Here is a 144,179-nt window from a genome sequence, read left to right on the forward strand (position 1 = left end):
TCTGTGCCGGCTCTGTGTCGTCAATGTTTCGTTTCTGTTTCGTCTCTTTGTCGTTTTCTCAGTGCCGTCGCTGTGTCGGCTCTGTGTCGTCGCTGGTTCGTCGCGGTGTCATCGCGGTGTCGGTATCATCTCGGGTTCGGCTCTGGGGCTGTGGCGTCGCTGTGGCGGCTCTGTGTCGTCGTCTCTGTGTCGTGGCTTTGCCGGCGGGGTGTGTGGTCTGTGTCGTCTCTGTGCCGTCTCTGTGGGTAGACACAGAGACGAAACAGACACGAATAACTGACGTCACTGTTTAGACTTTGTTTTTGTGTCATGTCGGGGCCGTGTATGGGTCACAGATAAGACACATAGAGTCGTGGGATTTGCATCGATGTGTCGTCGACTCTTAGTCGTGTCAGTGGCGTCTCTGTGCCATATCGGTGCCGTCTGGTGTCCGTCTCTTGGTCGTCTCTGGTGCGTCTCTCTGTGTCGACTCGTGTTCGAACCAGAAACGACCAAGAGACGAAAAAGTTTCGTCTCTGTGCCCTCTCGTGGTCTGTGTAATCTCTTTGTCGTCTCTTTGTTGTCTCTGTTTCATGGCTGTTTCGTCTCTCAGTGTCGTCATTGTTGCGTACCAGTATTGTATAAGTGACGAGTCTTGGTCGTATATGTGTCGTCTCTGTGTCGTCTCTGTGTCGACTCAGTTTCATCTATGTTTGGTCTCTCTTTCGCTGCTCGTTGGCTACAAATAGTCGACAATGAGATGTCCCAGCGTCGTCGCTGTGTAATGGCTTTGTGGTTTCTGTGTCGTCGCTGGGGCATCGCTATGTCGCCGTGTTGGCCTCGGCTCGTGTGCGTCGCGGGGTCTTGTCTGTGCTGGCGCTTTTGCTTCTCGGGTTCGTCTCTCTGTGTTGTACCGTTGTCGAAACATTTTAGCATCTATGTTGACACTGTGTCGTCTCTGTGTTTTGGTAACCTGTTGTTCTTCTGGTGGTCTCAGAGTCGACACAGAATGGCGCCACTTTTTCATATCAGGGTCTTTTTCAGCGCTTTGTCGTGTCGTTGTCGTCTCTGGTTCGGCGATGTGGCTGCGTGGAGTTTGCATCGCGTGGTTGTCTCTGTGCCGTCTCGTGTTGGACGCGGGGTCGTCTCGTGTTATTCTCACTGTGTCGTCTCGTGGTCAAAACAGAGTCTAACCAGATTATACACAGTGTAGTCGAGGTGTCCACTCTGTGTCGGTGTCTACTCTTTGTTGTCGCTGGGCCGTCTCTCTGTGCCTACTTGGTGTCGACAAATAGACTACCATTTATCTACACAGAGTCGACTCGTTTTCGTGTCTGTGTCGTCTCTGAGTCGTCTCGGTGTCGTCTCTGTGTAGTCTCTGGGTCGTCTCGGTTTGTCGTCTCTGTTTCGACAAAGAGACGAAACAGAGTCGAGTCTGTTCGTTCTCCGTGTCGTATCTTTGTCGTCTATGGTTCAGAGATATAACACAAACACGACCCAGAGAGTCGTCTCTGGTGCATCTCTGGGGCTGTTGCGTCTCTGTGGTGTCTCGGTTTCGACTCGGGGTTTTCTCGTTGTCGTTGTCTCTGTTTCATCTCTGTTTGGTCTCTGTGTCGTCTCTGTGTCGTCTCTGTGTCGTCGCTGTGTCGTCTCTGTGTCGTCTCAGTGTCGTCGCGGTGTCGTCGTCTCTGTGTCATCTATTTGTAATGTCCGCGTCATCTCTGTGACGTCTCTGTGTCTGTGTCGTCTCTTTGTCGTCTCTTTGTCGTCTCAGTGTCGTCGCTGTGTCGTCTATTTGTCGTAGTCGCTGTATCATAAATTTGCCGTCTCGTTATCCTCTCTGTGTCGTCTCTGTGTCTGTGTCGTCTCTGTGTCGTGTCCGGGTCGGTGTCGTCTCCGGGTCGACTCTCTGTCGTCGTCTCTGTGTCGTAGAGGTATAGTATCTGTGCCGTCTCTGTGTCGGCGTTGTGTCGTCTCTGGTTCGGCGTCTGTTACTTCTCACTGTGTAGTAAATGAGTAGAACCATAGACGTAACCGAGTAGTCACAGGGTCGTCTTTGTGTTTGTGTCATCTTTGTGCCGTCTCGGTTTCACAGATTAGACACAAAGATTCGTCTGTTTGTCGTGTAGGTGCCGTCTCATCGTCGTCGGATCTTTTTCATCTCTGGTCTATCTCTGTCCGTCTCTTGGTCGTCTCGTGTTCGTCTCGTGTGCTTCTCTCGGTGTCGTCTCTGTGTCGACACAGAGACGACACAGAGACGAAAAAGATTCGGCTCGGTGCCGTCGCTTGGGCTTGTTCATCTCTGTGTCAGCTCTTTGTCGTCTCTGTGTCGGGTCTCAGTGTCTTCTCTCATTGGCATCTTTGTGTCGTAAATGTTTTGTATAATTGACGTGTCTGGGTCGTCTCTGTGTCTTATATGTGTCATATCTGCGTTATATCTGTTCCAAATCGGTGTCGTCTCTCTGGGTCTTCTCTTGGACGAAACAGAGACATATCAGAGTTGTACCCTTGTCGTGTCGTGGTCGGAGCGGTGTCGGCTGTGTGTCAGGTCGTATCCGTTTAGGTGTCGGCTTTTGTGATGCGTCGCGTGTGAGCGGCGGGGTTGTCTCGGTGTCGTCTCTGTTGGGGCTCTGTTACAGTTATGGTTGTTCAGTCCCGGGAGAAAAATAGCCATAACAGTTTTATGTCTGTGTCGTCTCTGTGTTTGTCTAAGCGCTTGGGCGTCAATGGGTCGACAAAGAGTCGACACAGAGTTTTGCCTCTGTTTCATCTCTGTGTCGGTGGCGTCTCTGTGTCGTCGTGTTCGTGTCTTTGTCGTCTCTGTGTCGTCTCGGTGTCATCTCTGTGTCGGCGCTGTGTCGTCGCGGTGTCGCCGCTGGATCGTCTCTGTGTCGGCTATCTGGGGCGTCTCTTTGTCGAAAAAGTGTCGTCCCAGATAAGAACACGAGTAAGCGCTGTGCCCCCTCTGTGTCTGTGTCAACTCTGTGTCATCTCGGGTTCGTCTCTGTGTCGTCTCTGTGTCAACACAGAGACGACACAGACATGACACAGAGTCGTCTCCGTGTCGGGGCTTGGTCGTCTCTCGGTGCCCTGTTGTGTTCTGCGCTGGGTCGTCTCGGGTGCGTCTCTCTGTGTCATTTCTAGTTTTACAAAGAGTCGCATCTGTGTCGTCTCTGTGTCGTCTCTGTGTCGTCTCTGTTTCATCTCTGTGTCCAAGTCACGACACAGAGACGACAGAGTGAGGTAGGTCTGTGTCGGCTCTTGGGCGGTTTCGTCTCTGTGTTCGGGCGGTGTCGTGGCTTTGTCGGCGTCGCTTTGCCGTCACTTGACCGGCCCTTAGCCGTCTATGTCACGTCTCTGGGTAGGCGATTGTTCTGTGTCTATCTGTGTCGTAGAGACGACACAGACGACGAAACCCAGACGACACTGAGACGACACAGAGACGGATCAGAGACGGAACAGAGACGACACAGAGAGAAGACAAACAGACGACACAGACACGACACAGAGACGACACAGAGTCGGACACGCGCTGAAGACGCGACGCCACAGATACGACTCGTCGACGACGAAACAGAGACGACACAGAGAGTCGACACAGAGAAGACACAGAGACCACACAGAGACGACACAGAGACGACACAGAGACGACTTTTTGTCTGCTCTGTGTGTATTCTCTCTGTCTTCTCTGGACGGTGAATAAGGGGCCATCGCTAGCCCAATCTATAAATGAAAAAAATAGCTTATTTTCAAAGTGTTCAAATCATCCCTTCTGTTTTAAAAATTTGGATTACTATTGACCAATTGCTATTTGTTAATTCAACTGAATTTAATATAAGATATGACACAGAAGGCAACACGTTGGTCGTTTTTTTTCAAAGTGTTAAAAAAAATAATTTTTTGTCGGCGCTCCCCCCCAGCGCCCCCCCTAACCGGGTCCCACAACGCTTTCCGGAACATCCGTGTCACGTTTCGGTACAACAGCGCATCCCTGTGACGCACCCCTGACTCGTGGCACATCCCCCCGGCACTTCCCAGACCCGTGGCGCACCCCTGTGTCGCTTCCCTGACCCGTGGCGCATCCCCCGGTGCTTCCCTAACCATGCCCCCACAACACTCCCCGGACCCATCGGCGCAGTCCGGGCTCCGCGACCCTTATTGTAGGCCACCGCGCGAGTGGTTGAAATGAAAAGCCTGAACTTCAGACAAGGAAACAGTAAACTTAAATGCTGTAAACCGTTAACTCAGTATTTCGTCAACAATGTTTCCACATCACTAAAATATTGGCAAGGGTTGTAAGATTGAAGGCTATTTTAAAATATCCTTGCGCAAATTACAGGATCCATATGTGACAAATAGATAAATGTGAATAATCTCACTCAGTTCCTTCTCTTGAAACTTTGTGATAATCAATTGTGAAAAATAGGGGATTTTGAGTTTCAAATGGTGAGCATTAATTGAAATTACCCATGAAAAATATTCACTTATGAGATAACGGAGAAGAGATAGGGGGGGAATGCAAAGAAAATAGTAAAGATTCGAAAAAACAGCATTTTGAGTTTCAAAGGCAGTAATTATTAATAGAAATTACCTAAAAATATTCGCTTATGAGATATCGAAGCGATAGCAAAGATTAGAAAAGAGCGGTTTCTTTGCAAAAATTACATTTAGATATCTCCGAGGGAGGGGGAGCAGAGAAAAGAGTGGTTTCTATGCAAAAAATTATATTTAGATATGTAATATGGAGTTAATATCTCACAGAGATAAGTTTATATTGGGATTGAAAAGGACTAAAAATTGGAAGAAATAGAAAGGTAGGAAAAAATGCTTACATTTTTATATCCCGGCTGCACTTGGGTGCCAGATGGCCCGGGTAGTGCGTGTTGGAGGGTGGACGGGGCGGCGTCGCTATGTTCTTGCGCGACTGGGCCGGCTATTTCACGATCTTGCATAGCTTCGGCATTGTAGTTAGCCGTCCACTCTCTCTTTAACTTTCTGCCAGGCTGCATTGGGGCTGGCACTGATGGGGCTGTCTTGTCATCTCTGGCTTTCTTGGAAGGAGGGGGCACGCATTCTTCACAATTTGCCTTAAGAAGAAGAGAAAAAATTAGTATCTAAATAATATGCCCCCTTTTTTACAGAAAGAAAGTTAGTCTCATCATCCATATAATTTTTTCTAGAAATGCATTTATCACTAAGAAACTCCCTCCCCCTCAACCCACAAGTACAGCAATAGGTAAACTTTTCAAGAAATGCACCTATTTTTACCATGCTGAGAAAAATTTTTAAATGTTTCACGTCTATAGGTCCTTAAAATAGAAAAAAGATTGTTAGCCTAGCAGCTTATAGGCCTAAATTACAATCTTGGATGTAAATGTACACATAATAAAGCTATCTTTTTTTTCTTAGAAACCCTCGGTTCTCTTACTACCCAAACGCGAAGAAACAGTTTTGTTTTTCATGTTAAAATGATGGCCCCCCCCTTTCACCAATGTCCTACATATATTGTTAGATCTTAATTTGAAAATAACGATATTTTAACGGTTCTCCAAAAAGAGATTGTATATGCCTGCGCTTAATAAATTGCAATTGTCTGCATGAAACCGTTTTAATTTGATAGGAGAAAAACATCCCATTTTGATCTGAGAAACCTTTTACAGGAAGTGCTTTAAAAAGGGTGACAGCTAATTTAGCCACGCACTGGAGTCTTGTGTCAAAACAGAACGGCATTTTCACTAAAAATTGACAGAAGTCAGCGGTCACTTTAGCTGGAAATATAGAAGGAAGGATAATTATTTGTTTGTGCGAGAATTTTATTGTAAAACATTGGTGGGCGGGGGGGGATTTAGCTGTAAAGATAGAAGAACGGAATTTAGCAAAAAAGTATTTCTTTTTGCGCGAATTTGGGGTTGTAAGACAATGGGGGAGGGTGGGGGATAGTGTTAGACCCTAATTCGAAAATAACTTGTTTCTCTACTTCCACACAGGTTGTGTAGGTCTTAGCTTAATTATTGCATCATTGTGTTTTAATTTGACGGAAGAATAGTTCCATTGACCGCGTTTGTAAGCCAGAAAGGGTGATAGCTAATTACATGCCTCACATTGGAGTCTTGTGTCAAAACCAGAGCAAGCTAATAACAACAGTGCGATGGATGTCTCAGTTAGAGAAAAGATTACAATTGAGAAAAGTCAAACTTTAACGAAAAGAGAATTATTTCTTTTTGCGAGAATTTGGGATTGTAAAACAATGGTGGGGGGGGGTTAGGTTTCGAGGGTAAAAGAATATATTTTATGTTTTCCATTGATTATAATGATGTTTGTATGGTTTGAGGGGGGGGGGATTTGGGGTAAAGGAATATATTTACGTTTTAGCTGAATATAATGGAGGATGTCCAAGGAAAATTCGTTTGAAAATAAAAAATGTAATTACATTGAAAATTGAAGTTTAAATGGCTTCTAATTCATCAAATTTATCCATTGTTGTTTAGACAGCGTCAAAATACTTTCTGATAATTGAATCACATTGCATGTCCGTTATATACGAAATCTCAAGGGCGAATTGTTATGTAACGGGGAAATCATATGTAACAAGCCCTCTGATTGGCTGATAAGGGGGATGTAACCAACTCGCTGATTAGCTGAGAAGGAAACACGTGATCTAACTGTTTCCGGGAAAGTCATAACATTTGGGTGAGAGCAATAACAACAAATACTATTTCTGGACACCATGACATTCACGAACGATTACGCAATCAATTTCTCGGAAATTCACTTCCCCCTCGAGTCCTAGATCAATAACATTGTTCCCGTTAGAATTCAATGCGCATGTGCAACGTTCGTTCCGGAGTTTTTACACATAGAAACATCAAATAAATCAACCTTGGAAAAAGATGTCATTGACCGATTACGCAATCTTTCTCCCTAGGGAAGCGATGCACTTATTTGGTGTGCTGTCAGTAGTATATGCCCAGATTTGTTGTGCTGTTACGAGTATAAGATAGCTTTCTACAACTGTGCCCCCTTTAACTGAACCCTCGTGCAACTGAACCCTTCATGCAACCAATCCCCCTCAAAACACGTTTCAGCCATTTCTTTTTAAATTGGCAATACTTTTCAAACGTTACTTGTGTTTTATGCAGACCACACCGCGGAGGTACAGCTAGTTCAAGTCACAATGTCATTCTATCGTTATTTTTCAATTAAGCTATTGAATACCTTTTACCAATGTCTATTGTAGGCGTCAAATCTATTAAGTATCTGAGCATATTCTTTGTATTGTTGATGGAAGCATCACATTCTTTAATTACCCGTGAGGCATTCTTAACCAACGCAATACCTTTACGCAAATACCTTTTCGCAAAAAAAAAATTCGCAAATAGAGTTATTTTTACGTCACAATTTTCAACTTAAAATGATTAGTAATTGGATTCAGATATACTACGAACGGACTTTCAGTCCTACATTCACGGGTTTCTGCAAAGTGCTATGGGCTTCATTGAAAAAATACCAGTTTAAAAAAATAAAATAAAAAATAAACATGTATCCATGATACTCGTTCCTCTTTGAAAGAGTGTAATCCCCTGTAGAAATGTTTACCTACCAGAAAAACCTGTTTGGTACATAGGGCCCGTAGAAATGGTACTTCTTACTCTACTTGGGAGGATATTAGGGGGTCAGGTTTAATGCTAAGGGGTGGGCGGGCAGGGCTGGCTGTGCACAACAAAATGAGAAGTTCTTAGAAAAAGACCCAATAAAACATTAAAGCCTTATGGTCTTTTTGACCTTTGGTTTTCTATTGTCTAAAACTTAGTAACAGAAAAATAAATAATAAAAAGAAACTAAAATAACTTTACAAAAGAGATAACCATTAACAAGAGGTATATAGATCTATCCTCCCATTTGCGCTACAAATGGGAGGAGGGGGTTGGTTTTAATGCACAGGGGTGGGCCGACGGGACTTGCTGTGCACAACCTTCCCGTTGGTGGACCTGTTTTCACTGATCTTAGTGCACAACTAAAAAAACAATAAAACATCGAAACCTTATTGCCTTTATGGCAATGAGGAAATCCTTTTATATGGAAGCAAAATCTACAAACAGAAAAAATTATTTTAGTATCTAGAGAGAATTATATAATCGTTGCAGTATATAGAGCTATCCTCTCATTTGCGCTACAACTGGGAGGAAGGGGTCGGATTTAATGCTAAGGGGTGGGCGGACGGGGCTTGCTGGGCACAACCTTCCCGTTGGTGGCCTGTTTTTACTAATCTTAGTGCACAACTAAAAAACAATCACACGTCGAAACCTTATTGCCCTTATGACTTTTAATTTTCTATTGTCTAAAACTTGTAAAATAAGAAAATTAATCTGAAAAACTAAAATAACTTTACACAAGAGATAACCATTCACTAGCAGTATATAGAGCTATCCTTCCATTTGCGCTGCAAATGCAAGGATATCGGGGAGTCGGGTTTAATTATAAGGGGTGGGCGGGCAGGGCTGGCTGTGCACAACAAAATGAGGAGTTTTTAGAAAAAGACCCAATAAAACATTAAAACCTCATGGTCTTTATGACCTTTGGTTTTCTATTGTCTAACTTAGTAACAGAAAAATATTATTTAAAAAACTAAAATAAGTTTACGAAAGAGATAACCATTAACAAGCACTATATAGAGCTATCCTCACATCTGCGCTACAAATGGGAGGATATTAGGGGGACAGGTTTAATGCTAAAGGGTGGGTGGACGGGACTGGCTGTGCACAACCTTCCGGTTGGTGGTCCTGTTTTCACTAATCTTAGTGCACAACTAAAAAACAATAAAACATCGAAACCTTATTGCCTTTGTGGATTTTAGTTTTCTATTGTCTAAAACTTAGTAACATAAGAAAATTAATTTAAAAGACTAAAATAACTTTACACAAGAGATAACCATTCATAAGCAGTATATAGAGCTATCCTCCCATTTGCACTGCAAATGAGAGGACATTAGGGGGTTGGATTTAATACTAGGGGGTGTATAATTTGAGTCCCCTCCAAAGTTTAGACGACCACCTCTTCCATTAAAACCTTATATGCCCCCGCAGCATAAGTTAATGACCCTCCCCAGGGCTCTGAACTTAATTTCCAGAACTTAAAACTACGTTTAATAAAATGGCTATCTCAACATTTGGATTGAATGTGTTTGGGGAAAAGGTGGGCGTGAGAGGGGGGTTAGTTGCCCTCCAATCACTTTCGACTATTAAAAAAGGCACTAGCTCTTTGAATTTCCAATCAAATGAGCCTTTTTTGAAGTTTCCACGACAAGGCCTTCTATATAAATCTTATATATCCCCAGGGCATAACTTAAAACCCTTGCCCTGATGGTTGTGGGGGAGTGTCCTCTTCAAAAACATATTTTCTATCTGGAAATAAACTACACTGAACAAAATGGCTATTTCAAAATTTTGATTGGATGTGTTCGGGGGAATACTGGGCGTGGGGGCTAGTTACCCTCCAATCACTTTCGACTATTAAAAAGGGCACTAGCCCTTTGAATTTCCAATCAAATGAGCCTTTTTATAGTTTCTACGACAACACCTTCTATAAAAACCTTATATGCCCCCAGGGCATAACTTAAAACTCTCGCCCTTAGGGTTGTGGGGGAGTTTCCTCCTCAAAAATATATTTTCTATATGGAAATCAACTACGCTAAAGAAAATTGCTATCTCAAAATTTTGATTGGATGTGTTTGGGGGAATGATGGGCATGGGGAGGGGGGCTAGTTGCCCTCCAATCACTTTCGACTATTAAAAAGGGCACTAGCCCTTTGAATTTCCAATCGAATGAGCCCCCTTTGAAGTTTCTACGACGACCCCTTCCATATGAAGTGCCTCTGGGAAACAATAAATAAATAAATAATCAGACGCAACACTGTAGCGTTGCCTATAAAGGCCCATACGGCTCCAATGTTTTATTATGATTTTTTTTCCAGAATTACTTCTATGGAAATAGTCGTCGTAGAACTTCAAAGTTGGCTCATTCAATTGGAAATTAAAGGGCTAGTGCACTTTTTAATAGTCAAAAATGATTAGAGGGCAACTAGCCCCCCCCCCCCCATGCCCATCATTCCCCCGAACACATCCAACCAAAATTTTAAGATAGCCATTTTGTTCAGCATAGTTGATTTTCAGTTAGAAAATATATTTTTGAGGAGGATACTCCCCCACAACCCTCAGGGCAAGGGTTTTAAGCTATGCCCTGGGGGCATATAAGGTTTTGTCCCAGAAAGAACATGTCCAGAAAGAATTTGTATAGAATGCGTTGTCCCAGAAACTTCAAAACATGCTCATTCGATTGGAAATTAAAGGGCTAGTGCCCTTTTTAATAGTCGAAAGTTATTGGAGTGTATTTAGCCGCTCCGCCCCCCCCCACGCCCATCATTTCTCCAAACACATCCAATCAAAATTTTCAGATAGCCATTTTGTTAAGCATAGTATATTTCTAGATAGAAAATATATTTTTGAGGAGGACACTCCCCCACAACCCTCAGGGCAAGGGTTTTAAGTTATACCCTGGGGGCATGTAAGGTTTTTATAGAAGGCATTGTTGTAGAAACTTCAAAACAGGCTCATTCGATTGGATATTAAAGGGCTAGTGCCCTTTTTAATAGTCAAAAGTGGTTGGCGTGCAACTAGCCTCCCCACGGCCATCATTTCACCAAACACATCCAATCAAAATTTTGAGATAGCCATTTTGTTCAGCGTAGTTGCTTTCTCCGTAGAAAATACGTTTTTGAGGAGGACACTCCCCCAGAACCTTCAGGGCAAAGGTTTTAAGATATGCCCAAGAACATATAAGGTTTTTATAGAAGGCGTTGTCGTAGAAACTTGAAAAAAGGCTCATTCGATTGGAAATTCAAAGGGATAGTGCCCTTTTTAATAGTCGAAAGTGATTGGAAGGCAACTAGCCCTCCCCACGCCCATCATTCCCCCAAACACATCCAATCAAAATTTTGAGATAGCCCTTGTGTTCAGCGTAGTTGATTTTCAGATAGAAAACAGGTTTTTGAGGAGGACAATCCCCCACAACCCTCTGGGCAAGGGTTTTAAGTTATGCTCTTGGGGCATATAAGGTTTTTATAGAGGGCGTTGTCATAGAAACTTCAAAAAAGGCTCATTCGATTGGAAATTCAAAGAGATAGTGCCCTTTTTAATAGTCTAAACTGATTGGAGGGCAACTAGCCCCCCCCCCTACGCCCCTCAGTCCCCCCAACATCTCCCATCCAAATTTTGAGATAGCCATTTTTGTTCAGGGTAGTTGATTTCCAGATTGAAAATATATTTTTGAGGAGGACACTCCACCACAAGCATAAGGGCAAGGGTTTTAAGTTATGCCCTGGGGGCATATAAGGTTTTTATAGGAAGGCGTTGTTGTTGAAACTTCAAAACAGGTTCATTCGATTGGAAATTAAAGGGCTAGTGCCCTTTTTAATAGTCGAAAGTGATTGGAGGGTAGCTAGCCCCTCCCTACGCCCATCATTTCCCCAAACACATCCAATCAAACTTATGAGATAGCCATTTTGTTCAGTGTAGTTCATTTCCAGATAGAAAATATGTTTTTGAGGAGGACACTCCCCCACAAACCTCAGGGCAAGAGTTTTAAGTTATGCCCTGGGGGATAAGGTTTTTATAGAAGGTGTTGTCGTAGAAACTTCAAAACAGGAATATTCAATTGGAAATTCAAAGGGCTAGTGCCGTTTTTAATGGTCGAAAGTTATTGAAGGGCAGCTAGCCTCCCCCCACACCCATCATTCCCCAAAACACATCCAATCAAAATTTAGAGATAGCCATTTTGTTCAGCGTCGTCGATTTCCAGATAGAAAATATGTTTTTGAGGAGGACAATCCCCCACAACCCTCAGGGCAAGGGTTTTAAGTTATGCCCTGGGGGCATACAAGGTTTTTATAGAAGGCGGTGTCGTAGAAACTTCAAAAAATGCTCATTCGATTGGAAATTGCGAGGGATAGTTCCCTTTGTAATAGCTGAAAGTGATTTGAGGGCAACTAACCCCCCTCTCACGCCCGCCATTTCCCCAAACACCTCCAATCAAAATTTTAGGACAGCCTTTTTATTAAACGTAGTTTTAAGTTCTGGAAATTAGATCTTTGAGGATTAAAGCTCCCCCAAAGCCCTCAGGGCAAGGGTTGTATTTTAAAGATTCTCCGAATCCTTCATATTATTTCTTATGGAAGGGATGCTCGTATAAACTTTAGAGAGGGCTCATTTGATTGAAAATTGAAATATTCTTGTTCACTTTTTAAGAGTCAAAAGAGCTTGAAGGGCAACTAGCCCCTCTCCCTCCTCCACGCCGTAAATGCATCAGATAAAAATTTTGAGATATATATTTTGTTAAAAGAGTTCAAAGTTCTGATAACAAAAAACTCCGGTGTCGACACAGCCCACCAGGGCCCAGGGGTAGGCTTTGTAAGTTATATCCTGGGGCATAACTTATTAAGGGGGGTTTATAACTTATGGGAAGGGGTTTTGTATGGGAAGAAAACATAGGAAATCTATTATAAGAATCCAATTATAAGGTTAAAATACATACTCTGTGATAGATGCAAAATTGATTTGGCACACAAATTCCTATTAAGGTCACTTCCAAACAGTCGTGATTCCTTTGTGTCAGCAAGTGAAATGGTCTAAACCCCCTTATTGGAACTATTTTTTCAATCCATTCATTGTTGTCAATCGCCGTCCAAAAGTTATGCCAGCTGTCTATTGTTCATATATAAGGTTTCTATCAAAGAGGTAATCGTATAGACTTTGAAAAAAACCTCATTCTATTTAAACTGAAAGTTCTAGATTCGTTTTTTAAGGGTAAGAATAATCGAACAGTAAGCACCCCCCCCCATGCTAAAAAAGTTTGAAAATTTTTGCGATCAAAAACGAAGAATAATTAATTAAAAGAAAACTTTCTTAAAAATAAGTTTTTAAAAGAAAAATAAAGCCCATTTTAAACTAAAGCTCAGTATATAAAAATACATTTTACAACTAAAACTCAAAACGACCCGAAATTACTATTAAAGAATAAATGAAACCCAAAACGAACAGAAATTAAATAAACAGTCATAGGAAAAAGCATGCAACAAGTAATAATATAAATGAATAAATAGATCTTAATGCGAGTAATGCTTAGATTGAATATTAATACCAAGCTTAAAACGAAAACAAATATTTTGATATTGAAGCATGAATGGAAATGAACTCGAACAAAAACCAAACATACAATCAATGCGAAACATACAATATGTATTAATAGAAATTAGGAAATAAACGTTAACATAAGGGAAACCAAAACTTATTATGCCAATCAAGCTTAAATCGAATAAAAAATATACTAGCAAGATTTTGGGTATTGTATCACTGCAGAAGCCTAAAACCTACTACGTCATTGGCACTTTACTGAAAATGAATTATATTACAAATGTTTTCTTTTGTACTTAATATTGAAAATAAATATTAAAATTACAGTAAAATTTTGAACGGATGAGCTTTTAGCAATTAATATCATTATGCATCAAATATTCAGTTTAATTTATTAGTTCTTTTCAAGATTAGTCAATACAATAATAGATTCACTACAAGCAAAACTTGGATGCGGCCCTCTTCTTTAACTGTATAATCCTAAAGCCTTCTGCGTCATTGGTGCTTCACGGAAAACGAATTACTGGTATATTAAAAATCTATTATTTTCCAGTTCTTTCAGCATTGAAAATGAAAATAAAAATTACATTGAAAAAAAAAATCTTGAACTGATGGATCTTTCAACAATTAATATCATTATATATCTAATATTCAATTTGATTTTGTTTATACTTTCCAAGACTGTTTCAGGCTCATATAGTTTTGCCATTTTTTTTTAACTCGGCCATTTTGTGTAACTAATCGTGTTGGTTTGTTATGAAAACATTCTATGGCTTCTAGGCATTTCTATTTGAGCGGAAAACTGCACCTCAAACTTTGTGGAACATGCATTTTCTTGCATGAAACACCAAAATATGATAAAATGTTAAGTTTTGGAGTGTTCCACCACTCGCAAGTAAGAGCCAATGGTATATTTGAATCCGCATGGTCAATTTAGGGGGTGGAGGGTAGGCTAATTCTCATAGCAGCCCCATTCCGTCGCGGTATGGTTCACATTTTCAACACCTGGCGTCCGGACTATCATATAATCTACCAAGCATACAACTACCCCAAATCAGTATCAATAAATAAATGAAACCCAAAACGAACAAAAATTAAAATAAAAATTAAAATAAAATTAAAATAAACTCAAAGCGAGCATAAATTAATGTGAGTAGGGTTCAAAACCCCTATGCTTTCTAAAAGCCAGAATATATTTTGTACTTAACTGAAAAAATTCAAATGAGTTTATTGAAAAAAAATGTGCATTGTCAATTTAATATACATATACTGATATTTATTCCCTAAAATCCTAATTAATTTTTGATTTCTTAAAGTTACAAAAGTGAAAATATTTCAAAGAATTGTTTTCAGTAAACCGCCAATGACGCAGTAGGTTTTAGGCTTCTGTAGTGAGACGATACCCAAACTCTTGTTTGTAGTTATTTTTATTCGATTCAAACTTGATTTGCACATTCAATTTAAGTTTCACTCGTTTTAAGATTTATTTGTTCATTTACATTTATATATATTGTATGTTTGTTCGGATTGATTGTTTATTTAATTTCTGTTCGTTTTAAGTTTCATTTATACTTCAATAGCAAAATATTTTTTTTCATTTTAAGCTTGATTTACTTATGCAATTTAAGAATTACTCGCTTTAAGATCTATTTATTCATTTATATTATTACTTGTTGTAGGTTTTTTGCTATGATTGTTTATTAAATTTCTGTTCGTTTTGGGTTTCATTTATTCTTTAATAGTAATTTCTGGTCGTTTTGAATTTAAATTCTAACAAGTATTTGTATCTCCTGAGCTTAAGTATAAATGACATTTACCTTTCGTTGAAAAACTTATTTTTCGGAAAGTTTTTTTTAATTAATAAATAATAAAACATTGGAGCTATATGGCCTTTACTATAGGCAACGCTACAGTGTTGCCTCTGATATATCACTGTAAACTTTGACTCTTCTTTCTTTTTATACATTTTGAACTTGATGTACTTGCCTGGTAGCCCTGCAAACTGTGTGCATATACTGTGCCAAACGGTTAGTATGTCATTGACCTTTTCTTTTTTTCAAGCGTAAAAAGGTTAGTTTATTGTTTTTACTTTCTGTTTTACATAACCGTTTACCGCTTTATTGTTTATCACCAAGTTTTATCACAGATTGTACTCAAGTTCGAAAATTTCCCAAAATCATAGTGTTGACAGTGCTATACTGAGACACCGCTTTATCAGTCTTAAACTAACCTTAAGTTTTGATTTCTTTTTTTCTTTATTTTTTTGTTGGTCTCTTGTAAAAGTTCATGCTATAGAGAACTAAGTGTAAACCTGAAACATATAAGAAGTTAGAAGCAAAAAGCTGATAAATTGCTGCATTTACCAAGCTTTTCAAATCGAAAGTAATTTTTGGGGATATTTTCAAATTAAACGCGTGTTACATATCATTATTGCCAGACACCCTGTCTATAAGTTGGACATGTCCAAACCCAAAATTAAATACTTCATGTAGAAAACACTCGTGTGTTATACAAAACAAATTTCATCTTTAAATATAATTGATTACAACTATTCCGATGCAACGGATTAATGTTGATATAATTTTATAGTATTCTTTAAATGTGTCATAGCAAATAAAAGTTTAATTAGAAAAATATCTGTACGTGACAGAATTTGCAAAATAGATTTTAAAATCCTTGAGATATCTGAAAGAGTACTCGTTTTTTTTTAATGTTGAGGCGTAGTCATCTAAAGTCATTTACATATCTTGCTACATATGATCACTGCTGTTTTCAGTTTAATCGTTTTTCACTTATATTTCAGATGTCAAAATAGGCTCCATGTTATGCAATGTTAAGTCCGAACCAGAGAACAAGACAATTTTTACTTCTAAATCCGCGAGTGACTTCATAAACCAAGAAAGAGTTTCTAAAACAAGGAAAGGAAAAGTATGTCAGCCAGTATTCCCAGTGGAAGATAGTTTATCTAATGAAGCTGAATATGGCTGCTCTCCAGAAGTCAAATTGGAAGAAGGTTCAACTAATGACGATGATGATCTGCTGATTCTGACAGATGAAAAGTTGATTGTTATCTCAGACAAAATGCCAGTTAAAAATTCTATAGAGCCACAGCTTCAGCACAGCACAGCTCCACAGCTCCCAATATTAGAGCATCCAACTTCTTTGGCGATTAATAAGACTCCTAACAGTGATTACGACGAATATTTTCCAAGTGACACAGTGACTCAAATGATTCAAAAGCCTTTCACATGCGAATTTTGCACAAATACATTTTCATTTAAATCTGATTTGACCCGTCACATCCGAATTCATACTGGAGAGAAACCCTATCAATGCGATTTATGTAAAAAGAGCTTTTCCCGAAAGTATGGTTTGACATGTCACAGACTAAAACATACTGGGGAAAACCTTTTCATATGTGAAATATGCCAAAAGAAGTTTTCAAGCAGGTCAAATTTGACCTGTCATATGTCAATTCACGCGGAGGATAAGCCTTTTGAATGTGAAATATGTGGGAAAAAGTTTCCTCGTAGGTGTAATTTAAATCATCATATGATCATTCACTCTAAAGAAAAACCATACGAATGTGAAATATGTGAGAGGAGATTTCCTAAGAAATCACATTTGACATATCACAGTAGAACTCACACTGGTGAAAAACCGTATGAATGTGATATATGCAAAAAGAATTTTAATCGAATCTCAAATCTAAACCGTCACAGGAGAAACCATCTTGGAAAAAGCTCTATAGGTGATTGATTATAAAAAAAATTAAAACTATATCACTGCTTCTTTTAAACTCACATTCGCTGACAGTTCTGTAAGTGCAAAGTTTTTAAAAGAAAACGTATCAGTGATAGAAATCATGATCCAGTGGTTTTAGACGTGCTTCTCAGGAGAAGGTAGACATATAGTAATTAATGCTTACAGAAATATATTCTTCTTTAGACAGTTTCAAACTTATGCTTAGCCGTTTCTCTGTGTTTATATGTGTGCATATGTTTGGCTGGCGTAAACGTGGGTGAACAGAATCCTAAGTTTTGGAAGTGTCCTTTTTGAATTTCTTTTTTTTTCTGAGAAGAGAAGTTTAAAAATGATTAAAATATATTTTCCATCCATTCCAATGTGTAAGCATGTGCATGCATGCTTCTTATTTACTTTGTGTTATGACAATTGTGTATCTCTGCTTGTCTTATTGTGTGTGTTTGTGGGTTTTTGTGTGTGTATGTGTGTATGTGTGTGTGTGTGTGTAAACTTGTGATGGCAACTATTTTATTGCGTGTGATTATTTCGTTTATAAATCTACGGTGTTCATATAATTTTATAATGTCATAAATTGTGTTTATATAAAATACTTAATTAATGTATGTTTTTCATTTCCAAATATATATATATATATATATATATATATATATATATATATATATATATATATATATATATATATATATATATATATATATATATATATATATATATATATATATATATATATATATATATATATATATATATATATATATATATATATATATATATATATATATATATATATATATATATATATATATATATATATATATATATATATATATATATATAACTGCGGGGAATAGGTAGCAAGAACCTACGCTTCCCTTGCTTATCAGCGCTGAATATGGCACAGACGAATTTACATCTCAAACCAATCCTGAACTTTATCCAGTCGAACAGAAAGCTGTATCTAGCGTTGCTGTTGAAAATGACTTGCGATTTCTTCGAGTTAACAGCATTACGCGACGCTAAATTGGAGCTCAGTCAGATAACATTCCCTGCAAGAGCCTCTCAAGCTACGAAAAGCCGAACAAAAGATTCAGCAACATCAGAAATCCTGGATTTGCTAGCTGAATGCGACCGGAACAGCATCCGACTTACAACTTTTGTCTTCACTCATCCTTCCCAAGTCCCACAGGTCCCCGAGAGCAATTTCTCTATCCTGCTAGGAGAAATACGGGATCTGAAGAGCTCTATGTCCGTGGTCAAGCAGTATACGACTGGTATTAAATTGACTACCTCCCCAGCCATTGGCGCTACAGCAGCAAGAAACAACGAGCAACCAATTTGTACTGTAATCGTCGAAGACGCTCCATGTATGGACCCCCTGACTAGACTACAAACATTTGGTCAACTGCAGTCTGAAGATGGCATACAAGGGGTCAGGCAATTGAGAAATAATAAGCTTCAAGTCAAATTCAGTGACATTGTAAGAGCCAAAGCTTTTTGTAGTGAGGCCCCTAGCGTCCTTTCCGCAAAATTGCCAAATGGCAGCCAAAAGAGCATAAAGTGGAAACTAAGGGAAGAAGAATTGTTTGGCACAATAAAAGGATTGCATGACGACGCGGATACTAATCAACTGGTAAAACAAAATCTATGTCTGGCAAAGGAAGCTCTCTGCTTTGGACAAAGCGGATCGGTAAGAATGACTTTCAAAAATAAACTGACTATGTACTCTGCTATGTTTTACGGAATTAAGCCTGGATATAACTTTTTCCGGTTAACAAAGTACAAGGAAGCCCCAAGAAGATGTTTTAGACATCAAAGCTATGACCATCTCATTTAAATCTGCAAAAAGAGTCCTAGATGCTCTAGATGTGCTGGACTTCACACTAGTAACAAAGACATGCCATGCAACAACGATCCCAAATGTGTTTCTTGCGAAGGATTTCACGTCTGCTTCAGCCTAACATGCCCTAAATCAAGAGAGATTCCGAAAAACAAGAGTAAACAATGAATAGGTCTCTTAAAGCTCTTAGTCTGAATATCAATGGTTGTCGCAATAAAGAAAAGGCCATAGACGATCTTCTCCAGATTTATGACGTAATGTTTATCCAGGAGCATATGCCTTCTGGACTCAATACAAATTTACTAAACAGATCCTGGTCTTATGATGTCTTCATTCATCCCGCAATATCTACGGCAGGGCGTCCATCCAGAGGCCTGGCAATATACGCTAGGAAGGAACTGTTGGCAAAGTCGTCGATTAGATGCAGTAATCTATTATGTGTCTCTGCTGAGGGAATTGAGTTCATCAATGTATACATGCCCACTTACTACAAAAATGCTGTCTCTCTAACGAAATTCTCAAAAGCAGCAGATGCTTTTGGATGACATTTGGAGTCTCTTGAGCGTAGTGGGAGTAAGTGGCTAATAGCTGGGGACCTCAACTGCGACCCCACTAAGGACCAAATCCTGTCTGATATCTTTCTAAACTGACTCCCAACCTCTTACAATATCTGGCTGAAGTCCCTGGATTTTCCGTACACCCATACTAGTGTTCATACGTCAAATATTGACCATATACCTTTGTCCACATCCATCTCTGTTCTCCCAGTTATAGTATGTACTGTTGATCCGATTAGTGGCCATGCCGGAAATTCGTTCCACCTGCATTTAGCACAGAGCACTAATAACGCCTGTTCCAGAAGGTGGGTCTACAAGCAAAACTGGAATAGGTGCAATATTGCCCTATACATTGCCACTGTAGCTTCTATACTTAGTAGCATAAAGTTTCTGTTTCATCTACTCTGTATTGGCCTTTCGAACATGGCAGCCTCTTATGAACTCAACACTTACTATCATCAAGTTACCCACGCTCTGAAAGCTGCCGAATCGAAAGCGGTTCCTACAAGAAGAGTCAAAATTGGGACAGAGAAACTTATGTGGTTCGAATCCATTGAACTCCAGACGAATAAACGACGTGCTAAAATGTAGTTAAATATTTAGATTGCTTGCGAAAGACCGTTACGTGGGACTCTTTTCGAGCTGAAATAGAGTACAAAACGCAAAAACAAAGCTGACATGAAAAAGTATCGCATTGTTGGGCAGCAGTTCGCTGAGAACAATACATCATGGCGAAGTCTAATTTGACCTGACGACCGTGCACCTAATACTTCCCTGACACTGCATGACTGGCTCTCTTACTATAATTTGGTATACGGAGACGAGAATCTTGCCATAACCAACCAGTATGAAAAGGAAATCACAAGCTGGCTTGTGCGCGTCTCAGGCGAGTGCCGTGTTGTTCCCATATCCCTGGAAAATATCCAAATCACAGTCAAAAAGGCACTTTCCAAAGGAAAAAATGGGACAGATGGCGACGGTCTCACAACAAAACATCTTAAGCACTTACCTGAAAGTTTCTATTCCCACCTTCAGCTCATCTTCCAGATGTGTATCACCAGGGGTTTTGCTCCAAAATGTTACCTGAAAGGAGCCATCACTTGTATCGCCAAGAAAGGAAAAGATCCCAATGACTGTAAATCTTACAGACCCATAACAGTCTCTTGCATCCTGAGCAAAGTGTTTGAGTATGTGATCTTCTCCGAGCTGGAAACTGGAGATTTTGGGGATAATCAACTTGGATTCCAGAAATGTTATGGTTGTCCAGAGGTTCATTGGCTTCTTGCTAATGTACTTATGGACTCAGAGACAAAAAAGTCACCTCTCTATATGTGTACTATAGATATTTCAAAAGCGTTCGGCAGCGTCAACCACATGCAAGCAATGAGTGCTCTACTGTTGAGTGGTTTAAGTGCGAGCTTAATCAAAACATTGAAATTCTGGTATGAAAATTCAATAGTTTCTACCAAATGGAAAGATAGAACATCAGATCCTACCAAAATCAAAAGAGGCGTGAGGCAAGGGAGCGTTTTTAGTCCTCTCATTTTGAACCATCTGATTTCCAAGACTCTGGACCATATGTCGCCTTCGCTTCTACTTCACGGTACCGGCCTGTCTTACCTTGCATGCGCTGACGATGTCCTTCTGCTCAGTAGATCGAAAGCTGACTTACAAGATAACGTGAGTCGACTCCACAGTGACTTTCTTTCTACTGGACTATCTATCAATATAGAGAAGTGTGAGTTTTTAACCTTCAACGCACCTAAAAGTGAATCTGTGACCCTCGGCAATCATTCAGTCCCTGCAGTGTCTGAGCTACGATATCTGGGTATCATGATTGCAGAAACGATCGGTAAAAACAGGCAATCCATCGTTAAGCAAACAACTTCCGCCATTAAACGTGCTTACGGGTCTTTAGTGTCGAATCATGGACGCTACTCCATGAAACCTCTAGCCTCAATTTATCATTCAGTTTGTCAGCCATATGTAATCTACCTCGCTGGTGCATCCCATGTGCCGACAGTAAGAGACTGCGAAAAAATCTGAAAGTAGTACAAAAAGTATGAAAAATTTTTACTTTACATATTCAAGTAACACTGGAATTCTCAACTGGAAAGATATGGACTTCCAGAGCTATCCAAGCAATGGTTGACCATTTGAGACAATTCAGTGTTCAAAGTCAGATAGATGAGACATCGTTTTTTACCTGCATTTGTTTGAGTTTCGTATCTCTTTTCTTTTTTGTTGTACTCCACTATAATCTTTTTGTAGATGGTGGGTAATTAAATTATTATTATATATATATATATATATATATATATATATATATATATATATATATATATATATATATATATATATATATATATATATATATATATATATATATATCAAAAGTTTATAGTGCCCTTTTTAAGATTCAAAAGTGATTGGAGGGCAAGCATCTCTCCTCTCAAGCCCATTCATTTTCCAAACACATCCAGTCAAAATTTTGGGGCAGTCATTTGGTTCAGCATAGTAGAACGGTCCAGTAACTATGTCTCTTGGGACATTGGGTTTGTCAACCCCCCACAATTATGTAATCGGCCCATTATGCTTTAAAACTAAATCAAAAGGCAGTGTGTGCACGGTTACCAATAAGAAACCTCAGTAATATATCGAGAACGACTGGGGCTATTAAGTTGAAACTTTCGGGACTACTACTATTGCTGCTTCTGCTATTACAATTTAAATAAATCACTCTTTGTGTAAGTGTATCCAAGTTGTCAAAGAGCAGAGAAAGAATTTCTTGGGGACGATATTATGTTTTATTTTTAAGGTAAATTTGAGGAGGTATAAAATTAAATTAAACAATACTATTTGTGTCAGGATTAAACATTGATGAAAAATTTTTTTCCAACATAGAAATAGCAAGCCAAACTATGGATTCTTATAGAAAAATCGTAAAAATATAATTTTTTTTCTACGAAAAAACTATGCCAATAAAAAACGAACAGAAGTTAATTTAAAATACTTTTTCCACAAAACCAGATTTCAAAGAAAAGTAGAGCTCCCACCAAAAATGGGCAGAAATAAAGTAAAATAATCTTTCAAGTGTAAAACTACCACAAACCACCATCAATAAATAAATGAAACCCAAAATGAACAGAAATTACAATAAAAAAACCATGCCAAGCTCAAAACGGGCAGAAATTGACGTGATTGGTGCTGGCTGCCCCCATGCTTTCTCTAGACCATAACATAATTTGCACTTTAGTAAAAAATAAAAAAATAACCGTGGACTGTCAGTTTAATATATGTATATACTGATATTTATTCCTTAAGGTATCAAGAATTTTTATTTATTAAATGCAAAAATGGGGTAGGAATTGCGTTCTGGTCTTGGGAGGGCGGGGGGGGGTGTCGGCACTACTCGTGTTGATGTTGGCTCGTTATGAGTTTGGCTGACAACCCCTATGGCTTCTCAAGACCAGAATATAGTTTGAACTTTTTTGAAAACAAAATACATTTAAGTGTTTCAACTTTTTCAACTTTAATAAATCGAAAATTGTTGAGACTTTAAGGAATATCAGCATATGTATTTTAAACTAACAATGCACATTCATTTCTATTTTTTTTTTCGGTAATATGCGGATTGGGTTCTGGTCTTGAGAAGGCTCGGGGGGTTGTCAGTCCTTCTCATGGTAATTTCTGCTTGTTTTGAGTTTGACTCGGTTATTTATTTTAATTTCTGTTTGTTTTGGGTTTCGTTTATTTTTCGATGGTGATTTGTGGTAGTTTTATGCTTTACAGTTCTTACCGGCGGTGCTAATCTCCGTTTCCCGGCCTTTCCTAAAGGAAGTGTGAGTTAGGGCTGGGGGCCAGCCATCCTGTTATTCTTGTTTTTGGTTATAAATCTTCATAGCAATCGATAGAGACCAAACTGTTATTATTATTAATTATATTACTTATTATTATTATATATTTATTATTATTTATATTACATATTTATTATTATTTTTATTATAGTTATTGTTATTTATTTATTAATACTATTAATATTCATTATTGTTTAGTTATGTTAAATCCAGTTGTACCCCTCTCGCAAAATATAACTAAAACTCCAACTTCAAAGCCCTAGTTGGAAGTTAGTTAGGCTTGTCATAGTAGATTTATGAGTCTACTACTCATTAAGGGCCTCCCCCAGGCCGCTCAATGAGTCCCCAAGTGGTGGTAGAGGAACGCCTTTCAGATATATAGGGTACCTCCATAGGAGGCACGGACTAAAGGGGGGACCTTTTCCCTGGGGGTCCATAATAGAAACTGGGGCACCCTTGCTTGGGCCATAAATGCAGGCGGAGGAGGAAGTATGTACACTCAGTAGGAGGAGGTCCCTCAAATGTACATTCAGAAGGGCCCACCGGTGTTTGGACACGTCCTATGGGTATAAACCTTCTCCCAGTAATGGGTTAAATTGCATGGTGACGCAGAACACCATCGTGAGAGGATCCTCTATAGGAGGACTACTGTGGCAGGGCGTAAGATCCAGATCTATGGACAACAGCCTCTGCAAAGAGCTTTTTGGGGTACATGCAAGACTGGGGACCTTGCGGTCAACTCTATTCCCGCTTGAGGAGTGGTGCCCCTCGAGGAAATAATAGCCTTGTAAACACCGCAGCATTCGCTCGAGATTCTGATTAATGGATAATTCCTCTGGGCTTGGTCTGTTTTGGTGGGCATTTTCGGACTGAAAAACCTCTTTCTAGCTTATTTATCTACCATGGGCTGCCTCCCCGTAGTAGCATAATATTTGTAGGCATGAATATATAATGAGTCGGAGGGGCTAGGCTTGAGATTGTCTGTGCAGGATTTTGACTCTTGTTGATAGAAGAGTATAGCCAAGTGCTGAAAACCATGTTGTGACCAAGATGGGCCAAGGATTGCACAAAGCCTCCAGTCAACTGGAAATCCCAGAGACTTCTTACTGTCTGGTTCTAAGCCGGCTTAAGCGCTTCGGTGTAGACTTGAGAAGATATGTTGGTCGCTGTCCTGTGCTGGTATCTGGGACCATTGCTTTTCCTGAGGCCCAAACATTTTCAAAGATTTAAAGAATGTGAAAATTAAACTTGGAATGTTATGACGTTAAAAAATAACTATCTTATCGACATTTTGACTGACGAATTCAGATGATTCGAATTGGACTTATTAGGAGTTTCGGAAACTCATATCTCAGGGGTAGGAAACATGAAATTAGGTGATATAGAATTTGTTTACTCAGGCAGGAAGGATGGGGTACATAAACAGAGAGTAGAGCTCATGGTGAATAAGGAACCTGCTAAGTCTTATTTAGGCTGGGAAGGTATTAATAATAGAATACTAATCGCTTATTTTATGACTAAAAAGTTCAGGGTATCATTTATAGTAGTATATGCCCCTGTAAAACCGACTGACGGAGATACTGGTGACTCAGATGAATTTTACTTACAGTTACAGGAGCAAATAGACAGGTTCCCAGGTGGAAATATGGTGTTTTTGTTAGTAGATTTTAACCCCCATGTCGGTAGAAACACGGATAGATGGTATCCTAGCCTAGGTAAATTTGGTGTAGGAAAAGAAAACAGTAATGGATACAGACTTTTGCAATTTTGTAGGTATAACAATCTAGTTATGACCAATATAGTGTTTGGTCATAAAATGGCCCATAAGTTAACGTGGTATTCACGTGATGGTAAGATAGCAAACCTTCTTGACTATGTTATTGTAAACCGAAGACTGGCAGGATCAACGCAAGATGCTAGGTGTATAGGAGTGCTGTTATTGATGTTAAAAGTAAAAATTACCATCTAGTAGTTTCTAGAGTTAATCTAAAACGGAAATTTTCGAAGGGTAACTACCTCCCGGGAAGTTATGATGTTAGTAGACTCCAGGATGAGAATTCGAGAGAAAATTTCCAGGAATAGTTGAATGCTAAACTGGAGATTTTAGAATTTGACAATGTAGAAGATTGATGGAATAATTTTAGAAAACAATTTGTGAAGTTGCTGATGGTGTCTTAGGGAAGAAAATTAGGAACGCAGCTGGGAATATTAGTGAAAAAGCTTAATGTATAATAGAAAGAAGACGGAGCTTGTACAAGAATTATCTGAGTGATAGATCATATGAAAACAAGAGGAATGTAAAGAAAGTGGAGTAAGTATTAAAATATGGAACAAGTAGGTGTGAAGTGTAGGCCATGGATGAAATTGCCGAGGATCTGGAAGATGCAGCTAGACGGCATAATAGTAAAATATTTTACTGGCATGTTAATAAATTGAGAGGGCGTTGTCAATCCAGACTTATCAGCAGGGGCGTCCTGAGGCTCATCTTATTGGGGGGCGATCTTCTTAAATTTTACTGAGCTGCTACCTGATTTATGCCGAATTTTCTGCAGAATTCAAGGATTTTGCTAAATTTCGGCCGATTTTGCAAAATTTCTGCTGAAATATTCGCCTTCGGTGATAGTTTTACCGAATGCCAAAAAAGTTGAAGGGAGCGGTGCGCCCCCTTCCCCTCGGGACGCCCCTGTTTATCAAAGCCAAAGCGTTGCCTATAGTAAAGGCCTTACGACTCTAATGTTTTATTATTATTAATAAAAAAAAATTTCCACAAAATAAGTTTTTCAAAGATAAGTAAAGAACTCCATTAAACAAAAAATGAGCAAAAATAAAATCAAATAATCTACCAAGCTTGAAACTGCCATAAATCAGCATCGATGAATAAATGAAACCCTAAACGAGCAGAAATTGCAATAAATAACCGAGTCAAACTCAAAACGAGCAGAAATTAACATAAGTTGGGCTGAAAACCCCTATGCCTTCCCAAAGCCAGAACATAATTTACACTTTACTGAAAAAAATACAAATGAATATGCATTGTCAGTTTAATAGACATTTACTGATATCAAAATCTTAATATTATTTGATTTATTAAAGTTATAAAAGTATAAACATTTATAATTTTTTCAGTAAAGTGCAAATTATGTTCTGGCCTTTTGGAAAAAGTTTTTTAATAAATTTCTGTTCGTTTTACATTGACATAGTCTTTTCAGAGAAAAAGAAAATAATACTTTAAATCTTTTCGTTTTCTTAAGAATTTATAGTTTGGCCTGCTATTTGTATGCTGGAGAAAAATTTTCAGCAATTTTTAACAACATACACCCTCTTAAAAATCTGGACACAAAAAGTAGCGTTTAATTTAATTTCATACCTCCTATAGTTGACATTAAATGGAAAACTTGATACCATTCGCAAAAAAATCTGTTTACTTTATTTAATAGCTTGGATACACTTACGCTATTTTGATTTGGTAAAATCTTAAGAGCAGAAGCAGCCCCGAAAGTTTGAACATAATACCCTCAGTCGTTCTTGGGATACTGCTGAGATGCCTTATTGGTAGTTAGCATTAACACAGTACATTTTGATTTAATATTATGGCAACGTTTAGTTTTTAAATATAAATGCAAATGGGAAGGTGGGTGTGGGAGGGGGATTAGTTTCCCTCCAATCACTTTTGACTATTAAAAAGGGTATCAGTCCCTTCTATTTACAATTGAATGAACCCTTTTCGAAGTTCCTACGACAACTTCTTTGATACAAAGTGCCCTGGTCTAAACAACAAAATAATACATTATATCCACATCGATCTTTACTATAAAAAGGTCAAGCCTTACAATTACTTTTGACTATTAAAAGGGCACTAGGCCTTTCGAATTCCAATCGAATGAGCCTTTTTCGAGTTTCTACGACAACTCTTCCTATAAACACCTTATATGGCCCCAGGGCCTAAATTACAACTCCTACCCTAAGGGCTGTGAGAGTGGATGTCATCCTCTAAGACCTAGTTTCCAGAACTTTCAACCACGTTACACAAAATTGCTATCCCAAAATTTTGATTGGATGTGTCTGGGAAAATGGTGGGCGTGGGAGGGGGGTTAGTCTTTCTCCAATTACTTTCAACTATAAAAAAGGCACTAGCCCTTTCAATTTCCAATCAAATGAGCCCTATTGAAGTTTCTACGACAACGCTTTCCATAAAAACCTTATATGCCCCCAGGGGATAACTTACAACCCTCGCCGTGAGGGCTGGGTGGGGGGGGGGTGTCATCATCACAGACTTAATTTCCTGAACTTTCAACTATGTTGAACATAATGGCCATCTCTAAGCTTTGATTGAATGTGTTTGAGGATGTGAAAGACGTGAAAGGGGGGGTTAATTACTCTCCATTCACTTTTGACTATTAAAAAGGGCAATTTCGATTTCCAACTTAATAAACTCCTTTCGAAATTTCTACAGCACATTTCTATACAAACCTTATATGCCCCCAGGGCAGAAATTACAACCCTGACACTGAAGGCTCTGATGGGGTTTTTATCCTAAAAGACCTATTTCCAGAACTTTCGACTACGTTGAACAAAATCGATATCTCAAAATTTTGATTGGATGATACTTGTTACAATGTATAGTGTCCTAATAACAATAGTCAATTAGCAAGGTTCTACGGAGTACATGGGAATATCCATCACGATACAAGTTGTACTTTCGTGGAATTATGATGATGAGCTATCTGTAAAAATTCATTCGTTAAATGGATTACTTCTGAATTGTAAAACACGTAACCTTAAAGAATTTTTCTTTCCAAGACAGAGTTTAGGCCTTCTGATAATTGACAATAATTTTAGTACCTATTTGGTGCCAGTTAAACGATCTGCTTCAAGTAGCCCCCCCCTTGGGTTGTATTACAATGCTTGTTAGGACCTTGTTTCGGTCAAGTATTTTTGATTAATGTAATTTTCTTCTTGCTGTCCGTGTTGAGGAGTATGTTATTGTTAACTTCTATCTCCCAACAGATTATCGCAATGACCGATCGGAATTTTTATTTACTTCTGCGTGTGAGAAACTAGGGTCTTGCCTTTCAAAGATTCGCCTGTTAGGTAAGTGTTACATTATTATTGGAGATTTTAACTGTAATTTAACTGACGCCTCGTTATTGCGTACTTCTATTTTGTCTGGTATTTTTGACGATTATCTTAGGATATTTCCGAAAGATCTTGATTACGCTTACACAAACCATTCAAGTCACGTATCGAACCTTGGCAATGCACTTTCTTCTATAAATCTCCAAATGTCACCTATTAACGTCGTTACTGATTTCCAACAATCGGACCACCTTCCAATATCTGCATCTATTTATTGTTCCTCTGCTCAGTCTACTCCCACTACACAACTACTTCAGCCCCACGCCCAATTTTACAGGGACTGGGAAAATATCCAAGATGACCTTTTTGCTGCAGTAACTAATTCTGTCCTTCATAAAATTCATGTTCCGTTCCAGCTGCTCATGGAAAATCCGCAAGTTGATGCAAATGAAATACGGATGTTGCTAGATATCTATCTTGCACAAATTTGCCATGCTCTGCAACGCACAGAAAAATCCAGTATACCTCTTAAACGTATACGTCTGATTGTCCCAAGGCAGTGGTCTAGAAATCCGAGCCTAGTTGAAGCTTGGAGAAAATACAAATTTTGGTACCATGTGTGGCTCCAGTGCGACCGTCCTCGCTCTGGCTGGGTTTCTGACATTCGTCTTTCTACCAAAAGAAAGTTTGCAAGAGAACTATCTATCCACATGAACCAGATAGTTGAAGAGACGTCCCAGCAAGCTTCTCTGTCCCAACCTTCCTTCTGGAGAAATGTATCAAGAGATCCTCTTAGCGCCCACCTATCTGCTCAAGTTATTCCTGATTCCGAATGGAATTCATACTTCTTTGCTGAATTCTCCCCACCAGATGCCGCCCTACAAACCGAATATGAAGATAAGCTTGATAAATTTCTGTCTAGGTGTCCAACCGACAATTTTGTTGTTTCAGCTGATTCTGTACTGCGAGAAACCCAACGGCTAAAGTGTAAGAAATCTTCTGGCATCGACAAAATAGGTAGCCGTCACGTTCCGAATGGAAGCGAACTTCTGATAAATCATATTGCTCTTTTGATACTGATGATTGTTACCCAAGGTATTTTACCGTCGTCTTTTTAAATTATCGATCTTATTCAAATTCCAAAGAAAGGTAAACTCGCTACCCAGTGCTCGTCCTTCCGCCCTATAACAGTGGCCACTACCTTCTGTAAGCTTTTTGAACTTCTGTTCATTGACCAACTGAACGCAAAATGCTATGTTCCACCTAATGTTCCACCTAACGCTTTGTCGGCTGTCGCGAACGCATTGATCGATGCTGATGCATCAGGTGAAACCTCGTGTTGGCTGGGCATGATGTTCGTAAAGCGTTCGACTCTCTCATTCACGCCGCTATGCTACTCCATGCAGCAAAACGTGGAGTGAGCCCCTCATATATCAGAGCCCTTCGAGACATGTATTATCGTCTTAATGTTCGCCTAATACTTGACCCATTAGCTAAAGTTGACGGCTCTCAAGTCTATGCACCAACCCCTAATATTTTTGTCAATGTTGAAAAAGGTACCCGTGAAGGTGCTGTTTCTTCCCCTTCACTCTTCAATAATGTAGTTCTTGATGCACAGTCAGCTGTTCCCACATCATTCATCTTTGCCGGTCTTGATTTATCTCTCGTATGTTATGCAGACAACATTCTGAAACTCCTAAGTTTATGTGTATTGCTTTTTTTTGTTGTTTTGCTTATTGCTCCGTCTTTTCCTTTTTTGTATGACGGGTTTTCCAATAAATAATAATAATAATAATAATTTCTAATCAAATGAGCCCTTTTTGAACTTTCTACGACAACGCGTTCTATAAAAACTTTATATGCCCCCAGGGCATAACTTACAACCCTTGTCCTGAGGGCTGTGAGGAGGTTGTCATCCTCAAAGACCTAATTTCCAGAACTTAAAACTACGTTGAACAAATGGCTATCTCAAAATTTTGATTGGATGTGTTTGGGGGAATGATGGGCGTGGGGGGGGGGGGCTAGCTGCCCTGCAATCACTTTTGACTATTAAAAAGGGCACTAGCCCTTTGAATTTCCAATTGAATGAGCATGTTTTGAAGTTTCTACGACAGCACCTTCTATAAAAACCTTATATGCCCCCAGGGCATAACTTAAAACCCTTGCCCTGAGGGTTGTGGGAGAGTGTCCTCCTCATAAACATACTTTCTATCGGGAAATCAACTACGCTGAACAAAATGGCTATCTCAAAATTTTGATTGGATGTGTTTGGGTGAATGATGGGCGTGGGGGGGGGCTAGTTGCCCTCCAATCACTTTTGACTATTAAAAAGGGTACTAGCCCTTTGAATTTCTAATCGAATTAGCCTTTTTTGAAGTTTCTACGACACCGCCTTCTATAAAACCTTATAAGCCCCCAGGGATTGACTTAAAACCCTTGCCCTGAGGGTTGTGGGGGAGTTTCCTCCTCAAAAACATATTTTCTATCTGTAAATCAACTACGCTGAACAAAATAGCTATCTCAAAATTTTAATTGGATGTGCTTGGGGGAATGAGGGGTATGGGGGGGGGGGCTAGTTGCCCTCCAATCGTTTTCGACTATTAAAAAGGGTACTAGCTCTTTGAATTTCCAATTGAATGAGCCAGTTTTGAAGTTTCTACGACAACGCCTTCTATAAAAACCTTTTTGCCCCCAGGGCATAACTTAAAACCATTGCCCTGAGGGTTGTGGGGGAGTGTCCTTCTCAAAAACATATTTTCTATCTTGAAATCAACTACGTTTATCAAAATGGCTATATCAAAATTTTGATTGGATGCGTTTGGGGGAATGATGGGCGGGGGGGTGGGACTAGTTACCCTCCAACCACTCTAAACTATTAAAAAGGACCCTAGCCACTCCAATTTGCAACCGAATGAACCCTTTTCGAAGTTTCTACGACAATTCCTTCTATACGAAGTACCCGGGTTGAGAAAAAACACTTTGTGCCCACATCGTTCTTTACTTAGGCAACGCTAGCGCGCTGCCTATGATTAATTAAAAAAAAACTTTCCGAAAAATAAGTTTTTCAAAGAAAAGTAAAGGCCATTTTAAACTTAAGCTCAGCAGATACAAATGCCTGTTAAAATTCAACTCAAAACGACCAGAAGTTACTATTGAAGAATAAATGAAACACAAAACGAACAGAAATATAATAAGCAATCACATCAAAAAACATACTACAAGTAATAATATAAATGAATAAATAGATCTTAAAGTGAGTAATGCTTAGATTGCATATGTAAATCAAGCTTAAAACGAAAAAAAATATTTTCCTATTGAATTATAAATGAAGCTTAAAACGAACAGAAATTAAATAAACAATCAATGCAAACAAACGTACAATAGATATTAATGTAAACGAATAAATAAATCTTAAAACGAGTGAAACTTAAATTGAATATGCAAATCAAGCTTGAACCGAAAAAAATCACTACAAACAAGAGTTTGGGTATCACCTCCTTCTCTCACTGTAAAAGTCTAAAACCAACTGCGTCATTGGCGCTTTACTGAAAACCAATTTTATAACAAATATTCTCTTTTGTACTTAAAATTTAAAATAAAAATTAAAATTACAGTAAAATTTTGAACTGATGAGCTTTCAGCAATTAATATCATTGTACATCAAATATTTAGTTTAAGTTATTAGCTCTTCTTAAAGTTGTTCAAGACGAATATAGTTTCACTGCAAACAAGAGTTGGATACTCCCTCCTTACATAACTGTAAATAAAAACCAAAAGCCTACTGCGTCATTGGTGCTTAACTGAAAACGAATTATATTACAAATATTTTCTTTTCCAGTTCTTACAGCATTGAAAATAAAAGTAAAATTACAGTGAAATAAATTCTTGAATTGATGGATCTTTCAACAATTAATATCATTTTACATAAAATATTCAATTTGATGTTGTTTATATTCTCCAAGAATGTTCAAGACGCATATAGTTTTCAGTAAGGCGCTAATAAAGAAGTAGGATTTAGACTTTTACAGTGAGAGAGGGAGGCGATACCCAAACTCTTTCTTGTACTGCTTTTTGTTCGTTTCAAGCTTGATTTGCATATTCAATTTAAGTTTGACTCGTTTTAGGATTCATTTATTCATTTACGTTAATATCTATTGTATGTTTGTTTGCATTGATTGTTTATTTAACTTCTGTTCGTTTTAATTTTCATTTATACTTCAATAGGAAAATATTTTTATTCGTTTTAAGCTTGATTTTCATATTCAGTCTAAGCATTACTCGCTTTAAGATCTATTTATTCATTTATATTATTACTTGTTGTAGACCACGGTGCCGCGCCGGTGGATCGACCGAACGCCGCCGACGAGAGGCCCGGTCGAACGCCGCCGACGAGAGGCCCGGTCAAACGCCGCCGACGAGAGGCCCGGTCGAACGCCGCCGAAGTGTCGTAACGCTACCGGCGTGCCGCAGGCGCGCCGCCGCTGGCAGAGGTGGCGGTGTTCGGTTGACTTTAAATTAATTTTGCGGCAATTCTTTATTGCGTCAACCGCAAAGTCGGAGCTTTTCCTTCTCGTGTGGTTTAGTATTTCGATTTTCCTGATAGTGCAAGCAGGGCTTGCACTATCCCCGAATTTTTGGGTATTTCCCCCCAAAAAAACTGGTTCCCCCAATCCCCGAAAATCACGCAATCACGGTGCCACTCCTAGCGATTTATCACTACTGACTTTCCCTGCCAAATGTTACTTGGCATACCATATTTCTTCACTACTCTCTTGTTCATTAATTTTCGTCTCTTTTGTTACTTTGCATAAAAACCAGACAGATGCAATTGCAAATATTGCAATATACACAGTTCTTAATATGTTGACAAAAAAAAGTATCGTCTTTATAAAATGAGTTTAAATCATTTCGAATGCAGATTCCCAATCGCTATTTCTTACATCATTCGTAGTCAAGAATTTTATTTACAGGTTGAATAGAATTATAGAACGAATTTACTACTATACAGCTTCAGCCTTCAGTTGGATTTTGAAATTGACAGCAGACAGATTGTTTCTACAGCTGAATTGCAAATTTGCAGATTTTTTTTTGCTGTTTTTATATAAGATGTTCTTATTGTTTAACGATCAATTGTTGAACGTCTTACAGAAAAAATAACACTATTAATTAATAATTTTTAATCCCCCCCCCCAAAAAAAAACCCTTTAATTGTTAAAAGATGTTGCATTTGCCTAATCTAAGTACAAGTGTGAGGAATCAAATATTGAACCGGAAGTTACCCCAAAAATATGATTGATAAATAAATTGTAAATTATTGCCTATAGGGGGGGGGGGGGGTAGAGGACTATCAATTTAAATTGATAATACCTAATTTTTTCTGAAAGCAGGGATGCCAAAAACATAATTATTTTTTTTCATTTGAAGTGGAGACAGAAGAAAATGATATCAAATTCCCTGGAAAATATTGAAATATTTTGATAGACCCAGGCCCCCCCATTAGGACTTGTTCATTTTCTTGGGTATTTTACGATTTCTCATAGACTACTGTCCTAATTTGACTTTAGTGTGTGCTCCCTTTTAATTAGATTCTTCGGATCTTATTGAATGCCACGGTAAATATATGACTCAGTTTTCCAATAATTTGAGGTATATCTGAATAATTTTTAAACTTTAGTTGTTGTCTTTTTGCCACTTTTCTAATTTACTAATTTTTATTTAAAACGGTTTTCAAAGATATTTTGCTGGTTTGTTTGAACCATAGAATAACATAGTTGTATATCTAGCAATTTATTTTTCTAGTGAAAGTTGAGACAGTATCCTATCAAGATGGTCTCCAGAGGGGGGGGGGTAGGGAGGTATTATATTTAAATGATAATATCTCGAATTTTTTTTTTATTGAAAGCAGGGATCCTAAAAAGTTAATTTTTTTTTTTTAATTTAAAGCAGAGACGGCATCCTATCAAGGTGGTATCCTGAGGGGGGGGGGTAGTGAGATATCATATTGAAATGATAATATCTCGATTGTTTTTTGAAAGCAGGGGTGCCAATAAGTTAATTGTTTTTTTTTATTTAAAGCAGAGACGGTATCCTATCAAGATTGGATCCAGAGGGGGGGGATAGGGAGTTATTATATTTAAGTGATTGTACCTTGATTTTCTCTTTTATTGAAAGCAGGGATGCCAAAAAGTTGAAAAGATGACAAAAATTAAAAAGATTTTTGTGAGTTATACTTGATACAGCACTTACATGGTTTTATCGTCCCAAGGGAAAGGGACATGTGCCAACCCGTTTTTTTCTTATTGATGAAACGGGTTATTTTGAAAACATTCATTCATAAGCACCAGGCAGATTCACACTGAAACGAATCGGTGTGACGAAAGCGATATCGACATCCCCACCTAACGTTGCGCTCGAGTGACAATGGCGCCCTTGGTCCAGTGCCCAAGTTACATTAAAAGGCTAGGTCATAATAAAAGCTTTCAATTTGGGAGGTTCAAGGAGGAGTCTTTGACAGTCTAATGACCTCAAGGTACTAGATGTTGCAACGTTCCTACGTATCAACAGTGGCTTAAAAATTTCGATCATACCATAAATGATTACCAAAAATATGCACAAATATAACAAATGTAACATTTGGAATATTATAACACTTTTTTCAAAGCTTTGTTTTTATCTAAGAGGTAATCGTATAGACTTTGAAAAAAGCCTCATTCGATTTCAATTGAAAGTTCTAGATCCGTTTTTTAAAGTCAAGAACAATCAGACAGTAAGCGACCCCTCCCCCCATGCCATAAAAACTTGAGACTTTTTGCAATCAAAAGCGAACAAAAATTAATTAAAAAAACTTTCCTAAAAATAAGTTTTTCAAAGAAAAGTAAAGGCCATTTTAAACTTAAGCTCAGAAGATACAAATACCTATTAAAATTCAAATCAAAACGACCAGAAATTACTATTAAAGAATAGATGAAACCCAAAACGAACAGAAATTAAATAAACAATCATTGCAAAAAACATACAAAAAGTAATAATATAAATGAATAAATAGATCTTAAAGCGAGTAATGCTTAGATTGAATATGAAAATCAAGCTTAAAACGAAAAAGAAAAAAAATAGCTTGCTACTAAGGTATAAATGAAACTTAAAACGAACAGAAATTAAATAAACAATCAATGCGAACAAATATACAATATATATTAATGTAAATGAATAAATAAATCTTAAAACAAGTGAAACTTAAATTGAATATGCAAATCAAGTTTGAATCGAATACAAATAGCTACAAACAAGAGTTTGGGTATCGCCTCAATGCAGAAGCATAAAACCTACTGCGTCATTGGCGCTTTACTGAAAACGAATTATATTACAATTTTTTTCTTTTGTACTTAATATTGAAGATAAATATTAAATTTACAGTAAAATTTTGAACTGCTGAGCTTTCAGCAATTAATATCATTATTCATAAAATATTCAGTTTAATTTATTAGTTCTTTCCAAGATTGGTCAAGACAAATATAGTTTCACTACAAAGTTTCATTTATACTTTAATAGCAAGCTAATTTTCTTTTCGTTTTAAGCTTGATTTTCATATTCAATCTAAGCATTACTCACTTTAAGATCTATTTATTCATTTATATTATTACTTTTTGTATGTTTTTTGCAATGATTGTTTATTTAATTTCTGTTCGTTTTGGGTTTCATTTATTCTTTAAAAGTAATTTCCGGTCGTTTTGAGTTTTAATTTTAACAGGTATTTTTATCTCCTGAGCTTAAGTCTAAAATGGCCTTTACTTTTCTTTGAAAAACTTATTTTTCGGAAAGTTTTTTTAATTAATATGATAAAGATCGATGTGGGTACAATGTATTATTATTTTTTTCTTTTTTATTGTTTAGACCAGGGCACTTCGTATCGAAGGAGCTGTCTTAGGAACTTCGAAAAGGGCTTATTCGATTGAAAATAGAAAGGGCTAATGCCCTTTTTAATGGAGTGATTGGAGGGCAACTAGTCCCCTCCAACGCCCACCCTCCCATTTGCCCATTTTGTTTAAAAACTAAATGTTGCCTTAAGATGAAATAAAAATGCACTGTGTTAATGCTAATTCCCAATAAGGCATCTCAGCAGTATCCCAAGAACGACTGAGGGTATTATGTTCAAATTTTCGGGGCTACTTCTGCTCTTAAATTTAACCAAATCAAAATAGCGTAAGTGTATCCAAGCTATCAAAGAAAGTAAACAGATTTTTTTTGCGAATGGTATCAATTTTTCTATTTCAGGTCAACTAGAGGAGGTATGAAACTAAATTAAACACTACTATTTGTGTCCAGATTTTTAAAAGGGTGTATGTTGTTAGAAATGGCTGAAATATTTTCTCCAGCATACAAATAGCAGGCACAATTATAAAGTCTTAAAAAAAACGAAATTATTTAAAGAATTATTTTCTTTTTCCCTGAAAAGACTGCGTCAATATAAAACGAACAGAAATTAATTAAAAAAAACTTTTTCCACAAAATAAGTTTTTCAAAGAAAAGTAAAGAACTCCATTAAACCAAAAATGAGCCAAAATACAATCAAATAATCTGCCAAGCGTGAAACTATCACAAATCAGCACAGATAAATAAATGAAACCCAAATCGAACAGAAATTACAATAAATAACCGAGTCAAACTCAAAACGAGCAGAAATTAACATGAGTAGGGCTCAAAACCTCCAATGTCTTCCCAAGGTCAGAATATAATTTGCACTTTACTGAAAAAAATACAAATGAATGTGCATTGTCAGTTTAATATACATATACTGATATTTAATAATAAAAATGTTAATATTATTTGATTTATTAAAGTTATAAAAGTAAAATACATTTATATTTTTTCAGTAAAGTGCAAATTATGTTCCGGCCTTGGGAAGGCATAGGGGATTTTTTAATTAATAATAATAATAAAACATTGGAGCTGTATGGCCTTTACTATAGGCAACGCTATAGCGTTGCCTCTGATTTATTGTTTCTTTTTCCCAGAGGCACTTCATATGGAAGGGGTTGTCGTAGAAACTTCAAAAGGGCCTCATTTGAATGCAATCGAGAGTTCTAGAACCCTTTTTAAGGGTCAAAATTGATTGGAAGGCAACTAACACCCCTTCTACACTCAACATTCCTTAAAAAACATTCAATCAAAATTTTGAGATAGCCGGTTCGTTCTACGTAGGTGATTTCTACATATAAATTATGTTTTTGAGGAGGACAGTCCCCCCACAGTCCTAAGGGAAAGGGTTTTAAGCTATACCCTGGGGGCATATAAGGTTTTATAGAAAGCTTTGTCGTAGAAGCTTCAAAAAGGGTTCACTCGATTGGAAGTTCAAAGGGTTAGTGCCATTTTTGATAGTCTTAAGTAATTGGAGGGCAACTAATTCCCTTCTCACGCCCACACCTTTTCTCCGAACACAGCAATCAAAATTTTGAGATTGCCATTTTGTTCAACGTAGTTGAAAGCTCTGACTTTGAGCAGGACACTCCCCCCACAGTCTTAAGTTATGGCCTAGGGGCTCATTTGATTGGAAATTGAAAGTTCTAGTTCACTTTTTAAGCGTCAAAATATACCGGAGTTTAACCAGCCTCCCACGCCCTTTTTTCCCAAATGCATCCGATAAAAATTTTGAGATAGCTATTTTGATAAAAATAGTCCAAAAATCTTATAACAAAAGCACTGGTGTTGACACAAACCCCCCAGGGCCTGGGGACAGGCGTTGTAAGTGGTGCCCTGATGGCATATATGGTTCTTATGGAAGGGATGCTCGTATAAACTTCAAAGAGGGCAAATTTGATTGGAAATTGAAAGTTCTAGTTCACTTTTTAAGAGTCAAAAGAGATTGGAGGGCACCTAGCCCCTCCCCCTCCGAGTCCTTTTTTCGTCAAACCCATCCGATAAGAACTTTGAGAAAGCCATTTTTTAAAATAGTTCAAAGACCATATAACTCCGGAGTAGAGAACTCCGGGGTCGACACAGACCCCCCAGGTTAGGTGTTGGCCCTTTTAAGTTATGCCCTGGGGGAATATATGGTTTATACGGAAGGGATGATCGTAAGAAGTTCAGAGAGGGCTGGACACTGAAAGTTCTAGTTCAGTTTTTGAGAGTCAAAAGAGATTGGAGGGCAACTAGCCTCCCTCCACGTCCCTTTTTCCCCAAATGTATTCGATAAAATTTTGAGATAGCCATTTTGTTGAAAATTGTTCAAAAGTCAGATAACAAAACTCAGATGTCGACACCCCCCTCCCCCCAGGGTCCGGGGGCAGGCGTTGTAAGTTATGCCCTGGGGTATATATAGTTCTTATGAAAGGGATGCTCGTATAAACTTCGGAGAGGGCTCATTTGATTGGAAATTGAAATTTCGAGTTCACAATTTAAGAGTCAAAAGAGATCTGAGGGCAACTAGCCCTCCCTCACAGCCTGCATGCACATCTGTGTTTTGACTTAGTTGAACAGCGCCCTCGCAGTTCCCTGAAAGTTTTACCGTAATACCCTAGGCATTAGCAATAGTAGTAGCGGAAGCAGCATTAGTAGTAGTAGTAGAAGCATTGGACATAGTAGTAGGGATATCAGTAGTAGCATTAGTAGTAGTAGCAGTAGTACTGTTCACACAGTGCCTTTCTGGTTAGTTCAACATCCCTTAGACACACCCTGATGGTTTTAACTTAATATTTTAAGTCGTTTCTAAGACATTACTCATACACCCTTTTAATAACCTACATCCCCTATTGTGTTTTGATTTAGTCCAACATCCCCCCAACAATAGCTGATAGTTTCAACTTAATACTATCAGTCTTGGTGATAATAGTAATAGTAGCTATAGTAATGGTAATGATAGTAGAATTCACAATGCGCCTTTTATTTAGTTCAACATCCTCCTCAACATGCCTGAAAGTTTTGACTCAATACTAAGCCGATCCCGAGATACTGCTAATACGCCCTTTTGAAAACCTGCACGCACAAATTGTGCTTTGGTTTAGTTTAATATCCCCTTAACATTCTCTGAAATCTTCACGATGCTGTAGAAGTAGTTGCAGTAGTAATAGTAGAAGCAAATGTAGTTGCAGCAGTAGTAGTAGTAGCAGCATAGATAGTAGTAGTATCATGCACATTGTGCCTTCTGGTTGGCTCAACATTCCTCGAAACGTGCTTACAACATACCCTGTTAGTTTCAACTTGGTACTCTAATCCGTTCCTAAGATATTGCTGATACGCCATTTTGACAACCTGCGAGCACAGAGTATGTTTTGATTTAGTTCATCTTCCCAATCAATTTTTCATAAAATTTTTACCTTAGTTCACTTAGCTTTAGTAGAAGAAGTAGTAGTAGCAGTAGCAGCAGTAGAAGTAATCGTATTAGCAGTAATAGTATGCATACATCACCTTTTGGTCAGTTGAAAATTTCCCTCATCATGCCCTGAATGTCTCAACTTATTGGCCTCAGCAGTTCCTATGAAATTGCTGATAAACGCTTTTGACGACCTGCATATTCGTAGTGTGTTTAGATTTGATTCAGTATACCCTCAACGTCCCCTGAAATGTTTAGCTTAATATATTTTTTTACTGCTATAGAATTGGTACTATCGGAGCTGCCATAAATCAAGTCGACTTTCATCCAAAACCCCAAAATACGACTGTTGATTTTAGAGAAGCTAGAGGAACTGTTCATATAGACTTAGCTCCCGGCATCAGTTTGGCTACCATGTCAGTTGCTACTACACAATGAGAGGCTCTGCCAGTTTTGTCTACCGCATGCATTTTATTATATCTCCTAACTTTGCGGCAGTCAAAGCCAAGCAGATGCAGCCTACGCAGCCAAATTCTTAACATTGGCTATATGTTCCAGTTTCCATGGTTCTATATTTTATGTCAGCAGACAAGTTATTTTATTTTGGCTGTCATCACTTTGGTGGAGACTGGATCTGACATGGGGAAACTGCAGGCAAAACTCAGCAACAAGCTAGCACGTAAAAAGTGACATTTAGCTCTGTTCCCTCATTTGTCGAGCAAAAGAATGGCAAAGATTCTTTCCGGTATATTTAAATGCTAGTGCTGGAAGCACACTTTTCATTGAAGCTTTTGACTGTTATGATGAAAGCCATAAGTCAAATAAACTGTGAAATTTTTATGGCCTTCATTTTCTGTCCTAACTGACTAAAACCAAAGGCAATCAAATTGTTCGTAGTAACGAATGGTAAATAAGCAACACGTGCCCAATAGTAACTGAAACTCTTGAAAATAATTTTTATAGCAATTAATGCGTCGAAGGAATTAGTTTTTATGCTACTTTCAAGTATGTAAGTTTCATTAATTTTGTTGTTATTCCTCAAAAGCTACGAGCCTAAAATTTCCCTGATTTTGAAAAAGGTAGAAAACAACCTAAGAAACTCAAGCAATTTTAGTTAAAATCGCACTAATAGATTCAGTATTTCAGACAACCTAACTGTAGGAGTTTGAAGCTCCTATCCGTAAAATGTTGAATTTTTGTTTTTTTGTCAGAAGAAAGATTATAGATGCGAGTGTTTTGTTAGTTCACTTTTTCCTGGGGATTAATTAAAAAAAAAACTTTCCTAGAAATAATTTTTTCAAAGAAAAGTAAAGACCATTTTAAACTTAAGCTCAGCAGATACAAATATCTGCTAAAATTCAAACTCAAAACGACCAGAAAAAACTATTAAAGAATAAATGAAACCCAAAACGAACAGAAATTAAATAAACAGTCATAGCAAAAAACATACAACAAGTAATAATATAAATGAATAGATAGATCGTAAAGCGAGTAGTGTTTAGATGGAATATGAAAATCAAGCTTAAGAAAAAAAAAAATTTTTGCTATTGAAGCATAAATGAAAGTTAAAACGAACAGAAATTAAATAAACAATTAACGCAAACAAACATACAATAGATATTAATGTAAATGAACAAATAAATCTCAAAACGAGTTAAACTTTAGTTGAATATGCAAATCAAGCTTGACACGAACAAAAATCACCACAATCAAGAGTTTGGGTATGGCCTCCTTCTCCAACTGTTAAAGTCTAAAACCTACTACGTCATTGGCACTTTACTGAAAACTATATGCGTCTTGAACAGTCTAGGAAAGTATACATAATATCAAATTGAATATTTGATATATATTGATATTAGTTGTTGAATGATCCATCAGTTCAAGAATTTATTTCACTCTAATTTAATTTTTATTTTCAATGCTGTAAGAACTGGAAAAGAAGATATTTGTAATATAATTCGTTTTCAGTAAAGTGGCAATGACGCAGTAGGCTTTTAGGTTTATTTACAGTTAAGGAAGGGGGCAGTATCCAATCTCTTGTTAGTAGTGAAGCTATATTCGTCTTGAACAACTCTAGAAAGAACTAATAAATTAAACTGAATATTTGATGTATAATGGATATTAATTGCTGAAAGCTCATCAGTCAAAAATTTTAATATAATTTTAATGTTTATTTTCAATATTAAGTACAAAAGAAAGTATTTGTAATAAAATTGGTTTTCAGTAAAGCGCCAATGACGCAGAACGATTTAGAATTTTGCAGTGAGAGAAGGAGGCGATACCCAAACTCTTGTTTGTAGTATTTTTTGTTCGTTTCAAGCTTCGTTTGAATATTCAATTTAAGTTTCGCTCGTTTTAAGATTTATTTATTCATTTACATTGATATCTATTGTATGTTTGTTTGCATTAATTGTTTGTTTAATTTCTGTTAGGTTTAAGTTCCATTTATACTTCAAGAAGATTTGTTTCCGTTTTAATCTCTATTTTCATGTTCAATATAAGCATCGCTCGCTTTAAGATCTATTTATTCATTTATATTATTACTTGTTGTATGTTTTTTGCTATGGTTGTTTATTTAATGTCTGTTCGTTTTGGGTTTCATTTAATCTTAATAGTTATTTCTGGTCGTTTGGAGTTTGAATTTTAACAGGCTCTTGTATCTGCTGATCTTAAGTTTAAATGGCCTTTACTTTTCTCTGAAAAACTTATTTTTCGGAAAGTTTTTTTAATTAATAAATAATAAAATATTGGGGCCGTATGGCCTTTACTATAGGCAACACTATAGCGTTGCTTCTGATGATTGTATAGATCCAATCATCCTAGAATATCAGAATAGGACTCATTCGAACGGAAAATAAAAGTTCTAGTGCCCTGTTTTAACGAGCAAAAAGATTCTGTTGTGGAAAGAAGGTATTTTTTTTGCCCTTTTGTGGCTTCACCAATGATTTTGCCCTAGAGAGGGCAAAATACTATCAATGAAAATTTTGAGATAGCAGATCGATTTAGAAGTATCGAAGAACTATATATTGAGCTTCGTAGTTGCAGAGAAAGTAATGCTGCATGGTGGCGCACTTGTTCCTGAAAAATCACACAGTCTATAAAAGATAAATGGCTAACATTAATGCTTGGTTTAACTAAGCTGATTCACATGGTTTATCATGAAACTATGTTTAGCAGCATATAATTACACATAAGCTTCAGCAAGAATGCTTGCTGAAACACATAGGCAGTTTAATAAAAGCTTTCATAAAAACTTCTCTAAAGGACCAAAAAAAAATTAGCACAATCTGTGACTGATTTATGAAAGTTTTATGTTCGTTGTAAGTTCTAATGTGGCTCCTTACTTTCAATTGAAAGACAATTTTTCTTATTAAATATTGTACAAAGAATATCCTTCTATACGAGCTACATAAAAAAAAAATTCTTACCTCACCATAATCAGAGAAACTCCACTTAATTGGTTTTTAAAAGTTTCATTAATTTTTAGAGGAGCTTGGATGGATTCCTGCTACTTCAAATTCATCATTTTGTGACTGGTACTTCAGCTGAAGACCGAAAGTCTCATTAAAAATTGAAATACCCCAAGTTGAGTGAGCTCTAAGTGTTCAGCTGTTTTAGCGGCGTTGTCAAAATGACCGCCATCAATTGCTTTTGTTTCTTCGTTGTTTTTTTCGCTTGAGGCTTTGCGCTCAAAAATTTCAAAACTGTTGGTTTAGTGTCTGCTCATTATGATACAAAATTGTTTTCTTGGAATCAAAAGGTTTCTCATTGTTCTCATTATAACTCCTTCCCAAAAACAATGCACAAAAATCAGCGTGGGTAGTCGCGGATTAAAAATTATTGTGAAATATACAAGTTAAAAAAAGAAAATGCTTGGAAATCAAGGGCTGTTAAATACTCCCACCTCCTAAAAGACGGCTTGGAAGATGGCATCCATTCGTCATTTATGCTTTTTGGGAGTACTGTGGGATAGGAAAATTTGAACAGGAGACATTAAAAATGTTTTCTAACAAACATTCATGGCAATGTTTAAAATTTAGAATGTGGCTCACAAAACAGAATACAGTTGGACGTTAGTATGTATTATTTGAACAACAGATAACTTGAAGCGTTTTCTTAATTCATCACAGTAACTCTGTTCGTTTTATCCTAAAACTCAATTTGAGTTTCCACACCTTCTTTTAGTGAGTAAAGTCAGCAGTAAGGCTGTTCAGGAGGTTTTAATTTCACCTGTGGACTTATAACTTTTGACAAAGATGGTTTTATGGTGTCAAACTTTTGAGGTGGGGACCAAAGAGCATGAGTAACTGTGTATGGGTATGGGTATCTGTTACCCATACTGTTTAGTCTCGACCTTGTAAGAAGTCTAGTTGAGTTGACTGTTTTGGTTTTTAGCGTTGTCTCAACTAATGGTTCGTTTACATATTGCGGAAATTCATGCGGATTTAGCAATCCGTGCGGAAATTCCGTCCGTTTTCGTGCTAGAAAAAATCTCTAGCTTTCCGCAACATTTTGGTCAAATCAGGACGGAATCTTGGCAAGATTTTTAGAGAATAAAAGTATGAGTATAGATTATTAAAAACTACAGGATCTTATAACTTTGCTTCAAGGCTCCCCCAGCTTGTATGATCCTGCGCACCCAGGCTATAAGAAAACTAAGAAAAACGGTGTCATTTGGCTCTCTATTGCTCAACAGCTTTCAGAAGAGGGTAAGAACATAGGTCCGCTGTTCCAATAATTTGAAATCTTTGCCTTACATGCAGCGTTATCTTAGCCACAGTTCGAATAGAAATGGATGGATTTCCGAAATGTGTAAACGAACCATAAATGTAAGCTGGAAATGAAGTTCGAACAGATGGTAGTATAATCTGTAAAAACTCGATCATTTTCAAAAAAACAAAGCATGAATAACAATAAATTTCTACTGCTTGCGGTAACAGCTGTAGGATCTAGCCTTGGGTTATATTATGCAATAAGAAAAGTTAATAAAAAGGTATACACAGGAAAAATTTATCAGCCAAAGTCAGGGGCGTACCTCCAACTTATATACCCTGAATTGGCATATATAGGGGGGGGGGGAGAAATTAATTTCCGATAGAAATGATTATTATATTCGTAAACAGCATAAAAAGGCATCGAGTGGTATATTCACTTTATGCGTAAGCCAATAATATGATAGGTAGATATTTACCCATTTTTATTAGGAACAAGTGGGTTGAAGTTAAGATTGTCATCATTTTCTGCTATTTTGTTACTTTAAGAAGATGGGTAAATGTTTAGTGGGCTATATAATTTGGTAAATTTGCAGGTGGCACTATAATGTAGCTAGGATGAAAGTGAAAACATAATTTGATGCCTTTTTTTTATGCTCTTTCACAATTCAATAGGGCCTAGTTGCTTCTGTTGCAAACCTATCATCTTGAGCCCTTAAAGGGACCCCAAAGGTATTTTATTTTTGTAACCACATAAATAAGTTATCAACACTAGTTAAGTTATTGAAAAGTTTTTAAAGATATATCACTAGTTTATAAAATAAATAAGTTGTTCAAGAGTAATAGGTCTATATTCCAAAAATACTTTTCTATAACAATTCAAACCTCATTTATTGGACAACTCAAATATAAACTGTTTCCTAATGTTTCAAGTTTTTCAAATGCCATCAACAAAAATAGCACTGAATTTTATAATTTGAAACTTTGCAGTCAACAATTCATGGTAGGCTTATATTCCAATTCAGGATATATATTTGTACCATTAGGGGGGGGGGCTAAATTTCATGGTAACTTTGCATTAGGCTATATAGTTGGTAAATTTTTGGCAGTTCATATTATTGACTTATGAATAAAGTAAACATACTACTCAATGCCTTTTTTTATGCTCTTTCCAGATATAAGAATCATTTTTGTTGGAAATGAATTTTACCCCCACCCCTATGTATACCAATTCAGGATATATATTACTTTTGGCATGGGCAGCAGTAAGATGTCCTTTTAATTTTCTTTGTTGCTATTGATACACTGGAACATCACACAGAGCTGTTTAAGGCAGGGCTGCTACCAAGGTCACTATTTCCCTAAAAGTCACTATTTTTGAAAAGGTCCTTAAAAAGTCAATATTTTGTTGAAAAGTTTCTAAAAGTTACTTTTTTGAAGAGGAACCTTGAAAAGCACATTGGGCCTATGAACTGTGTTCCCCTCATAATGTGTAGTGGTTGGCCATGTGTAAGATTATTTTGTTTTATTCTATGGTGCTTGGATTTTTTTTTCATTCCCTTTTCAAATAATGCTTAAACAAGCAAAAACTTGAAATAAAATGGTTTTGTCAGATACACATCTGACACACATGTAGACACATCTACACATATGTAGTATAACAAAAGTATGATTTGTGTTTCACCTGACCATTTCACAGTTGCAACCTTGCTATTCCTTGTCTTAAGAATGTCCAGGACACAGTTTTGGCTGTTTCAAATGCATGCTAACAAAGGCCATGGTAATATCCACTTTGTAGCACCATTAGATATTAATGTTTTTTTTGCAGATTTTAATATTATTCAGTGTTGAAGGTTCTGGCAATGGGGAAGTGTAAGTTCAACTCCACTTGGTTATAAAAAGTTGACAACTTGGGATGATGCATGGGGGACTGGTACACATCCACAAAGAGTGATGAAGAGGCTTTTTGTAAAGTTTGTTGCAAGACTTTCAGTTGTGTTAAAGGGTGGCAAGCAATACTACAACATTCCCAAGGAGCAAAGCACGTAGAAAATGTGAGAGCTTTGCTGAATCCCTTACTGCTAATTCTTCAGCCAAGATGTGCTGCCTGTGAACATTCAACTCTTGCTTCAGGAAAGGATCATCAAGTTGAACTGCAAATGATTGCAAAGAGAGATGCGTTGCTAAAGGCAGAACTGATTTGGGCTCTAAAGAATGTGGTATCAGATATGTCAGCAGCTTTGTGCAATGGTTGTGGTGATGTTTTTAGAGCAATGTTTGCTCTAAAATGTGGAGAGCAATGTTTTAAAATGTTTTTAGAGCAATGTTTGCTGCAAAGTGTGGCAACTTTTTAATGAAGAGGTTAAGTTGCCATGTAGTGACAGGCCTCATTGATGTTGGCACCTGTAATATTCATATGATTCACAATGCTTTTTGAAAGGCTTATAAGTTCACAGACAGGCTGTTTCAGACCTTGTAATTCATGTGTACTACTTTTTTCACAGGTGGCCCCTATGTGCAGAGGAATACACAAAGATACAATGTTCCCTTGGGCTTCTGGTTCATTGTTTTGTGAAACATGTTATCCATAGAGTTAGCATCCCAGTGGCTTACTCTTGGAGAAGCAGCGAGGAGGCTCCTTGAGCAATGGGATTTACTTACTGAGTTCTTTTTTAAGTACATTCTGTCAAAACAGAAACAGTTAATGAAGTCCAGTGGATATACTGAAATGGTTTTGTTGGTAAAATCACCTGCAACAAAAGCTCTGGTTTTGTTTGTTGTCTCACTGGTTGACCTGTTTGCTGGCTTCACTGGAATGTTCCAGTGGGAGGATCCTCTGGTCCATGCTCTATATGAAGAAATGAGCAGGCTTGTGCTTATCCTGCTCAGTAGGTGCTTGAAACCTGATGTTCTAGCGGATATTCATGGAAGACAGAGCATTGTGGTCACAGATTTATATGTGTTTGATAACTTTCTTTCCATAGAAAATGTAGAGTGTGGCCAAGGAGTTGGAGAATGCCTTGCAAATCTGTCAGAGTTTGAACATGCTCAGTTTTGTACCAAGGTCAAAGAAGCCTACGTTTCTGCATCCAAGCATTTTTTGCAAAAGATGCCTCCACCTGGATCTGTCTTGAAATATTTTCGTTGCCTTCGCCGTGAAAGTCGTAAGCTTCCCAGAAGTTCCTCCGACTTGTTGAAGATCTGTCAAGTGATGCCTTTCACTGTAAACTGTGACAGAGTCAAAGATGAGTGGGTGCTACTACAGCTTGAGCCTGAGCTGACAATTGCCACACATAGTGTTGAAGAATTTTGGAAGTATTTTTTTGACCTGAAAGATGGTCAAGGTAACCCAAAGTACCCCCAGATCTCTGGGGTAGTATAGGCCAGTATGTCCCTGTCACATGGCAATGCTGATGTCAAGAGAACCTTCTCAAAGTCAGGTCGTATTTTAACTGAAGATAAAACCTGCATGGGTTTGAAGATGCTAAATGCAAGGCTAGTGATTTGTGATGGTATGAAGAGATATGGAAACTGACCTGAATGTTTGCCAATTACGTGAGAGCTGCTTGATCTTGGCTGGGCTTTAAGTCAGAGTTACAAAGCCCATCATGAAAATGAGCATAGGAAAAAAGATGAAATGGAAGCGGGTCAAAAGGAGGAAGAAGAGAAACCTGCCAAGCAGAAAGAAAACAAGCAGCTGATAGTAAGCAAAAATAAGAAGATTGAAGCATTGGAAGAAAATCTCGAAGACATAAAATCAAATCACACTGAACAAAGAAAAGTTACTGATAAGCTGATCAAGGAAGCTAATGAAAAACTAAAGAAGGCAATAAAAGCAAAAGACCTCATGGAAATTGGGATTGCCCAGGCAATGGTTGAAGCAGCAGCGAAAAGGCTAAGTGAAGAAAGAGAAACTACCAAGAAAAACGAGTGCATACAGCAGAAAGTTTCGAAAAGGCAGGCAAGCTTGATTTCGTTGCTCCTCCCCAAGAAAAAGAAGTGATTTGAAGGCAGTGATTTGTAAAGTCAGTACTGTGCAATTTTCAGCTTTTGTTTTGTGTTTTCTTTCCTTTTTTTTCATTTTATCCTTGTATATGAATAAAGTCAATGTATCTGAAAAAAAAAAAATCAAATGATGATCATCTAGACCTGAATTCAGTGTCTAGTTTTCTGAAGCTAACTTGTAACAGTGCCAAAGCTGGCGACCTTGACCAGTCATTGTCATTTGTGGGTCCCTAAATATGGTCACTTTTTTTACTTTTGGTTACTATTTGGTCACTTTTTACTTCAAAAGTACCTAAAGTTACTATTTTTATGGTCAAGACTTGGTGGCAGCCCTGGTTTAAGGACCCATAAAGATTAATTCTTATATCTTATTGTTTTTTTTTTTATATATTAGACATAAAGTGCCACACGGCACAGTAAAAGTGCAATTTGGGTGACATTTTTGGAATGGAAAGGCTGGTCCAAAAACATTGACATCATACAGAACTAATTGTGGGCTCATTTATAAACGTATTCTCACATTTAATGCCTCTATATAAATTTGACATAATACAGCAATCATAAAAAGCTAAATGGCACCCAATTAGTGTACTTGAATTATTTTTTCATAAAAAAAAAGAAAAAAAAGATGTTGTCCAATGATATAGGTGGCCAAATTTCTCCCCACCCCTGCAGAAATTCTCCTCCATGGAGAATCCCCCTGAAAATTTTGCTTACATTTGAAATAGTCACAGTATTTTTAATTTAAAGTATCCAAAAAATTGCATGATTTGTTAACTTTTTATTGAACATTGTTTGATTAGGAATATCCAGAATATTTGAAAAATAGTTTGCAGCATTGCAGTTAAAACCTTTTATTAATTAGAACTTCCAGGGATGTCAATTGGGTGGGAAAAACTGACACCCATAGTTTGAAAATTACCTTCCTCTTTGTATCTTTGTTAAAATTTTTTTAGTAAATTACACAAGTTTTTTTGTGTGTAAATTGTTATATAAGTTTACAGACAAGGGAGGGGTACTGAATATTTTTTATGTCCAAAATTCCTTTCACCAAGCGAAGCTTGGTCTCCTAGTGCTGCATGTTAAAACTGATAACAATTAATAAGGAGTATAGGTTAGTACCCCTTAGATGTGATCATAAAACAACTAAATTGCAAGAAAAAATATATCGCCTATATATCTCATTTGGATTCACTTTATCCTTTTTGCAGCAGACATTTCATTAAGCATGCTAATACAGGGATAAATGTCACACTTGTAGCACTGATCTTACATGAAATGCAACTAATACCAATAATAATCCTCAGTACATACATATCAATTCTTTTTTTGGAGCTGGTAAAAGAAATATTTAGAAAAGCAAAAATAGCAAGAAGTCAGCATGGTATTGTACATAGACACATCTCTACATTTATGGGTTAGTATGTGAATCCAAAACGCAAGGAATAGACCATTATCAGTGCTTATTAAACATTTCAATTACAAATAAGAGAATATGGAACTGTATTGGAGTTTTGATTTAAATATTTGAAAGTAAAAGATTAGAACAATTAAATGATTCTTGGAGCTGATCCCCTCTCCCCCTTACTAACTTCTATGACTAAACTACAAACAATTTGACCTATCTAGCTGCAGTATGACTATTATTATAAAAAGCATTGTCTTATTTTCTTTTTTGATAATTTGTTTTTGTGTTTTTCAATGAAAAAAATTCCTCTTTGTTCAGTGATTCCATTTCAGTCCTATTTAAAGATGTAGAGGGAGTAGGCTACCTATATTCATTTTTAAAGTTTTAAAACATGAAAATCTTATCTTGAACGGATAGATTTTAGGAAGTAAAAGACCCTTAACTATCAGGAAAAAAAAAATTGACCTGAGCAAATATGGCAAAACAGGAAGTATAGTACTTTTTTGTAATTTTAATTTCAACTAGGCTCACCTATTTACTTGAAGAGAAGGTTTTGAAGGTGGCACATCCGTATAAATATTAATTTGGAACATTTTAGGAAGAGCAATTGACCCCCTGTTTTTTGTATTTTTTTTATATTGAAAACAAGGCTGGATTAATAAAAAAAAAAATCTGCTCAAAGTAAAGAACAATGTTGAAACTTAAAAAAGCAACAGTCTTAAAGCTGCTTAATCATTTTTTTCCAAATAATTGTTGCCAGCCCTAAACAACACCAATGATCAAAGTTCAGGGTTTTTGAAGGTTTAAGTCCAAATTTTTCACAATAATTTTGTGCCTATAAAGAAAATTTTGAAAAGTCTAATACTGAAAGAAATCTTGTTTCTTGGTGATGTAATAGAGTATTTATGGTGATATAACCAATGGGATGATGATTGTCTGAATAATAGGGGCCTGCAAATCAACAAAGTCTGCAGTGTGACCTTCATACAATCCAAACATGGGCACAAGATTGGCTACTTGAATTCAGCACATCAAAGTGGAGTGTCCTTCACTTTGGAAGCAACAACCCCGTCACCAGTACAACATGTCCAATCCTAGTTCACTGGCTGACTTAGTACTAAATACAAGTCCCTAAGAAAGAGATCTAAAAGTGCTGATAGATGAACAATTGAAGTTACACGGCCACTGGCAGCAAGCAGTTTCAAAAGCAAATTCAAGCCTTGGTCTCCTCAAACACACCATAGCCAGCCGTTCCCGTACAGTCTATCTAAGGCTCTATAAGGCTATAGTTAGGCCTGTTTTGGATTTTGGTACATGTCTCACCTCCCCTTCCTATAAGAATGATACCAGCCTAATCAAGAGAGTTCAAAGGCGTGCCACGAAGTGCATAGCTGGCCTACGAGATCTCCCATACAACAAGAGACTGGAACGCATGCAGCTGCCAACACTCGTCTTCAGACGCCACCGTGGTGATATGATGCTGACCTACAAGTATAACGCACAACCAAATAAACCCCTTTTTACCAAACATTCAAGTCAGCACCATACAAGAGGACACTCACAAAAGCTTTCAAAACGTTCTGTTAATACACAAACGCGGCAACACTTCTTCTCCGAGCGTGTTGTCAACGAGTGGAATAGCATTCAAGCTGAAACGGTGACTGCACCCACGGCTGCGTCCTTCAAGTCCAGACTGGACAAAGAATGGAATGACACGCCATGGAAATATGAGTGGTCTATCCGTCCCACTCAACTACCGACTGATGCCAACTTCATCATAATGAGTGTCTTGCTAGGAGGCTGATGCCGCTTTGGGCTTAAATTGCATCTCTCCAGCGACGAAATTTGCCATCATTGACGAACAGTGACGAAATTTTGCCATCATTGACCCGGAGCACAACAGATCCGGTATGGACCTTAATCGCTCCGAAGTGCAAATTAAGGTAATTAAGATAATTAGTATATATCCAGGGTCATACCCAGGATTTTTTTTTTGTAGAAAAGAAATCTTCCTGTGAAGTTAGTCTAATAATCAACCATGGAAACCATACTTTTTGCATGAGTTTTGCAGAAATTTCAGGGGGTTCAAACAAACTAACCCTCCCGCCCCTGGGTATGGGGTTGGAGATATGCCTATCAAGCAATTCCCACTGTAGTGAAAATTTTAATAAACAAGAGTCTAGAAGGGTTTAATCAACAAGAGACTAGAAGGGGAAAGCAAATGGTTGGACTATTATTCTTTTGTTGCTTGCTCAGAGTTGCCACCCTTAGTGATTTATCAGTAGTTCTAGTGTTTTTTATGCTGCCTAGTGATTTTTTTTCTTGCTAGTGATTATAGTGATTTTTGTTCTAAAACTAGTGATTTTTCACCTTATAGCGTAGATTCATGATTCAATCGAATGAATCATACAAGAAGTAATCAGAGGCAACGCTGTAGCGTTGCCTATAGTAAAGGCCATACGGCTCCAATTATTATTGGTTCCTAATATGTTCTAGATTAGCATTTATGCAAATATACCGCCTTTGAAACTTCTGATTTCCCACCATACTTTCATATCAGATTTAGACAGGTAAATATCAGAGCGCTATCAGCAAGATGATACGCGAACTATTTAATCTGAAGATTGTAAAACATTTGCTCAGGTCGAATTTTTATCTTCAAATTTATGATTTTTTACTCTCTATAATCTATCAGTTCCAAATTAGATTTTCATTTCTTAAAACCTTTGAAAGTGGAGTTGATACTGTGATGCCAAATTAGTTGATGGAGTTTGCAACAAATGTGTTAGGTTTTACCAAATGCTTTGTGAGCAGATCTGATTCCAAATCAGCAATCAAGATGATATTTTACATAAGCTAAAGTGTTTGGGTCCTACTGTTACAGTTTATGGCTCTGTCTCATCAATTACTGGATTGTATGATTGCTTCTTGCAGACAATAGATCTTGAAGTAGAAGCTTTGAACAGGGAATGGCAGCTAATTCCACATGCAGGAGAACTGATTCGAGTGCATGCACAACATAACAGCAATCATATTTTATTCTGGAACTTCCTTGGGAAGTGCAAGAATGGTGCAGGTGAAATTATGTTCCCAGTTGGGACGCAAATGATGGAGTTCCTTATGACACTTCCAAAATCAAGCGCATCAGCTGAGAGGCAGTTCTCCTTGCTGAAGTTAATTAAATCACCTTTGAGAAACAGACTGGAAGAAGAAACACTTTCTTAACTAATGCATGTAATATGTCAAAGATCCCTATAAAGGTAAATTCCTCATGTTCTTGTGGATTCTGCAAAAAAGAGGAAACAGGATGAACAAGACCAGAATGGGACAACAATTTAAACTTTTTGAGAACCTGCCTTTATTGTTTCTTATTTTAGTTTGTAGCCTATGATATTTTTGAATGAATGAATATATAATTGGAAACTATTTTGCTTGACAGTGACCTAGATCCAGGTGAGGAGCCCAGGCTCTCTTATAGCTTAAGTAATAGAATGTACAATTGTTGCCAATAAACAAAAACGTGTCGAGAGAAAAAGATTTTCTCTGGATCTTTTTTATTAAAGAAGTAATATCAAAATTTTCGAAATTTTGGAAGGGTGGGACAAACTTTTTACATGAAAATATAAAAAGGTCATTTTCAAAATTGTCACTGGTGTCCCAATAATTACACTAGCTCAACTAGGATAAAAATAAAATAGTTTCTATGTTTTTGGGGAAAAAACTAGTGTTTTGAATCGACAAGAAAAACAAAAAGAAAAAGTAAATATGTTGATTGCATCACTGATAACAAATTTTCAGTGTTCGGGTTATAAGCCAAGGGTGCCAATTTGGGAAAATACATGGAGGAAGCCAGAATCTTGTTCTATTCTCTGCATAAAGATGCAAAAGGACATTTTTCAAAGTTCCAAGGGTATTTTTCGCTTGAGAAACAACAAAACATCAATCTAAAGTTATTTTTCCAGACCTAGGGGGGTAATTTTCTGCTTAACTCCCGATTTAATGCAAAAACAGCTGCTAACCTCATTTCCTACCTCAACCGCAGCAGTGTTATTCTCATGCATAGCACTAATCACACTAATGTATTTGTCTGGTATACCATACAAGGATAAGACCTTTGCTAAAGCTCTTCTATCAACAGAATCGAACGCTTGCTCATAATCTATAAAACTGAGGACCAAAGATGTTTGACCACCCAGGCACTTCTCAATTATTAACCTAAGAGTGAAAATTTGCTCGACATATCCTCTACCTTTTATAAAACCGCACTGTTCTTCTCTTAAAACTTTGTCTAGGGCATCTCTCAGTCTAAAAAGTATCATATTACTAAGTAATTTGCTACCTACAGAGGCCAGACTAATGCCTCGATAATTACCACACTCACTTTCTTATAAAGTGGCTTAATTAAGGTTTTCCTAAAATCTTTAGGTACTTCCCGTTTTTCAAAAATCATATTCATTATCTTCAGTAACTTATTTCTAACCTCAGTAAACTGTTAAAATGCTTCAAACACCACAAAATCTCACTATCAGCCAAGAGCCTAGCCAACTATACCCGCACACAGAGCACAGAAATTGATATCTGTCATCTTATATTTGAACTCCTTGAGTCGAAAGATCTACCGAAAGATATCTGAGAATATCTAATAAGTAAGAGACAAACAAGCCAGTAGCTCTGTAGCCCACAGAGTGAAGTAAAAAGAAAAGGGCTAAATAGTATCAACTGAATAGCCCGCCTGCTGTGAAGTAGAAGAAGAAGAAGCTCAGAGCCACCATATTTAAGAAGCTCATTTATCACCCTATCTGCACCTGGAGCCTTATTGTTTTTATATCTTTTTAGAACTGTCGCTAATTCTTCCTCACAAAACAAATCTTCCGTCACATCCAAGGTATCACAAACTTTTTAATTTTTCTCTATATATTTTCCTCCAACTCTATCTCGGTTTAGCAAATTCTCAAAATGTTCGGTCCATCTTTCTTTGATTTTATCTCTATCGCTAATTGTGGCCTCATTCTTATTTTTAACTGGGCCAAGTCGGGATTGATTACTCCCCCTCAATTTATTAACATACCGGTACAATATTTTACTATTATGCCACGTAGCTGCATCTTCCAGATCCTCGGCAATTTTATCCATGGCCTCCACTTCACACTTCCTTAGTTCATATTTTAATGCTCTCTCCACTTTATTTACATTCCTTTTTGTTTTCATATGATCTATCACTCAGATAATTTTTGTACAAGTCCTTTCTCCTTTCTATTAACCATAAAGCCTTTTCACCAATATTCTTAGCTGCAGTTCTAGCTTTCTTCCCTAAGACACCTTCAGCAACTTCAGAAATTATTTTTCTAAATTATTCCAACCATCATCCACATTATCAATTTTAAACTCTCAAGTTTAGTATTCAACTGTTCCAGGAAATTTTCTATCGAAATCTCATCTTGGAGTCTACCAACATCCTAACTTCCCGGTAGGTAGTTACCCTTCGAAATTTCAGCTTTAAATTAACCCTTGAAACTACTAGATGGTGGTCTTTACTTTTAACAACAATAACAGCACTCCTATATACCCTAGTATCTTGTATTGAGCCTGCCAGTCTTCAGTTTACAATAAAATAATCAATAAGTTTTTCTGTCTTACCATCACGTGAATACCATGTTAACTTATGAGCCATTTTATTGGTTATAACTAGATTGTTATACCTACAAAATTGCAAAAGTCTGTATCCATTACTGTTTTCTTTTCCTACACCAAATTTAAATTGTCTGTATCCATTACTGTTTTCTTTTCCTACACCAAATTTTCCTACGCGAAATTTTGGAGAAAAGAAATCTTCCTGTGAACTTAGTCTAATAATCAACCATGGAGACCATACTTTTGAATGAGTTTTGCAAAAATTTCAGAGGGGTTCAAACAAACTAACCCTCCCGCCACTGGGTATGGGGTTGGAAATATGCCTATCAAGCAATTCCCACTGTAGTGAAAATTTTAATAAACAAGAGTCTAGAAGGGTTTAATCAATAAGAGACTAGAAGGAGAAATCAAATGGTTGGACTATTATTCTTTTGTTGCTTTCTCAAAGTTGCCACCCCTAGTGATTTATCACTAGTTCTTGTGATTTTTTATGCTGCCTAGTGATTTTTTTTCTTGCTAGTGATTATAGTGATTTTTGTTGTAAAACTAGTGATTTTTCTCAAATCTAGTGATTTTTCAGCTTATAGCGTAGATTCATGTTTCAATCGAATGAATCATACAAGAAGTAATTACTAAAAAAAACGCTAAATGGTTATTCACTATGGTTCCTAATATATTCCAGATTAACATTTATGCAAATATACCGCCTTTGATACTTCCGATTTCCCACCATGCGTTCATATCAGATTTAGACAGGTAAATCTCAGAGCGCTATCAGGATACGCGAACTTATTTAATCTGAAAATTGCAAAATATTTGCTCAGGTCGAATTTTGTCTTCAAATTTATGATTTTTTTACTCTCTGTAATCTATCAGTTCCAAATTAGATTTTCATTTTTTAAAACCTTTGAAAGTGGAGTTGATACTGTGATGTCAAATTAGTTGATGGAGTTTGCAACAAATGTGTTAGGTTTTACCAAATGCTTTGTGAGCAGATCTGATTCCGAATCAGCAATCAAGATGATCTTTTACATCAGCTAAAGTATTTGGGTCCTACTGTTACAGTTTATGGCTCTGTCTCATCAATTACTGGATTGTATGATTGCTTCTTGCAGACAATAGATCTGGAAGTAGAAGCTTTGAACAGGGAATGGCAGCTAATTCCACATGCAGGAGAACTGATTCGAGTGCATGCACAAAATAACAGCAATCAAGTTTTATTCTGGAACTTCCTTGGGAAGTGCAAGAATGGTGCGGGTGAAATTATGTTCCCAGTTGTGACGCGAATGATGAAATTTCTTATGGCACTTCCACATTCAAGCGCATCAGCTGAGAGACATTTCTCCTTGCTGAAGTTAATTAAATCACCTTTGAGAAACAGACTGGAAGAAGAAACACTTTCTTAACTAATGCATGTAATATGTCAAAGTTCCCTAAAAATGGGAAATTCCTCATGTTCTTGTGGATTCTGCAAAAAAGTAGAAACAGGATGTACAAGACCAAAACGGGACAGCAATTTAAACTTTTTGAGAACCTACTATTATTGTTTCTTATTTTAATTTGTAGCCTATGATATTTTTAAATGAATGAATATATAAATGGAAACTATGTTGTTTGACAGTGACGTAGATCCAGGTGAGGAGCCCAGGCTCTCTTATAGCTTTAGTAATAGAATGAACAATTGTTGCTAATAAACAAAAACGTATTGGGAGAACAAGATTTTCTCTGGATCTTTCAGAGGCAACGCTGTAGCGTTGCCTATAGTAAAGGCGATACGGCTCCAATGTTTTATTATTATTTATTCATTTTTATTTTTTTCCCAGAGGCACTTCATATGGAAGGGGTCGTCGTAGACGCTTCAAAGGGGGCTCATTAAATTGGAAATCGAGAGTTCTAGTGCCCTTTTTAATGGTCTAAAATGATTGGAGGGCAAATAGCCCCCCCCCCACGCCCATCATTCCCCCAAACACCGCCAGTCAAAATTTTTAGATAGTCATTTTGTTCGGAGTATTGTATTTCCAATCATATATTATATTTTTCAGGAGAATAATCCCCCACAACCCTCAGGGCAAGGGTTTTAAGTTATGACCTGGGGGCATAAAATGATTTTATAGGTTTCCCTTTCGCAAGTAAGTCAAACACGGATCATTAAATTAGAGCTAACAATGATAGTGCCCTTTTTTATAGTCAAAAGTGATTGGAGTGTAACTAGCCCCCTCCCCCTACGCCCATCATTTCCCCAAACACATCCAATCAAAATTTTTAGATAGCCATTTTGTTCAGCGTAGTTGATTTCCACATAGAAAATATATTTTTGAGGAGGACAATCCCCCACATCCCTCAGGGCAAGGGTTTTAAGTTATGCCCTGGGGGCATATAAGGTTTTTATAGAAGGCGTTGTCGTAGAAACTTCAAAACAGGTTCATTCGATTGGAAATTAAAGGGCTAGTGCCCTTTTCCCCAAACACATCCAATCAAAATTTTTAGATAGCTATTTCATTCATTTACAAAAAATTCATTTAGAAACAGAACCATGTATAAACTGTATATACTGCTCTATTAGAACTACAACTTAATTGAGTTTACATAGGATTATCTGTCATTAACAAATTTTGGCTTAAAATTTATAAATTTATTTTAAAATTTTGCTTCTAATACATCTCATTAGTAGATTTTTTGAACGCAATTCTTAGAAAAATCTTTTGGCCATCGGCTTGATTTTAGTCCAAAATTGTTCTATGCAATTAAATAATAATAATATATTTCTTGATGAGGGTGCGTAGCTGGGGTAATGTTAGGTGACTTGGTGTTGTGGGAAGTTGTTAGTAGTAGTAATATTCAAGGCTGTCTTCATGGAAAGGATTGAAAGATTAAAATTCCCCAAGCGAAATGTTTGTCAAACTCGTAAAAACGTAATAAAAATGCATAAAAATACACGTTTTACGTTTTCTTTAATTTTCCATTCTACCTCTCCCACCTAACAAAAAAAATTACCCCCCCCCACTGAACCAAAATCCTTGATACGGCACTAGTAGTAGTAAGAGTTTCAATTTCTAATTAAGACCGGTCATTTTTTTTTATTATTAAGCCTAGTTACCCACTGTACATTTTGAATTAATACCCGCTATCAGATTTCTTCTTTTCACGTGTACTGACTGGAATGCCCAACATGTGCAGATTTCTTCTTTTTAAGTGTGCTGACTGGAATGCCCAACATGTGCATTCGGATTTTACGTTTATATTATTCGACCGAAAAATAAAAAATGAAAAATACTGAAAATGATTAAAAAAAGAATACGATGATGTTGAAAAAAAATGTTATGTTTTTGTAGCAGAATTTACATTCAGAATTAATTGATGTAGATGTAGAGTAGATCTTTACAGCCACCCCCATCCCTTCCTTTGAACTAATTCTTTATATGCCTGAATATCAATGAGAGTTAGAATGTTTTGGTATTAACAAACACCTAGTAGGCATCTGCCCTCCTCCCTAACAAAAGAATCAAAAGAACAAAAAAAATCATATATAGCCTACACTCTATACCGTGTGTCTTAATCTTTCTTGATTTCGCAAAGTTCACATATAAGTAAAACCAATAAATCCGATCCAAACTGGATATAAGATGAGAATTTGTTATTGAAACACTCATTATTTCGTATTTTAAGCGAAATTCTTGAATATACACCGAAAATCACTGTATTATTTTTACATTCAAATCGTAGTCAAATACGCCTTAAATTAGTCCAAAGAAATCAATAAGAATCAAAAATCAGGATTTAAGAAACTGAAGCGAAAATAGTGAAAATATTTTGTTTATATAGCAGTAACACAGGTCTTTCAACTCCTCTCCTCCAGAAGTCTCCCCCAACCGTCGGAAAATTTTCCCAGGAAAATCGCCCATGGTAAAATCTCCCAATTTTCCTTTCATAAAAACAGTCTAGACCTGAAATACTCGCGAGAATCAAGAGGTATTAAATAGAACCCCCCCTTCACCCCTTCCTTTGAACTAATTCTGTTTATACCTGAAGGCCCAATGAGAGTTAGAAGGTTTTGGTATTAACACACACCTATTAGGCATCTGCTCTCCTCCCTAACAAGGAAAGAAACAGAGAGTGTAAGGCCGTGGCAGATCCCGGGGAGGGGAGAGGGGGCGCCCCCCTTAACGGAGTCCAAAGTAATGTAGTTTACTTAATTAACGCAAGATTGCGTTAATTGAACTTGCTCCTAACGCAAGTTTATCGGATCAACCTATTTTGCGCCCCCCCCTAGAAAAATCCTGGATCTGCCCCTGGTGTAAGGGCACTATAAATTTTAATTTGTAATTCAATGAACCCCGTTCCAGAGTTAATGCGACCACCTCTTCCACATAAAGTGCCCCTGGAAAAATAAATAAGTATTAATTCTTTGAACCCTTATGGCTCTTTACTTAAGTAACACTATAGCATTGCTTCTGGCCTAAAAAGTCGGGTAGCAATTTCAGCTTGCATTTTTATTAACATATGAAATTATCGGAGGGGAATATGTTTGGGGGAGCATATTTCACGGCTGGGAAATTTCTTCTGGGCGGAATTTAACGCGGGGAATTATCAGCAGGAAAATAACGTGTTCTTGGAAGGGGAAGGAATTTCCCAGGGGATAAGTTTTCCAAATGCAAATTATTAAGGGAAGGGACAACTACACAGATTCGACAATATTCAAAATTTTACATCTGAAAGTAACGGGAACGAAGAATCAACGGAAATGTCAGAGATAGCACTTCAGGTCCCTTTAGACGATTATTTTCGTGTCTTCTGAAAAAAAGACAATTTCAAAAGACAGATTATTTTCATTTGTATTACTTTCTCTGTGGCTGCACAATTATGCATGTGAGGGAGAGACTTCCCCCCACCACTGTTTACGCTAAGGTTTCAGTTTTTATCTCAAGGCTTAAAAAGGAACGCAATGGGATAAAAGTATAACTCAAAATAACATATATATACAAAATAACATATATATATTGTTCACGTTACACGGAACAATTAATCAAAATTGCATATTATGAGTTGAAGCTGATCCAAATCATGGACCAGGGGGGTTAACCATTCCACAATCTATGAAAGCAATCCTGCAATAACTAAAAATATAAAGTATTTTTGAGTATTTTAATGTCTTCCACAACTTAAACGGTCCAACATTCTACAGCCTAAAGAGTCACTCTAATCTCCTAAATGGGAACCAGAGAAGATGAGTGAATTTTTGTCCCGCATTGTATTAGTTTCCCGCCTCACCCTCCCCCTCGCCGACGGTCTACGCTAAAATTTTCTTCTTTATGCCAACTACGCTGCCCCCACTCCAAAGACTTTAATAAGTTAAAGTTTTGTATGGGAAGAACATATGTTAAATCTATAGTATAGTGCTGAAACTTACAGCCATTCTCAAAATAAGGTTAGAATACATATCTTGCGATAAATGCTAAATTATAGTGGCACAAAAAAAATCCAATAAATGGTCTTATCAAAACGATCCTAGTTTTTTTGTATCGACAATTGGAATAACCTTGCAAGATTAACTGATTGTTGCGTGAAAAAATCAGGTTTGATTTTTCAGAGGCATGTAAATTAAGCTGTCTTTAGTAAAGGCCATAAGGCTTCGATGTTTTATTATCATTAATTTAAAAAAAACCTTACATAAAAAGAAGTTTTCTAAGAAGAGAAACGAGCCATATTGAACTCAGTACCAGCAGAAATTAATTCCTATTACAATTAAAACTCAACAAGACCAGAGATTACTGTTAAAGAATAAACAAAGCCCCGAACGACCAGAGATTAAACTTATCTATCTTACAACCACAAAGATAACCGATGCAAACATAAATAAATGAATAAATCTTATATACCTTCAATACTTTTTATTATTTTCCCCCCAGAGCTGCTTTATATGCAAGGGTCAAAAATACCATTTTGTTAAAAAAAGTTGAAAGGTTAAGTAACAAAACTCCGGCGTCGACAAAACCCCCCAGGGCCCGGGGGCAGGAAGGGATTCTCGTATAAACTTCAGAGAGGGCTCATTTGATTGGAAATTGGAAGTTTTATTCCAGCTCTTAAAAGTCAAAATTGATCGAAGGGCAAAAACCCCCTCACACCCCTTTTCCCCACCCCTTCCTTTGAACTAATTCTGTTTATACCTGCAGGTCTGATGAGAGTTAAAATGTTTTGATATTAACACACACCTATTAGGCCTCTGCTCTCCTCCTTAACAAGGAAAGAAACAGAGAGTTTAAGGCGGATCCAGGGGAGGGGACACTCCCCCACAACCCTCAAGGGAAGGGTTTTAAGTTATACACTGGGGGCATATAAGGTTTTTATAGAAGGCGGTGTCGTAGAAACTTCGGTAAAGGCTCATTCGATTGGGAATTCAAAGAGCTCGTGCCCTTTTTAATAGTTGAAAGTGATTTGAAGGCAACTAACCCCCCTCTCATCCCCACCATCTCCCCAAACACAGCCAATCAAAATTTTGAGACAGCCATTTTATTGAACATAGTTTTAAGTTCTGGAAATTAGGTCTTTGAGGATGACAACTACCCACAGCCCTCAGGGCAAGGGTTGTAATTTAAGAATTCTCCGAATCCTTCCCATTATTTCTTATGGAATAGATGCTCGTATAAACTTTAGAGAGGGCTCATTTGACTGAAAATTTAAAGTTCTTGTTCACTTTTTAAGAGTTAAAAGAGATTGGTGGGCAACTAGCCCCCCCCCCTCCTCCAAGCACTAAATGCATCAGATAAAAATTTCGAGATAGACATTTTGTTAAAATAGTTCAAAGTTAGGATAACAAAAAGCACCGATGTCAACACAGCCCACCAGGGCCCGGGGGTAGGCATTTTAAGTTATGCCCTGGGGCATAAACTTATTAAGGGGGGTTTATAACTTATGGGAAGTGGTTTTGGGTTTTGTATGTGAAGAACACATAGGAAATCAATTATAATTATCCAACTATAAGGTTAAAATACATACTCTGTGATAGATGCATAATTGCTTTGGCACACAAAATCCTATTAATATCAATTCCAAACAGTTGTGATCCCTTTGTGTCAGCAAGTGAAATGGTCTAAACCCCCTTATTGGAACTATTTTTTTAATCCATTCAATGTTGTCCATTGCTGTCCACAAGTTATGAAAGCTGTCTATTGTTCATATATAAGGTTTTTATCAAAGAGGTAATCGTATAGACTTTGAAAAAGCCTCATTCGATTTAAATTGAAAGTTCTAGATCTGTTTTTTAAAGTAAAGAATAATCGGACAGTAAGCACCCCATAAAAACTTGAAAATTTTTACAATCAAAAACGAACAAAAATTAATTAAAAAAAAAACTTGCTAAAAAATATTTGTTTCAAAGAAAAGTATTAGCCTATTTAAAATTAATACCTGCACATACGAATGCCTTTTTAAGTTACTACACAAAACAATCATATGGTACAATTAATGTATAGATAAAACCTTAAACGAACATAAATTAAATAAACAATTATAGCAAAAAACATACAACAAGTTATAATATAAATTAATAAATAGATCCTAAAGCGAGTAATGCTTCGATTGAATATGAAAATCAAGCTTAAAACGAAAACAAAAATTTTGCTATTAAAGTGTAAATGAAACTTAAAACGAACAGAAATTAGATAAACAATAAATGCGAAAAAACATACAGTATATATCAATGTAAGTGAATAAATACATCTTAAAACGAGTGAAACTTAAATTGAATATGCAAATCAAGTTTGAATCGAATAAAAATAACTACAAACATGAGTTTGGGTATCGCCTCACTGCAGAAGCCTAAAACCTACTGCGTCATTGGCGCTTTTAACATCAATAACAGAACTCCTATATACCCTAGTATCTTGTATTGAGCCTGCCAGTCTTCAGTTCACTATAACATAATCAATAAGGTTTTCAGTCTTACCATCACGTGAATACCATGTTAACTTATGAGCCATTTTGTTACCAAACACTGTATTGGTTATAACTAGATTGTTATACCTACAAAACTGCAAAAGTCTGTATCCACTACTGTTTTCATTTCGTACACCAATTTTAACTAGGCTAGTATACCCTCTATCCCTATTTCTACCAACCTGGACGTTAAAATCTCCCAATAAAAACACCATATTTCTGCATCGGGCCCTGTCTATTTGCTCCTGTAGTAGTAAGTAAAATTCATCTGTGTCACTACGATCTCCGTCAGTCGTTCCTACAGGGGCATATACTACTATGACTGATACCCTGAAATTGTTAGTCATAAAATGGGCAATTATTATTCTATTATTAATACCTTCCCAGCCTAAACAAGACTTAGCAGCTTCCTTATTCATCATGAGCCCTACTCCCTGTCTATGTACCACATTCTTCCTGCCTGAGTAAACAAATTCTATATCACCTAATTTCATGCTTCCTACCTGTGGAATATGAGTTTCTGAAACTCCCAATAAGTCCAGTTCGTATCGTCTGAATATTTCAGTCAAAATATCGATACGATGGTCATTTGTCAACGTCGTAACACTCCAAGTTCCAATTTTCATGTTCTTTAAATCATTGAAATAATTTTTGCCTCAGGAAAAGCAATGATCCCGGATACCAATCTAGGATGGGGATCACATATCTTCTCAAGTCTACACCGAAGTGCTTAAGCCGGCTTTGAACCGGACAGCAAGAAGTCCCTGGGCCCTCCATGAATGGAGGCTTTATGCAATCCTGGGCCCATGTTGGTCACAACATGGTTTTCAGCATTTGGCAATGCTCTTCTATCAACAAGAGTTGAAATTCTGCACAGACAATCTCAATCCTATTACCTCTGACTCATTATATATTCATGCCTACAAATATTATGCTACTATGGGGAGGCAGCCCATGGTAGATAAATTAGCTAGAAAGAGGTTTTTCAGCCCAAAGACGCCCGTCAAAACATACCAAGCCCAGAAGAATTGTCGATTAATCAGAATCCCATGCAAATACTGTGTCGTTTACTATAATTTGCTCAATGGCCGCCACTCCTCAAGTGGGAATAGACTTGACCGCAAGGTCCCCAGTCTTGCAGGTACCCCAAAAGGGTCGAGGCAGCTCTTTGCAGAGGCTGTTGTCCATAGATGTGGATCTTATGCCCTGCTGCAGTTGTCCTCCTATAGAGGATCCTCCCGCGATGATGTTCTGCATCACCATGCAATGTAACCCATTACTGGGAGAAGGTTTGAAGAGTTTTACTATTTAAGGAGATTATCATTCGGTTCACTAAAATATTTTTGAGCAAGCCTATAACTCCATGGTGTGGTAGTATAAGAAGACTAGAATTGGCATTTTTAAAATCTCCAGCCTTTTACTGTATGATAGGGTTTGGAGACACCCGTGATATATTTTGTGTTGTGCCAATTATATTTAGTATCACATGGCACTTATATGAGAAGGAAGGTGGTATAGGACAAAAATCAAAGTCCAAAATGAGCATTACTATTCCCTTATAAAGCCTTGAAAGACTTGTCCAGTAAATATACAGAAAAAATTGACGATCTGGGACAAAATTGCAATATAAATGATTATTACACCATTTTGTAGAGACAAAAATTCTGTACAGCATACCAAAAGTCCCCAAGATTCATCTTGGCGGAACAGGGTGAAAAACGGGGGGAAGGGGGAAAATCCAGGGGAAAACTCGAAAATCTACGACCGGTAGTTTTGATGCTGAGAATGGCATTCCTGATGCTCTTGGGTCCAAGAAGATCGAATATGCGTTTTTTTATTGCTGTGTAATAAGTCGTTCCCCCATTTTCCCGCTAACAGGGGGGAAATAAATATCCTGTACAGCAGTCTGTAAGACTTGTTTTCTGGGGTTTCCCATTGCGAGAAGAATGAATATGTTACTTTGATTGCTCTGTCATTAGCCCCCCCTCCCCCGTTTTCCAGTTACAACGGAAAAAAGGGGAAAATCAAGATATCCTCTAATGGGAAAAGATAGTCAGATGGCTCTACAGAATTTGGAGAAGAGACCAAGGTCTATCAACTCGGTTTTAAAACCCTTTAAAACCGTTTTGACGAGATTTTAATATTCTATTCCCTGGTGCTTCTCTTTTCCTGTTTGTTGGAGATTCGCTAATGGTGCATTTACACATAGTGGAAATCCGAGTGGATTGTAAAAATCGAGCCGATTTTCCGACCGGTTTTGTGCTTGAAATTTCCTGTAGCCGAAAGCTCGGTTTTCACAATCCGCTCAGATTTCCGCTATGTGTGAATGCGCCATAAGTCAAAGTGCATACACATGCTGCCACCTAATAAAAGCTTTAACATAAGCATTGGACGCATTTTACTGATCATAAAGGTAAGACAGTTTTGTATTTATAATTTTGTTTATAATTATCAATGAAAACTTCCGGAAGAAAGTCAAGGTTCAAAACAAGAAAAGGGAAGGCTTGTGGGAAGAGTGTTCCAAGCACGCAGACAAAGCTAGTAAGAAGATTTTCCTTTACCTAAATTTGCAGCGACATTTAGAGGCATGAGTTGAAAAAAATACAATGTTTTTGGTAAATGGTACTAATATTCTTTGTCATTAAGACGATGATTTGCATTTGACCATGAGATGGCTAATGGACTAACGCCCAAGTCTCATTATAGTCACACTTGTGGCTAAACCCTATGTGTTGGATACGAATACAACGTCAGACTAGTGACCTAGTTTTTGGAATTTGCGCTAGTCCATCCCTTCAAGGCTTTCTATAAAGCGGCACTCATACGCAGGTTGCAAAGTACTTTAAGGTCACTTTACGACGTAAGGTTTTTCGTAAGGTTTAAAGTACATTCCTGCACTGATCTAAAGTGAGTGTTTAGGTCGTAAAGTGAATTCAAAATTTAGTGAAAATTTGGAGCTTTTCTTATAGCTCAGGCTGTTTTCAAATGTTTTATGTTGTGAGGCAGAGCAGAAATAGAAGGAAATAATTTGTGTTATTTGGAAAGTGCGACGCGTCATGTTTAAGACGCTTGCTGTATAGTTCCTGAATTCTATTTTACGTGTGAACCAGCGGTAAACCTTACGTACAACTTAAGGTACTTTGCTTCCTCACCTTACGTCCTATGTCTGAACGCCGCTTAAATGGTCAAAATTCTTAACTGCGCGTCCTGGCTTGAGGCTGATTAGAGGTGTTGAACTCACAAATCTTATGGATAGATTCGCTTTTTGGGTTGTTTCGTGTCCGAAACAGGGCTTAGGTTTGGGTTTAGCCACAAGTGTCACTTGAATGTGGCTCGTGCAAAAAGCTCCTCTTTCTTGCCTAATATTTTTTTTTGGTAGTTTTTCATATAACACCCTATTCATGGAGGAAGAAGATGAACGTTGCAAGCTATGCAGCCGCAAGATCCGTACTGGTGGTGAAAGTGTCAGAATTACAAACAAAGGAGCTCTTTAGATCAACGAGTCCAGTGTGCAATGGGGTGAACAGTTAACAGTTGAAGACGGTGAAATGGTACACAACCAGTGCAGAAAAGACTGCTGCCGTCCGATGTCCATAGCTTGTCTCGTAAAAAGAAAAAATTACGATTTCGAGAATACTCCAGCAGGTTAGACAAGTGCCATTTTTCTTCTACAACAGAAGCCAACAGGAGAACAGTCTTGTGTGCAAACCCATCCCGACCATCACCTTCGACGACAAGATCGATGGCATTGACCACCTATGGCATGCAAGCTGGATACATGACACGAAACGGGTTGGATGGAGCGGATCCATGCAAGCAATTCACTGTGGGTCACACTAAGGAGCTTCATCGATCGTTTTTCTGCCTATGATCGACTTTAATCTCTCCGATCTTTTTTGTGTATACACGACCTTACTTTTTATCTCCGATAAACCATGCCAGCACGGAATGGTACCAGCTGTGACTTTTGACCAATCTTTGTACATGAAAGCGGTGAACATCATCAATGCGGAGCCTGCTGATAGTCCTCTCAAGGGAGCAGTTCCAATGATCGGTGGTCTCCATTGCCGTATGAGCTTTCTTGGAGCGATTTGGCACGTGATGACGGAAACAGGAATAAAATAATTGCTCGAATGCCTATATGCCGGTAACACTATTAAGCATATCCTTAGCGGTAAGGCTATTTCAAGAGCCATGAGAGCGCATGAGCTTATAGATTCAGAATTGCAGATCACTCTCATTTGCAAATTGTATGGTTTCAACTGCTCAGATGACATACGTGCGAGTCATCAAGACTTTGCAGAAGCTCCAGCAATATGTATGGCTCTACTGAATGAGGAAGAAACCCCCGAAGACGCATGCAACGCAAACGTAGTGCGTCGAATCAAAACACGAATAATGAAGTTTCAAGACAAGCTACGCAGCAAACGGACTGCAAAAATATGGCTTCAGTATTCCGAAATGCCTTGAGTGCTTAAGGAGACCATCCTGAAATAACGAACCGGAAACTGAGTGACGTATCTTCAAACACTCTCTGAGATGCTCCCTTACTTTGGAGCTGCAGGCCACAATCTGTATACGAAGTCAGTGAAAATATTTCTTTGGCAAATGGAAGAGCTGAAAGAAAGTAACATGAAGCTGTTTAAAGACATCGCGGATGGAATGTTTGTCATTCGAAGAAGCGATTGATTTTGGGCTGGGCTCTCTTCCGACTTAGTAATTGAGCTAGTACTGATGAGGTCGCTGAAAACAAATGGGGGCCTCTCGAGAGGAAATGGGATGAGTGAGACGCAAAGGCTGAACTGGACAATGTCAATGCCAGTATGGGCTGTAATTAATGAGCTTATGCAGTCACTCACCGGCGTCGAGTACGTGTCATATGACCAGCATGTTTCCGCAAGACCAGCTCGGATAGAAAGAGACAGAAAGACATAAAGGCTTCAGTAGCTTTTTTTCACAGTTCTGTCCATACGAAAACTGCACACAATTGCGCAATATATCGAATGGTACAACAGCAGCAACGGGTGTCAACGCGGATGCAGCAAAGGTGATAGGAAAAGAAATTCTAAAGTCAATGGACGACGCCGATGCCGATCGCTACATCTTCAAACGTAAAAGCAAAGCAATTACGATGGCCTATCAAGGCAACATTCCCGAAGCTGACGGTGAAGACATACAAATTGATGCAAGTCTTCTGTTCCAACACCTTGTAGCAGCGGCAACTACAGCCGGAGGGGATGTGGAAGAAACTCTCAGATTCGAACTCTCCAGCTATCCTACTGCCCGTTTCGAATCGTCAAGCCTGTCGCGACAGCCAGATAAAGCGGAGCTAGCGAAAGTTCTTTGGAAATTAGCAAAGGCAGAACCTGTGAACGTCCTATCAAAAGAGCCGACAAAATACATGATCGATGGTGGATGGCTGCTCCAGCATATTTCATGGAAAACAGGAAGCACTTTCGAACAGATTTTCAACAGTTACGTTTCAATCGTGACACAGGAGTGTTCAAAAGCTTCCGTCGTCTTTGATGGTTACACTTCAGGTCTGTCTACCAAAGATGTCACCCAGAAAAGACGAACGAACGGTATCCAGTGTCCGACCGTCAATTTCACGCTGAGTATGAAACTGCAAAGGAAGAAGGAGGACTTCTTGCGGAATCCCAACAATAAGCAGTACATTATTCGAGCTATTCGTAAGAAGCTTGTCCAAGCCGGCCTCACTGTCCTTCATGCAGAGAGAGATGCGGACCTTCTGATTGCATTGACATGTGTTGATGTGGCCAAGGAAGGGGTAACTACAGTAGTCAGAAACGGCACTGATTTATTGATCCTTCTCCTCCATCACCTGCCTCTGGAAGCCAGGGATCTCTACTTCAAAATCAGTTCCAAGTCTAGAGCGCTCTCAACTGAATACTGGCACATCCACTTTATCAAAAGATCGCTGGGACAGGTTTGTCACTATATTCTCGTTGGCCACGGTCTTCTTAATTGCGACACGACGTCCCGTTTGTTTTGGATAGGAAAGCAGGCTGTCCTGCCAATCCTGGAAAGCCATAAAGAATTTAGGAAGAAGTCCAGCTAGCCAGTGAAAATCTTTTGCTGTGTTTCTACAGGGCTAAGAAAGGGGAGGGTCTCAGCAAAGCTAGGTACAGGGTTTTTCTTGAAAAACTGAACAGCTCAAAGACATCAACTTTTGTAAGTCAAGAGAGACTTCCACCAATTCCATCGGCTGCGAAATTTCATTCTTATAGAGTCTTCTATCAGATAATGGAGTGGCGTAATACTGCGTCAGAACTCGACCCGAAAGACTGGGGTTGGTGATTACGTGACGGACGCCTCACTCCGATCATGACAGACCTCGGACCTGCTCCGCCTCATCCGCTAAATGTGATTAGTTGCAGCTGCACGCGTTTCAACTGTGACAGTTCACGGTTTAGTTGCCGAAAAAATGGATTGCCTTGCACACTTGCTTGCAAAGACTGACAAGGGATTGCGTGTTTCAATAAAGATGTATTTGTTGATAACGATGAAGAAGACGATGTTTAATACAAATCCTTGATTTTATCCTTTTTAGTTCATCAAAACCGTAATTATCTTTTGCTGTGACTACCGAAGTTCCCTGATGTGTTTCATTTCTTACATTTAGTTTTTTCTAATGTTTCTATTACATAGTCGAAGTAAATATATTGCAATATATTATATTGCAATATAAAGTCTTTTATATTGCAATTTTGTCCCAGAGTTTCGTAGATTTACTGGACTATTTTCGTGAACAGTTTGAAAGTAGAGATTTAAGAAAATGTATGACTAGGGGGACCATGTTGAATTCATTTGCTAGGTCAAGAAGAATCAGGTCTGCTGGGATATTGTTGTCAAAGAAACCAGGAGCGATACTATTTGTCTCTGCAAGGCTGGTCTAAACCAATTTTTCTGGCAAGGAACCACTCTGGTAAGGGGAGGGGTGAGTAAAGAAATTGCTGATAAGAAGAAGAGTGAGGAGACTAACATTTGCAGTATGTTTTAGAGTCTTCGCAACTGTACATGTTAGACTTGTTGTACAGCAGTTCTCTGCCTTTGTTCAATCACCTATCTTGAAAATTGTTGTATATGTATTACCTTCCATTTTGAAGAGAATTCTGAACAATACGAGACAAAGGAAAATAAATTTCTTTGGCAAGCTCTTTCAACAGCCATTAGTGGAAATTATTTGGAGCAGAAGACTTATTAGTATTCATTGTCTCAAGTTGATCCTGGACTGTGTTTGATGAAGCCAATATAACACTTATAGAGTTTTCGATGTTACATTACAGGCTAATTGGCAGGGGTCTGCCAAGCTCAATGGTCAATGCAGATTTGCCGAATTGTTTCCCTATGCATTGAAAAATGTCTTCAAATAATATTTGAGTCCCTACAACCTGAAGGGGTTATGGGTAGAAACTAAGAAAAAGCTTTCTGGCCCTAATTCCGTAGACTTAGATTTATCCTTGAAAGTTTCATGCAAATATCACATTAACTGTCCAATTTGGCAAACACCAGCCATTTTTTCCTTATATTAGTCTTGTATCCGTGTGCATGTATAAATAGATTACTACTCTTTTTTTGGGGGGGAGGGGGGCTATTTTATTGGTGGGCTTATCATTTCCATCAATTGTTTTGTATTTGGGACAGTAACATTTTGGTTAAAGTCGGTGCAATTGTGATGCTTTGAACTACAATTAACTTAGTCAATTTTCATTTTTCCATGTTAAATGCATGAGCAGATGTAAGAAGGAGGGTATACTGCCCCCTTGGTGTACAACAGTAAATGTTGCTGATATCTGAAAGATTACTTTAACAGAAAAAAAAAATCCAAATCCCTCAGTAATTCCAAAAATAATATCTGAAGAATTTTGTCCTTTGAGAAAAAGTTGATAAACAAAATCAGACTATTCCCAGAAGAGAATATGACCATTATTTTCTCTTAGTCCTTCTGTCTTTTCCAGTAATCATGGACAATTTTTTCAGTCATTCAGGAAATATATATTTTCTCAAACTTCTCTACGTTTCCTCTAAATTTAAGTTTTTTGCTCCATTACAGAATATTCAGTATACTCAAAACTTAAAAACTGAGAAAAGAATCTTTCTTGTCTCAAAGCAAATACGTACAGTGTCTCCCAGCCAAGGAAATTCTACCACACTGAGAGATTGTTTGAGAGCAAGTGTACAAATCGGGAAAATACTGAGCGAAAAGATGACCTGAAAAACTGTTAATTTTAAACACATTGTCAAAAGAAAAACTTCCAAAATATAATTTGAATATTCTAATAAGTATTCCACACTTACTTAGACTTAGGTCTTCCCTTGTCGGTTAGCGCATAAGGTGACAACGGTGCCTCTCCACGACGACCTCTCTTGTGCTTTTGACCGTTCGCGACCGTTCTTGTGCTTTTGAAAGTTCTTTGAGCGACGATCTCAACAGCACAGCATCTTTCTCAAGCCAATTTGCCTGGTGTTACCTTCTATCGCCCGTGTCTTCCGATGCCGGGAGGAACCCAACACCATCCATCGTTTCTGAATGCCACAACTAGGGAATTATATGCCGTGACAAATGGCAGGCCTGAAGACGTTGGTTTACAATTTTCTAAGGTGGACTTTTCACTTCAAGAACACCAGTAGTGGAAGGGCTATTGCCTTCTCCTAAAAACCAAAAATACTTAAAAAATGCAAATATTTCATTAAATACCATTATGATCAATAAACTATGATTCTAACTATAAATGTCTTTGCAGTATTAAAAAGAAAAACATTTCAAACATGCTACCTTGACTAATTTGATAAAATTCAAGGTTGACTTACTAATTTCTACTCCCTTTTTTGTCTAAACCAAATGTATTTTTAATTTTACTGAATTCTTCAACAAAATAAATGCATTTTACCAAACAAATTATTTATTGTAGGAATATCACATAGTTTTTGATGGCAGTCAGATAGAAAGCATGACAGTAGAATTGAAACTTCAGACATCATTTTTACCATATCTCTTTGGCCAAAAGGGAGTAACCATTAGGAAGATTGAGGATAAAACAAATACTGTCATAAATTTTAGGTGCTGTAAAGGTAAGTCAAATTTTCTAATGTTTTTAACGTGGAAACCTGTTAAAGTGGATCAAGAAACTGAAGAGTGATTGTTGAGGTATAGGTTGCCAGAGCATAGCAACTAAAATTGTTGTTTTCAGATATCAGTAACTAAAATCTTAATTGATTACAATTATGGGACCAGTAGACCATGCTGAAAATGATTTTCAATGATCAGTATGAGAACTTTGTGTAAAAATAAATATGGAATGATGAACAAACAAAGTCAGGTGGGTTCGAATCACAATTGCTTTAAAAGAGTGATATTTTTATAGTTGTATTGCAGCTGCTGAACTATATCGAGCCTAGTCAAAATTCGAGCACATTTCATGAATATACTGGAAAATATTAATTTTTCTCTGTTTAGACTCAGTTTCTTTGAAGCCGTTAAAAAAAGGATTCAATCCACTCCGGAGTTACTATTTCATTTAAATACAAGTCACTATTTCATCTGCAAAAAATTACATACGGAAATTAAAAGTTCTCTTGTCAAAAACTTATTTCCTAGGGTTTTTCACTTTGCACCAGGCATGTATTGTTGACTGCTGTTATACCAGCCAGAAAGTTTTGCTTTATGAGACTTCTCTCTTTGATCTCTGCAGTCTATAAATGTACTGTTTTGTTATTTGCTGGAGCAAAAAAATATTGCAAATTTTTTCAAAAGTAAAAAGGATCTTCTTCTTGTAACCTTAGTACCACAGTCCTGTTGGTCAAATTTGTATTTTCTTCAGTAAAGTGCAAATTATGTTCTGGCCTTGGGAAGGCATAGAGGTTTTGAGCCCAACTCGTGTTAATTTCTGCTCGTTTTGAGTTTGACTCGGTTATTTATTGTAATTTCTGTTCGTTCTGGGTTTCATTTATCTATTGATGCTGATTTGTGGTAGTTTCACGCTTGGTTGATTTTTTTATTTTATTTTTGCTCTTTTTTGGTTTAATGGAGTTCTTTACCTTTTATTTGAAAAACTTGTTTTGTGGGAAAAGTTTTTTACTTAATTTCTGTGTATTCTGCTCTGGTAGAGTTTTTTCAGGGAAAAACGAAGTACCTCTTTAAATCTTTTCGTTTTTTTAAGACTTCATAGTTTGGCCTGCTATATGTATGCTGTAGAAAATTTTTCGGAAATTTTTAACAACAAACACCCTTTTTTAAAATATGGACACAAATAGTAGTGTTTAATTTAGTTTAATACCTCCTCTATTTGACCTAAAGTAGAAAACTTGATACCATTCGCAAAAAAATCTGTTCGCTTTCTTTGATAGCTTGGATACACTTACGCTATATTGATTTGGTTAAATTTTAAGAGCAGAAGTAGCCCCGAAAGTTTGAACATAGTACCATAAGTCGTTCTTGGGATACTGCTGAGATGCCTTATTGGGAATTAGCATTAACAAAGTGCATTTTGATTTAATCTTAAGGCAACATTTAGTTTTTAAAAATAATGGACAAATGGGAGGATGGGCGTGGGAGGGGGATTAGTAGCCCTCCAATTACTTTCGACTATTAAAAATGGCATTAGCCCTTTCTATTTTCAATGGAATGAGCCCTTTTCGAAGTTCCTAAGACAAATCCTTCGATACGAAGTGCCCTGATCTAAGCAAACAAAAAATAAATAATCATACGTTGTACCCACATCGATCTTTACTATAAAAATGTCAAACCTTCCAATCACTTTAGACTATTAAAAAGGGCACTAGGCCTGTCAATTTCCCTTCGAATGAGCCCTTTCTGAGTTTATACGACAACGCATTCTATAAACACCTTATTTGCCTCCAGGGCATTAATTAGAACCGTTACCCTAAGGGCTGTGAGGGGGGTTGTCATCCTCAAAAACCTTATTTCCAAAACTTTAAACTAAGTTAATCAAAAAGGCTATATAAAATTTTTGATTGGATAGGTGTGTGGAAAAAGTGGGCTTGGCAGGGGGGTTAGTTGCCCTTCAATCCCTTTTGACTATTTAAAAGGACACTAGCCCTCTGAGTTTCCAATCGAATGAACCTTTTCTGAAGTTTCTACGACAACTCCTTCTATAAAAACCTAATATGCCCCCCCGGGGCATAACTTACAACCCTTGCCCTGAGGGCTGTTGGGGAGTATCCTCCTCAAAAACATAATTTCTATATGGAAATCAACTACTATGAACAAAATGGCTATCTCAAAATTTTGATTCGATGTGTTTCGGGAAATGGTGGACGTGGAAGGGGTGTTAGTTGCCTTCCAATCACTTTCGACTATTAAAAAGGGCACACACCACTCCAATTTCGAATTGAATCAGTACTTTTCGAAGTTTCTACGACAACTTGTTCGATACAAAGTGGCCTGGTCTAAAGGAAAAAAATAATAAATATTACATTGTGCCAACATCGTTCTTACATGCCCCAGGGCATAACTTAAAACCCTTGCCCTGAGGGCTATGGAGGAATGTCCTCCTCAAAAACATAATTTAAATAGGTATATCAAATACGCTGAACAAAAAGGCTATCTCAAAATTTTGACTTGATGTGATAGGGGAAATGGTGGGCGTGGAAGGGGTGCTAGTTGCCTTCCATTTACTTTCGACTATTAAAAAGGGCACTAGCCTTTCCAATTTCCAATCGAATGAGCCCTTTTCCAAGTTTCTGCGACAACTCCTTCGATACCCTGGTATGGAAAAAAAATACATTGTGCCAACATCGTTCTTTACTTAGGCAGCGCGATTGCGCTGCCTATGATAGAAACATGGTAAACAAATAAATTCTAATTTATAAACAGGCATGTAAATAGCCTAGAGGACATGATTTTCCATCTGATGATTCTTGTCGATTGCTACTCTGAGAGGGCGAAGAACAACTGTACTTTACTCTTCAAGCTTGTGTCTCAAACCCATAATAACGCTCCCTTACTACATCGCGTCATGATAACTCAAGCAATCAGAGAAGTTATTCAAAAGTAAAAATGGACAGCAGCATTAATTGCGTGGGAGTCGTCTAAAAAATGTGGGTAATATTCTGATTCAACTTTCACACTTGATGAAGATTATATTCTGACAGTCCACTGTGCCTTCAAGTATTCGAGACTTGAATCTAATTCCTAAGAAAGGAAAATTTGATTCTTAGTGCACCTCTTTTGACTCATCACTATTGCAGCTTCTCTGTAAACTTTTTGAGCTTTTTTTTTTGTGATAAGCTGCAGGCAACTTGGTATACTCCTCCAGACCAATTAGGAATCAAAGACAAATCTGGCTGTGCTGAGATGCTTGCTGTCAGCACACACATGCTTGTTGTCAAACGCCCTTGTTGATGCAGAATTGGCAGGTGAAAGTTTTGTTCTTGCTAGTCACAATGTCAGACGTGCACTTGATTCACTTATACACTCCGCAAAGCTTCCTAAAACTGAAAGGTAAGGCTTAAATTTATATGTCATTCTGTATTCAGGGATATGTATTCATAGGGTAGATTTTCCCCCTCCCTAGGAACGGCTCTGTGTACTGGAAGCTCATGACCAAGGCTCTTCTTCCTTGGTATTGTAATCTATTTATCTCTCCTAAGTGTTTTACATGGATGACATTTTGAATCTCGGTCGTACGCTGCAGAGATTCAGTGAAATTCTTGGTGTCCTTCAAAATAAATACCTTCAGCTTTGGCTTTAGGTTAGGGCTAGTAACATTCATAATGTCATCTATGTAAGAAACTAAAGTTAATTTAAACCTTGTAAAAAGCACCAGTATAGGGATTGGGCTTGTGAATTAGGTATATAATTACTAAAGAGTGCAGGGGAAGTAATGGTTCCTTGTCTACAATATTTTCTAACACTAAAATAGCGATCATATATATTAGGCTCCGTGTGCACCACGGAGGAATTTACCATTTACCATAACCATAGTACATAACCATACCATTTACCATTACCATAACCAACAGAGATTTGTACCTTCAATTGTAAAGCAAATTGGAGAAATAATTTCAATACTAGTTATCATCAAGATGTGAAAACGGATTTTTGCCAGCTGATCTACTAAGATTGGGTCTATGAGAGGTCGAATGTACAAATGGCAGAAAAGGACTTTGCTACTATGGCCCACATCTGGGCTGCCTAATCTGATAATGTTTAGATAACATTTATTTTCAAAAGACTGTCACAAGCTCTAACAGAGGGGATTTTAAAAAAAGGAGAAGTACCTAACGATTTTAGGAAAACCTTAATTAAGCCACTTTATAAGAAAAGTGATAAAAGTGATTGTCTAAAAACGAAAGAAAAACTTCGCACAAATAATAAAATTTCAAATGTTTCGGCTTATCCACGGGAAAAAAAGGAACGAAGAAAATTAAAAAATTGCCTAGACAGAGACATACATAAAAACACGAAAAAAAAGAAACAACAAAAACGCTATGGAAAAGCAAAAGGAAATACGAATGAAAATAGATATTAAAACCAAATGCAATGTACAGAATTACAGAAGGGACAAGCCAGAATGTCTTCTATGTTCTATACACTATTGCAGCGTAGAGCTTTAATGTAGCGTTTGTGTATTGTTCTGTTTTTTTTTCATTTATCCACTTAATAGCTGTCTAAGGAATTTTTCCCGTTAATAAAGGCATCTTGGTGTGAAGCCATGATATTTGGACTTTTATTTTTATCTGTACAATTTTTAGTTTTTACAGTATTTCACTGTTTTATTAAAAGTTTTATTCATTTGCTTTTGTTTTTTTGCTTTTAAAAGTTAAACGGGAAGTTTTAAGAATTCACTGGCCCTTGTTCTGAAAAATTGAAGCTCTCACTGGAAGTTGTAACTGGGTTGGAAGTTATAATACCTAAGACCACACTGTTCTATGACCAGGGGCGTCGTTTGGGAGGGGCAAGAAGGGCAGTTGCCCCTCCCCAGTAATGTGGAGAAAAAATTATTATATAGCCCATGCTCCTTGAATATCCGAAAGTAGACCTCTCTTGCCCTCCCAATGAAAATGTTGTAGATTCGCCCCTGTCCATGACCAATCCTTTTTGTGATCATATGCTGTGTTTTTTCCATTAAAACTTCATCGGGAAGTTCGAAGACCCCAGTGACTAGATAGCATAATGAAATTTAACAATGAAGCAAAACCTCCTAGTTAATACTTTACGTTAAAGTTTGTTTAGTACTTTCAAAAGAGCTATTTATTGCAATTATAAGGCCTTTGTGATTCAGGGGTTAGTTCTTAAAGAATTGGAACTAAATTCGAACTTTAGCGTAAAGAGCGAGGTATTGACTAGGGGTCGAACCCCCTCATATACCTAATAATTTCTGTTCGTTTTAAGTTTTAATGTTGCTCCTTGCTTTCAGTTAAAAAACTTGGTTTTTTAATGTAATTGTGGGGGAAATCGGTGGATCGCTTAGTTTTTGCCGTAAAAACACTAAAGAAGAAAAGAGTCTCGCTATTGCAAAATGTACTTGGCATGTACGTAGTGGGCTATGTAATTCTTCATTTGGAGGGTAACCGGTAAAGTGAAGTAACGTGCTTGTAGAAATAAGATGAGTAAGTATTTATACTTTTTTTCTGCGTCAAGGGCACAAAATGAAATTTGTGGATGAAGTGATTAATACGAGTTTCAAAGAGCATAAAAAGACACATCTAACTTGGGAAGCATTCTAAAAAACTGTAAATTTACTTGAATGGGTGTGCGTGTAACTGAATCACCGTGTAACTGAAGCACCGTGCAACTGAACCCCCGAATAATCGAACACCCTTGCAACTGAACGTGCGTGCAACTGAACCCTTGTGTAAATGAACCACCGTGCAACTGAACCCCATTTAGCTGAAACCTCGGGCAACTGAACCCCCATGCAACTCAACCCCATCTAACTAAACCCGTGTAAATGAACCCCCGTGTACCTGAGCCCTCGTGCAACTGAACGCCCGTGCAACTGAATCACCGTGCAACTAAACCTCCGTGCAACTGAGCCCTCGTGTAACTGAACCCTCGTCCAACTGAACCACCGTACTCAGTTTTTCAGTATTCTAAAAAATGAGGCAATATGATAGGGTAAAACACAAGTTAGGATCTTTACACGTTCAACCATGTTGGAATTGTTTCTTTTTTAAAGTCGTGACATAAACGCCTATCAAGATCATTCATAAAAAATCTCTGTTTTATTTTCATAAAAAAAGAAGAAAATCAGATGTCACAAACCATTAAAGCAGATTGATTTCTCTTCTTTTTTTTTTTAGATGAATCAGCCCTTTCTGAAAGTTGAGTAATAAACATCTGTGTTGAAAGTATTTGAACTTGTTGAATCTAGATAACGAATTTTGATCAGATGACTTTGATGAGAATGCGTCTAAAAAGTACATGGAAGGGGGGCTGGTTGCACTCCAACTTTTTTTTCAACATTCCCTAACATGCCCTAAAAATTTAAACTTCATGCCCTCAGGTTTATACCCTCAGCTGTTCTCGACACATTGCAGATACGTTTTCTTATAAAACTGGATGCACATAGTATCTTTTGTTTTAGTTGAAGATGCTCCTAAACATTTTCCGAATAATGTGCCCCCCCCCCCCAATCATTTCCCCAGACACATGCAATAAAAATATTTAAGATAGCCTTTTTGTTCAGCATGGTTGAACGGTACAGTAATTATGTTTTTGGAAATGTCCCCTTCCCGGCCCTCAGGGCAATGGCCGTAAGTTAGGCAATCTGTCCATTGTTTACATACAGTATATGTTATTGAGAAAGGTGAGCATATTTGACCTTTACTTTCAAAAAAGACAAGGGGTAAGACGAAGGTGAGCTTTTCAGAGAATGTTGAGAGGATTGTTGAACTAAATTGAAACACAATTTTCATATGCCACAGCAACTAGAAATCCAAACACTGGTCCTAAAATGCCTCTGAAATCGTTAGACCTTTTTGTTATCTAAATTCTCACAGTTCAAATATTTTCAACACAGATTCTTATTACTCATCGTTCAACGTTTCCAAACACATAGCGAAAATAGCTTTTGTCTCGGCTCTCCACCAAAGCAGGTAATTAACCTTTTTCAAACCAAAGGATAACCAGCCACGAGCGGAGAAAATATCACAAAATAAAAATAATAAAATAAGCAAAGTGATAAAACACCATTACAGCATGTAGACAGTAGGATCCGGCGTTTACCCCCTCCCCCCGTCGAAAATATCCCCCAGAAAATACCCCTTGCGGTTGGTTGGTCTGCAATGACTTTCAACTTCTAAAAAAAAGACTAGAACTGCCTGGGGATTATAGAACAGTTTATACCTCCATCATCCTCTCGTCTCTCCCTTAGAGCTAATTCTGTATGTATCTGAAGGCTCAAAGAGAGCTGAGATGTTTTGGCATGAAAATGCACCCTTTAAGGTATTTCCCTCTCTCCCTAACTACAAAAAAATCACAGAACCCCGCTGCGGAAGTTTAAGTGCTTTTTTAAGTTTTGTAGTTTGTCCATTGCTTACAGATTGTATTTGTTGTTGGGAAACATACGGACATTTTTCGCGTAGGAGTTTTCTGCAGGAGGGTGGGGGCAGGGGGGTTCCATGGTAAGGATTTTTTTGCACGGGGGGGGGGTAAGACTTACATGCCATACTTGTGGTGTGTAAATTCCTCTTTTCCACTTTCCTTACACTTCTTAACTAAAATAAAAAATATAACACAACTCAAATAAAATTTTTCAAATTGGGGCAACCATATTTTCCGCGAAGGAGTTTTTTACGTGGGGGGGGGGGGGTTAAAAACCTAGACCCATAGAAAGTGACAGGACGAAGGGAACCCCTATTAAAAAACATAAAAAGGAGAAATAAATCTGGCCTTAAGGGTTTGTGACGTCCGATTTTCTTTGTTTTTGTGACAATAAAATAGAGCTTTTCATCTTGATAGCCATTTATGTCATGACTTTAAAAAACAAACAATTCCAACAAGGTTGAACATGTAGAGATTCTAACCTGTTTTTTTACCAAATGATATTGCCTTATATTTGTAAAATACTGAAAACTGAGTACGGTGGTTGAGCTGCACAAGGGTTCAGTTGCACGGGGTTTTCAGTTGTGCGGTGCTTCAGTTTCACGGTGATTCAGTTGCACGCGGGTTCGATTGGACGGGGGTTCATTCAAATGGGGTTCAGTTGCACGGGGGTTGGGTTGCACGAGGGTTCAGTTGCACGAGGGTTTAGTTACACGAGGGTTCAGTTGCACGGAGATTCAGTTGCCCGGTGGTTCAGTTACACGGTGGTTTAGTTGCGATGGAACCACTTGAATGTGTACATAAACACAAATTAAATGCCCGGGAATGCGAAGCACTAAGCCCTCAAGTTCTGAATTTTTGTATTGAGCTTTCTAATTCTTACGCTTCTTCTTAAAGGTCACTTTCACTTTCAATGGAAGTGCTTTCAATCAATCCAATCAACTTCAATGAGTAGGCCTTGTAAAAAAAATCTATTGAACACTCTTTGATCTACCTCTGATAGGTTTCAGTGTTGTCGTTGAGTTGTTTCTTTCTTTTGTACATTTCAAGATTCTTTATAAGTTATTTGTCTCTTATGTTTTTATTCAATTTTAGATGACAAGTACGCCGTATGTTTCATTAGTGGTTCTCAGTCTAATGTCAAACTGGCAGAAGATCTTATTAAAGAAGCTGAAAGAAACTATTTGAAAATTGGACGGTCAGAAATTTCTGTCCCAGAGGTAGATTTAATATACTTTTTTATTCGTGGACATAGCTACGGGACTTGGGAGTTTGATAGACTGCCGTATATTGAGTAGGAGAGATGAGGGACATGGTGGAGAACGATTCCCTGTTGGCAGTGATCCAACCAAAGCAAAGGTCTTTGGCCAAACTTTTTTATTTCGCGTCTAACAAATAAATGTTCGCATATATCGAAAATATACATTTAGTGTTTGCATATATGTAAATATGTACATTTATGGATGTATGTACATTCACGTATGTATAATATGTATTTCATTAATTAATTAAATAAATGAAAATAATACTCAATACGAAGTAAAGTTTCCGTGTTAATCCGATTTGTTCATGTCTATTACTAACTCACACTAAATAAAAATTTATTATCTGATTATTACCTGGAAACGAATGATATATTATCCATGCCTGGGGCTACTTTTTGTCATTCGTTCATAAGTAGGAAATGTTTAAAAGAAAATTAATCATCGAAATCATTTCGGAGGGTGGGGTTCCTTTGAACTGATTCTATTCAGGAACTTTTGTTCCCTATCCAAGCTGTAATTGTATTATTGCATAGCTATGCAAAGTCCGTGCGTTTGAGGAGGGCTTTTGGTGCATCTTTAGTGGAGAGGGGATCTCCCGTTCTAAGAGAGCCTAAACCATTCTAATCGTTTTGATCATACACTTTTCCTTTACCGGTAACAATAGTAAACTAAAAGTAATTCCTGCAAAGCTGCTGACTACTGTGTATTTGTTTTTGAAACTTTTACACTTTTAAATCCGCGGGGTAATTCTACGCTGTCGATGCTAGTAGTTATTTCTAAATTCTTTCGATTAGAACTTATGCGTCAAAAATTTGCTCCCATTCAGTGTTATGATTTTTTTTTTTTTAATGTTTTTGTTCACATCCGAGTATCTTGTTAAACTTATTAGTTTGGGTCTCATATTAATTTGGATCGTATTGGTTCGGGTCTCAAAGATGTATACTAATGTTAAGAATTAGATAAGAGCACGTTTGCCTCTAAGGAAGGGAAGAAGGTGCCAATTCTTTCCCCTCTCCTAGGAAACCAAAAATGTTTTATAAGTACAACGGTGATGCAACATAAAATTGTTATTGACATTAAGGGTAGCCGTGGGGAAGATTAGAAGGCGTCAGTTCCCCCTTCCCCCCAGAAGACCCCAGAATCATCATTTTGGAATAAACAATTAGCTTCTATGGCAACAATTTTAAGTAAAAGTGTTATGGTGTTTCCTGACAGAATTATTTTTCAAACCTTAAGCCTATCCCCTCTTGTGAATAAATTCATATGGGTAACTAGATAAGAGATAGATTTGCCAAGAATAACATAAATTAGAACAACCATAATTTTTTTCGCAAAATACGCATCAGAGTATTTCCTCCAAAACGATTGCCTAGCTCGATCACCTTTATTTTGATCCCTTCAGACTACCCAAAGGGGTTCAGGAGCTCGAGTCCTGATGTCGCTGGTTATTTGGTTTGGAACCGGGGTCAATGGTGTGGTGTGACCCTGTAAGCTCAGTCAGAATCGACCCAGCTCTAAATAGGTACCTGGAGAAATCTGGGGGGAAAAAATACGGGAAGCGTCGGATGATTTGCCCCCAAACACGCATTGCACTCCCGGCCGAAGGCATTGAATCAGGAGATCTGCACCTGCGCAACGCAGACCACTGGTCAGCAGGCGAAAAAGTTTTTAAGTTAAGAGTACCCAAAACTTAGGGTATTGAACAAAAGTTCAGTTACATCTGTTTTCGGTTTTGAGCAAATGTTTCTTTTTTCAGGAGAAACTTGACCTGGTTCTTGGACACAATCTTGACAATTTCAATCAAATCCAGCAAGAATCTGGTGCCGTAATTTTATTTGAAAGAAAGACTTTCATTTCTAAGAAAGGTTTGTTTATAGAAAATATTTCTTTGTGCTGTGTTTTATAACTGTGTTCGGTGCCATAATTGGAGTCAAAACGATAAAAACCATAAAGAAGTGAAAACGAGGATAAAAACAGCCAGTGCAATAAACGCAGATTACAATACAAATATTTCGGACAAGACCTCCTCTTGACCGTCCTCAGTTCAGAATGATAAAAAATAATAAAGGTCGTCCTATTTTAGTTTTTGTGTTTGTTTTAAGGTTTGCTTTTTTATATTATCTTTGGATTTTTATCGGTATTGCGAAAGTTTTCAATGCAGTTTTGTATGGTTGATTCACAACTGTAGTTACTTTTTTTCTGCTAGCCTTTATTGTTCGTGTGAAACGATTCTTTGATTGAATTGTTGAGTTTTCAGTAAAAAATAAGAAGTAAGATAAGTTCTTAAAACAAATTAGTTAGATATGATAGACGAAAAGTTAAAAATCGTAGAGAAACGTACGCAAAATTAGGGTCGATACAGAAGTTCGGAATGCATTTCGAAATCTAGTGAAGTAAGTTCTATTAGAACCACATGTGTTTTTGTGACTAAATGAAAGGAAAAGTGTAAAAAGAAGCCCAAAGGTGAACTAAGATTGTGATGACCTCCCACAGTCCCTTTGTGGAAAGGTTTTTAAGTTAAAAAATTTGCCCATTGTTTGCGTATAGTATTTGTCATTGGGAAGTATGCTTACACTTTTCAAGTGGGGGTGGGGATGAAATTTCTGAGGAAGGGATTTTCCATGGGGAGGGAAGGTTCTAGGGGGTGAATTTTTCAGGGAAAATTTTACGCTGGGGAATTTGCCAGAATTCCTATACGAAATTCTTCTTGTCTTGCTTTCTCTTTGTTGACTCAATATTGCGTGCGGAGATGTTATGGGTAATTATCCAGGGTAATTTTTCACCAGGATTGAATTGTCTAGAGAATATATCCATGGGGAGGAGGAATTTTTCCGTGAATGTGGAGCCATATTTCCTGGCATCATTTAAAAAACGACCAGAAATTAAAAATTTTTTTTTTTTCGACTGAAAGTAAGGAGTAACATTAAAGCTTAAAACAAACAGAAATTATTACATGTATGAAGGGGGTTGCCCCCTCCTCAACACCTTGCTCTTTACGCTAAAGTTTGAATTGTATCCCAATTCTTTTAGAACGACTCCTGTAAGAAGTTCTTTGAGAAATACTAAAAGACTTTAGCGTAAAGAGGGATGTGTTGAGGAGGGCGCAACCCCACTCATATACATAATAATTTTTGTTCGTTTTAGTTTTTAATGTTGCTCCTTACTTTCAGTTGAAAAAACTTGTTTTTATATTTAATACAATAAAGAAGCGGTGTGATCTACTTGAATGCAGTAACTTGTAAAAGCAGTACATGCTATTTCTTTCTGATTTTGTATTCGAGCACTTGGTCTACCAAAATCTCCAAAGGCTTGCTGGAGTCACAACTACTATTGAAGAAGCTACTCCTGATGAGAAGATGATAGTGTTGGTTTTATATTTAGTTTAGTATCTCTATGATCTTACTAAACTTCTTTTTTTTAAACAATCTGAAAGCATCAAAAAGCACTTTCTTTACCTGTTTTGTGATAAAAAAATCCCCCCACCCTAACGAGAGAGAGGGAACTTCAGATGCATGAATAGGCTAATCGTACAGGAAAACCACCTCCCCCCCCCCTTGGTGTACGTGCCTGCTTTGGTTGACACTATCATTGAGCTATGTATTGAAATATTGGTCATAATCAAGTCAGGTGGTCATAATCACGCTCATTCTGATGAACGTGAACGTCGCCAATGCAGACACCGGAAGAAACAACACGATGGTTAATATCCGACAATGAGCCATAATCATGTATGTATGAATGGGATGTATCTTTGTCCAAAATTCGATAGCTATTAGGTAGTGAACCCAAGAATAATTCAATCCGTGCTTAGGTAGAGCTTGTATCACAGTTCGTATTGCCTAACAAAGTATAATCCAATCCGTTGTTCCCACCACAGACTAGAAGGGTCTTTAGCGTATCGCACACATTCGTAAACTTTGTAACAGAGGAGAAAGATCTTTGGTCGAAAGGGAGATATACATTGATGAGACCCAGGTTAGCAAGATGTATTGCAATGAAGCAATCACTTTCACGATAACACACGGGGGATAGCGAGACTAGGCTCAGTTTAGCAAAACAGGCCGGCCCACCTGATGGTCTCCTGGGGGTTTTAAACTTCTAGCAAAATGCAAGTGTTCGTTGCTCCTGCGAAGGGAATTAAAGCTTACCGAGGGCAAGAGATGTTCTTTTAAAAACAGAATGTTGAAACTAGACAGCTTCTGGTTCAAAGAATCGTCACTATTCTTCGTCCCGTTAATGTTGAATGATCATATATAAAATTCAACTTTAACAGTCATTTTCTTGGCTCACCGGAATGTTTATTCATAGTATCACTAAAAGTTCGGCATTTTAGAGAAAATGAAACATGATTGCCATGACAGTTAGCATATTTAGGGGTAGCTTGGCACGGGGAATCGCGTGACGATTCATGCTCACCTTCTCAGCAGGAGCAACACGTAGCGCAATCACAAGTGGCCATTAGATAATTAGGTGATTGGCAGTTATGACAGCACCGAGGAGGACACTGGAACTTGGGAACATGGAAAATCTCAAAACCGGCTGTCAAGACAAGCCTCAGCGCATTAGCAAGGGGAATCATATTTCCGGAAACACCTTAGCAGCAAGAGAATTGCCAATTCGTTTCGCATCGTTATTACCGCCCCAGCCGATTAGCATGCTCCTCGTGAAAACCCTTGGATAAACCTTTCATAATACCGATATATTTTGTTTTATTTACTTTGACGTCACAGTTCAGTATTACAGAGCGGATGGCATCCCGAAAATCCTTAGCAGCAGTCTGATAAATTTGAACCACCAAATTATCGCCAGACGGCCTGTGAACGGTCAATAACAAAACGGCGTTTTGCAGGATTATTCAGTTGAGATGGAACTTTTGAAATGGCCATAGTGGCATAATTATCAACAGGTGGTTGGGATCCCAGGTCGCTAAGAGGAGGGAAGTTCAGGCCGTGAGACGTAATTTTCTCGTAGATTTGTTTGAGTTCGGAGTCGATGTTTAGCAGCCTTGATGCGAGACTTAAATATGCAAAAACTGGAATGGCGGGAACCTCGGTAGGTGAAATAACCACATAAGTTGGCATAACAAAACTATCAGCCTCACTTTTCTGAAAGGTCTTTATATCCACTACATGACGGAAATTAGCTAGATCGCCTTGCCGTCTGTGCACACGTTGGCCCACGAACACTCGACATCAGAGGATAGTTTTTGGTGTCATGATAGAATTTTTTTCAAAAAAGTCAGCCGCATGTTGGGCAATAATTTCATTATCTATCCCTTCATAAAAATTAGACTGCACAAGCTTTAGCACTGCAGGATGCATGAGCTCGATCATAAAGGTAAATCAAAAAGAGACAATTAAAGTTATTAATCCATACGGTGCTTATGGTACCCTAAATACGTGCTTCAATACTATTTAAGGGAACAGGTGAATAACTCAAGGAAGTGTCAGATCTCAGATATTGATAATTTTTTAAACCAGGTCTAGCTTTAAACAGAGATTCCGGTGAGTTAAGAATAAACGAGTCATATTTCGGTTTTCTCAAAAGAGAAGCCGATACTTTAGTAATCCCTGTAATAAACCTTGAACCACTTTCCCAGTCATCTAATCAACCACGTGAACAACCCCTTAGGTCTCAAAGGGTGTCTGCAAGAAATGCCTTAATTAAAATCCGAAATCAAATGACATAGTTTTCCAACTTATTTAATTGCTGGCTCGTTTTGTTTTCCGAGTGAATGAATTGATTGCTTTCCTTTGTCAGTTGTTCGCTAGTATCCGTTGATGGCAGTTCATATTCTTTGGATATTGTGCAAATCGCGGATATTGGCGAATAACTCACTTTTATGGTTGTTTGGTAGTTGGTTTTAATTCTTTTAATTTTTGGCTTTTATTGATACATCGTTTCGTTTCGCGCTGAAGAAGAGAGGCGTTTGTCCTCTAGAAATATTCGCTTTTTTTTTTCAGTATATTAACTTGGTCAATAAAAAACCAAATTTTGATCGTTTTTCTTTATTTATGTGATCTCAGATATTCCCTGCAATTTAAAGGAGATACCTCCTGGCCGGTGCACCGGCGCATGTCCCAGGAGTTGCCCGTCTTCTGCTTGAATAATCACTCTATCACGAAAGGTAGCCCTCGATCTGTTCGGCAACTGCATAGGTACCCTAAGAAAAAGACAATAGATGGTGAGATGGTATAAAAATAGATAGCGCTTGCAAGTATTGAGATTGGCTTGATATAAGAGGCACTAAACTGATAAAATAATTACTTTCTGATTTTAGCCAGGAAAATAACTCCAAAAAGGATAGCCTCACATGGCAGCAGAGTATATCTAATATTGTCTCAAGATTGCACCTTCTTAATTGTCCAGCGTGACTTATTACAGGTAAATTTAGACAAGTAAGAAATGTCAGTCTTTAAGCATCACAGCATAGATGTCACTGGCAATCCGTTACTCTGTAGAAATGGATTTTTTCTGATACTTAGACAAACAAAATGCAATGCTCCCTTCAACTAAAATACTACTATGTCGTCATCATGTATTCATATATGATATTCATATATATTTATGTATTGATATTCAAATGTTCATATAAATACTGCTATGATGTCAGCATGATATGTCGTCATCAGTTTATTGAGTCTTTTAGAAACGTTCAATGCGCGAAATACAGACAGTTCACATGCTTGAACTGTCATGGTAAAATAGTTAGTTCAGTGTCAATTTATTAAAAAAAAAGAACAAAATGTGTAGGAAAATTAATTTGGTGACTATTAAGCTCTTAGGGCTAAAATAAATAAGGGATTTCTAGAAGAAATTGCCAACAACACAAAAATAAAGATAAGGCAGAAGAACATATACAGAGCTATGTTCTTATCATATCTTAGAATGATAATTCTACAATTATGCCAGTGGCCATGCAAAAGTACAGTTTTACACAATATAATTTAACAAAAACTATCCAAAAAAGTGAATTAAACAGTTTTTTACTTTTAGAGTTTGTTTGCTTTTATATTTGCTATTTTAAAATGTTTGTTATGTTTCTGTTTTATTTTTAGGTGGTTTTCGAAAATTTATGATAAAAGGGACTCCTGAACAAATTCTGAAAGCCAAGAATATTATTGAAAACATTATAGAGAATAACAGAAGCGGAATTGAACGCAATAGGATTGAAGAATTCTCAAGTGAAGGTCATACAAGTAAATATTTTCCAAGCCTGGGGCCTGAAAATTGTAATACCTTTGCCTGTGTAAGTTTTGCTGTCTTCTTCTTTTTTTAACTTCTTTTTTTTTTTTTTTTTTTGTGAACTAACTGCAAAGCCGGGCTTAAACAACGTGCCTATTGTTTTCCATTTTATTCCACCTTAGAAACCTTAGAAACAGCCAAGGTTCTAATCAAACTTTTTCGATAAAAGCTATATTCACCCACACAAGGTGAGGGGAATCGTCTTTTGATTTTTTTTTTTACAATCTGGGGCTGAAGGAGGGTTCACTCTTCAAGGAGGAGTTAATGGACAGTACTAAGTTCATTGAAAAATAATAAGGCCCCAGGTGATGGTAGCGTAGTCCGCGATTTTTTGACTAGAATTGTATTTTTTAGTATTTAATATTAACACAGATTTACCTTACCTTGCACTATATTATTTACAAAGTTAAAGGTAAGATATTGTAGATTTCGAGTTACTCCTAGTGAATTTGACATAACTGCTACCTGTTACTCTTACCGAGTATATTTTGTGAAGCAAAGAAAATACCGAACGATTTTACTAAACTTGAATCAAGCTCCTTTATGAGAAAAGAGATAAGAGTGAGTATAGCAATTACAGAGACACTAGCTTGGTTTCAGGAAGAAGCAAATTACTTGAATAATTTCTTAGACCACACTGCTTTTCCATTTACGAAAAATTAAGCAAGAAAAAACGGGTTTTAAATTTTTAATAAAGCAGTGAAATAAATAAAAATAAATAAACACTTTAATTAAAAAACGTTCCGAATATTTTGGCCCCACGTCCCGGAGCCTTTCTCAACGGAAAAAAACGTCGAAAAAACAACTAAAAAAATTTTTTTTTAAAATAACACACATAAAAAATACAACAACTAAACACACGAAGATAAATAAATAATAAAAACACACGAATAAAACACACGAATATAAAAAATAAAAATAAAAACACACGTGTGATAATAAAAACACACGAATATAAATAAATAAGTAAGAAGCAAACTCACATATTAAACAAAACTTCCAGCACTGGCGTTTTAACATAGCAAGCGAAAGCGAATGTTTATAGTGATATGTGTCACTCTCCTCTTACAATCAGTGTATAAATCGGAATCTATCAAATGTTAAGTCTAAATTTACTTGAACAAACAAAAAAGGTCACCTAACCCTAGGTCCATAACCCCTAATTAAATTTCACAGGTTAATCAACCAATTCTTGAATTATAAATTGAATGGATTTTTTTGGCTGCTAGTTTAGCTGCAGTCCGTTGACTTTTCCCAGCTTTTACCTCATTCTGACCTTTGTTCGCAAGGTTATCATTTGTTTCAGGACAAGTATTAAAATCACGTGATTTTTTTAATCACAATAATTAAAATCACGTGATTATCTTTTTTTTACCAAAGGTAAAATTTTAGCTACTTTAAGACAAACTGGGAACAATCCATTTTGCATGCAAGAATTAAAAATAGATTACGTAAATATAGTCTTAACTACTTTATTTGGAAAATATTTTCTAATGATTATGTGTTCTAGCAGAAACTTGATTCATCAAATAATGTCCAATTTTCCTAAAATGGTCAGCAAATGCTTCCTCCATCCTTCTGTTGTCCTTTATGTTAATTCCTCCATCAGTTGTAATACGGGATGGAATATTTGTTGTTTTAACATTGTTAATTTTTTCATTTACTATTTTCCATGTTTTCCGATGTGTATCGCTTTTACGAAACTAATTTTGATGATATTTTGTAGCTGCCTTTCTGAGAACAAGAGTCAACCGATTTCTATATTTTCTAAAATTTTCGATATTAATTTCATTTGAATACTGCATTTTCACCTTATATAATCTATTTTTTCTTTTGTACTCTATAACAGGCTTTAAGTAACCCATGGCTTACGAGGAAAAACCTTACTTTTTCTTTATACCAAGGGACATGCTTGATTAAATATTTGGTGAAACTTACTATAAGATAAAACATTTAACTTATTCGGGTCTTCAATATTTAACACATCACTCCAATTTATATCTGTTATTTTTACTTTCATCTCATCTATTTTTTCTGGTTAATTGCCCTTTCTAACAAATACTGGACAGTTTTCATATTCGATTTTTCTTTTATTTTACTTTTGTATAGAGTTTGTGTTTTTCTTTTCACTTTTTATTTATACCTATCTGAGCTTAGTTTGTTTTCTTTTTTTTCCTTTCCTTTTTCCCGTTTGGACGCGAAGCCGAAAAATCATGTTCGTTTTTGTAAATTGTCATTATGTTTTATCTAGTTTTTGGGGGTATAGCACACTTAATGCTTGTTTATACAAATAATTTCGTTCAGGTTCAGGGAAGAGAAGTGATAACTGAAATTTTAAACAATACTGAAGACTATATTGACGTATTCGTTAGTGCTGTGGCAAGTCCAGACAAATTTTGGATTCAAATAGCTGGGCCATTGACTTCTGCACTTGACAGTCTGGTAACTGAAATGACGTCTTTTTACCGTGATGAAAAGAATGCATCCCAATATCGGATCTCTGTGGTAATTAGAATGGATTTAGTAATAATAATATTACCCGCTTAAAACAAAAAACAAACGGGGTAAGAAACAAAAAAGAAAAAAATTACTCTAGACAAATGTGACACAAGAAAACACTAATAATCACGCACCGTCAAATGTTTGGATAAGCGTTTGTACTAGTCCAATGCTAGTCGTAGCACTTTCAGCAAATTTTTCACTCAGAATCCGAAAGGACGAGATAATATCTGTTGCACCATGTTTTATTGACATATTTGGTATATTTTGTATGTTTTATACAGATGAGGTCAAAGTTTATAAAATAAATTTGCATGGATTTTAAAGAAATACTGGTTTGAAGGAAAAACCACAAATTCCATTAGTTTCGTAGGCATGAGGTGTGTGGATATTGGTATATGTATTATGTATGAAACAAGGCACCATTATTGCCATTGCCCCCCAAAAGGTAGAGTAAAACTTGAACTTGGACTTGAATAGACTAGAACTTGGTTAAAGAAAAAGTGGTAGAACTAAACCAGAGCAAGACTGTACGCAGCATTTAGTTTTAATAGGGGAGGGAGATATCCAGGGGCTCAACTGTGAGCAAGTCCTCTGTTGTTCGCATTTAGCTATTAAACAACTAAAATGGGATGCCCGTGTCGTTTCCATGTTTTTTCGGAGGGGGAGGGGGTCAATGCTTAACTGCTTAAGACCAGTAAGGCCTTGCTGTGAGTAAACTGCAAAAGAATAGAATATTTTGACTTCATACAGTCCGTGTGAAGAACTCTAAGAAAGAGCGGTTTGTGCCAATGGTAACTCAAATTAACAAAAAAAAGGAAAGAGAATACGGATAACAGTGTATCCACCAAAAAAAAGTGTTTTTTTCTGATGACTCCGAGTATATAATGTTCACCTCATGAGAAAATCCTACAGGGGAGCTTTCAAGCTCTTATTTCCAAATTACAAAATTCCGTATTTTATTTTGAGAGCGGCTGTAACGTATATATATATATATATATATATATATATATATATATATATATATATATATATAATATATATATATATATATATATATATATATATATATATATATATATATATATATATATATATATATATATATATATATATATATATATATATATATATATATATATATATATATATATATATATATATATATATATATATATATATATATATATATATATATATATATATATATATATATATATATATATATATATATATATATATATATATATATATATATATATATATATATATATATCCAACGGTCATCGTATCTAACTAGTGGTAGTAGAATATTGAAATCGGGGTTATTTTGACCGAAATTGTACTCTCCTTTTGAAGTAAGAAAAGAGATTACACCATAGCGAAGTGGAGTTTTTGGATAGCACAAAATGACTGTGTGGTCAAAATCTGTTGAACTGTATGATCAAAATAATGTTGAGTGAAAATTCCGAGATGGCCAATCGATTAGATAATCGATTAAAAATCAATTTGAGCTATCGAAAAACCAAAATATAAAAACCAAAAATGCTCAAAATATTGATCTCCCAAATTTCAGAAGAACTAGTGTCACGCGCTGGCATTTTCGTTCCAATAAATGTTCATAATCCATACAAGATAAAAGGCTAATATAGACAATTGTTTGACACCTTTGTTTAACTAAATAGGTTCATTTTAGGCTTCATTAAATTATGTTTGGTGTATAATTGCGCATCAGCTATTATAGAAGGGAGTCAGAGGAGGGCCCGAAGTTTCATATAGTGGGTTTTAATTCTCTGATTTTATAACTGTTAGTCTGTCTTCAGATAATTATAGAAGAAATATGATTTGGGGGGATTTAATATCTAGTCTCTATTTGTACTTTGAAAAAGGTACCAATAACAGCCTAGCTTCTAAGGTCTTAATACGGCACAGTTGCCCATTCTTCCCTAAAGTTACCTACAGTTTACACAAAATGAACTGCTGTTATTGACAACTTATTGGCAGTTATATATTTCTTTGGTTTACTCTTTTCCGATAGCACATACATTGCGTATTTGCTATAGAAAAACAATTAAAAATCTGTTTATTTTCTGCAGGAATTTGCTACCATATTATTGACGTGTGTATTAATTCATAAATATATGAGCTCATAAGTAAATATATGAGCTTCCAGGGGGAATTTTTTTTATGTTATTTAACTTGACTGTGTAGAGGACCCAATCTTCAGCATAAGAAAAAGTTTTGTATTTTGGTACTCTAAAACCAGTTTAAGCCTATTCATATCTGAAACCGCAATTTTCTAAGATTTTTCTTTTGGTTGTTTCAAATTAATGTGGCTTTTAGGGCAGTATCCCTTTTTTTAGTCTCTGGTACATGTTTTTGGACAGAAAAGTAAATCTCGTTATATTTCTTTTAAACTATGCACACTCTATGCTAACCAATCTCGTTCATAAAACTTAATACCTAAATCTCACCCACTTTTGGACCAAGCGAGAGCCCTTTTGTTTTGGCCATCATAACTGATCTATTTGAAAATTATTCATGTTTTCATATGCTATTTTGTATTTATTTTCTTCATATTTATATCAATTATTTAATAATAAATTACTGTTAAAATTATTTCTAAATTGTTTTCTTTATATATGTGTTCTGAATAACCTGATGAGTCATTTGTATCCAAGGCTTGAAAAAAGTAATCAAATAAGTTCTTCTGCCCTCTAGAAAACTCCCAAGTAATGAGTCACCCATTGTAACATTATAAAGTTTCCTGTTAACTCATTTTGTTCTAACATAGGCAGCGCAATAGCGCTGCCTAAGTAAAGAACGATGTTGGCGCAATGTATTATTATTATTTTTTTTTTGGTTTGGTTTGTCTTAGACCAAGGCACTTCGTATCGAAGGAGTTGTCATAGAAACTTCAAAAAGGGCTCATTCGATTGGAAACTGAAAGGGCTAGTGCCCTTTTTAATAGTCGAAAGTGATTGGAGGGCAACCAACCTCCCTCCGACGCCCACCATTTCCCCAAACACATCCAATCAAATTTTCAGATAGCCATTTTGTTCAACGTAGTTGAAAGGTCCGGTTATTATGTCTTTGAGGATGACAACCCCCCACAACCCTCAGGGCAAAGGCTGTAAGTTATGCCCTGGGGACATAAAAGGTTTTTATAGAAAGCGTTGTCGTAGAAATTTCAAAAAGGGCTCATTAGATAGGAAATTAAGAGGGCTAGTGCCCCTTTTTATAGTCGAAAGAGATCGGAGGGTGAATGTCCCCCTCCCCACGCCCATCATTTCCCCAAACACTTCCGACTAACATTTTGATATAGCCATTTTGTTCATTGTAATTGAAAGGCCTGGATGTCTATGAGGATGACACCCCCCGTCCCCACAGCCCTCAGTACAACGGTTGTAAGTTATGCCCTTGAGGCATTTAAGGTTTTTATTGAAAGCGTTGTCGTAGAAATTTCAAAAAGGGCTCTTTCGATTGGGAATTGAGAGGACTCGTACCCTTTTTATTAGTCGAAAGTGATTGGAGGGCAAATGTCCTCCTCCCCCCCCCCGCCCCTCACACCCATCATTTCCTCAAAAACTTCCAATCAAAATTTTGAGATAGTCATTTTGTTCAACGTATTTGAAAGGTCCGAAAATTATTTCTTTGAGGATGACAAATCCCCCCAGCCCTCAGGGTAAGGGTTGTAAGTTATGCCCTGGGGGCATATGATGTTCTTATAGAAAGTATTGTCATATAAACTTCGAAGGGGGCTCATTGCATTGGTAATCAGAAGCTCTAGTGCCCTTTTTAAGAGCGAAAGTGATCGGAGGGCAGCTACCGCTCTTCCCCACACACACACGTCACACACACATTCCGAGATGCATCTAATAGAAATTTTGAGTTGGGAATTTTATTCAAAATTGTCTAAATATCATATAACAATGCTTTTGGGGTTGAAACAACCCCCTAGAGCCTGAGGGCAAGGGTTATAAGTAATGCCCAGGGGGCATTCGAGGTTTTTATGGAATGGATGGTTTTACGTACTCTAGACGACGATAATTTGATTAGAAATTAAAGGCTGTATTTTCCTTTTAAGAGTCAAAAGTGATGGATGGCAGCTAGATCCCCCCCCCCACCAAACGCGTCTGATTGAAATTATGAGATAGCTATTTTGTTCAAAATAGGCCAAAGAACATATAATAATGCCTCTAGGGTTGACACAAACCCCCAGTGCCCTGGGGATAGAGTTGAAATTTATGCCATGAGGGCATGTAAGGTTTTATGGATTGGGCGGTCGTATAAACTTCAGATGGGGCTTATGTCCCTTAACACTTCCAATGAAAATTTGGAGATAACAATTTTGTTCATCGCAAATGTAGGTTTCGAAATTATGTCTGTGAGGAAGACACCCCCCCCCCCCCTACAGCTCTCAGGGCAAGGGTTGTAAGTTATGCCCTGGAGGCATATAAGGTTCTTATAGAAAGGGTGGTCGTATATGCTTTGGAGGGGACTTATTGGATTGGTCATCAGAAGTTCTAGTGCTCTTTTTATTAGTCAAATTGATCAGAGTGCAGATACCCCCCCCCCACACACACACACAAGCACGTCGTGTTTTCCCGAGAAGCATCCAATAGATATTTTGAGGCAATCCTTTTAATCAAAAAAATCCAAGGATCATATAACAAGGCTTTTGAGGTTGATACAAACCACCAGACCCTGAGGGCGAGGGTTGTAAGCAGGGGCGTAGCTCCAGCATTTTATTGAGGGGGCAAAAAAGTTCCACATCCAGAGGGTGAAGGGGCATGGGCTATATAATAGGTTTTTTCCAATTTTTTGGGGGGGGGTAACTGCCCCCCTTGCCACCCCCAAACGACGCCACTGGTTGTAAGTTATGCCCATGGGGCATTTATGGCTCTTATGGAAGGAATGGTTGTATAAATTTTAGAGGTGGCTCATTTGGCTGGAATTGGAAGTTCTAGTTCCCTTTTAAGAGTCAATGTGATGGAGGTCAACTACCCCAACTACCCCTCTTTTCACCATATGTATGTAATTGAAATTGTGCGATGGAAATTTTGTCTAAAATAGTCCAAAGAACACATAACAAAGCCTCAAGGATTGGCACAACCCCCCAGAATCCTAGGACAAGGGCTTTAAGTTATGCCCTAGGGGCATATAAGGTTTTTAATGAATGGATGGTCGTACAGATGGGACTCATTTGATTTTGAATTTGAAGTTATAGTGTCCTTTTTAAGATACAAAAGTGATTTGAGAAAAACCAACTCCCCCCTCCCACGTCCATCATTCCCCATAACAAACATCCAAATAAGGTTTTGAGACATCAATTTTTTTCAGTATTGTTGAAAGGTTCGGTAATCACGCGTTTGGGGATGTCACCCCCCGCCCCTCCCGAGGCTTCAGACCAAGGGCTGCAAGTAATGCAATTTGTTCATTGTTTACATATAATATATGTTATTGAGAAAAGGTATGCATGCTTGACTCCTACTTTCCCAACATACGAAGGGCATTAGTCTTTCAGGGAATGTTGAGGGGAATTTTGAACTAAATCTAACATGTTATGTGTACATGGGCTGTCAAAGGGGTATAACTCAGGAATGACTGAGTATATTAATTTGGAATTTTCAGGAAATGATACGGGAGATGATCAATTGAACATACAGGCAATATTAGTAGGCTAATGCTACTACAACTACTGCGGCTTCCACTGCTACCACAAGTATTTTTACTACTACCGTTACTGTACTAAAACTACTACTTCTATAACGAGTGATGCAAATGCTGAGGATATTGAAAAAAAAATATCTGAGGAAAAGTTGAGGGGAAAGTTGAACTAATGTGTGGGCTATACAGATTGCTGATACGGGTTCATCAGAAATATTTTTGGAATAGCCTATTACATGAAGAGGGAACTTCAGAGCCACCATGAGTGGGATGTTGATTAAACCACAAGGTAAAATTTACCTGCTACTACTGCTATTAATACTGCCGCTACTACTATTACTAATAATAATTATATACCATTACTGCTACTACTGTTCCTACTACTACCACTACTACTATGATACTAGTACAATTAAGGCCACACGTATGAAGGTGAAAATTTTACAGAATATTGAGGAGGAATTTGAACAATCAAAATACACTATGCGCATTCAGATTGTCAAAAGGGAGTATATCACGAATTGATTTGGGTATTTAGTTGAAAGTTTCGGAGAATACTTAAAGGGGAAGATCAATTGACAATAAGGTAATATATACATGTCACGGCTAACACTAATACCACTGCTATTTTTCCTTATGCTACTACTACTACTAAACTACTCCAACTATTACTTCAATTGCAACAACTTGTAAGGCTTAGAATATTAAGGTGAAAAGGGTGTCGAAAATGGATATCAACAATATTTTTGGAACGGCTTAACGTGTCAAGGTGAAACTTACGGGGCATCATGAAAGCGATGTTCAACTGACCAAAATGGAATATGCACATGCTAATACCGCTATCAATACTGCTGCAATTACTGCTACAGCTATTGTTAACGCGACACCGGCACAGCAACTGTTTCTACTAATCCCACAACACTGCGATAATAGTACTACTATAGCCAAGTATGTTAAGGCAAAATTTGATAGAACATTAAGGGCGAATTCGAGCAAAAATAAGCGACTTATGTGTATTAAGGCTGTCAAAATAGCGTCTTTTAGGATTGATTTGTGTATTAAGTTGGAAATCTAAGAGAATACTTAAAGGGAAGATCAATTGACCAAAAGGCAGTATGTGCACATTACTGCTAATACTACTGCTACTGCAACATTTACTAGTTATATAAATACTGTTGCTAATGCTCCAACTGTTACGTCTATCGCAACAACTTGTATTGTTAAGATCATTAAGATGAAAATTTCAAGAAGTAGTTGAATATACAGGTTATCAAAAAAGCAAATCAACAATATCATACCAATGGTTAATTGTATTAAGTTGAGTAGCTATACTACTGTTGTGACTACTATTACAACTATACCTAAGGGTATGAAGGTGAACTTTTCAGAGAATAATATCTGAAAATTATGTTGTATGGATGACAACCTGCCATCCGTATGTAATCTCATGATGCCCCTGAAGTTTTTCAGTAAAGGCCAGAACATAATTTGCTCTTTATTGAAAAAAAATATTCAAATATTTTCACTTTTATAACTTTAATAAATCAAATATTATTAACATTTTAAGGAATAACATTCATTTGTATTTTTTCAGTAAAGTACAAATTATTTTCTGGCCTTGGGAGGGCATAGGGGTTTTGAGCCCTACTCATGTTAATTTCTGATCGTTTTGAGTTTGACTCGGTTATCTATCGTAATTTCTGTTCGTTTCGGGTTTCGTTTATTTATCGGTAGTTTTACGTTTAGTAGAATATTTGATTTTTAGAGAATAATTATCCTTTGGTCCTGTGGAGTAGAATAATTATCCTGTGGTCCTGCTTGGCAATATGTCCCCAGGGTTTAATCTCAGCCGCTGCAAGGCTGGGCAACAGGCTTGCTACCTGTCTCTGCAAAAATAACCTAGCAACTGAAACTTCGACAATAGTCGATACCCTATGCGCCATCAGTGACGTGGGAGGATCTTTTTTATTCTTTTTTTTGTACAATAGGCTTATGGTGCACAAAATTATGCTATGTAATCTGAGAAAGAGGTGCTGACATATTTTTGTACCGATCGTGTCTCGTCTCCATTATACTCTGTTATGTAAATTTGCCTCTACAAATGGAGCCATTGTGTAAAAATCCCTCCAGAGTACATCTTCACTTGCTGATTCATTTTAGGACCAAGTCCTAGACACACACTTTTGTTCCTCGCATGATGATGTTTCCTTGTAGTTTTGGTATAGTTTACTTATCTAGTGTGGATGTCTTTAATGTTTTTTTTTTATACATGTAGGCCTAGATGGTATTGAACGGTTCGCTAATAAATAATGTTTATATTCTTGTAAAGTTTGCTTGTAATACTTTATATTTGTGTGTTTGTCTATGATACCGTATTACCCATTCCTAGACGTCTCAATTTTTTGTAAGGACATTGTTATTTATCTTCACTCCTCTCTTGTTAGTTTCAGTTAAAAAAAAAAAAAAATCTGATTTTAGCCGAATATTGGGGCGATAGTAGCTGCCATCTTTCCTGCCGATGGAGAATATTATAGAGGAGCAGTTATGAAACTTGATGATGAGAACAAAACTGTGTCAGTATTTTTCGTTGATTTTGGAGATTCTGATGAAGTGCCTCAGTCTGAAGTTTTCGAACTTTTACCAGAGTTTTCACTGCTTCGTTTCCAGGCCATTGAATGTCAGCTTGAAGGGGTTCTTCCAAGGTATGAATATATTCTTCTTCTAGGTAAAAAGTAGGGGAAAATAGTAAGCGGAGAAATTCAACTTTATCTCCGAGAATATAACTAGCTTTTACTCTTTACATCTCATTTTAATGTTGTAAGAAATAGTACAAAGATAACAAAATAACTATCCAATCCAAAAGCAGTGCATCTGAACCTTTTCTCTATTTTGAATTAAGCTAGCTTCTTGTGCTGAATTGATTTGTATATACAGACATACTGAATCTCCTATTTTTGCATAGCTTGATAGTTCATCTTTACAGTGTATGTGCTGTGCTTCCCAAATCAAAAACAGCCTTACAGTGTAACAACAGCCAAAACAGTCTTTACAGTGTATGTACTTCCCAAATCCAAAACAGTCGGTGAAACTTGCCGGGCATCCAAAACAGCGAACAATAAATGCCACTGCCAACTAGTGTAGCATCTCTTGGTATTTTTTCAAGCTCTGATTTTGGGATCAGACATTTAATACTACACTAATTTTACCAATTACACTAATTAAATTAGTTTCTATTGTTGTTACTCTGAAAAAAAATGAAAGAAATGCCAAACGCTAGATGGTGTTAGTGATTTTGCAAAAAAATCCAAAAAGAGTTTTTGCAAAACTCTGAAAAAGAATGCAAGAAACGCCAAACGCTAGATGGTATGGGTGATGTTTTGTCGACACTAGCGCCAATCGTCACTCTTAAAAATTATCTATACTCTTTAAGTTGGCATTTCGAGTTTATAGTGTATCTTTTCACGTGACTTTCGAAAACAGTGTATCTGATTCATATAAACTGTTTTCCATTTGGAAATTCAGATGAAGCAGCGGATACACTGTTGTGCCGTGATTCCCAACGTGGGGCATAGGCAATATTTTGGTGGGTCATGGACAGGATATGCACACTTTGGCTGACTACTTTAGAGCCTCTATTAAAAAAAGAGAAAAATTATATGAATTGTGTCACATTCAAATTCATTTAAAGAACACAAAAAAAAACATTATAGTGTTGCAATTAAGTTATGCTTTGCATAAACGGGGTGTGTGTGTAACTGAACACGTGCAACTGAACCGTTGTTTGAGCCCCTGTACACAGTCAACCCCATTTAAATAAACCGGCTTTCAACTGGACCCCGTTGAAATCAACCCTCTTTGAAATTAACTCTTATGTAAGTCAACCATACTTAAATTAAGCCTTGTTTCACTGAACTCAGTCCAAGGAAAAACAATAAGTTTGAACTAGTGTTGATTAGAAGCTCAAAATAGGTTTCTCACTTCGTTCGCAGTTACTAACTTATAATACCCATTTGGGCAAGCTAAATTAATTTGGACCAAAGGCAAAGAACCGGAAGAGCCGCGATTGCAACTTATTTCTGTCACTGGAAGCCAATGAAAACGCTTCTCTTTCATAATGCTGCTTACGTGTATCTTTTCGTCAATGGCAAGGTTGATAATTACTCTATTCAGGTTGGACTTTATCCAGTTTACATTCACCTGACCAGATTTTGATTTCTTTACACGTACTTGGTCTAATATTATAATTATTTTTTTATGTGTGAATGAGAAGGAAGGTTCAATTGTGGTTCAATTTGGGCCTCAGCTCTAAGATTATAAATAGGTTTCACTCTTATCGGACTTAAATTTTAACAGGATGTAGATCTAGTCTAGGAACACACACAAGTCAGAAAGAATTTGAAGAAAAATTGAGAGGTATGGGGGAGAAACTAAAGTTTTACAGGCTCAAAAATTTCTGCTGAAAAAAAGCTCTAAAAAAATTGTGTGACGGTAGTGATTATTATAATTGCAGGTTTGAATAGTGAATCAATCGTCTTTTATTTGGAAATTACGGATGAATTGTGCTATGTAACATGATGCCAGTGACCAGTTAATGCACACCTTTATGGGATGGGGGAAATAAAACACTAATTCCGAGAACTTCAGAAGGTTATCCATTGCAGTGCCCTTACGATGTTCCAGTGACCTGGTACTGCTGGGGAAACGAGAAAGAGAAAGAAGACACGTTCGGGTATCAAGCACTTTTTCGTAATTTCCATGAATTTGTTTCCTAATTATTTGTAGTGTTGAAATAAAAATAAATAGCTTCTATGATTAAATTAAGATAAAATTTTTCCCCTTAGTAGTTTTTTTTTAATTTTGTCTTGCTTTCCACTTGCACACTCCACTTTCCACTTGACTTAAAAGGGGAGTATTCAAGAGGGGGGTTTTAATTACCAGTTTAAGAGCTTCCAATCGTGGAGATTGCAGTGGTAGGCTTTTTATGGTTTCAAGCCTTTACACTCCAGAAATGACACTAAAATTGAATTTTAGTGCAATAAGGCATAATACGATGGTGTTGTCAAGAGACAATTATAAAAAGCGTTTAAATGCGAATATTAGATTCCAAATAAAATCAAACTGCTCTCTACAATGCTCAGATACCCTATCAGTACTGAAGAAATCAAACAGAAATAAGGGAGTGTTCAAGAGGGAAAACAGAAAACAGAAATTATGGCCAGTTTGGAAAACTGGCCATAAGGTTACCAATTGTTTGTAGAATTTATTGTTTATTTCTGCAACGATGAACTGCTGCATTATTGATATTGAAAAAAAGTAGTGAGTCGATTTTTTGTTAATTTCTGTTTAATTTTCTTTTTTAATAGGGTGTTTTTATTCTTTTTTTTATAAGGGGTCTATCTTGGTCGAATGAAGCCATTGAAGATTTTGGCCTGCTATCTTTATGTGCTCAGTGGAAACAGTTACGATTAAAAGTCTCAAAGCATAGATCTGCACCCGATCGCCCAACTCCAATACCTGTTGTGAAGCTTGTCAACACTGATGGAGAAAAGGTATAATTTGTTTTTACTTTAAGGTAGACAATAGCGTTGCCACTCGTAGGTTTTTTGGTGCTACTTTGGGTGGTAAAATAGTGCTACTTTCGTATAAAGGTGATACTTTCCAAAAATTTACCTCTCGTGACGCTTTTCGTCGCTCGTGCTGGTACTAACATGTTTTTTAAAATGAAAATATTGTCCAATTCGTGTGGGAAAGCGTTAATTTTTCTTTCCAATTTCTCTAGGGTCTAGAGCATAGGCACAGTCAACGAGCATTTTAAGTATAAATATGGAAGCACCGTCTACTGGACAGTCGCTTTCCGGACAAACAATTTTTCATGTTTCAAATCAACCAGTAGTGCCAGGCAAATGAAAATTTTAGGAATTAGCTTAAAGTCATAGAAATATCTGAAAGCTTTATTCACCTAGCTCAACTACGTAGCTTTAGAATATTGGGAAAAGTGTGTTTGAATAGTGACTGTTTACCCTGATAGTGCACAAGAACAGATGTAATAAGGGTATTTGGTGCTTCTCCAGATACACACGAGTTAGGTCCTACAGGTTAGATAAGGAAAGAGGGCTGTGACACACAAAAATATGCATTTTAGGCCACCATTTTTCTGGAAGGAGCTCCTTTGGGGGACTTGACCTCTTATCTCCTTCTATATGCAGTTGTGTTCGATTTGTTTTACTATGGAGCTATATCGGACAGTAGAATAAACTTAGAAAGTCTTTGTCAAAAATTTATTTTTTACTACAAGGTCGCTTTCTGGGTAAGCACATTTCTTATATTTCAAATCAAGCAGTAGGGCTGGGCAAATGAAAATTTCAGGAATTGGTTCAAGTATAAGGTCATAAAAATATCTGAAAGCTTCAGTCACCTAGCTCAACTACTTTGCTTTAGAATATTGGAGAAAGTTTGTCTGGAAAGTGGTTGTTTACCTTAATAATGCACAGGAAAAGATAAAATAAGGGCACTTATTGCTTCCTCATATACACACAAGTTAGATCCTCAGGGGGGGGGCTCTCTTCTGAACACAAAAGTATGCAATGTAGGCCACTATTTTTCTGGTAGGAGCTTCCTTAGATAAACTTTAAGTGGTTAACTCCACGTCTTATCATCTCCTATATGCAGTTCTGCTCAATTTGTTTAAGAACTATGGAGCCATCTCGAATCGAACAATAGAATAAATATAGAACAATAGAATAAACATAGAACGATAGAATAAACATAGAACAATAGAATAAACATATAACAATAGAATAGACATAGAACAATAGAACAAACATAGAAAAGCTGTGCGAAAGAAAAACAAAGTTAAAGATAGAGAGTTTGAATGTTACTCCTTTGTTGTAGCCTAATTAGCTAGCAGTTTGTTAAACAACGAATAAGGGACTTTTTTCACCTTCTTTTTCTATAGCAGGTTTCAGTTTGACGCCAATTTCTTGATTATGTGCAGTTAACCTTGACGTTTCGATCAATGAAAGAAGGAAAACTTTTTCCATCCTCTGGGCTTTACTGTCACTGGGGGGGGGGGAGGGGAGGCTAGTAATAACAAATTGTAGTTTCTGTACGGATTACACTAAGAAGGTATGTTATCCAGCTAAAACCAAGAGGAAATTATTTTGCATGTGGAAAAAAATTCACGCTCATTTTGCTTAATGAATTTTATTTTAATTGTATAGGCACTTTAAAATAGTGTATTAAATGATAATATTGGCTATAAAATAATAATGGTATATTTGTGGCTCCTCCTCCTGACGTTATGTTCGATGAGTCAGCAAAAACAAATTGAGATCGTTCGCATTGTGCTACAAACCTCTAATTCAACAAGATTCTACTGATTTTACTGAAATCTCGTACTGACAAACATGAGTTATGGTCGTTGACGTCTTTGTATCGTATGTATCGGTACTCATTGAATCTTATGAAAATTGTCCGCACTTGAATTGCCGTCATGTAAAATTTTTGCGGTGAAATTAATTTCACCGTTATTTTCAATAGTAAAAGTCATTAAATAGAGTCATTTCAAAGAATTTTTAAATAAAAAAAAAATAATGGTCACAGACTAAAATTGTTTGAACTAAAGCTTTGATAATTTTTTCAGTATAAATCAGTCCATGTCTTCTCCCCCCCCCCAGTTCACTGCCGAAAATGGGTTTGGGACGTCTTTAGTATTAAAAACAATCCAAAAACATATGCTATTATTATGAATACATCAATAGCTACAACCTAGTAAAGAGCGAACCGTAGCCCATAATAACCGAAAATTAGAAAACCTGTTTCTAATTAAATTTTCAAATGTAGAAAATCTCCGTTTCACGCTGATTCATGGATAGTAACTATTATCCATGTTAAACCTAACAACGAAAACAAAGCCCCTCCCCCCTTTTTTTTATCTTGAGAAAATAATGAATGGTGTTAGATCATAGCACTTTGTAGTAAAGAATTAAATCCAAAGAAACCAGAATTTCTTACCTTTTCACTCCATACACACAGTATACCTTATCTTAGTCAATATTTTCCCAATTTTAGAATTTTTTGATTCTTTAAAGTTTGCCCAAAAGTTTAATTCCTTAATTTTGTTTGCAAAAAAAAAAAAAAAAAAATCATTAAAGAGCTGCTCTTTCTGTGGCTATTTTCCTTGAACCCACAAATCATAACACAATTTATAAATAGAGGGCATAGCATTCAAATGAACCAAGTCCTAGAAATTACCTTGATCTATAGGCTCCTAATTTAATTGACTGAAATTGAATTTATAGCTACAATTATTTAAGACCAGTAAGTTTTACGACCATTTTGCAGTGATGTGTATAATACATTTGTGAAAACAAATTAGAGCAGTAAATAAAAACAAAGCCATGTGGATCTGTTTCAGTGTTACTGTTGAAGCAAACAATATATCCCTAAAGTCATACAACAGAAATTGCTGTAATACCTTGGCCTATGCAGGAATTCAAAATAGGTTTAACAATTCACCAATGAATACTAAGCTTCAGTTGTGACGGGTTAAAACTCAACATTTCTTTTTTCTTTGTGAGTTTTAGTTTATTAGAAATATGCGGCTTTTTTTGCTTATTAATATTTTAAGTTTCTCCTTTTTTCCAAGGCTGCTAATATATCAGAAGAGCTGATCCATAAAGGACATGCAGTAGCAGAAGATAACAATTTAGTATAAAAAAGTGGATAAGTTTTCTCATGAAACAGGCTACTGTTTCAAAATTTCTGTTATTTTTGTATCTTTATATATGAAATACAAATTTTGGAAAAAAAAATCTGTTAGAAATTTTATGAATAGTTAAGACAATAGTGGGTTCAGTTACACTTGAACAACGACGAGAAACCGAGAAACCAGCTAAAGAAGGTAATGTGCCACAAGCAAGCATAGCTGAGAGAAAAGTCAAGGAAGATGATGACCTCCGGTCACACAAAATAATATTGAAGTCACCCATAATGACAAGTTCACATGAATGTTGATGGATTGCTTCCAAAGCCTCATCAAGAATCTGAAGGAAAGAGGGAACAGATCCACTAGGAGACCGGTATATATTACCAACAATCAGGGTTTTAGTTTGGGTTTTAATCTCAATAAACATGGATTTGAAAATTCCTTCTTCATTTCTTGATAGGTCTTAAAGAGTACTGAAGATATTCCAAAATATAAACAGCAAGGCCACCTTTAGCCACCCTACTAATGTTCAAATACTCCATCTTATATCCAGGGAGCTGCAACATCGATTCAGTTCTCGAATCGAGGAAAGTCTCACAAAGACCAATAAAATCGGGATGGCCCCTGCGTAATATTTGTTTTAAATCATCAGATGAAGAGCAAAGACCTTGAACAATCAGCTGAAGCATAGACAAACAACCACTTCGTTTGAAAACTTCATCTAAATTCGAAATATACTTACTAACAGCTGAAAAATAAATAAATGAAACCCAAAACGAATAAAAATTAAAAAACTAATCGAGTCAAACTCAAAACGAGTAAGAATTAACATGATTAGGGCTGACAACCCCCATGCTTTCTCAAGACCAGAACATAATTTGCACTTTACTGAAAAAAAAAATAATGACGTGGATTATCAGTTTAATACACAGATATTGATATTTAATCCTTAAAGCTAGTAGTAAATGTAACAGTGGTAGCAGCGTTAGCACTAGAATGCACATGTTGCTTTTTGGTTAACTGACCCCCCCCCTTGAAGCATTTTCTGAAAGTTCCAACTCAATGCTCAAATTCATTCTTAAAAATATGCTCTTTTGACAATTTTTCTGTACATAGTGACTTTTGATTTAGTTAAAATTTCCCCTGAATATTTTAAAGGTAGTATTGTGGTTGCAGTAGTAGTAGTGGAAGAAGCAGTAGTGGTGGTAGTTGTCCTAGTAGTAGCAGCGGATAAATATTACCTTTTTGTTCTATTGATCATCTCCCTTATTATTCCCTGAAAATTCCAAATTAATATACTCCTTCATTCCTAAGTTACGCCCTTTTGACAGCCCGTATGCACTTAAAATGTCTTGAATTAGTTCAATATTCCCCTCAACATTTTCTGAAAGGATCTCCTAAATGTCCTTCGTCTTTTTTAAAGGAAAGGTTAAACATGCATACCTTGCTCAATAAAACTTCTTTACTAGAACATACAACTTCCAATTTCCAACAGAATGAGCCACATCCGAAGTTTATGCGACCACCCTTTCCATCAAACCCTTAAATGTTAACAATGGGCAACTAATATAGCTTATAACTCTTATCTGAGTACCGTGGGGGGAGGGGTCCTTATCCCCAATGATATAACTACTGAACCTTTCAAATATGCTTAACAAAATGACTATCTCAAAATTTTGATTAGATGTGTTTGGGGAAATGATGGGCGAGGGGGAGGATAGGCTGCCCTCCAATCACTTTTGACTATTAAAAAGGGCACTAGAAATTTCAATTTATAATCCAATGAGCCCCCTCTAAAGTTTATACGACCACCCTTTTTATAAGTACCTTATATTCCCCCGAGGCATAACTTTCAACCCTTCTCCTGAGGGCTCTGGGCAAGTTCTAATGTTCAAAAACATATGACTGGACCTTTCAACTCCGCTGATTAATACGACTATCTCAAAATTTTGATTGGATGCATTTGGGGACATAGTGGGCATGGAGTGGGAGGGGGGTTACAAATTTCCAATTGAATAAGCCCGTTTAGGATTTTCTACGATAACTTCTTTTATACGAAGTGCCCTGGTCTAAAAAAAACACACACAAAAAAAAAAAAAATAATACATTGTGCCTACATTGCTCTTTACTTCACGCAATCACGCTACCAATCATCTTTGGACTATTTTTTAACAAATGGCTACCTCAGTATTTCTATTCGATACATTTCGAGAAAATACTATGTGTTTGGGGAAGGGGTATAGCTGCCCTCAAATTACTGTGACTTTTCAAAAGGCCACTAGAACTTCTGATTACCACTCCAATGAGCCCCCTGCAAGGTTTATACAACAACCCCTTATATAAAGACCTTATATGCTCCAGGTTATAACTTATAATCCTTTCCCTAAGGTCTGTTCCTTCCTTAGAATCGAAAATATATACTTAAAAGTGAGACGTTTACATGGAGAGCTACTGTAAGTTTGATAATTGGGGTCACCAATCTAATATTTTTTTTTGGATGTTTTGATGTTTTATCTTTGATACAATTTAGGTATTATTTCTGTCTGTAAATCTCTTTTAGAGATACTCTCTTAGAGATTCTTCAAATCTCTTTTAGAGAAACAAAACTTTCATTACAGGTGAATTGCTTTTATTCTTTGGAAATTTTCATTAGAAGGAGAAGGGTGGTGGGCTACTGCTCGGTGAGCAAGAGACTACCAGAACTTATTTGTCCTTGTCTGTTCATTGATCTGCTGGTGTTGAGTGCTTTCATTTTTATGGTGGTGCTGACACCTAAAAATTGCCAGAAAACAAATTTTATTTTTCAGGATGTATAAGGTGTTACCTGTTGGAGCCCAAAAGAGGTAAGTGAGAAGATTATTTCGCAAACCACATTAAACTAACATTACAAAAAAAATAGAAGAAGCTGTGCTCTCAGCTTCTAGGTAATCGGCTACAAACAGGAATGCCAGTGATTTTAAGATAGGTGACCCTTATTTTGGTTTTATCAGACGATATTTTATTCATTACAAAACTTAATTCTATATCACTTCAAAAATCACAAAATGATACGAATTCCTGACCCCTCAGATCTAAAAAAGTCTTTTTAAAATTTAAATTTACTTAAAATTAGACAAATATAGAGTATTTCTATTTTTTATTTTATTTCAATTGAAAGGATCACTTGTCTAGCCTCTTAATGAAAACTCATTTTTAGTTGTAAGATTTTGTGAGATTGGCTGACCTTTTTATTATTGGGATTATTGGTTTTAGTTTATTGGTTTTACAGGTCATAAACATTTCTTTCGCTAAAACGCTGAGGCTTGGCCTATTTTTTTCAGTTGTTTTCCTGGACTAGTATATAAAATAAGCCCTTAAATTGGCAGTCGAAAAGCTTTGAAAGAGAAAAAATTTCTAAACATCAAAATTAATCTGGACTGTGAAGTGTGAGGAATTGCCTCAGGTATCAGGTTACGGTAGTAAATACAACTCTTTTACGGATTGTTTTTTTTTTTCACCACGATGAAAAAAAAAGACAAAAACGGTAAAAAAAAAAATCTACCACGATTACTACTTATAGAATATCTATTCAGGAGGGTATGGGGTAAAGTAACTCCTCCACTTGTGCCGTCATAAAGTTGACTAGCGCTTTACTGAAAGCCAAAAGAAAATGGAAAAAAGATTATTCTCTCACTATTCGAACAAAAAAAGCCTCTTAGTGGGTAGCATCTATGAGCAATTATTGCCCCCTGAGCCTATGTTGCATATTTATCTGGTAAATTCATAAGTGGTATACTAAAAGCTTGGAACAAAACAGTGAATTTTCCGTTTGTTGCTAGGTATTCTTTTAAGTTCACATAACACTCAGGGCCAAATTTGAATCTATGTTGCCCCTAGGCCCAGGCGTTTTGGCACCCCTAGGCTCAAGTAATTCTTTTTTCGGGGAGACACAGAGATTTACGGGGGAATCCCCGAAAATTTGGGGGATAGTGAAAGCCCTGAACAGAAGGCAACTGATGAGTGATGAGCCAAAAGTAATGGAAGAGAGGTGATACCGAGCTCTCAGCAGCCATTCATGGGAGACATTTGACAGTTTATAAGTGGCTACGGAATTCCTGTTTTGTTTTCAAATCCCTTTTCTATGAATAGGCAGCGCATTAGCAAAGTGTACCTGGTACTTTGATGATTAATTAAAAAACCGTTTTCCACAAAATAAGTTTTTCAAAGAAAAGCAAAGAACTCCATTAAACAAAAAATAAGCAAAAATAAAATCAATAAATCTACGAAGCGTGAAACTACCACAAATCAGCAATGATAAATAAATGAAACTCAAAACGAACAGAAATTACAATAAATAACTGAGTCAAACTCAAAACGAGCAGAAATTAACACAAGTTGGGCTCAAAACCCCTATGGCTTCCCAAGGCCGGAACATAATTTGCACTTTACTGAAAAAAAACATAACTGTTCTTACTTTTATAACTAAAATAATTTTTTCACAATATAAAATGCTCATGATAAAAAAAAGCCACTGGCAGATCCAGGGGGGAGCCTGGGCTCCATAAGATTTTTTCTGGTGCCCTCTTTCCCTTTTTTTTTTCCTTTTTTCACTCTTTTTTTAGAATAAATTTGTCAATTATTGGCACCTTTGTCACATAGCCCCTCCCCCCAAGATTTTGCTCTAGATCCACTCCTGCATAAAGCTATTGTGATTTAGAAGCATTGTATTCTATAATTATAACCCTAATTGTTCACTTTTTAACAAAATTCCCATGGTCAATGCAAATACTAATGCACACCACTCTTTAAAAACTCTTATAAGCAATATCTGTTCTACCTTGATAGAAAACAAGTAAACTCTTACTATAAAGAAGTTTCACTTTGCCAATGGAGATAGTGTAATTTCTTAGTAAAGATTTCTCATCCAAAAGGTAATGGATTATATATATATATATATATATATATATATATATATATATATATATATATATATATATATATATATATATATATATATATATATATATATATATATATATATATATATATATATATATATATATATATATATATATATATATATATATATATATATATATATATATATATATATATATATATATATATATATATATATATATATATATATATATTTATTCTACCCTGTTTTGTCTCATAGGTGATCGATCCTGATTAATCACATGTTGTTTTTTTTTTGGGGGGGGGGGGACTTTAAACTATCTTACAACAGTAAGCACGCGCTTGTGTTTCAATTACTTTAGTACTAATACAGTTGTGTGAAGTGGTGGTTGTGAGGAGGGGGGGCTATATAGCATACTCTGCATGTTCCCATTGAATTAGAACATAGTGAATTAAAAAGTGTCTATTATAGTAAATACAACTTGTGACAATTCTTATGACTTGAAAACTAATGAAATGTTAAGCTATTTTGGATTTTATTAAAAAAAAAAATAATAAGAAGCAGGACCTGGGACAAGTGAAATTCAGAGAAGATAATCATGTTGCAAGTAGTTTACCTATATTGACAAAAAAATAATTGCCTATATTTTCATTCTGTATTTTATATTCACTTTGTATTTCATTCTATATAGGATAAAAAGGTGCTAGTCTCACTATGTATTATATTCCCTCTGTATTTCAGTCAATATATGTATTAAGTCAATGTTTACCAAATACATTTTTTGGTTCTAAAGAATACTTTTGATATACATGCTTCAAAATTTTCTGAATATTTTGAATGTTGTGAAATCTTTTACTCAAACTGGTAAACATTTTCAAAAAATTTAAATGTGTTGTGTATTTTCAGTCAACTACCTATTGACATCTAACTGTAAAAAAAAGAAAATGCTCACCGTGTTTAAATTTTTACAGGTTTGAGTAAAAGAGTTCACAACATTCAGAAAATTTTGCAGTATGTATATCAAAAATATTCTTTAGAACCAAAAAATTTATTTTCAATTTATTTATTTTAGTCTTCAATTCTTAAAAAAAAACAGCTAGTGGTCTCAATCCATTGACTTCTAAGTTATGGGCCCAGCACACTTCTGAAGTGCCAAGCTGCTCTTACATAAGAAATAGAACTAGGAAACATATGGTGAATTATGTTTCTTCTGAAGTAATAGACTAAATTATAGGATAATTAAGTATTTTTGAGATTCAAATATATCAGAATATTAAAATGTTAGGTAAACCCAAGATGTGTACAAATTTTGAGCTGCATTGGATGAGAGGAAGGGGTCAAAATAAGTATATCATATTTTGGCCTCAGACAGAGGAAGCAAGTTAAGTAAAACAGGGTCGAAAGGAAAATGTCATGGCAAATTGGCATTTAAACTCCAATTTCCAAAACCAAACCAAATTGAACACAGATTGGTTCAGTCTCTTTTTTAAAGAATTATTCACATTTTTTTTAAATTTAAACAAATGTATTGTATCTCTTTTCTTTGGTTTTGCAAATAGGCTGGTTTAAAACTATTTATTAGCAGTTAAGACATCAAATGGTCATTTTCTTTATTTATTTTTTTACCTAGTCAAATTTCTTCCATTTGATTTAAAGGCTATTGGCATTTTGGAGCAAATGAATTATCATTTGCTCCATCTTAAATGTCCCTTACTTCTACTTAATAAGTGTACTTTAATCCCATTGGTTTGTTTTTTAGATATATTTTTACATGCCAATAACATTTTTCTATATTCCGGGAGGGAAAAGTAGCCCCCCTTTTTTAAACTGGGCTAACAAATGATAAGTGACAAATCTAGATGGACAAGAAAATTTAATTTCTGGAAAGACAATTAACTTTGCCTTTTTAAAACTTCATTGGTTCTTTTGTAAGAAATTAAATTAAAAAAGACAATTTTTTTAACTGAAAGTAAAGAGCAACATTAAAACTCAAACAAACAGAAATTATTATTTATATAAGGAGGCTGTCTGAAGACTTTATTGGTTCTTTTGTACTAAGCAGTATTAAACTAAAAAAATAGAAATTGTTCTTTATAGAAGGAGGCTGTCCCCTTTTCATTTGTTGCTCTTTATGTTAAAGTTTAGCTCTTTGTTGCAATTCTTTAAGAGAGACTGCTAAAACACAAGGCTGTTGATTTTGACTGAAAAGTATTTATGAAGAATTTTAAGACTTTGGCCTTGGTTAGGATGAAGAAGCATAGCCTCCTCATATAGGGAAAAAAAAATTGTTCCTTTGAAGTTTTTATGCTGCTCCTTGTTTTCAGTTGAAAAAAGCTTGTCTGCAGAAAATTCCTCCTGGACAATTCCCATATATTTCAATAACAATTACTATCTATAAACAATACCATTTTCCTCATTCACATTGGAGGCTGTCAGAAATAATCACAACTTTGTTTTATATTTTTTCCAGGATTAGTTACTTTTTGCGTCTTCTATGCGCATTGGGCTATTGTCCTTATATTGTGTGATGTGTTTGTAGAATTGATGTTGTCTAATTTCTTTGGTTTCTTCTGTCTCTGAGTGCAGTAGTTGGTTTAGATTTGACCTGGGTAATTTGAAAAAGAGACATGTAGTCTTGCATTGAATAGTTCTCTCTTTTTCAGGCTGGGTTTCTATGGAAACTTTGTTGAAATTCAAACGACTGGCATCAATATCAGATATTCCATCAGTAGCTGCTGGAGCATTGAGGAAGTCTGAAGCTGGGTTGATTGAAGTCTCTGAGGATGCAACAAAAATCAGAAGACTTAAGCTTATACCAGAAATTAATGATGAGCTTAAGAGAGAGATTGCTTGGAGAACAGTCTACTGCAAAGGCTTCGATAAATCTGAAAATTTGGATGATATTTTGGAGTTTTTAAAAAAATTTGAAGGTGTTGAAAAAGTCACAATGAGGTACTATGGTTCAAAAGAAGAACCACATTTTAAAGGTACTGCACTAGTTGAATTTAAGACTAGAGAAGAGGCTGAAACTTTTCTGAAACAGGAGAATGTTAAGTATGAGGATACTTTTTTGTTCAGACAGTGGTATGATGATTGGTCTGCTGAAAAGGGCAAATCGTTTAGGGAAAAGGAAGCAATGAAGAAAGAGAAGTATGACAGGAAGGAGAAAGAAAAGAAGAATCTGATAAAGGAACTGACAGAAGCAACTGAACATGGCTCAATTATACATATTACCGATCTTGATAAGAGTGTTGTCTGGAACTATATTAAAGATAGTTGAAAACCCTTGTTGACCCAACTGAAATTAAGTTTGTAGACACTATTGACAAAGATGGTAAAGTGTCTGCTTATGTCCGTTTGACTAATGCTGAAAAAGCCAAGGAAGTTAAAGAAAAAATTGGTGATATTATCAAAATTGACGGATTTGAAGGGAAAGTGAATATCCTAGAAGGTGAGGCTGAGAAAGAATACTTAGAGACTGCTATTGAGAAAAGAGTGAATGCAAAATCACTCGGAAATCGGAAAAAAAATCACACGGTGGAAAGAGGTCTTTCAGAAAAGGGCTACATAAAAGACCATCCAAAAGACTTTTTGAAGACCAATTCAAGACCATTCTTACCATAGAAGGTGATGCTGAGAAAGAATACTTAGAGACTGCTATTGAGAAAAGAGTGAATGCAAGGTCAGGAAGAGGGGATAAGCCCGGTGGAAAGAGGTCTTTCCGAGGAGGTAGACAAAGGGGAGGAAGACCATTAAAAAGACAAAAAGTTTGAAGTCATTTGTTTTATTGTCTTTTGTAATGAGTTAAGTTTGTTAAATTAAAAAAGTTTGTTTTCACAAGGGTCACAATATTTGCAAATTTTGCTGTTTTAGGTTTGACAACTGATTTAAGCTAACTAGCCAAAGAGCCTGTCATACAACCAATGGCGTTCAAAATCTAGAGAGGGGCAATTTTGTTGTTGTTTAATCTTGTTGATAGAAGTACCAAAAACACCCTTTTTCAATGAAAATACAAAAAGATATATTTTTCAAAATATTGATTTTAAGCAGATTCTGGAGATGCTAATTGGTGGCTCGCTAGGGATGCAAACAGGTGTTACTGTTGTTAAATACTTAGGATGATCATTGGAATGACGGCAACACTATTAGTTCGGAAATTGTGAATTTTCAAGGTTTACAGTGTGTGCACTTTACAATACACACTGTGCACATTTAAAATATTGGTAACTCATTGCAAGCAAATCAAGGTGGTTTTATACAGTAGGTAGCATCTCGGAACCAAAGACACAACAGAAGCTTCAGTAGGTTTTTGATAATCACCAGAGGTATTTGTTCTGTTTTTCTTAGCAATGATTTCTCATCCAAAAGGTGATGGATTATATATTTTTGTTTAAATTCTGCCCTGTTTTGTCACATAGGTGATGGATCCAGATTAAATTTTAATTACAAAGGGCACTAGATGTAGCAATTTCCTTTAAAATGAGCCATGAAAGAGCTCTCTATGATTTTCCAGTGCTCAGCTAGCTGAGGAGAAAACAAAGATACCGTCAATGCAGAATACTGTATTTCAAGCCGCTTTTCTTGTTTTTCAATAGCCAGCATATTTTGTTTGTTGTTCAAGGCAAGAGACTGAAAGTTTCCTATATAATAGTTTTGGACAAAAGGTTTACAACTGTTTCTAGTAAAAATACAGCTTTTGTGTAACTTGTGTTCAGTGTAATGATTTTTGTCAAAACAAAAGTTAGGAACAGAATGGGTTTTCAGTTGCTTTTGTTGATTCTAGTTATTAAAGAATGTTTTTCTGGGGATGGAATATTTTGTCAAACTTTTTCCCATCAAAATCCATGTTTGAGGTTTAATAATTCGATGTATAAGTTTGAGGAAAGCAACTAATCAAGTGACGTCGAAGAAGCGGGAGATTTTCAGGTCTTGGTTGAAATCTTTGATAATTCCTAAGCCCTTTTGATATTTCTTAAATGTACACCTACTTTAACCTTGAATAACAATATAAACCTTTCTGTAATTGTGGTTCTAGTCTGATTTTCTTTTACTCTAGGTTATGAACATAATGGATAAAAATTGAATGCCTATTAAAGAATAATAATTAAGTATATACACCTCATGGATTAAATGGGCTTGTAAAACGAAGTTGAAACTTAAAACGAACAAAATTATCACTCCTCCACTTGTGCCGTCATAAAGTTGACTAGCGCTTTACTGAAAGCCAAAAGAAAATGGAATAAAGATTATTCTCTCACTATTCGAACGAAAATAAAACAGCCTCTTAGTGGGTAGCACCTATGACCAATTATTGCCCCTGAGCCTATGTAGCATATTTATCTGGTAAATTCATAAGTGGTATACTAAAAGCTTGGAACAAATCAGTGCAGAGTTAAATTTTCCGTTTGTTGCTAGGTTTTATTTTAAGTTCACATAACACTCAGGGCCAGATTTAAATCTATGGTGCCCCTAGGCCCAAGTGTTTTTTTTTTTTGGGGGGGGGGGGAAACACAGAGATTTACGGGGGTAATCCCCGAAAATTTGGGGGATAGTTGAAGCCCTGACCAGAAGGCAAGTGATGAGCCAAAATTAATGGAAGAGAGGTGATACCAAGCTCTCAGCTGCCATTCTTGGGAGACATCTGACAGTTTATAAGTGGCTACGAATTCCTGTTTTATGTTAAAATCACTTTTCTGTGAATAGGCAGTGTATTAGCAAGTAGTATAGGGCATAATAAGGTTATAATAGCGTTTGCTATTTTTGGGCTAGTGAATGAGCCGGTTTGGGCTATACGTTCTTTCAGAAACAGAGCAAGTATGTACCGCATTGACGGCAAAAAAAATGTAGGCTACAACCAGTGTTTCGATTCTAGGGATTTTTTTCTTATAATGGGGATTTTTGAGGTTTGTTAGGGGCAAACTTTTTTATTTAGGGATTTGGGGATTTTTACAAGTCTTCTGGATTTTTAAAGGAATTTCTAGGTTTTTTTCTAAATCTAGTGATTTTCACGATATAACGCGTAGATTCATTATTCAATCAAATAAAACATACAGAAAGCTTACTTAAAAAAAGGAAAATAGTGGTCCATTACACTACCCAATATGTGCCAAATTAGCAATTATACAAATACACCGCCTTTGAAACTTCCGATGTCGGGCCATATCCGATATAGAAAGACCCCAGAGCGTTATCATCAAAATGATTGGCGAATTTATGAAATTGCAGATATGTTCTATACTTCCTATTTCATAGCATTTGCTCAGGTCAATTTTTTCTTCATATTTGAGGTTTTTTATTGTCTAATATCTATCAGTTCCAAAAGAGATTTCATTGGAGTCATTGGAAAAAAGCAGGTAGGTATACAATAAATATAATTTTCTGAATGAAAAAAGAAATTATTGAAAAAGAAAATAATACTTGGTGCTTTTCATTATAAGATTTGTAATATAACTCGATAGGTTAAACCAATTATGGTTTGATGATTGAAGTCGGTAGGGAGTAAGGGGGCAGGGGTGTCGTATCGGGGGGGGGGGGGAGGAAGCTGCTCCCCAATAATTTGGATAAAAAAACTATTATATAGCCCATACCCCTTGACTATCCGGATATGGACCCCTCTTGCCCCAAATAGAAATGCTGGAGCTAGTCCCTGAAGGGGGTTAGGTTATCTCCTCTGGGAATTGTTTAAAGGTTTTAGTTTTTACTGCTAATATCTAATTGATACTCCAATAAATCTCCAAATTCTCTTGTTTGTAGTTGAAATGCCTAATGAGCGCGAATAATTTCCTATTCTATAGAGCAGGGGTTGGCAACCCGCGGTCCGCGAGGCGTATTGGTGCGGCCCGCAAGACCCTCGCCGCAACGCACCTGACGGACCATATTAATCACCATAACAATACACAACGAAGTGAAAGGGGGTGCCATCTAGCATTTTTCCATATAGCATTCTCAAAAAATCCGTAAGCCTCATCTAGCATAGTTAGTTTGGTTTTCAACTATCTAGTCCAGACCAATTGTTTGGTATGTCACAATTTTTTTTTTGATCAAACCTTTCTCAAAGTTTGGGAAATACCCCCCAAAAATACTTTGTCTTTGGATTTTCTTTGTTTATTCTTCTTTAGTTTAGTAAAATTCAGTGCTTGGGGTGCCAAATGAAGGCCAAATTATCTGGTCATGTTAGTTGGTCATCTTGTGGCGAAACATTCAGAAGAAAAAGCAACGCTTGATTTTGCAGATGGGTATCATCTGGTACATAGTGGGATGGGAAAATATGGAACACAGTGGAACATTTCCCAGCATGTACCAGATGAAACCCATCTGCAAAATCGAGGGTAATTTTTATTCAAAAGAGTTTAAGTACATCCAGGTTGTCAAAGGAGCATAAATACAATATCTCAGGAACAGAATAGGTATTAAGTTTCCACTTTCAGGGAAACTAGAGGAGGAGTAAAACTAAATCAAAAGGTACAAAAGATATCCCGATTATCAAAAAGGGTGTATGTGAAATATTTTAGGAAGAAAAGTGGGGTACCTTGGAACTTTCAGAACATATGATTGGGGATGTTGAACTAAATCAAAAAGACTCTATGTCCGTCCAAGTTCGTCATTACGGCATCTTAGGATCGGATAAAGGTATTAAGTTGAAACTTAGGGACCTCTTGAGGGGGATTTATAACTAAATATGGATGTTGAAATGGTCTATCTGCAATATATATGAAATGGATAAGGACATTAAGGTGAAACTATCAAGGGATATTTCCAAGTATATTGAACAAAATCAATATGTACTCTATGCATGCAGGTTGTTAAAAGGGATAAGAAAAATATCTTAAAAACAGGTGAAAGCAATAAATTGAACCTTTAAGGGCTACTACAACTACTACTTATGCAATTAATACTACTGCAATTGTGACTTTTTCAAACTGTGACTGCTTTTAACTGTTTGACTTTGTGACTACTTGCAACTGCAAATACTTGTAAATGTGACTGATTGGAACTGCTAGCCCAAGTAATTGCCAGTGCTGTAAGCTGTAACTACAATTGCCAGTGCATATGAATTTGACTGCATCAACTACTTCGCTATAGCAAACAAAAAGACAATCCCTCAAAACTGGAGCAATGCCAAAAAGACATGAATAGACTGACTGGTAGGTTTTCGAGCTTAAGATCCCCTGTTACTGTTACTACGCAAGCCTGAACCCACAAGCTTGGGTCATGCAACGAGCTTTAACAGAGTCAACATTGAACAGTATTTCTCTGGAAAACATCTATAAAATCTTCTTCCGATTTTCAGAGTGCCCATGCTTCAGAGCCATATTTGACCACTGTCATTGCTATAGCTTCTAATATTCTAATCTTGGTTTGCAGACTTATTTTCATATTCTTCCAAACTTTTTTAAACGTTGAAAAAACACCCTGAGCCATGGCTATTCTACTTTTAACATCTTCACTGCTCCCAGCGTCTTTACTAATAACAGAATCGAACGCTTGCTCATAATCTATAAAACTGATGACCAAAGGTGTTTGACGACTCAGACACTTCTCAAATATTAACTTAAGAGTGAAAATTTCGTCAACATATCCTCTACCTTTCCTAAATCCGCACTGTTTTTCTCTTAAAACTTTGTCTACAGCATCTCTCTGTCTAAAAAGTATCACATTACTAAGTAATTTGCTACTTACAGAGATCAGACTAATGCCTCGATAATCAACACACTCACTCTTATCACCTTTCTTATAAAGTGGCTTAGTTAAGGTTTTCCTAAAATTGTAAGGTACTTCCCCTTTTTCAAAAATCATACTCATAATCTTCGGTAACTTATTTCTAACCTCATAGCCACCATATTTAAGAAACTCATTTACCACACTATCAGCACCTGGAGCCAGGGGCGGATTCTGGATTTTTTTTTTTGAGAAGGGGGGGAAATAGGTTGATCCGATAAACTTGCGTTAGGAGCAAGTTTAATTAACGCAAACTTTAGTTAATTAAGTATATTACACTGCTTTAGACTACGCTGGGGGGGGGGGGGTGTCCCCCTAGACCCCTGGATCCACCACTGCCTGGAGCATTATTATTTTAAAATCTTTTAGTACTGTCGCTAATTCTTCCTCACAAAACAAATCTTCCTTCGCCTCCAAGGTATCACACACTTTTTCATTTTCCTCTGTATTTTTTCCTGCAACTCTATCTCGGTTTAGCGAATTCTCAAAATGTTCATGGTCGGGACTGTTTCTGCAAGCAGTCAGTATTTACCATTTTAATTGGACAATGCCCAGTATTTACGCCAACCTGGACAATGCACATTCATTTGTATTTTTTTCAGTAATTTCTGTTCGTTTTGGGTTTCATTTATTTATCGATTCTGATTTGTGGTAGTTTAACGCTTGGTAGATTATTTTATTTTATTTTTGCTCATTTTTGGTTTAATGGAGTGGTTGGGGTTCCACTCGATCGCGTTATCATACCCTGGGACAGGGTATACTGTAAATAGGGTAGTAGCAAACCAGATATTTGTAGAACCGGTGTTGTAGACGCGGGCATCACATTATAATATGAGGCCGGTGCTTTCCCCTCCAATAAGTGGTGACACCCGTACCTTATACCCCCAATAAGTGGTGGCATTGTGGCCTACCGGTATAATATTGGTGGCTAAATACCACGAACAGGAGTTCTTTACTTTTCTTTGAAGAACTTATTTTGTGGAAAAAGTTTTTTAATTAATTTCTGTTCGTTTTATATTGACACAGTCTTTTCAGGGAAACAGAAAATAATTCTTTGAATCTTTTCGTTTTTATAAGACTTTATAGTTTGGCCTGCTATGGTGGCCAAACTGCTTGTATGCTGGAGAAAAATTTTCAGCAATTTTTAACAACATACACCCGTTTAAAAATCTGGACACAAATAGTAGTGTTTAATGGGTGTGTTGGAAACACACCCAAGAAGTGAAGTTAGTTTTATACTAGTGAAATATAACAAAACTGTTTTAGTATATACTAAAACATGATTATCATCACGTTTTGGCAAAATAGGATGATAATATAATACTTTAGAAAGAAAAATATGGAATCTACGACAAAAAACTATGAAAATGTTTTTACTTTTATAACTTTAATAAATCAAATAATATTAACATTTTGATTACTAAATATCAGTATATGTATATTAAACTGACAATGCGCATTCATTTGTATTTTTTTTCAGTAAAGTGAAAATTCTGTTCTGGCCTTGGGAAGGCATAAGGGTTTTGAGCCCTACTCATGTTAATTTCTGCTCGTTTTGATTTTGACTCGGTTAGTTTTTGTAATTTCTGTTCGTTTTTGGTTTCATTTATTTATCGATGCTGATTTGTGGTAGTTTCACGCTTCGTATATTATTTGATTTTATTTTTGCTCATTTTTGGTTTAATGGAGTTCTTTACTTTTCATTGAAAAACTTATTTTATGGAAAAAGTTTTTTAAAATTAAAATTCTGTTCGTTTTATATTGACACAGTCTTTTCAGGGAAAACGAAAATAATTCTTTAAATCTTTTCTTTTTTTAAGAATTTATAGTTTAGCCTGCTATTTGTATGCTGGAGAAAGATTTTCAGCAATTTTTAACAACATACACCCTTTTAAAAATCTGGACACAAATAGTAGTGTTTAGTTTAGTTTCATACCTCCTCTAGTTGACCTGAAATGGAAAACTTGATACCATTCGCAAAAAAAAAAATCTGTTTACTTTCTTTGATAGTTTGGATACACTTACGTTATTTTGATTTGGTTAAATTTTATTAGCAGAAGTAGCCCCGAAAGTTTGAATATGATACCCTCAGTGCTTCTTGGGATACTGCTGAGATGCCTTATTGGGAATTAGCATTAACACAGTGCATTCTGATTTAATCTTAAGGCAACATTTAGTTTTTAAACATAATGGGCATATGGGAGGGTGGGCGTGGGAGGGGGACAAGTTGCCCTCCAATCACGTTCGACTATTAAAAAGAACATTAGCCCTTTCTATTTTCAATAGAATGAGCCCTTTTCGAAGTTCCTAAGACAACTCCTTTGATACGAAGTGCCCTGGTCTAAACAAAAAGGAGAAAAAAAATAATAATACATTGTACCCACATCGATGTTTACTATAAAAATGTCAAGCCTTCCAATGACTTTCAACTATTAAAAATGGTACTAGCTCTTTCAATTTCCACTTGAATTAGCCCTTTTTGAGTTTCTACGACAGCGCTTTCTATAAACACCTTATATGCCTCCAAGGCATAAATTAAAACCCTTGCCCTGAGGCTGTGAGGGGGTTGTCATCCTCAAAGACCTAATTTTCAGAACTTTCAACTACGTTAAAAAAAATGGCTATCTCAAAATTTTGATTGGATGTGTTTGGGGAAATGGTGGGCGTGAGAGGGGCGTTAGTTGCTCTCCAATCACTTTCAATTATTAAGATAGGCACTAGCCGTTTCAATTTCCAATCGAATGATTCCTTTTTGAAGTTTCTACGACAACGGTTTCTATAAAAAAATAACTTTATATGCCCCCAGGGCACAACTTACGACCCTTGACCTGAGGGCTGTGAGGGGGTTGTGATCCTCAAAAACATAATTTCCGGACCTTTCAACTACGTTGAAAAAAATGGCTATCTCAAAATTTTGATTGGATATGTTTGGGGAAATGGACGGCGTGAGAGGGGGGTTACTTGCGATCCAATCACTTTCAATTATTAAAAAGGGCACTAGCCGTTTCAATTTCCAATTGAATGATTCCTTTTTGAAGTTCCTACGACAACGCTTTCTATAAAAAAAAACTTTATATGCCCCCAGGGCATAACTTACAACCCCTGCCCTGAAGGCTGTGGGGGGAGTGTCATCCTCAAAGACATAATTTCCAGAACTTTCAACTACGTTAAACAAAATTGCTCTCTTCAAATTTTAATTGCAGGAGTTTGGGAAAATGGTAGGTGTGAAAGGGTTATTGGTTGTTGTCTACTAATTTTCGACTATTGAAATGGGCAAATACCCTTCTAATTTCCAATCGAATGAGCCCTTTTTAAAGTTTCTACAACATCGCTATCTATAAAAACCTTGTATGCCCCCAGGGCATAACTTACAACCCTTGCGCCGAGGACTCTGAGGGGGGTATCATCCTCAAAGACCTAGTTTCTAAAACTTTTAACTATGTTGAACAAAATGGTTATCCCAAAATTTTGATTGGATGTGTTTGGGGAAAAAGTGGGCATGAGAGGGGGGTTAATTGCCCTCCAATCCTTTTTGTTTATTTAAAATGGAACTAGCCCTTTGAATTTTCGGTCGATTGAGCACTTTCTCAAATTTCGACAACAAAGATTTCAATGAAAACCTTATATGCCCCCAGGGCAAAACTTACAACCCTTGCCCTGAGGGTTGTGGGGGGTTGTCACCCTCAAAGGCCTAATTTCCAGAACTTTCTAATAGGTTGAACAAAATGGCTATCTCAAAATTTTGATTGGATGTCTTTGGGGAAATGATGGGCGTGGAAGGGGTGTTAGTTGCATTCCAATCACTTTCGACTATTAAAAAGGGCACTAGTTATTTCAATTTCGAATCAAATGAGCCCTTTTTGAAGCCCTTATTGAAGTTTCTACGACAACGTTTTTCTATGAAAACCTTATATGCCTCCAGGGTGCAACGTACAACCCTTGCCCTGAGGGTTCTGGGGGGTTGTCATCCTCAAAGACGTAATTTCCAGAACTTTCAACAACGTTGAACAAAATGGCTATCTCACAATTTTGATTGTATGTGTTTGGGGAAAAGGGGGGCGTGAGAGGGGGGTTAGTTGCCCTACAATCACTTTCGACTATTAAAAAGGGCATGAGCCCTTTGAATTTCCAATCGAGTGAGCTCTTTTTGAAGTTTCTCTGACAACACTTTCTATAAAAATCCTATATGCCCCCAGGGCATAACTTACAACCCTTGCCCTGAGGGCTGTGGGGGAGTGTCCTCCTCAAAAATATATTTCCTATCTGGAAATCAACTAAGCTGAACAAAATGGCTATCTCAAAATTTTGATTGGATGTGTTTGGGGAAATGGTGGGCGTGGAAGGGGTCTTAGTTGCCTTCCAATCACTTTCGGTTATTAAAAAGGGCACAAGCCACTCCAATTTCCAATCGAGTGAGCCCTTTTCGAAGTTTTTATGACAACTCTTTCGATGCGTAATGCTCTGGCCTAAAGAAAAAAAAAATACATTGTGCCAGCATCTGTTCTTTACTTAGGCAGCGCTATTGCGTGCCTATGATTACACGTCGTAATTCTTGAATGTGTTTCGTTTACCACGAACTGTTTGAAAAACGTTGAATTTTGTATTTTTGCCAGAAGGTAGATTACGGATGTGTCTTTTTTTCCCCAGGGATGATAGTATCGAACCAGTAGTCCTAGAACATTGGGATAGGGCTCATTTGAAAGGAAATTATAATTTCGAGTGCTCTTTTTATGTGACGAAAAGAATTGGAGGGCAGCCAGCTCCTCTCACACGTCCTTTTTCTCAAAAATCGTACGATCAAAATTTTGAGATAGCCATTTGTTCAGCATAGTTGAAAGGTTCCAAAACTATACGCACGTAAAGCGGTACTGACCTATACTTTTTCCTATGGTTACTAGTTTTAATAAGCAGTACTAGGAGACCAAAATTCGCTTGGTGAGAGTAATTTAAGACATAAAGTGACATTCAGTGTACCCCGCCCCTGGAAATTTATACCCCCAACACCCTGATTCACAAAAGAAAAACTTTTGTGTAATTTTTCCCGGAGAAATTTTTCCAGATTTCCATCTAAGAAGCGGAAAAACAACTCTAAAGTACAGTGTAATTACTAGGACACTAGCGACAATTTTTAAAACGACATATTTATATTTTCATGGAAAAAAATTGCCCCACCTTCGCAAATTTTGATAAGTATCGGTCTTATTGTTTCTTTAATAAAAAAAAAGATCCAATCTGTTTCTCCCAATATATTTCTGTTTATTATTGACAATTAACTAAAAATTTTTTTCCACAAAATAATTTTTTCAAGGAAAAGTAAAGAAGTCCATTAAACTCAAAATGAGCAAAAATAGAAACAAATAATCTTCTGAGCGTAAAACTACCAAAAATCAGCATCGATAAATAAATGATACCCAAAACGAACAGAAATTATAATAAATAACCGAGTCAAACTCAAAATATGCAGAAATTGACATGATTAGGGCTCACAACCCTTATGTCTACTCAAGGCCAGAACATAATTTACACTTTACTGAAAAAAATTAAATATTTTCACTTTTATAAATAAAAAACTATTAAGATTTTAAAGAATAAATATGAGCAAATGTATATTAAACTGACAATGCACAGTCATTTGTATTTTTTCAGTAGAGTGCCAATTATGTCCTGTTGATTGAGTTAGTGAATGAGTTTGGTTTATGATGAAAGATTGTGTGACGCTGCTCAAGCCACAATAGTGGTTTAATAAAGCGTCACACATTCTTACCATTTTATGCGTTTGGTTGATAAAAACCCATCTCATCTCATCTGTTTGTTCTGTGAAGTTCATGTTTGAATTTGTTGCCTTTGCATTGGGCTGTCTACTGAATTTAATGTACTTTTAAAGCTGACAAATCACCGTTTTATCGCCTGTAACTAGAGACTGAATCTCTTATCAAGGAACTGTCAATGAGCTTCGTGAAAAAGAACTATGTGAAGTCAAGGAATGCATTTCAACTTAACGTGAATGGCCCAAGTGTTTACCTTCCCCTTGAAAGTATTTATTTAGGTTCAAATGGGCAGGGCTCTCTCTTGACACTAAAATCAGATCTAGGTGTGCCCCATGACGCAGCTGAAAAGATCCTCAGAGCTGCAAAATCTTTTTAAATTGAAGCTGTGCAGCAGATCAAAACTCGATTTCGTTTCCATGATGACATTTACAAATATGCAGAAATGGTTTATCCTGTATCAGCTCAGTCACTGCGGCCTGATTCCTTCCAACCCCTTGTTCGAAAGTATGGGAATGCATCATGGGATGAAACCAAAATTGAACAGGAGTTTAAGGACAAAAGTCTCATCAATGTTGAAAATATGGATGCGGTTACCCACTGGCGTTTGTTTTTTTTTTCGGATAAAAAAGCTTACAGAAGCGAGCTATATGCAAACCTGAAATTGGCAATTATATGTGTTCTTTCTTTTCCTTTTTCCAACGCTGTCGTCGAAAGGTTTTTTACTGCAGTGAAAGCCATAAAAACGGACAGACGGAACAAGATTAAAACAGAAACGTTACGTAGAGTTCTTAAAACAAAATATGGTATGAATCGGGCCCAAGAGAGTACCCCATGCATTCGTGAAGACGAGCAGCTACTGCTGCTGAAAAGAGTCAAGGCTTCAGCTACCATCGGGAAAAAGGACGAAGGTGTTGAATCTAATTCTAAATAAAAATTCATTTTTCTTGATTTTTATTATCAATATAACCTTAATCTGAGTCTGAGGCAACCAATGGAGTTTTCCACATTGGTGTAATAAGCAGTGTGCCCTTATAACCTAAATTACCAAGAATAACCATATAAAATTAATATTTATTTTGACCACCTTATCCGCTAACCTACTGACGCAACCAATTAAGCACTCTGATTGGTCATACGCAACAGAAAACAGAATTGAAATCTATTTCTCTTACTTAATCTATTTTGCCTTACTGCACCTTACTACACGAATGTGAAAAATGCCTAAGTATTGTTTTATATTTTACCTTTTCTGTGTTACTCAAAGCACATTTTAAGCAATTTTCTGTCCTTAAATTTCATGTATTCAGTCACCTTTTGACACATCCGTCGACAGATAGCTTTTTCCTTTATTTCAGATATTTTATTTAATGTAACACAATTCAATATGAAAAAAAGTCAAAACAAAAATAATGTTTGCAAAAGCGACCTGTTGGATATCATTCATACCAATCATTCGTGCAAATTCAAATAAAAACGAGGGTGCTGCAAAAAAAGTAATAGAGAAGGATAAAATAGTGTCAGAGAAGAACAAATAAATAAAATATATTCATATGGTCCAGAGATCTGGCGCTGGAATCTATAAATCCTAATCGAACTTAACTAGTCGATAAATACAAAGCATTTTTTTAAATGAAGTTACAAAAAGAAGATATTTGATACAAGTAAAAGGTCTTGAGTTGCAAAATAAGTTGTCTTTAAGAGATTTTATTAAAATTCAGGATTCAAGAACGGGATGATTTTCTCTCGCTGTACAGCCCAAGGGACTTCAGTGGCTATCTAATCTTCAATTCTTATTCTTCAAGCACGTATAAAGTATCTTCTTTATAAACTGCTTTCATATATCCATAATTCTTCCACTTTTCTTCAAAAACTCTATAACAAGACGCGTAATCACACAATTTTCTTCTTCACTTTCTATTCCACCGAGTAATAAATTTAGGCTTGGCTGCCTTCTCTTAAGTCTAGAAAATTCCACTATTTCTCGTCTTTCTTCTTCACTCTCCCGGCACTTTATTACCAAGTGTTCAATCGTCTCTAAGCTCCCATATTTGGGACAATTGCCACTTTCTCCCCAAAATCTTGCTTTGTAATATCCGACTCCTGCATGGTTTGATCGAAGGCGGAATATTTTCTTTGCTTCAAATCTATTTAACTCTTTATACAATTTAGTTTCCATTTTCCTTTGATTTTTCTTAGTAACGAACAAGTTTCTGGTCGAATCCCTGTTTGATAGAAAGCCTTCTTGGTTCAATTCTTGAATCACTTTCCCGAGCATCATATATTCTTGAGGGGTATCCAATTCATTCAAACTTATTCCAACTTCAACTGCAGACTTAGCACACGTGTCTGCAATTTCATTACCTATGATTCCAGCGTGAGCGGGAATCCACTGAATGAAAATCTTCTTCTTCTCCATTGCTGCATGTAGCTTAATGTAGCACTTTATGACTTCTCTACTTGGTTTCGGCATGATGTTAGTATTTGTAATAGCTTGAATAGCGCTCTTTGAATTGGAAAATATTACAAAGTTTTCTTCTTCACATTCTTCAGTAAATTCTAAGGCCTTTGTAATAGCCTATACTTCTGCCTGGAATACACTGCATTCGGGGGGCAATTCGAATTTTCTTAATATATTTTTCTGAGGGCACCATAATGCTATTCCAACATGCTTAGTTTCATCAACTTAAGATCCATCAGTAAATAGTGTGATATATCCTTCATATTCATTACTCATCAGCGTACGAAATGCCATTTCTTCAGGTATATTTGGTTCCACTTTGAATTCCAAATTTGATAAAATCCTGTTTTCCACCCATGGTAGAGGAACTTCTATTTTACTGACTCTCAGCATCTCTGATAATTTGATTTCTACTCCATTTCATCTACATATTTCTAAAACTGCTTCCATACAATTAAATTTATCTCTGGCTTTGCATGCTTTGGCAGTTACTTGTCGTCCAGCTTTGATAATTTTCGACTTAACTGGGTGGTTGTTTTCTTTAATCCAAATCTTCTGCCCATACTTGATTATTGTCATTTTTCTTCTTGTTTCCAAGTCTAATAGACCACTTTCTAATAACAGAAAACTAACAGGTGTAGTCCTCCAGGCTCCAAATGCTATCCTTATGGCTGAATTTTGGATTACATCCAATCTCGCAACTGTGGAATAGCAAGCTTCCATATAGTGCTGAGCAGTATTCCACTTTAGGCATAATATATGTTGTATAATATTTACTAAGGAATTCTGCTGAGAAACCTCCGGATATAAAAGATAAAATCTTCATTATATTTATTCGTTTCAGGAATGCTGATTTAAGATACATCACATGGGGCTTCCAGGTGAGCTTACTGTCCACCATTACGCCTAGTATTTTTCTTCATTCACATATTCTATCAGATTTCCATTCAGATATATGTTTGGGAGGGCTCTAATCCTTTTCCTAGAGAACACAATTACTTTTTTTTTCACTAATGAACATTTCAAGTCGGCTTCTTAATCCCATTTTCTAATTTCTCTAAGACCTGGGTCATTAATGTCTTTATTTGGTAGGTGTCTCAGGCCATAACCCAGACATTATTATCATCCGCAAAACAGTTCCACCATCATCCTTTTCACTAATAGTAATGTCAAATGATCCTATATTATACATGTCAGGGCCCAAGGCTGAACCTTGAGGGATCCCTTTTTCGGGGAACACTTTAGTCTCTGATAATGTTTCTCCAATTCTTACTTTGACTCTTCTTCCTTCCAGATAATCTTTGGATAACACTAGCATTTGACCTTCGATTTCTGCTGTTATTAGGCTTCCAATCATTTTTCTATGAAGCTTGTTGTCAAAAGCACCCTCAATATCTAATAAAATAGCTGCTAGTATCCATCCATTTTGAAAAGAGAATAGTGCCTCTTGTTTCAAGCATGTAGGACTGTCCTCTTCACTTCTGTTTTTACGAAAGCCATATTGGATGTCAGTATTTTTTTTTTGGTCCATTACAACTTGTAGCCTTTTTTTTATCATCCTTTACATCACTTTTACAACCACAGAGGAGAAGGTAATGTATCTGTGGTTTACAATATTTAAAGTATCTTTTCCAGGCTTTGGTAACATCACTGCTTCTTTGCATTTCCATACATCGGGAAATTTCCCCATCTTCCATGCATCATTTAATATTTCCAATAATGATTTCAGCCAAGATATAGGGAGTGCTTTAACAAATTGTGGTAATATATCATCCCAGGTCCCAGAGGTGTATTTGGCAAGTTTCTTATTACATTCCTCAGTTCTTGTTCAGAGAAAGGTCTGTTGTATGGGTAATCTTTTCCCTGTGTCCGAAGCTGGTCCGCTTTCATCTCCATCTCTCTCACCTTTTCGGAATTTGGATCTTTTCGTCCAATTACTGAGTTCATAAACTTAGCAGCTGCATCAACTTTTTGCTTTTCGTTTACAAGAACTGTTGTACCCTACATTATTAGAGGGTTGCTTCTGCTGGAAATAGGTCCATTGTTAATATTTTTAATAAATTCATACATTTTTGTAGTGGCTTTCTAAAGTCAAGGTTATTTATAAAACTACTCCATGATGTTCTCTTAGCTTCCAGCACTGTTTTCCGGAACTTGGCATATGCTCTGTTTTTTTTTTCAATATGATTGTGCATACTCCATTCCGAATTATATATTCTTCTACTTTTCATAAAATCCCGTTTGATTTCAGAGCATTCTTTGTTTTCCATCAGATAGAGCCTTTGTGAGCACTCACTTCCCTATATGGCACTATATTTTTGGCTATTTTCATCATTGTGTCTTGAAATAATTCAATTCTCCTTGACAATTCTGCTTCTTCTTCTGTTAATGACTTCACATTGAATTCTTCAAATGCCACAGTAAGAAGGGGCCAGTTCACATTTTTTATCTAAATCTTTTTTTCGTGTCGCCCCTGGGAGGAACTTCTTCATCAAGAGTGGATAATATAGGATAATGATCACGAGACAACTCACTTCCAGTATCACATACTTAATTTAGTGTATGTTTAATTTAGTGTATATCCTTGGGCTACATAATATCAAGTCAGTTGTTACTGTCTCTCCTGTCTGAGGGTTTAACCTTGTTGGCCAGCCACTAGGTGTGACTAAACAAATTGAATTGTTTATTAAACAATTCTCTAGGCTGGTACCAGAATTATTAATAATTCTACATGTGTTTTTTTTTTAATCACTTTTCTATGAATAGGCAGCGCATTGACAAAGTTCACCTGGCTCTTTGATGATATATTACATCAGTCCAATTTTTGTTATGAAAAAATCACTGTTTTTTTTGTGCCCCTTGGCATTGTGCGCCCCAAGGGGCCGAGCCCAGGTGTATTAGGCCTATGTTTAAATCCTAGCCTGATAACAGTGTTTTTCAATAAGATCATGATATGCATGCGGTAAACTGAGTGTGTAAACAATAATTCGTCTTTTTGCTTTTATATATTTTTTTGCTTTCAGTAAAGCGCAAGTCAATTTCATGACGGCATACATGGAGTGGTAATTTTTGTTCATTGGGCTCTTATTTTGCTTTTGACCTATACTTATGTGTAGATTATCTTATATGCTGATTGTTTTTTTTCCTTGTTTTACCCATAATAACGCTATACAAGGGTATAATAAAGTCATAATAGCGTTCGCTAGTTTTGGGCTAGTGAATGAGCTGGTTTGGGCTATACGTTCTTTTGAAAAACCTCGCAGCTATGTCTGAAATTTCCGGCAAAAATTGTACGCTACAACAGCAACATAGTAATAATTTTGGACCAGATGCAGAAAACTATGGCTAGTGACTTGGAGAATAAGATTATTAGACAAGTTGAGTTCTACTTTGGTGACTCCAACATTGTGAAGGACAAATTTCTTTTAGAAGAGATTCATAAAAATAATGAAGGTAATTTATCTAGGTTTAGGCTAGCCTATTTAAGTTTAGACTAGGATACGTGGGCGCCCATAGGGGGGGGGGGCACCTGCCCCCCCCCCTGGCTGAATGATACTGCCTTACCACTTGATGCCTTTTTTATGCTCTTTCCAAATATAATAATGATTTTTGTTGGAAATGAATTTTACCTCCACCCCTATTTATACCAATTCAGGGTATATATGGTAAAGTTCTACCAAATCATATTATTGAGTTAGGACAAAAGTGAATACACCATTCAATGTCTTTTTTTATGCTAATTACAAATATAATAAGCATTTCTATCAAAAATGAATTTCAGCCCCCCCCCCCCTAGCCTATATATGCCAAATCAGGGGTCGGTTAAGTATAGCCTATATAGGGGGGGCTGAAATTCATTTCCTATGGAAATGCTTATTATATTCATAATCAGAATAAAGAAAGGCATCAAATGGTGTATTCACTTTAGTCCTAACTCAATAATATGATTTCGTAGAACTTTACCTGGGTTAGGTTAGGTATATATAGGGGGGGGGGGCTGAAATTCATTTCCAATAGAAATAATTATTATATTTGTTATCAGCATAAAAAAAGGCATCGAATGGTGTATTCACTTTATTTCAAATTCAATAGTATGATTTGGTAGAACTTTACTGTATATATTTGCACATTAGGGGGTGGGGGTAAATTTTATTTCTGATGTAAATGAGAGATAAGATTAAACTTTCCCTCCACCCCCTAATGTACAATATATACCCTGAATTGGTATATATGGGGGGTGGGGGCTAAAATTCATTTCCAACAAAAATGATTATTATATTTGTAAAGAGCATAAAAAAAGGCATCAAGTGGTATATTCACTTTATTTGTAAGTCAATAATATGATTTGGTAAAAATTTAGGTAAATATTTACCAAATCATATTATTGAGTTATGACTAAAGTGAATATACCACTCAATGCCTTTTTTATGCTCTTTACAAATATAATAATCATTTTTGTTGGAAATGAATTTTAGCCCCCATCCCTATATATATCAATTCAGGGTATATGCTATATTTGCACATTAGGGGTGTGGGGGGAAATTTTAAACTTACCTCTCATTTACATCAGAAATAAAATTACCCCCACCACCCTAATGTGCAAATATATACCCTGAATTGGTATATATAGGGGTGGGGGCTAAAATTCATTTTACCTTAATTACCTCAATTCGCACTTCAGAGCAAATTAAGGTCCATACTGGATCTGTTGTGCTCCAGGTCAAATGATGGCAAAAATTCGTCACTGTGTTAGGGCCCAGTGACATGCCATAGGAGAGGTCTGCTGGAGAGATGCAATTTAAGCCCACTCGGTAGCAGCGGCCATGAGGTAGGTATGGCCTGTAAAGACCATTCTCAGTGGTATAGAGCTGACACCGCCGCACAACAGCAACTTCAGATTGAGCATGCAAGATGGTTGGGTATGACAAGCAGCATCAGCCTCCTAGCAAGACACTCATTATGATAAAGTTGGCATCAGTCAGTAGTTGAGTGGGACAGACAGTCCCACTCATATTTCCATGACTTGTTATTCCATTCCTTGTCAAGTCTGGACTTGAAGGACGCAGCCGTAGGTGCAGTCGCTGTTTCAGCTTGAAGGCTATTCCAATTGTTGACAACACAATTAGACATGATTTCTGACAAAAATGATTATTATATTTGTAAAGAACATAAAAAAGGGCATCAAGTGGTATATTCACTTTAGTTGTAACTCAATAATATGATTTGGTAAATTTTTACCAAATGATATTATTGACTTACAAATAAAGTGAATATACCATTGACATAGACATATATTGACATAGTCTTTGTCAGGGAGAAAGACTGAGCCTATTCTAAAGTTAAACAACCATCCCTTCCACTAAAACCTTAAATGCCCTCTGGGCATAACTTACAACCCTTGCCCTGAACCTCTGTTTTTTTTTCAACCCCAAAGCCTTGTTATATGATATTTAGACTATTTTGAATAGAATTGCTATCTCAAAATTTCTATTGGATGCATTTTGGGACTATATGGTTTGGGGGGGTAGCTGCCCTCTGATCACTTTGACTTTTAAAAAGAGCACTAGAGTTTCTAATCACCAATCCAATGAATCCCCTCTGAAGTTTATATGAACATGCTTTCTACAAAAATCTTATATGCCCCCAGGGCATAACTTACAACCCTTACCCTGAGGGCTGGGGGGATTTGTTATACTCAAAGACATAATTTCCAGACCTTTCAAATACGTTGAAACACATACTGGCTATCTCAAAATTTTGATTGGAAGTATTTGGGGAAATGATGGGTGTGAGGGGGCATTTGCCCTCGGATTGCTTTTGACTAATAAGGAAGGCACTAGTCCTCTCAATTTCCAATCAGATAAGCCCTTTTTGAAGCTTCTACAACAAAACTTTCTATCCCCAAGGGCATAACTTACAACCCTTGTCCTGAGGGCTATGGAGGGAGGGTTGTTATCCTCAAAAGTTTTTACAACAATGCTTTCCATAAAAACCTTGTATGTCCCAGGGCATAACTTACAAGCTTAGCCTGAATGGCTGGGGGGTGGTTGTTGTCATACTCAAAAACATAATTTTTAGACCCTTTAACTATGTTCAACAAAATGGCTATGTCAAAATGTTGATTAGAAGTGTTTTGGGAAATGATGGGGATGGCTGGGGAATTTGCCCTCCAATTGCTTTTGACTATTAATAAGGTTACTAGCCTTCTCAGTTTGCAATTGAATGAGCCCTTTTTGAAGTGCCTATGACAATGCTTTCTATAAAAACCTTGTATGCCCCAGGGTATAGCCTACAACCTTTGCCTTGGGGGCTGTGGAGGGTTTGTCATCCTCAAAGACATAATTTCCAGACCTTTCAACTATGTTGAACAAAATGGCTGTCTCAAAATATTGATTGAATGTGTTTGGGGAGGTGGTGGGTGTAAGAGGGGGTTAGTTGTCCTCCAATCACTTTCAACTATTAAAAAGGGCACTAGCCCTTTCAATTTTCAATCAAATGAGCGCTTTTTGAAGTTTCTACAACAACACTTTCTTTAAAAACCTTATATGCCCCCATAGCATAGCTTGCAACCCTTGCCCTGTGGGTTGTGGGGGGGGCCTTGACATCCTCAAATACCTAATTTCCAGAACTTTAAACTATGTTAAACAAAAGGGCTATCTCAAAATTTTGACTGGATATGTTTGGGCAAATGGAGGGCATGAGAGGGGGGTTAGTTTCCCTTCAATCACTTTGACTATTAAAAAGGGCACTAGCCCTTTCAATTTCCAATCAAATGAACCCTTTTCAAAGTTTCTACAACAATACTTTCTATAAAAATCTTTTATGCCCCAGGGCATAACTTATATCCTCAAAGACCTAATTTCCAGAACTTTCAACTATGTTGAAAAAATGACTATCTCAAAATTTTCATTGTATGTGTTTGGGGAAATGGTGGGTTAGCATAATAGGGGGATTAGTTGCCCTCCAATCAATCTATTATTACAAAGGCCACTAGCCCTTTCAGTTTCCAATTGAATGAGCTTTTTTTAAAGTTTCTACAACGACCCTTTCTATAAAAACCTTATATGCCCCCAGGGCATAGCTTACAACCCTTGCTGTGAGGGCTGTGGGGGATTGTCATCCTCAAAGATATAATTTCCAGAACTTTCAACTTTGTTGAAAAAATGGCCATTTCAAAATTTTGATTGGAGGTATTTGGGGAAATGGTGGGTGTGAGAGGAGGGTTGGTTGCCCTCCAATTGCTTTCAAATTTTAAAAGGGTACTGGCCCTTTCAATTTCCAATTGACTTAGCCCTTTTTGAAATTTTTACAACAATGCTATCTATAAAAACCTTATATGGCCCTAGGGCATAACTTACAACCCTAGCTCTGGGGGGTGGGGGGATTTGTCATCCTCAAAGCCATAATTTTTCAGAACTTTCAACTACGTTGAACAAAATTGGAATTATTAGAGAGCATTGCATTAATTTTACTAGTAGAGCATTGTAACAATTAATAAAAATAGTAGTGTTCTTTTCCATTTCCATTTGGCATCATGAACACCAACTTAATATTTGATGTGTTTGAAAGAGATCAAAAGTCTTCCTTTTGTACTAAGTTTTTAATCCATTTAAAAAAATTACTAGCTTATTGGTTCTTTTCAGAGAGAGAGGGTTAGTTGGGGGTAAGAGGGGGTCTAGTTGCCCTCCAATCACTTTCTACTATTAAAAAGTGCACTAGCCCTTTCAATTTTCAATCGAATGAGCACTTTTTGAAGTTTCTACGACAACCCTTTCTATAGAAACCTTATATGCCCCCAGGGCATAACTTACAACCCTTACCTGAGGGTTGTGGGGGTTGTCATCCTCAAAGACATAATTTCCATAAATTTCAACTACATTGAACAAAATGGCTATCTTATAATGTGTTTGAGGAAAGGGTGGGCATGAGAGGGGTGTTAGTTGCCCTCCAATTACTTTTGACTATCCAAAAAGGCACTAGCCCTTTCAATTTCCAATTGAATGAGCCTTTTTTGAAGTTTCTACATCAAGGCTATCTATAAAAACATTTTATGTCCCTGGGTTATAACTTACAACCCTTGCCCTGAGGAGTGTGGGGAGTTTGTCATCCTCAAAGACTTAATTTCTAGAATTTTCAACTATGTTGAACAAAATGGCTATCTCAAAATTTTGATTGGATGTGTTTGGATAACTGGTGGGCATGAGAGGGGGGTTAGTTGCCCTCCATTCACTTTAAACAATCAAAAAGGGCACTAGCCCTTTGAATTTCCAATCAAATGAGCCCTTTTTGAAGTTTCTACAAAAAATCTTTCTATAAAAACCTTATATGCTCCCAGGGTATAACTTGCAACTCTTGCCCTGAGGGCTGTAAGGGGAGTGTCCTCCTCAAAGACATAATTTCCAGATCTTTAGACTACATTGAACAAAATGGCTATCTCAAAATTTGGATGTGTTTGGGGAAAAGGTGGGCATGAGAGGGGGGCTAGTTGCCCTCCAATCCCTTTTGACTATTAAAATGTGCACTAGTCCTTTGAATTTCTAATCAAATGAGCCCTTTTCAAGTTTCTATGACAAAGCTTTCAATATAAACCTTATATGCCCCCAGGGCATAGCTTATAACCCATGCCCTGAAGACTCTGTGGGGAATGTCCTTCTCAAATATAATTTCCAAAACTTTCAACTGCATTGAACAAAATGGCTATCTCAAAATTTTGATTGGATGTGTTTGGGGAAATGGTGGGCATGGAAGGGGTGATAGTTGCCTTACAATCACTTTTGATTATTGAAAAGGGCACTAGCCATTTCATTTTCCAATCAAATGAGCCCTTTTCGAAGTTTCTACAACAATTCCTTTGATACAAAGTGACCTGGTCTAAAGGAAAAAAAATACATTGTGCCAACACTATGATGAGCAGGATCTTGATGTCACTATTGACAATAAACTAAATTCAACACCCATTCTAAAAGGTCTGCTGCTGGTGCTAGTTCAACTATGGGGTAAAATTCCACTTTAGCTACTTTCAGCTATCTTGGAAAGGGGTTAGGTTAGGAAATGAAACTCTCAGGGATGGGTCTATAGGCTAAAGTATGTCCTGGGAAGGTATTTTGGAGTACCCACCTCCACTTCTTTTCCCTCTAGAGTGGCCTGTTCTTTAAAAATCCATGTGTTATAAAAGTGAAATGTTGGAAAATAAATCTTCTGCTGAAATGAAGTACAACAAAATTGTTTTCAGCTTCACAACTTTGCCCAATCCCAATTTATAAGGTTTTAAACATATGCAACTACATTTCCTAGATTAAAAAAAAAAAAACATTGATATGGCTTAAAATTTTACTCAAATAACATGAATTGCATTTTGAGAACTAAAGCCAGAGAAAAAGAAACTTATAATTGAAAATTAAGGTAAATGTAGGCAAATTTCAGGACCCTCTAGAGAGAAGGATTGGAGGTAGGTACTTCAAAATACCTTCCTGGGACACACTTTAGCCTTTTGACCCCCCTCCCCTGAAAGTTTCATTTCCTAACCTAACCCCTTTCCAAGATAGCCAAAAGTAGCTAAAGTAGAATTTTATCAACCATTGGACTGATTAAGTGTAGTATTTCCACTTGTTCCTTTAAAGTCATCAGTCTTCTATATAAGGGACTTGTGTATCCTGAGCTTGAAGTTGGAATGTCTCTTGCTGCCCCATATTAAAAAAAAAAAAACCATAAAAGTTCTTGACAATGTGCAGAGAAGTGCCACTAAAGTGATATCTGGGTTGCAGGAGCTTTCCTACCCTGTAAGACTACCAAAGCTGAATCTCCCTATACTTGTTTACAGGAGAAATAGAGGAGATGCCATTTTAGCCTACAAGTTGCATGAGGGCTACTCAAGTCATCATTCTGGAGCTCTACAAAGAGAAATCCTTAGATTGTTCCTAGCTATAATTTGAGGTAATAAGCTAGCAAAATGTTAGCTATTATGAAAACAAGTTTGCAGCAGTTTTTAAAAAGGGCCTAAACCCCTTAAAAATTATGTCAGTTTTGCTGTGATGTCATTTTCGAAGGATTTAAGGTTTTTTGAAAATTAGATTAGGTTTTAGCCCCCTAAGCCTGCCTAGATCTACCAATATGCCCACTATGCACATGCCTAGGGGTGTGCAATGCCTAGAGGTTTAATAAATTATCATTGAATGATTTTTTTTTTTTTTACTGGACTGATGTAATTTATCATCAGTTCCATGATACTTAACCTCCCTCCCTTCTTTTTTCAACTTTTTGATCTGTATCTCTTGTTTCAACCTTTGTCTTAATAATTTGAATCAACTATGACAAAACAAGAGTGAAGGGTGGTGGAATGCATGAAAAATATAATTTGGGCTATATATTTGCACATCAGAGATATGGGGGTAAAGTATAGTGGAGCTGCAGTAAAAATGTATTAACTACAATTATTCTGCATATTATGGAGTAAGAGTTGTTTTCTTAACATGTTTTCTTCTTAATAGCCCCTACTTTAGGCTATTACCATGCATGTTATAAAGTAAAAGTCATTGTTTTTGTGTTTACTTTTAGTTTCTTATATACCCTGGGGCTATATACAGGATTATTATGAGGGAGGGGGGGTCAGAAAAGCAACCAAATTTGGAAATAACATGAAAAAAAATTCAATGGTACTAACTTATATTATTAACATCTTATGTTCAGAATCCTAACTGTATAGTAACAGTTATACAGTTTTATAGCATATGCTAAAGTATTGGCAGTGATGTTTCAAGAATTCTTAATTATTCTCTTTGAAATAAAATTCCATGTAAAACATTTTTGTATATATAACATGTGGTCAAAGCCTTTAGTTCTAAATAATTATGAAAATGTGACAATAAATACATAAAATAATAATAAACAAAATTATATACAATACAATCCATATATGTTTGATCTTGCTGAAAGTGTAAATGTCTGTCATTTCTGTCAAGATGGCATATCTTGTCTCATGGAGTGTTGATGTTAAACAATCTACATTACCATATCAATTTTCAATCTATTATCCATCCAATGTGTACAATTTTTATTCTGGCTGTGTGCTTCATTATCCACTATGCTGCTATGATTTGTATCAACACTCATGAAAACAGTCTGTTCAAAAAATTAATTTTCATATAAAAAATATTCTTTAGAACCCAAAAAAATATTTTCTCCTTTTTAGTCCATCTGTAAAAGTGTTTTTTTTTTCTTTTTTTTTTATAATGTATTTATTTAACTGCTATGATGCTGCTATGATTTGAATCAATGCTCATGAAAACAGTCTACTTGGAAAGGGTACAGCTTACTGATCTTGCTGTGTAAAGTGATTCATTTAATGTATTTATTTAACTGCTATGATGCTGCTATGATTTGAATCAATGCTCATGAAAACAGTCTACTTGGAAAGGGTACAGCTTACTGATCTTGCTGTGTAAAGTGATTCATTTAATGTATTTATTTAACTGCTATGATGCTGCTATGATTTGAATCAACACTCATGAAAACAGTCTGCTTGGAAATGGTACAGCTTACTGATCTTGCAGTATAAAGTGATTCACTTAATGTATTTATTTAACTTCTATGATTGCTATGACGCTGCTATGATTTGAATCAACACTCATGAAAACAGTCTGCTTGGAAAGGGTACAGCTTACTGATCTTGCAGTGTATAGTGATTCACTTAATTCATCCATGGTACTTATTTCAACATCAGAAGACAGAAGATTATACTTGGGTGTGCTAATTTCAAGGCAATCAATGCAAAGCCAATGTTTGCAGGTGTCACAGTTCATTGCATTAGATTGTTCATCCAGATTCTCATCACAAGCAGTACAAATGTCTTTGCCATTTTTTGGCTCTCTCTTGGTCTTTTTGGCAGCATTATGTAACTTTCCAACAAGGCAACCACTGATGGAGAAAATTCAATGAGGCATGTTCAAGTGTTTTGGAGCTTAGCACGTGGCTTAATTCCAAACAAATTGATTATTTGACGCTAATGGGCCTCAATGAGATTTATACTCAATAAAACTAAAAAATTGAACCTCCAAAAGATTAAAAAAAATTCACAGTAATCTCTCTGGTAAGTGCAAAAGACAATGTTATTTTCACTTATTTATATCTAAATGCTACCCTAAGAGTTAAGGAAGGTGCTCACTACTCTTGCTCAGTAAAACTCTTAGTAATATCTATTACGACTACATCAATTTAATCCTGGCTTTTGTAGCTGTGCTGCCAGGATCAATAAGGGATGTAACCATTTCGATATCATTTTCATATTGTCTTTTCCAATAATTTCCATGTTGTCTTTTTGAAAAATATCCTTCCATATGAGCATCTGTTCTACCAATTCTCAGAATGCCTTTGTGCATTGAGTGCCATAGATGGTCTATGTTCTCAGTGTGAGTACCAGTGTCCAAGTTCACAAAAATTGTCAGGTGAATGTCAGACAATTAAATCCTTGATTTTTCAAAGTACTATTTGCTCCACAGCAATCTGACATTAAAGTTATTCCAGGACTAATCCAGTCACATATAATAACTAAAAAAGTATTAGCTGGCTAGTGTTGCACAGCAACAATGAAGAAGTGGCTAGAATCTCTTTCACTACCCCCAAAAATCCACTGTTCTTCAACAGATCACCCTCTATTATTTTACATAATTCCTCACTATTTGTACCAACAAAGTCAAAGGACATTTTTCTTTAAAAATTATATCTATCTATAGTAGTGTGTGTAGATATGTCTAGCTCATCCACTATAAATTCTCACTGCTAGATCTAAGGACTTTTTTTTTTTTCAGGGGTGATCGTATTGATTCAGTAGTCCTAGAATATCGTGAGAGGGCTCATTCGAACGGAAATTAAAAGTTCTAGTGCCTTTTTTAAGTGACCCACAAAATTTGAAGGCAACTTGGCCCCCTCCCAAACTCATTTTTTTCCCGAAGTCACCCAATCAAGATTGGAGTTAGCCATTTTGTTCAACATCATTCGAAAATCTGATCAATATGTCTTTGGGGATGACATAACCCCCAAAGTTCCTGGGGGAAGGGCTGCAAGTTACGAACTTTGCCCATTGTTTCTATATATAAGTTTTGGTTATTGGGAAGTATACTGTTTGCTGTGTGTTTTCAAATCAAAAGACACTATATATTGAAAATAAAGAAAATTAATATTTTCTCTCTCTGTCTCTCTACCTCTCTGATTCTTTCTTTAGTGTTTCATGTGAGAACTTAAGAAAAGCTGTATTTAAGCTCTATTTTTTTCAGATGCTCAAAGAGCAAATCTTAACTATAAAGCAAATCTTGTGTGTTTGTATGTATTAAGAATATGCAGAAACTTTGAAATTTTGACTGTTGAATTTCTAGCCTCTTGATTTCTATTTCTTCCCCTTTTTGTATTTACTGCCTTTTGTTTATCTGCCTTAGGTTTCAAAGTTTTATTTGGTAATGATTTTAATTATAGAATTAAATTGTTGTGTTGTTATATTATGTAATTTGATTGTGACAATTCTTATGACTTTCAAAACTAATGAAACTTTAAGCTATTTTGGATTTTATTTTTAAAAAAGTAAACAGGACCTGGGACAAGTGATATTCAGAGAAGACAATCATGTTGCAAGTAGTTCACCTGTATTGACAAAAAAATAATTGCCCATATTTTCATTATGTATATTATATTCACTCTGTATTTCATTCTATATAGGATAAAACCGAAGAGAAAAAAGAGGTGCTAGTTTCACTCTATGTGTTATATTCACTCTGTATTTTAGTCAATATATATTAAGTCATTGTTTCACTCTATAGGCATATAAGAGGAAACCAAATATATTTTTGGGTTCTAAAGAATACTTTTGATATACATGCCTTAAAATTTTCTGAATATTTTGAATGTTGTGAACTCTTACTCAAACTGGTTAACGTTTTAAAAGAATATAAATTTGGTTTACATTTCAGTCAACTACCTATTGATACCTAACTATAAAAAATGCACACCACGTTTAAATTTTTACAAGTTTGAGTAAAAGAGTTCAAAATATTCAGAAAATTTTGCAGTATATATATATCATTCTTTAGAACCAAAAAATTCATTTTCAATTTATTTATTTCAGTCAATTCTTAAAAAAAAAACAGCAGGTAGTGGTCTCAATCCATTGACTTCTAAGTTGTGGGCCCAGCACACTTCTGCTGTGCCAAGCCACTCTTGGATAAGAAATAGAACTAAGAAACATATGGTGAATTATGTTTCTTCTGAAGTAATAGACTAAATTGTAGGATAAATAAGTATTTTTGAGATTCAAATATATCAGAATCTTAAAATGCTAGGTAAAGCCAAGGCGTATACAAATTTTGAGCCAAATTGGATGAGAGGAAGGGGTCGAAATAAGTATGTCAAATCATGGCCTCAGACAGACTGACAGCCAGAGGAAGCAAGTTAAGTAAATCAGGGTAAAAAGGAAAAAGTCTTGGCAAATTGGCATTTAAACTCCAATTTCCAAAACCAAGCCAAATTGAGCACAGACTGGTTCAGTCTCTTTTTTTAAAGAAATATTCCTAAGGTGTTTACCTTACCTTAGACCTTAGCTCCTCCTGTACCTCCAGAGGCACACAGGGCGTCCATTGACAGCCTCCAATCATCCCGCAAATGAGCTGCAGCGTAAATGTCCTCCCACTCTGGGATTAAGGATGCGTGAAGGGCTCTCCTGTCCTGCTCATATGTCCTGTGAAGCGTGTTTTTGGGCCTTCCTCGCAGACGCGTGCCGTCTGGTTGCCACTGGAGGATCATATTCGGTAGCCTCGATCTTGGCATACGGATAACATGGCCAAGATAGCGCCTTCTTTGTTGCCTGACTACATCAGCGACATCAGGCTGGTTTGTGTAGTGGCGAATTTCCATGTTTGTTATCCTATCCTTCCAGTTAATGTTTAGGATACGTCGAAGACCGTTGTTTTCATATGCAGTGAGTCGTTTTTACTACGCAGCTGTGAGTTTTAAACAATACAACGCGTATGTCAAGATTGAAATGAAGTTGCTTATGAAAAGGCGAAGTTTTAGCTGAAGTGAGTACTTCGCTGATCTCCAGACAGGTCGAAGTCGTTGAAATGCCAAGCTTGCCAGGACTATTCGTGTTCGCAGTTTTTTTTCGGAGTCGCCACTAAACGAGACGGTTCTGCCAAGATATTGGAAGTCAGTGACTTGCTCTATGCTTTCAGTCCCCAGCTGAATATTCATCGGTGAGTTAGTGGTTGACATTGCTTTGGTTTTTGGGGCATTGATATGTAGCCCAAACTGCTCCGCTCTTTCGGCTAATTTGCATAAAAAGTCCTGAAGTTTGCTTTTGTCTTTCTCCATCAATCTAACATCGTCTGTAAAATCGAGATCTTGGACTATTCTGCCTGCAATTTTGATCTCGTGTCCATCAGTTTGCCTGAATATGTACTTCACTATGAGAACAAAGAGGAATGGAGACAATGCGCGTTCTTGTTTGACACCTGTCATCATTTTGAAATATCATGTATTTCCTTCGGGGGTTCTCACACTACATTCCGTGTCTTCATACATTGCCATGATAAGGCTAACCAGCTTTTCAGGAATACCGTAGAAGATCAGGATCCTCCATAGTATTGGGTGGTCTATGGAGTCGAACGCTTTTTCAAAATCGACGAACAATAAATATAGACGTTGTCTCCATTCATTTGATTCTTCAAGCATGGTGCGCAGTGTGAATATCAGATCGGCGCAAGATCTGTTTGGTCGGAAACCATGTTGCTCCTCGCGTAAATGCGGGTCTAAGGCAGCTGAAGTCTTGTCATGATGATTATACAGAAGAGTTTTCCGTGTATCGAGAAGAGGTTGATGCCTCTGTAATTGCCACAGACTGTCGTGTCTCCTTTTTTGAACAGTTTAATAATGGTTCCTGCTCTCCAGTCCCGTGGGACTTTTTCTTTTTGCCATAGGAGTGAAAAGAAGACTAGCCACACTGAAAGGGACCTGCGGATCGATGACTTGACCATTTCTCCAGATATACGGTCACTACCTGGAGATTTTCCATTCTTCAGCTTTTTCGAGGCTGAAAGGATCTCGTCCGTCGTTGGCTCGTTTTCATTAATGAGAAGATCCAAAAATGGGCTGTCCGGAATATCTGGTGGAACAGAAGGGGACGGGCGATTGAGAAGGTTTTCGAAGTAATCCGCCCATCTATTTTTTCGGTCATCTGGATCGGTTAGCAGTCTTCCGTTTTCGCCTTTTACTGGTCCTTCTTGTACGTTGGTCTTCCCAACGATTTCTTTAGTTAGGCGGTACACAGCTCTCGTGTCACCACGTCGGGCTGCTTCTTCTGCCATTCTTACTTTCTCATTGAGGTGCTTTCGTTTGTCTGACCTAGCACTTTTCTTCACTTCTCTGTCCGCTTCTTTATAAGCTATGTCTTTCATGACATCAGCAGAGGGATAATTACTGAGCGTGCTCTGTTTTATTTTCTTGCGGTCTTCGATCAAGTCCCATGTCTTCTGGGTTATCCACTGTTCCTTTATTGACTTTTTAAAGCCAAGAACTTCTTCAGCAGTTTCTGCGTAGTTCTGTTGTATAGTTGTCCAAGCTTCTTCCACATCTTGTGGTATATCAGCAAGTGCCTGGAATCTGTTGGAGAGTTTTATGTTAAATTGTGTCCTAGCATTCTTGTCTCTGATCTTCTCCACGTCAAAATTGCTTGGTAGTTTTGTTGGTTGTCGGGATCTGTTGGAGTGGAGTTTCAACTTGAGTGTCGCTACAAGAAGTTCATGATCCGACCCAACGTCCGCGCTTCTGTAACTCCTCAAGTCTTTCAGACTAGTTCTCCATCGTCGTCGGATTAGAAAGTGGTCAATCTTGTTTTGGACAGTTTTGGCTGGGGTTGTTCATGTATACTTATGTATATCTTTGTGCTCGAATAATGTACCTCCTATCAACAGGTCATTCGACATGGCAAAGCTGACTAGCCTTGCACCATTTTGGTTGATAGTTCCAAGCCCGTGATGTCCCAACACCTCGGGGCAGTATGATCTGTCCTGACCAATTTTCGCATTTAGGTCGCCTGCCAAGCAAGCGACGTCATGGAGAGGGATGGAGTCTAGGACGGACTGGAGGGTTTCATAAAAACCGTCTTTCAAGGTTTCATCGGCATCATTTGTTG

At 36.8% G+C, this 144,179-nt stretch overlaps 3 protein-coding genes across 5 annotated transcripts in view; all 3 read left to right on the top strand.

The window, feature by feature from the left end:
• Positions 1–15,971: 15,971 nt before the first annotated feature.
• On the top strand, positions 15,972–17,513 carry LOC148955039 (uncharacterized). The gene has a single exon (XM_089108026.1). It carries the CDS (start codon positions 15,984–15,986, stop codon positions 16,920–16,922), a length of 939 nt encoding a protein of 312 aa, XP_088964152.1. The 5' UTR covers positions 15,972–15,983; the 3' UTR covers positions 16,923–17,513.
• Positions 17,514–44,459: 26,946 nt separating this feature from the next.
• LOC148955040 (tudor and KH domain-containing protein homolog) lies at positions 44,460–112,867 on the top strand. 3 transcript variants are annotated; one of them, XM_089099903.1, is made up of 9 exons: positions 44,460–44,553; positions 72,182–72,341; positions 80,875–80,999; positions 82,801–82,909; positions 88,103–88,293; positions 90,594–90,794; positions 98,937–99,160; positions 101,848–102,007; positions 112,729–112,867. In XM_089099903.1, the coding sequence occupies exons 1-9, from the start codon at positions 44,464–44,466 to the stop codon at positions 112,753–112,755; spliced, it is 1,287 nt and encodes a 428-aa protein (XP_088956029.1). In that variant the 5' UTR covers positions 44,460–44,463; the 3' UTR covers positions 112,756–112,867. The 3 variants fall into 3 exon arrangements, with proteins under 3 accessions (XP_088956029.1, XP_088956024.1, XP_088956034.1); XM_089099898.1 differs by lacking the exon at positions 112,729–112,867 and adding an exon at positions 105,106–105,262; XM_089099908.1 differs by lacking the exons at positions 44,460–44,553; positions 112,729–112,867 and adding exons at positions 75,520–75,732; positions 105,106–105,262 and having other exon boundaries at positions 72,203–72,341.
• Positions 112,868–130,308: 17,441 nt separating this feature from the next.
• The window catches only part of LOC148955041 (la protein homolog), a 17,362-nt gene continuing 3,491 nt past the window's right edge, over positions 130,309–144,179 (top strand). Inside the window, exon 1 of the mRNA XM_089106046.1 lies at positions 130,309–130,462. Within this exon, the coding sequence (XP_088962172.1) occupies positions 130,339–130,462 (124 nt within the window). The 5' untranslated portion in view covers positions 130,309–130,338. The remainder of the gene's footprint in view (positions 130,463–144,179) is intronic.

Source organism: Artemia sp. Qi Xiang Cuo, chromosome 2 (assembly GCF_049724085.1).
Source record: "Artemia sp. Qi Xiang Cuo chromosome 2, ASM4972408v1, whole genome shotgun sequence".
Lineage (NCBI taxonomy): Eukaryota > Metazoa > Arthropoda > Branchiopoda > Anostraca > Artemiidae > Artemia > Artemia sp. Qi Xiang Cuo.

Coding starts and splice junctions, on each gene's coding strand:
- LOC148955040 (XM_089099898.1), top strand. CDS start 44,464: ATGAATAACAATAAATTTCTACTGCTTGCGGTAACAGCTGTAGGATCT. Junction 81,000..82,800: donor CAGAAATTTCTGTCCCAGAG/GTAGATTTAATA, acceptor TTCTTTTTTCAG/GAGAAACTTGACCTGGTTCT. Junction 88,294..90,593: donor ATTGTAATACCTTTGCCTGT/GTAAGTTTTGCT, acceptor AATTTCGTTCAG/GTTCAGGGAAGAGAAGTGAT.
- LOC148955039 (XM_089108026.1), top strand. CDS start 15,984: ATGTTATGCAATGTTAAGTCCGAACCAGAGAACAAGACAATTTTTACT.